Raw genomic sequence first — 143,578 nt, forward strand, 5'->3', positions numbered from 1 at the left:
ATTTATCGGACATTAATTTATAAGAACACAATATTTAAACAAAAAAAAAAAGAAAAATTGCATATTTTCTCATTATGATTTATCCGCAAATAAATTTTCCTTAGAATCATCCAAGAATGAAAAATAAGAAAAGAAAATGTCGAAGTTACAGAGGAGGAATAAAAATCGATTGAATGGAATGTTTTCGTTCAAAGTTTTGTTGTTGTGAAAGACATCCGGTAAAGGAATTCCTTTCGAAAAAGGGAATAAAAGATAAAAGAGGATGGATAGAACTGCACCACCGCTAAGGACGAGAAAATAAGGATTTAAGTATTATAGTCTGCGCAACGTTTTCTCACCGTCTCTCATTCGTGAGTTCGACCCCGAGTTCTATTCTAATCTTGACCTCGCTTAGTCACACACGTCCGTTTTTCATCATCCTCTCGATTTGTCGCGTTTCCATCGAGTACTTTTTCCCCGCCCCCTCCAACCCTTCCCTCTTCCCCCTCTATGATTTACTCTCGACAAGTAAGTCGCTGAACGACGACAACGTAGGATCCTCTCTCTCTCTCTCTCCTCTCTCTCTCTCTCTCTCTCTCTCTCCTCTCTCCCTCTCTCTCTCTCTCTCTCTCTCTCTCTTTTTACACTTTTTTTTTCTTCAAACTTCTTCCTCCTTTTGAGATGTCGTAGTCGCTTCACCGAGATCCAACCACGTTCACGGGAGGCCCGATTTCTTCGATCGAACATCGTTTGACGTAAAAGCGTGGAAACCAGAAGAGAAGTCTTTTCTGGACCACCGTGGTACAACCAATCCCGCGAGATCTTACCAACATTTTGCGAGCTCGTATAAACGTTTAAATCATCGATATTTTTACTTCAACGTTTGACACGATTTTATGTTAGTCGTTGCGTGATCAAAGATTATTGACATTTTTTAGAATAAAATTAAATCTAAAAGGGTTTTAATCGTAATTTTTGTACCGTCAGTTGGATTAATAAATTTATTATGATAGTTAGATGAGAAAATTAATTTAGATATGACGTATTAAAAAATTGATCAATAACTTTTGATATTATTACTTATTTTCTTATTGTATTTTTGAATAAGTATAAGTGGTATTATTTATTCTAAAAAAAGAAAAAAAAAAGAAAAAGAATTATTATTATTTCCCTAAACTATAACTATTGTAAGATCATCGTGCCATTAGCACAGCTGGGCTGCTACGAACGATTATCAGCGACATAACAATTTAGATGAAAGTTGGCACAGAGTTTTATTACAACACATATATATATATGTATGAGAAAAAACAAATAGGATAAAAAAAAAAAAGAAAAAATGGAAAAATGGTTGAGTAGTTGTCGAGATCGTTCGGGTTCTCGGCGGTAGGTCTCTTTCTCTACCTTGATTCTCTCTTTTCGCGTTTCTCGACGACGGATCCTGCCGGCGGAACATGCGAGCTTCTTTTCAACAACAACAAACACACACACACACACACACACATACACACACAGAGTTTTGAATTTAATTAATAATCAAGTAACGAAAATATATAATAAAAATAAAAGATACGTTATATAATTGAAAAAATTTCTTAATTTCGGTGATAAAAATAATATGAAAAAAAGAAACCAACAAGGAATAATATGAACTTAACCGTTGAATTCTTATCCACCAATTGAAAATTGTTAGAAAATGAAGATACTTTCAACGAAGTATCATTTTCAATAGAATAGATGCAAACCCATAAGATCGCGTGCGAACCGAGAATGAAATCGACCGCATGGATCGTGATCGAGAGCTGCTCAAGGTGCTACTACTACCTCCTCCGTTATTGCACTCGACGACTTTTACCTTTTCTTCTTTTTTCTTTTCTTTCTTTTTTTTTTTGTTCTGTTTTTTTTTCCCCTTGATCACGCGACGACGATACGTTCTTTACGGAAACGAAGCATGTCATTAGTAAAACGAACCAGTCTTAAATTTTTAAAGTAAGTCGAATACACACTGTACTCGACTTTTATGCATTCGTTTTAGGACGAAAATACGAACACGCCCAGAAATGTTTATCTATTCATTGATCCACGACAAATTATTCTTTAATTATTCACATTTCTTATTTTGCGCGTATATATTGTGTTTTTTCTACTTTTTTTTTTAAATTCACTTTTAATCCGTAAAAAAATTAACGGTTATCGATTGTATACCATTTGTTGGAAAAACTTTCTTTAATTATTAATACAATTTATTCGCCCATAATTTAATTTAATGAAACGTAATACGTATATTATTTCGTACGATAAGAACAACAAAATTATAGACATTAAAAAGTTTCAATCGTAAAATTTGTCTTCCTACTTTACTAAATATAATATTTGGAATATGATCAGATACGAGGATAATTTAACCGGTTTAGCAGAACATGTGCGCGTTTTACCGTGACAACCGCCATTGTTGTTAATTAAGAAACCCTTTTCTCTAATGCATCTCTCACACATACTTACATTCGTATATAAAATCTAATTATGTGTATATACTATATATAAATATTTTGAATGAATTAGTAGAGTACACATATTCCCTAAAAAGTGATAAGGGGCACGAGCATAAATAAGTATAATATATACTAGTTAAAACCAGAGACGAACATACGGGTTTAAAACCGTGTCGTTCCACAGCAACAGAGGCACTGGTGGCATCGTATCAAAACTTAATAGTGGGGGTAAAGGTACTCTGCAAGGCAGCCGGCCACATGATAAATGTGTTTGAGCGATGCAACGTGCATCGAATAAACGAGCACACGTGGACACGCGAACTGTACTCTTCTTACAAATTGACCGAAATATTTACATTAACGTAGAAAACAAGAAAAATAAAAAGATAAATTAAGGGAAAAAAATCTCCAAATTGAGAGAAAGAATCTAAATAAAAAAAGAAAATAAAAAGAAAGAAAAAAAAGAAACGAATACGTTGTGTGTTGGATGTCACGTGATTTCTCCGACGAAAATCCAATTTTACAAAAATATCGGCCCGTTAATGAGAAATAGTAGCTGAGTCAGCTCAACCGACGGTAAAAAGTTGAAGAAGCCTCTCGAGAAAGACCGGGCAGACTCCACCGGAGCAATGTTCCTCTCTCTCTCTCTCATTCTCTCTTTTTCACTCTTTCTATCAGTCCGTGCCATCCCACGCCCCCGGCCAATGAGAAAAATCAACCCCTCCCTCCAGTTCGCCCCCTCGAGACTCTTCCCTCCTTCCACCCCTTTCGATCCTCTCTCTTTTCGCACCTTCTTCCCATTCTTCCCCGTCATCTTTCTTCTTTCGCAACGAAACACGCTTCCCATTGTGCGCGGTTTCTTGCATCATGGAATTCGCACTTCCATCAGGATTCCGTATCCCGGTGGTAGAACTTTGAGCGAGCTTCCAAGGAAGCCGATAGATAGATGAAACGTCATCTTTGACGAATTTTATTTTTTCCTTTCTTTCTCTCTCTCTCTCTCTCTCTCTCTAGTTTTTTTATTTCTTTTTTCCTTCCTTTTTTTCGTTTTTCCTTTTCATCTATATTTTTTTCCTTTTGTTGTTCTTCCCCGCCTGACTTTACTTTCTATTTCGTTTCTTTTGCCCACCTACATAGAACGTTGATGCATCACGACTATGCGAGAAATGAAAACTAAAAATGTATTTCTATTTTTTTTTTTTAATTTTTCTCTTATCTCTTTTTTAATCAAATAACTAAATGTTCGATTGATATTTATACGTAATCAAATATTTGCGTTAAAATATTTCTGTAAAATAATTTTCATTTGTGTTTCTCATGCAATTTAAAAAAAAAAAGGAAAAATAAAACTATTAATCAGAAATTTTAGGGGCAAGGGGGGCAATAAGAAACAATACTAATTAGAATATCTCTATATCAGTTTAAAACAAAATAAATAACACTATTTTAAGCTTTAAACCATAAAAAATGATTCAATTTATCTGTAATATTCGCATGCCAATGTTCATGCCTACTAACACGAAATGAAAAAAAGAAAAAATATAATAAAAAATCACGTAGACATAAGTAAGGAAGAGCATTGAAAATGACTTTATCAGCATCTCAAAAGAAGACACGAAGTTAAAGTAAGAAACAACAACGTGGGCAAGAACATCGTGGATTACGACGAAGGAATTTCAATCATTACTATCGGGAATGTAAAACACTTTGTGAACAACATATGACATCCGGATCACAATGGCCTTGTACAGACTCTTTCTCTCTCTCTCTCTCTCTCTCTCTTTCTATCTTTCTATCTATCTATCTATCTTTCTATCTTTCTGTCTCTATTCAACCTTCAGTGTTAGCCTCCAGGTCTCAACCAGCAGCGGAATGTTCTTCATCATCATCTCACCGCGGGTTACCACGGTAGTCACAACTTCATTCAAGAACGAGATCAAGGAATTCTTTTCAAACGTCACATTCCCTCCCCCTTAAATACGTCAGAGTTTCTAATAAGATTTTTAAAAAGTAATAAAAAGAGAGAGAGAGAGAGAGGAAGAGAGAAGTAAGTTCGATGTAATTTGTATCGGCATTGTTGGATCAACGATTCTAGCAAGACAAACGAAGAAATCATTTCTTTTTTTTATTTTTTTTTTTTATACGTCAACGTCTCGTCGTTCAAACGAACTCAGCTACCGTTTCCTAACTTTTTTTAATTCCTTTTTCTTTTTTTAACGATTAGTATCACTTTCCCAACCGATCGATTAGATTCGAAAGATTTTATTTAGATGAAATTATATTTTTTTTCTTTTCTTTTCTTTTTGCATTAGTTCGATTTTCGGATTTTTGTAATTTAAATTTGCAACAAACGAATGAATTTAATAGTTCCTTCAAACGAATTCGAAATAGGAATATACTCGTATACACGTGGTGAACTCGTACGCGTGTTACATCTTACGTCTCTACTATAATAATAACGTCTGTGTGGTCCCCTAATTCATCATGTGCCTCGTCGTCGTTCTTCGACTCGCTTGAGCGTCTCGCGAGTTGCAACGCTCTGATGTGAAGTATGGCAGAGCGAGGAAATGATCCCTTAAATTGGTCCGACACTGCGGTGGGTCAGTTACAAGCCATTTGCATCGTGAAATTTTGCGCCAAGGATTTAACGTTTATTGCATCAGGAATACTTTCGTACTTCTCTTTAAACTTTTTTTTGTTTGTTTTGTTTTAATACTTAAACAGATCCCTTCGAAACTTTACTTCCGTTCCGTTGATCGACTTGTCTCTTGCAAACAATCCCTAGTTTTACTATTTTTTTAAATCTACCCGAGAGAATATTTCTAATAGTGTTTTAAATGAAACTTTTTTATTATATAAAAAAAAATTCTCGACAAAACCATTAATATTTCATTTTTATCGCTGGTACACATCAACAAATATTTGAATTTATATTTATTAAAGAATTTTAAATAATTATATTTAATGTTTAGTATTTAAACATGTGTGTGTGCCTTCAGAAATGCATAAATACATATATTTTAAGGAGTTCAAATGAAAAAAAATTTCAAAGGTTTGTTGTTAAATCCAACGATGATCACCTGCAACAAGAAGAAAACTATGTTAGTCATACAGTCAAGTGATACAATAGCCTGACATAAATCGTCCAATTCACAGATGCACTTTTTGAAATTGAATTCTCTATTTACTTTTATCAAATCTCTAATTATCGTAGCAATAAAATTAAATGTAAACGCGTGATTTTAAATTTACATAAAATATATAAAAATAAAAAACTAAGAAAAGTACAAATATTATGTTACTTAAAAATATAATATCTATTAATTATTATGAACTACTTTTTAATTGCAATATATAGAAAAGAAAAATTACAAATTTAAAAAAATACGATCAAAGTTAAAAATCTTAAAGACGAAACAAAAAAAGAGTAATTATTGTAATATTTACCGAACGTTAATTAAGCTTTAAAATTTAATAATACAAAAATTTCAATATTTTTGACTCTACGTATGCATCTATTAGACGATATAGACACAAATTTGGTGTCCCAATGAGATGGAATGGTCCATCATTTCCAATTACAACAACAAAATTAATGACGAGCAAGAATGTAATATAATAAAATATAAAATATGACTAGAGAGAGCTATTCTCGAAAAGTTCGAACTTGCTGTTGAACCTTTGAAAATAACTCAATAGTCTGTGCAGTTGCTCTTTTCAGCCACATTTAAGTGGGGGCCTCTTCGGCATTAGCCTCTTTTTTCTTCATTCCCTGAAAACTGCATTGGACATTTTCTACGTGCAAGAAAGATAAGATCGTTCATACTACTTTAAAAAAATTACCTTATATTTTTTTATGATTTGAATCATTATTTATTAAAAATTAATTGACGTTCACTGTTAATTAGTAAAGCTCGTGAACCATCAATGAACTTAGAGTTCATTGATATATACACGAGCACAATTAAACGAATGTTCAAGCAGATAATTATCGATGACCTAATAACACGTCGCACTTTTAATGTCAAAAAATAAAATAGAATTGAAATAAATAATGCAATAAATGTTATGCATTTTCTTGCAATATATTCATTTCATTCATTCGTTTCTTGAATTTTATCAAATATTTTTAATTAAAAAAATTGCAATTGTGTGAAGTGCTAATAGTATAATACTTAAAACTAAGTATCAAATGGATCAAAGTATTTGCTAATTTGTTCGACTCTTTCTCGTTCGAGATAAAATCGAAATAGAAATAAATCTTTCAAATCGTTGCAAATTCCTTTGAATCTCATGATACATAATAACGATTACAGAACAGTTACAAAATAAATTTACAAAGTAAGCATAATGGAATGAATAAAAAAAAAAATTATTGTAACAATTCTGTATAAACCAGGAGGCGGAATTTCCACTCCGGAGTGGAAGCAAGCCTAGTGCCTATCCTGGATCTTACCTATTTAAAATTAAAGTTTTCATATTCACTCAGAGAAATATGCTACCTGCCTGCCAATTATCCATATTTAAAAAGAGCAAATATACATACATACCCACCCACTCACTCCACGATTCTCTCACATACCACCAGGGTGCAAAAGCCTAAACTAGAGAGCATGCCTCGGGGCACCTCCGACACCCTAGTTCAAACGCGTGTTTTCTAAACTTATATGCTAATGGGTATACGTACTTTATGCTGTAATCCTCTGCCAAGGCTAGTGATTATTGCAATAATGACTAAAGCAAAAATACTGGTACATACTAGTATATATCAGCATACTAATATAATACAAGTATTGTAAAATTTTCACAAATAAATGTGGGCAATCTACTATTTAAAACGATTCGAAAAAAAAAATAAGAAAAATTTAATATAAATAGAAAAATACAACCATGTGTATTTTTCATATCACACCTAACTTTAGGTGTGCTATACTAAGTAGTATTCTAAGTGATAAACAATGTAATAATTAAAAACTATCGCGAAACGATGTACACAAAATACTCTACCTAATACGCACACACAGGTGTAAAGTACATCGTGCAATTACTAGCACAATGACAGCCGCCAATAGGGGAAAAACATAAAACTAAACCTATACTAACCGTTTCTCACCCATACGAGTAGCACCTGGGCACACGTATAGATGAGAACGCAGAAAGTATAGGGGGAGAAACGGGAGATTAGTACATTAGAAGCTGAAAATCCTAATCTAAAAAATATGATTAAAAACACATATATACATAACATATAAATACATTTTTATAAAAATTCATCTAAGCGGCTAAGGACTCTACAATTTATTTAATAAATAATGACTTTGAATATCTCTTAATATCTTTTAATATATATAAAAACCTCGGACGACTCCTTTCATTAAGTTGGCTGTTCTAATAAAAGAACTGCGCTTTGAGCCACCACTTAACCTCTAGAATCTATCCGTCGCGAATAGGTTTGTCTTTTTGCTTATTTATTTATAATATCGAAACATCGATATATCAAAATTAATCGCGATTATATAAACTAAGTACGAAGAAATACATGTAAGACATTTATTACATGCTTTTTTGGACGAAAACGAGTAAATAAATGCTCGATTTCACCACTACTAACCACGAACATAACACGTAATAAAAAAGAAAGTGCAATGATTAATTGCATTATTTATTAAATGAATTTAACCGGAGAGACAAAAAAACCTATCCTGAACTAATATAAAATATACAATACAATATCCAATACAATATACAATTTTCATGAGTAACTCCTAGAAAGGAATTAGTCATGTGCTCGTCACTAATTTATTGGAATAATTACAACCAGTAACTCGTGCCGATCAGGACCTTTCATCCTCGGCATGATTGAGCACCGGAGGGACTTTAAATTTTAACTCACGGCATAAGAAGTTCTACGATGGCTCCAAAACACTCCTACTTCGCAGCAAGTATTGTAGAATGCAAGTATCGAAGATCCACCAAAAATTCATCGAAGATCCATCGAAGATCCATCGAAGATCCATCGAAGATCCACCGAAGATACATCGACGATCCATCGAAGAATTCATTCCACATCTTTGATAAGGTAGAAAGTCCGCCGTCATATTTGTAAAATAAAATAGAACAAAATGATAAGTTATATGTAATATGATCCAAAATCGTATTAAACAAAAAAGAATAAAATGTTAATAAAAATGAATACTTACAATGCATTCCAATGGGATGAAGCTCAATGGCATCATGGTAATGCATCTCGCGTGAATCTAATGACGCGTTATTAACGAAAATAAGAAACTATAGATGAGTTTCTTGTCGTGAAACCGAAATTTTATTATACGGCGAACAACACTGATTCTAATTCGCGTTTGATTTTAATTTATGTTACGCCCGATCACTGATTCTACAACTAATTCCAAGACTTTTTTCACGCAGTCAATGCAAGTACAAAAATTACATACACTTTACTTTAAATCTTCATTGATGCACGATGGGTCTCCTACCCTTATGATGACGATAAGCACACGTTTAAACCGAATAGAAGAAACTTACGGAGTTTCTTTACGCGAAAAAACGAAACTTTTACATACAGCGAACAACACTGACTCTAATTTCCAATTTTTTAATATCTTTTTTAATGATGCAACACACGAGTACCTCATTGCCTACGCGCTCAATTGCAATGATGATCTGAAACAGAAAAAGAAAAAGAGCAATTAATATCATCTTCTCAATAAAAAACCATTGAAATTATCATAGAAATGTTTGATAGGAAAATATACTTACTTTTAGTCTTCATTGATGACTGCAGAATGGGTATCCTACCCTTAGGATGACGATGAACAAAATAATATTAAATAAAAGTCTGAAAAGCTGAAACATACTAAAAATTATATTACATAAAATTAAATATTACAATAATTCCTGGAATCATTCCTGAAGGCATTGCACACTTTCAAAGATATTTTATCATAAAGAATCAATATAAATTCAAGCAATATTAATTGCCTTAATCTCACTACTTGTATAATATTACATACTAAATATGTAATGTTATTGAAAATATTAATTGAAAATTTTTTAGGTTATAATATATAACTTAATAATGAGTAACCTAAAAAATAAAACGTTTTTATACTATTCTATCTAATGAAAAACTTATTAAAGCATTTAATGTTAAAACGTAGATGTATTTAACGTTAAATAACGTTAGAAATAAAATCAATAAATAGTTTAATACGTCACGTTCGTTAGATCTTAACTCGTTGAAGGACGGAAGGAGATATAACATCGATGTTATATAATCCTCACAGATATCTTACGAATAACGTAATACGATATAATACGAATTCTTTATATATATTAAAAGATATTAAGAGATATTCAAAGTCATTATTTATTAAATAAATTGTAGAGTCCTTAGCCGCTTAGATGAATTTTTATAAAATGTATTTATATGTTATGTATATATGTGTTTTTAATCATATTTTTTAGATTAGGATTTTCAGCTTCTAATATATTAATCTCCCGTTTCTCCCCCCTATACTTTCTGCGTTCTCATCTATACGTGTGCCCAGGTGCTACTCGTATGGGTGAGAAACGGTTAGTATAGGTTTAGTTTTATGTTTTTCCCCTATTGGCGGCTGTCATTGTGCTAGTAATTGCACGATGTACTTTACACCTGTGTGTGCGTATTAGGTAGAGTATTTTGTGTACATCGTTTCGCGATAGTTTTTAATTATTACATTGTTTATCACTTAGAATACTACTTAGTATAGCACACCTAAAGTTAGGTGTGATATGAAAAATACACATGGTTGTATTTTTCTATTTATATTAAATTTTTCTTATTTTTTTTTCGAATCGTTTTAAATAGTAGATTGCCCACATTTATTTGTGAAAATTTTACAATACTTGTATTATATTAGTATGCTGATATATACTAGTATGTACCAGTATTTTTGCTTTAGTCATTATTGCAATAATCACTAGCCTTGGCAGAGGATTACAGCATAAAGTACGTATACCCATTAGCATATAAGTTTAGAAAACACGCGTTTGAACTAGGGTGTCGGAGGTGCCCCGAGGCATGCTCTCTAGTTTAGGCTTTTGCACCCTGGTGGTATGTGAGAGAATCGTGGAGTGAGTGGGTGGGTATGTATGTATATTTGCTCTTTTTAAATATGGATAATTGGCAGGCAGGTAGCATATTTCTCTGAGTGAATATGAAAACTTTAATTTTAAATAGGTAAGATCCAGGATAGGCACTAGGCTTGCTTCCACTCCGGAGTGGAAATTCCGCCTCCTGGTTTATACAGAATTGTTACAATAATTTTTTTTTTTATTCATTCCATTATGCTTACTTTGTAAATTTATTTTGTAACTGTTCTGTAATCGTTATTATGTATCATGAGATTCAAAGGAATTTGCAACGATTTGAAAGATTTATTTCTATTTCGATTTTATCTCGAACGAGAAAGAGTCGAACAAATTAGCAAATACTTTGATCCATTTGATACTTAGTTTTAAGTATTATACTATTAGCACTTCACACAATTGCAATTTTTTTAATTAAAAATATTTGATAAAATTCAAGAAACGAATGAATGAAATGAATATATTGCAAGAAAATGCATAACATTTATTGCATTATTTATTTCAATTCTATTTTATTTTTTGACATTAAAAGTGCGACGTGTTATTAGGTCATCGATAATTATCTGCTTGAACATTCGTTTAATTGTGCTCGTGTATATATCAATGAACTCTAAGTTCATTGATGGTTCACGAGCTTTACTAATTAACAGTGAACGTCAATTAATTTTTAATAAATAATGATTCAAATCATAAAAAAATATAAGGTAATTTTTTTAAAGTAGTATGAACGATCTTATCTTTCTTGCACGTAGAAAATGTCCAATGCAGTTTTCAGGGAATGAAGAAAAAAGAGGCTAATGCCGAAGAGGCCCCCACTTAAATGTGGCTGAAAAGAGCAACTGCACAGACTATTGAGTTATTTTCAAAGGTTCAACAGCAAGTTCGAACTTTTCGAGAATAGCTCTCTCTAGTCATATTTTATATTTTATTATATTACATTCTTGCTCGTCATTAATTTTGTTGTTGTAATTGGAAATGATGGACCATTCCATCTCATTGGGACACCAAATTTGTGTCTATATCGTCTAATAGATGCATACGTAGAGTCAAAAATATTGAAATTTTTGTATTATTAAATTTTAAAGCTTAATTAACGTTCGGTAAATATTACAATAATTACTCTTTTTTGTTTCGTCTTTAAGATTTTTAACTTTGATCGTATTTTTTTAAATTTGTAATTTTTCTTTTCTATATATTGCAATTAAAAAGTAGTTCATAATAATTAATAGATATTATATTTTTAAGTAACATAATATTTGTACTTTTCTTAGTTTTTTATTTTTATATATTTTATGTAAATTTAAAATCACGCGTTTACATTTAATTTTATTGCTACGATAATTAGAGATTTGATAAAAGTAAATAGAGAATTCAATTTCAAAAAGTGCATCTGTGAATTGGACGATTTATGTCAGGCTATTGTATCACTTGACTGTATGACTAACATAGTTTTCTTCTTGTTGCAGGTGATCATCGTTGGATTTAACAACAAACCTTTGAAATTTTTTTTCATTTGAACGCCTTAAATGATTACTCTTTAAAATATATGTATAAATGCATTTCTGAAGGCACACACACATGTTTATATACTAAACATTAAATATAATTATTTAAAATTCTATAATAAATATAAATTCAAATATTTGTAGATATGTACCAGCGATAAAAATGAAATATTAATAGTTTTGTCGAGAATTTTCCTTTCCTATATAATTAGAAGAATTACTTAATAAAATAAAAAGAATTACTAATAATTTAATACAGTTTCTAGCATAAAAAACTTAAAAAATTTCACTTCAGTCGCTTATATGGGTTCTGCGCGCTTTTCGTTTTTTTTTTTATTACAAAATTTGAATTTAATTCAACAGCATTTAATTATACTCGAACAGGAAATTAAATGATAATTTTTTGAATAAATTTGTCAAAAAAGACACCCAGTATATTTAAGCGAGTCTATTGGCCTAGGCCGTCGGCAAATTGGTCACCATGACTAAAAGTTCACGGAAGGGGAGAATAGCCAAGAAAAATAGAGAATGAAAAAGAAAAGAAAAAGTAAAAGTCGGTTGGATGGAAATGTAGGAAAATGCAAAGGAAGATGCAACACGAAGTTAGCGTGCGAGACCATCGCATCGTCGTCTCGATCATGCGCGCCAATTAACACGAGAATGATTAATTTTTGTTAACGCCACCGACGTTACACCGACACCCCCATAGGGAGGGCCATTTGCTTTACGCTCGATTTATGGGATTAGATACGGTTCGTACAATTAACCGTATCCTGCAATTGAAAATTTTACTATGTCACGAATATGACGAAGCCACGTGGGCGAAGCCACGAATTCTCTCAATTCTTCCAACTCTTTTAATTCGGGAAACTCGATATAATATCATCTTATCTAAGTTCGAAATAAATGAACAAAAAATATATAGAAAAGAAATTCTAATTAAAATCTCAATCGTGACCGTAAAAATTATTCATTAGTTTCCAAAAATCAAAATATTATATGATATATTTCAAACAAACGATATTCTAAGCTAACAACAACGACATAGTTGCTACGGTTAACTAAATATATTTAAAAAAAAAAAAACCAAAAAATCTGAATAAAAATAAAAATACGCTAAAAACCGTGATGCGAATCAGTCGATAGATCCCCTCCCTCCTCCCTTTTTTTTTGCTGATGTCCAATCACAAAAAGAAATCTAGAAACGCGTGAAATATTTTGATCGACGGATCATCGATCGGAATCGCGTTGGCATTCTTGGCAAGAGAGTCTACTCTCTCTCTCTCTCTCTCTCTTTCTCCTTCTCTCTCTCTCTCTCGGTTAACGACGATCGTTGGTTGTAGGTGGTGGTAGTGGTGATGATGGTGGGTAAGGGGGTGGGTGGGAGGAAGGTATAGATGTACAAAAAGTATGAAGGGATTCATTCGTTCGGTTAACGAGCAGACATCTGAGAGTTTATTATCCGTACCAGACGACGACGAGCATTCGTTCGAGCAAAACCGTAAAACGAACGAACGGCACCTACGTGATTCCGTGGTCCGTTTCACAGGAGTTTAAAACCTCGACGAGTTTATATTAGATGGGTAAAAAGAAGTAATAATAGTAACCATCACTTGCTGCTTACCAACTTTTACGTTAAATCCATCCTACGTTATCCATCCCCCCAGAAGTCCCCCCACCCCCACCCCACCCTGCAACTATATTGCTGCATCGCTTAGCGAAAGCGTGGGAATAAATCGATCGACTTTGTAAATCCTTTAACACTTTTTTATCGTAGTAACTTTACTCTTCGTTGTGGTTAACTTGATAATTTTTTTTTGTTCTCGCGAATACTTGCTTCAACTTTTAAATTATATTATTTTTAGATTTTTGCTCCATTTAAGAGGGTAGTCAATTTATTTACGATTTTCTATTATATAAGGGAACGGAAGGTTCCTTGAAGATTTCTTATAATATAGAGAATTTATTATATTAGTGTAATTGTATTTTTCATGTTATTCGTGTTTGTACATTTTTATTTTTTTTTTTGTATATATTTTGAGATAATATTAATTCATCTTCTATTTCGATATTTTTTTAAACGAAACTTTATTAAGATTTTGAAAAATTCGTCAGTCATTTATTGACGATATTATTTTATTTTATTTTTTTTTTTATACGAAAGGAAGAAACGAAAGTCGATCGATTAATTTTACTATTACAAGGAGAGAGAGAGAAAGAGAGAGATAGGTCGAGTCAAAAACAGCTTGCTCGAAAAGGAAGAAGAGGATCGTGATTCTGATCATCGGCCCTCGAGGCTTCTCTCCATCATCACCTTCGCCTTTTATCTCGCGAAGAGAAACTGATTGAACGTTGTAACGAGTCGACTACCTGTTACGCGTTTTATTAATCCTTCTTCTCCTCCCGTACGTTTCATCAAATCCGTTTAGGTTTTATTCCCCAAGACGTGATACGAAATTTTTATCATTCTACTAGATCCCCTTTATTATAAGAACGAGAAACAAAAAATCATGTAAACTCTTTTTGCAAATACTCCTATTTCTTTCTTTTTTTCTAATTTGGAAAACATTCTCCCATTTCGTTTCTAAATCCATCCGCACGTTTGTAATATATACATCTTATTCATTTATTTTATACTTTTCACACGAGAATAGATATTAACGTTATACTTATTTCATATTGTAATTATTTAGAAAATAGTAAAAATATTAATGAAATATTCTCTTTATTACAATATTATCTTTATAAAAATGAAAATATTATTTTTGGAGAAGTTAAGGAAGGTGCGGGTGGCGGTATTCCGGTTAGAAAATGAAAGAGAAGTGTTGTGGGAGGGGGGGCAAAGGAGGGGAGAGTCAAGACCGGTGGTGGAAGGTGCCAGGGACCGTGGATCTCGTGTTACAAACGAAGCCGACACCCACCTGTGTCCGGCTGTAACTCTCTCCATCTTTCTCTTTCTCTTTCTCTTTCTTTCTTTCTTTCTTTTTCCCCCTATTTTCATCTTTCTCACTCGCTACGGTTACGAAGGTAGAAATTGAAATTGACCTTCGGCAATAATTAACGCCCATGGCTTGTGGCTGTTCTCCTGACAGCTTTCTGCATATTTTCTCTCTCTCTCTCTCCCTCTCTCTCTCTCACTTTTACTCACTCACTTTTGCGAGAAGTAAGAGACGAATGTTCGTGTTTCGGCATGGTCTAAATTACAAAGTGATTTTATCTACGAGTATGTTCATGTTTGATTAAGCGTTCCGTGCGACGTGCATCACTTTTTTAATAGCTATATTTTATGTTTCCTGATCGAACGGGTACATATTTTTGGTCAATGAAAGATTAAATATTTGAACAATTATTTTATACGAGTTAAGATATTGTTGTAATAATTTTGTATGATTATTTTTTCGTTAGAGATCGAAGAAAGTTCTTTCTTTCGTGTAAGGAAAACAAAAAACTTCATTTTATTGCTTACGATAAATATTTTGCATTAAAGTCATCGAGCAGGAAGAGAAAAATAAGTAGGATAGAAAATTCGATGGAAAAAAAAGAAAGAAAGAAAAAAAGGAAAGAAAAAACAACGGATGACAAAGTTAGCAACGAATCTTCCTTATTCCATTTAAAACAAAGGGACTTTCTCTTCTGACCAGCCATATTGTCTTATACGATTATTCTGCTTGCAAGCAGAATTACCGAGTCACGATCGGAAAGATAGTTTCGTTCGGCTTGTGTTTTTAAAAGAGACACAAAGCGACATCCCAGGCTTTCGACGACGACGATGCATATAAATATGATAGAATTTTTACATTATTCTACTAGTGCGTAATACGTGCATATATATACTAGTATATTTTGTATTTTAAATGAACGGATTTCTCTTCTCCATCTTTGTTTCATTATTTGTCGTTAATATAGAACAATGGTGTACGAATTTTACTAATTTTTGTTTAACAATTCATTTTTTATTACTTTATATATTTAGAATTTTATTACAGTATATAAGATCCAAAATTGTTATTAATATGAACACTATAATGATATATTATAAAATTAATACTATAATAATATTTAATATGATTCTTTGAATATTAATGAAATGTTTGATTATTAAATCGAAAAAAGGCAAAATTTAAACAATTCTGTTATAATTAATAAAAAAGAAATAATGTGTACACCATTGGGGTTATAAACCCGTCGACAGGTTCGCACCATCGACCTTCGGGTTTTAACAACTGGCAAAAAAATGAGTATACAAGAAGAACTCGGTGATGACGAGTTAATTGCCCGACTTAAACGAGTAATTACACCATCCATTATCGATAGGCCACTTTTACAATCCATTTTCATTTCGTATAATGACGATAGGAAAAAGAGAAAGATGACTTCATGGTGTTTTTGCTTTAAAGCGAGTTTAGTGAACGTTCCAACTATCTCTCTCTCTTTCTATCTATCTATCTATCCAGATTATTATTCTTATTATTATTCTTATTATTGCCTAGGATGTTATGTAAAAAAAAAAAAGAACAAAAAAAATGTTGAATCTTCCATCGGTAAAGAAAAAGAAGTAAAAAGGTATTATAAGCGGTAAGGTAATCAAGCTTCTGGAATTAGTTTAGATGAAGAGAATAAGAGATAGGAAGGGGGAGGGGGAGAAAGATAGGTGAAAGGATAGGGGGGGAAAGGAAAAAAAAATATAGAAAATTTTTCCTCCAGGCTGTTGTCATCGACATAGAAAAAAGAACTTTGTTCACAATGCCGTCCAATTTTAATATTCCCTTCTCTCTCTCTCTCTCTCTCTCTCTCTCTCTCTCTCTCTATTTCTTCCTTTCTTTCTCTTTCTGTGCGTGTCTATCTATCTCTCTTTCTATTTCGTTTTTCTTTCTTTCTCTAACTCTTTTTCACTTCTATTTCTTTAGCTTTATCACACTTTACTCTTCCCTGCGTTCTTTTTTACCCGAAAGATTCGTCCAGGCATGAATGAACCAGGACTTGGGTATCATTAATTAAACTTTCGAGCTACCGTCCAGTACAGGGATTCTCAACTTTAATCTCTCTTTCTTTTTATCATTTATTTGCCTACTTTTCTCTTATTTCTCATATATTTACAAGTAATGGTGAGATTATCATCAGGAAGTTTCAAAGATTTAGACTTTCGTTTTGTTTTTCTCTTATTTTTTTTTTTTTTGAAAGTATAGTTGCATCTATTCAAGAATATTATAGAAATGATTTGCATCATATACGTGAAAGTTTTTATTATTGAATAGTACGGATAATGGGATCGAGGATAAGTTGAGTACCATCGGACAGACACCTGTAAGTTTTAACCTGGCAGATGTACACACCTACCTGCGTTTTTCTTTACCGATTAGAAAGATTAGTAACATGTTGGGTATCTTTAAATTTCGTGCTGTAATATTACTAAGTTGTTATATAAAATACTTTGAAAGGTTCGACGAGATGTTATACGTTTTGTATCTCATCATCGATATCAAAAATTGTATGCATCTGTAATATATAGGATTAGAAATTTGCGGATAAATTTAATCTATAAATCAACGAAGGATACAGCACGAAAATAAAAAGAAAATAAAAAGAATATAACAAAACAACGAAAGAATTATGAAAGATAAAGAAAGAGCCTGTTAGAGAGAAAGAGAGAGAGAGAGAGAGAGATAGAAACAGATAGAAAAAAGTAGAGAAAAATAAAAATGAAAAAGACAAGGAAGAAGAAGAATAAGGATAAGAAGAAGAAGAAGAAGGAAAGACTGGAGAGAGTCGGCTCGATCAAGAGTCGATGACTGGACAAGTTTTGCGTGGGTATGGATGAGTAGTATGAATCCCGGCAGGTTCGAGAAATGGCGGCTGAGGCGACAGCGGCCTCCTCTTTCTCTCTCAACAATCATTCCTCCTCCTTTCGTGAAGAAGCCGTGGGGCAAATTAGGTAAAAACAAAAACACTATCCTACTCTCATCCCCCTTCCCCACCACTCTCTCTCTCTCTTTCTCTCTCTCTCTCTTTCTCTCTAACTTCTACCATCTTTCTCCATTTCCATTCTCAGAAGAGTCACGTTGGTGGCTTTTACAGGAGCCACACTCGGCAATGAAGAAGAAGAAGAAGAAAAGAGAAATCAGGAAGAGGTGGGATCGAGAAACGGGGGGAGAGAGAGAAGAGGGGGGGAGAGGTGTTACAGGAGCTTATTGTGCCACCGTAATGGGCCTCAAGTAATTAACCGAGCTGTTGCTGTTCCCTAAGCTGCTGCTGTTGCTGTTGCTGTTGCTATTACCGATGTTGTTGCTGATGCTACTCTTAACATTGGCCCGGCATCGTTTCTGTTCTCTGGACAGAAACCTTTCTCGATCAGAAACCTTCTTCTTTAGCTCTTATTTTAATCCTCTTTTGATCTAAGCTAGATACATAAGAGATTCGAAAATCGATGGGTCGATACTACTCGATGCCGAGTCATCGATGGGCGTGTAAGGCTCGGTTTCATACAAGCATTTGTATATTTTTGATCGATATTACTTATTTTGTATCCCACTATTTATTTTATGATTGAAGTTTTGATCATAGGTATTTTGACATTATTTAGAAATATAAATTGATTAGTATTTTTCTTTTTTCTTTTTTTTGTTTAATGAAAATATTATAGTAATATTTTGTGCGTTATAAATTAGCTGGTTTAAACTGTTGTTGGAAAAGAAAAAGAAAAAAGAAAAAAAAGAAAAGATTCGATTTTGAAATTCATTTCAATCTATGGATCATAATCGTTTGCCTTTTTCCATTTGATTTCATTCCCCTCCCCTCCCCCACCCCCGTTTAATCGAGAACGAGGCCCCATTTTTCTTCATTCTTTTCGGCCTCGAGGCCGAAGGTTTGTTCGTACGTTAAATCCGGTAGCTGATTCCAATCCGACACGGCGTGATGCTAACGGCCAGATATGTTCTCGCGCACGATCGGTAAACAAATGATCTCGATCTCGGCGAGCGATCGTTTTAATTAACCGCACCACCAACCTGCCACGATGACGCGGATCCATTATACTTCAACGTTCCTGGATCCGCACGTTCCTCATTAAATCGTTGCTTCGTTATCTTCCAACAACTATTTTCTCTCTTACTATACGTTTTTTTTTCTTTTTTTCTTTTTGTTATTTCTTACGTTCAATTTTCATCATTCGTGTTTCTCTTTCGTATATTTGTTAATATTCTTCTAGGATATGTTAGAAGAATAATGTTTAACGATCTGAATTAACTTAACGGTATATATATATTTTGAAGGGATTCAAAATGTTTAGATATTGTTTTCTAAGGAAAAGATTATGAATATAGAATGAATGAGTTTTTAGTTGTTTCAGTTTCATAAGTATAAAATTATGCGAGTTAGTTAATTTGCGTAGATACTTTAAAGAACTGGACATCCTTTTTGTCTTTTATTAGAATAATTTTACGTTGAATATAGTATATATATTGTATCATCAGTAAAAAAATCATTAGTAAAATATAAAATAGTAGAAAAAAATCGAAAATATTAGTTACGCTAAACGAGTTATACTTTTTAATAGTACCTTACAAAATATCAATGCAAATAAATGCTTGGGGTGATAATCGAAGCAAACAAATAGAAGTTTATCGACGATTCGGATAAAACTTTGCGTTAACTTTGCTAAAAAACGAAACGAAATAAAAAGGGAAGAAAAAAAACATTCATCCACGTGCTCGTGAACACTCGACAGAATGATAATAATAATAATAGTAATAATAATAATAATAATAATAATAAGAATAAGAAGAGGGTCTCTCTCACGAGCCGTGAGGAGGACGGTTGATTAGTAGTTGCCAGTATAGGGAGAAGAAGGGGGAGGAGGATGGTGCACATCATTCCGATCCACTTCTGGCGGCTCCCTGTGTTACAAGCAAACGCCGAGATTGTGGATGATGCCGGCCATTGTTGTTCGGGAAAAACTCGAATGTTGCGCCTGCAGGAGGAATGAAAAAGGGGCCAACAGAACGGAGAAAGATGGGAGGGAACGAGAGAGAGGAATAAGAAAACGAGGTTGGAAAAGAAGAGTAAAAAAGAAACAGAGAAAGAATGAGTGAGAAGGAGTGGGGTTGGGGAGGGGAAGTGAGAGTGAGAAAGAGGTGGAGGGTGGAGAAGTTAGGGTGGGGGGAAAGAGAAAGATGAAAGATAAAAGAAAAAGAGTGTCGGCAGCGCTCGTTTGAGGTAGCCGCCGGCTCATTCACGTTTCGAAATGAGATCGGCCTCTTTCCTTCTTCCCCCCGATCCCCCTCTCCATCTTTCTTGCACGCTTATAGCCCCCTTATATGCCACCGGATAGTCTGTTCATATACTCCCCTTAACCACCCCTCCTCCCCTCTTCCCGACCACCTTCTTAACTCTCTCTCTCTCTTTCTTTCTCTTTCTCTTTCGTTCGTCCGTTCTTTCTTTCTTTCTTTCTTTCTTTCTTCATCGATCTCCGGGACCACCTATTCGACACCTTCTCCTGACACTGTCATAAATCTAGGTCTAGATAACTCCTGTCGTGGACTTCGCCGCACTATCAAAGAAAATTTATTGCTCTTCTAATCTAGCACCGATGAACTTCCGATCGTATATTATTAACCGAAGAGAATTTTAATGGATCGTCGATCCCGCTTGATTTTTAATAACTTGATTCTCTGTCTTTCTCTTGATAGACAGAGAGAGAGAGAGAAAGAGAGGAGAGGAGAACGCGAGCTATCTAAATTGAATTCGAGTCGTTAGACTCTTCTCGTAGCGTATAGTTGTTTCATGCACAATTATTTGCCAAGATTGAGAATACATATACGAAGAGTCCAATATCCTATCTAGGATAATACACGAATACAGGATAATGCGAGATCGATAATTATAACTAATTCAATTCTTTTTATCAACAAATTGATTAATTCAAATTATAATCAACGATATTCTGGAACGGTGATTCATTGCAAGTGCAATTTTTCTTCTTCTTCTTTTTTGTTTTGTTTTAACGCTATACCTTAATACAATTTGCGTAATAGAAATGATATAGAGAATGAGAGAAAGATAGATAATAAAAAAAAACTAATTTTCTTTCCTAGATTTTTTTATTTTTCTTGAAATTTTCTATCGAGACGAAGTATAATACGTGTTGCGGTGATAAGAAGGGCCAGTTCGACGAACAAAAGGCAAAGGGAACCCCGTAGCGTTATTCGGTAGCACGTAACGACGTCATTTCCCTGTCAGACGTTTCCGGTGCAAATTAATTTATCAAGGCAGCCGGTCCACACACAGAGTCTTCGTTTTCTTCTTCTTCGTCGTCTGCGTCCTTCTATCCGTTCGTCTGTCCGTCGTTGACCGACACACCAGAAAAGAACAGCGCCCACAAAATTACGTCCCTTTTTTTGTACGACACCTTTTCTCTCTCTCTCTCTCTCTCTCACACACTCTCCTTAAATTAGGACCCAATTGCTCTCCGCGATCGACTCGGTGCCCCGCTGATTTTGCGATCTTCTGATTCTTTGTTCCTCCTTCTTATGGTAGAAGATTGGATTCATTTCTGACACCCACACACCAAACGAACGTGTCCGGCCCATTCACCGTCGGCTCATAACTCTCCACTCATCATTTCTTATCAATATTTTATACATTTTTCCAATGAATTTTATGATTTTTTCAGAAGGGAGGAGGAACACAAATTATTTACCATCGTTAAATATTTTTCTTTTGTTTACCCCCTTTGCATTCCAAGTACGTTTTTTGACTGCATGCCTACGACCAACTTTGCGATATTTATTTTTCGTAGAAAAAGTATAACAAGAACACGAGCGTCATTCGCTAATGCTGAAGTGCAATGATCACGTCATCATCTTCGTAAATAAAATGAACAAAAGTAATTAAATAATACCCGAAGCATGGTAAATATATTTTATCGAATAATTCTTAGATGTTTCCTAGATTTGTTTTGTTTTTTAATTTTTCTTTTTTTTTAGTTAATTATAATCGATAATCACGATGACTGTCCCTGACTATGTGTAAAATTCTACAATCTAAAGATTTTTAAATTAGTCATTTCGAATAAATGAAGCACGTGTCATCTCCTAGTTCCAATGAACAATTAATCAATTATCTTCGGTATCCATAAACGTGTATCCAATCTTGCAAATTATTCTCTTTCCAAGATCATCGAGTATATATTAAATCATTTTCACGGATATATACCAGATAGTTGTTAAGCTTTAGAACCGAAATAAGCAAAACATTGGACACTTTAGCTATTATTAAAGACAATTAATGAGATACGCTTTCCGCGTATAATGTATCCGTGGTAACACGCGTTTGATTCGCCTATCCCTCAGTGGAGGACTTCCTATCTAACTAATCCCGAGTACTAATCATTAATCTCCCCTCTCCCCCCGCCGCTCAGTATTCGATCTAATCTCCAACTGATTCTAACCTACTGATTACGATAATAAAAAATATACTAATTACTCAGCTACTACTGAACTGTAGTAATAAACTTTATTCAGTATTGTGTAGTATTCAAAAATTTACCAAATTTTCTTCGAATAAAATAGCACAACAGATCTTTTCTAACCTGACAATGAAAATATTGACCATAAAAAGTAGCCAAATTTTCTACATAATACCATAATATTTTTGTCGGCGCACATGTCTTTTTATTATTATCCTTTTCAATATAATGTTCTTTGGAATAATATTCTCAAGGGAAATTACTCGATCCATTCTATTTGTTGAAAAATAAATGAATAACGGTATTAAAATGAATACATATTTTTATTTTTTTTTAACTGGAAATATTCTTTATTCAGAAATATTTTATTATATGCCAATCGTCGGTATTTCGAAAATGTTTTTTACTCAAGCTTTCATCCCTTTGTCGTATTTAATCATTAATTTCTAACTTATTTAACCCTTTGACAACCGTGAATAATTCGACTGAATGCAAAGTAACCAAAAATAACAAATGAACTAGGACGGCCACTACTAGGTGGTCTTATTTGAAACTACCCTAACCAACATAATCTCTTCGAAACTTGATGGATTTATTCGATGATTTGTCTAAATGACAAACCAATCTCTAGGGAGAGAAAGTTTCAGGTTATCATTATTCCTCAAACAACCGAGGGTTCTAAAATCTTAAGAATTTAGATTAAGTTTAAGGGTTAAAAAGGGTAAGATTAAGGGTTAAAAATCTTAGAACTTAGATATACACGTAGAAAACATCTTTAAACTGATTTTTCAAATATTTCAATAAAGATTTATTATTTGTTAGGATCGGTAACATTTATCTGCAAATTGTATTGTCCATCCTGTTAATCAATGATCTTAAACAAAATATTTGAACACGACGTTAACCTGATCTCAAATAACAAATTAAATTTTCCTCCCCCCATAAAAATCTCAAGCAACATTTAAGATCTTCGTTCACGCCACTCCCCCCCCCCTTTTGAGAAATAAATCGAAGTAACTTTTTTGCGATAAAGATAAAACGTGGGATAGCGATTATCAATGGTTGGTGATACTTAACGATAATAAGTAAGTATACTAACTTACACTTACTTTGCCGTGTATTTATCGTTAGAAATACTTTGTTAGATATAGCGTATAATATTACACTATACTACTACTACTACCATCTCACTAAACACATCGTGGGTATCACCGACGTCATTTTTCTTATTGTCAATGTTACACTCGTTCATGATAGCTGAAAGGGGGCAGGGGGGAAACGGAATGGAAAGGGGTGGGTTTGAGTAGGCGCGGCAAAAGGCGGTCCAATTCCCCCACTTCTCTACAAACATAAACTCCGAAAGATAACTCGGAGAACTTCGGAACAACGTTCGTTTCGAGTAAAGTGTATACGTGAAAGAGGAGTCGGTTTTCTCCCTTCTCTTTCTACCTTTAATCCCCCTCTTACCCTCCAATCTATCTCTACCCCCCCACCTCCCACCTTTCCTCGTACTCCTCCTCTTTTTTCACCTACATCGTTTCTGTTCGTTCTATCTTTTGCCTTCGTATCTTTAATCGGAATAAAAATATATTTAAACGCGTTATGACAAATAGAACGAGATTATTTTGATATATTTCGAAATTTGTTGAAACAATTGTTCGATCAATCGAAATTAAAATGTTAAGTGCAAATCGTTAGGATTGATTTTTTCTTTTTTTTTTTTTCAATTAATCTTTCGTAATTTGGTAGACACTTGTTTTTTGATAAATATATCCTAAATATAAATTAATATAAAATATATTGTATAATATAATACTGTGAAGAAAATGGTAGAGAAAGAAATAAACTTTATTCGATTGGTATCCTAAACTTGATGATATTTATATCATCTACCTTATGCGAGAGAACGTAAAAATGAAATGTCATAAATCTAAAGATTTTTCATGTGTCGTGCGGCTGGTAAAGTCGAGAGACCGGCTTAAATGGCACATTGGTTTATCGGTACGTTAAATCAAATATCGTTGGCAATGGCAATACACCATGGTAAGTAAAGGGTTCACGATTATTTCAAGCATAAAGTTCAAATGATTTCCGACTGTAAACTTTTTAGTTTAAATCCTCCAACATCTCAAATATTTTCGATCTCTCTTGAGCTTTTGAATTTTAATGAAATATTATACAAATCTTTCTTATTAAAATCATATCAATTATATTATTAACATTTCCAAATTATTTTCGCAAAATTACAAAAATTGTACATACACACACACATACACAAATTTCGAGGTACTGGACCGATACTCGTTTTGTTAAAACTTAAAAGATGTTATCTTCAAAAATTGAGATTATACTTTTGGAAGATCTAAAGAAAAGAGGAAGAAGAAGAAATAAAAGAGTAGGAAGGTCGCGTGTCCTTGGACCCATTGCAAACCAATTGACATGATTTACGAGGTTGACTTTTTGTTCAAAAGAAATCTTTAAGAAAAGTCGAGTTTTACGAGACGAAGTTTTGAATGGGTGTTTCTGGCATGTGGCCGTTGTTCGATCGGTAAGAAATTCTTACGTATTTCAACATTTGTCTCATCCGGTTTTGAAAAGGTGTCACGTGTTATACTAACTTTGCTGGTATTCTTCTCATCCAAACGTTTCCCATTTTTCCTTTTCCAGGTTATTTAATTCAAGACCCCCTTGGATTTCTTTGTATTGACTTCGAACTAATCAACAAGTCGAAGGTCATCCGAACTACTCGTCAATTTAATACTAAATCGATTAGTACAGTATAATTGATTAATCGTAAGATGCATTTTTTTTTTTATTAATTATTTTTTATGTAAAAATTCAATTAAAACATATGAAGAAGTAATACACGAAATTCTGTCTATCAAAAGAAAATAATAGAATAAGAATGTTTTCCACTTGGTGTTTTCACATAAAAAGAAGATGTCTCAAACGGAAATAGAATTTTTCTATCGTTTTCTCTTCCTCTTATGTCTTCATAAAGAATCACCATGGGTCGGTCCATTTACGCATGTTCAACAGCCTGACCCTTTAGGTGTCCATTCTGTGTGTGTGTGTGTGTGTGTGTGTGTGCGTGTGTGTGTGTGTGTGTGTGTGCATGTTGTGTGTGTGTGGGTCAAGTTTCTCTTTTTGGTTATAAATAAAAGTTAGGAAAACCGTTTTGTTAGAACGTTAACAATGGCAATATGCTTAGCAGGTGCTAAAGACGTAAAATAAACTTTAAAGATTTTATTATCCAATCTTACGACCAATTTCTATGAAATGTTTTCTTTTAGAAGTTAAAAGTATCTTCTTTTTAACTTTTGAAAGAAACAAATTTTTTCTTCGAAGAAGAATAAAAAGAATTCGAGTTTTGTTCAAATATCACGTTTCTTTCATCCGTGATCACCCATTCGAATGCAATTTTTTTTTTCTACAAATCATCGTAATAAACGTTGTATAGCATTTATAAAATACCTGTATAAATATCGATTGTTACGTAGAATTGTTTCGATTATGATTACATATTGATAACAATGAAGAATAGAGGAAAATTGAGACGAATTTTAATGGACGACATATTGTTTGCTTATTTGTCAGTTACTAACAACGACGATAAAGAAGAATGATTTTTACGTAGGGAAGGATAATGATCGCTACCGGTGTTGCGGCATCCTTTAATGTTAGTTTCATCGAAACCCTGACGCAGCACAAAATTTCCGGCGGCTGTTCATTTCGATGGAAGATGAGAAGGAAAGAAACGTTGGGTGAAAAGGATAGCATACATTTTTCAATTGTTTTTCTTTTTTTCCATTTGTTTTTTTTTCGATTTACTTATATTACACCAATCGTTAATAGGAAAATTCATAATTATTATCATGCCATTGTTATTACCATTTTTATTATGCAGTTTGAGATTCGAAAATCTCATCATTTGTGTTTCTCATTTCAATTATTCTATATTTTTAATTTGAACGATATAATAATACGATATTTCGATATAAAATGAATAATTTTCAATATTATTATAGCAATTTTACATGTATTCGCAAATCTAGGAAAGATTGTGTAACTATTTAATGATATAATAATCATAATAACTTAAAGGTAATTTTATTATCGTTTAATCGCGAGCATAGTTTTAAATAATTATCAAGTTGCATGAATTTAAATCGGTGAATTATCATCTTTTACGTAATAACATTGTTACACAATTTTTCCCCGTATTTAGAATTAAAAGAAGAAGAAGAAAAAGAAAAAAAGAAAAAGAGAAATAAATAAATAGATTTATCTTATCGAATGTTACAAAGAAATAATTGTTAAAAAAAAAAAAAAAAAAGAGAAAAAATATTAATAAGAAGATAAGAATGATTAATTTGTATCTCCGTGCGATAGATAAATTCTTTTCTTTTCTTTTATTTTTTCTTTGGTTTCTTTTTCTGATTCATACGAAGTTTAACAGTTAAAAGGAAAATAATCTTAGGTTGGATCTAATAATATAATACCATTCGATTATGATTTTTATATATCCGAACGATCTCTTGTAGAAAATAATAATCGTGTAAAATGAGGTTGCACTTTCGATTAAATATTTATCTACCTGATTAGACAAAACGAGCATTACAAACGGCATCCATCCATCCAACCATCGAACGAACGATGACGTTAAACCGTTTCCAACTAAGAAAAGGCTTACCAACGTTGTATATCTATGACAAAAACGCTATTCACGAATTAACGATGCTTTTTCGCGAAACCTCAGTTTCTTCTCGAAAAACTTTGTAAAACGATTAACGTAACTCGGCGTCGAGAGTTCTCTTTAAAGCGTTTTTAATCGAATCAACTTATATATAATGTATCATCCATTGTCTGTAAAAGATTTCAAACGAATCAACGTGTTTTTTTGTATTTTTTTTTTTTTTTTTTTTTTAGTATGTGTCGCTACTTACTTGAGATAAACGTATTTTAATTTAATAATTAATATAAAATGGGAAACAAAAAGGATTTATCATAAAAAAGGATGATAAGTTAAACGTCAAAAATGTAGAAGGTTATTAAATATAAATATATTTCTATTCAATTTAATAATTACCCGTAAATTTTCTATTAATATAAATATAAAAATATATATTAATGATCGAACAAAAGTATGTATATATTGCTATCCTGTTATTTTGAATTAAATATTATTTAGTATTAAATTAAATTAAAAATAATATGACAAGATTGTATTTAATTTTTCTTTTTTATTTTAAATAGAATATTTGAAATTTTCTTTACAAATGTTTCATATACGTGTTTCGTATTCAATTCTACGATTTTATTTCGATCCTTTCAAACTTTTTGTCAAACCTTTTTATATAACTCGATTACAATCGTACTTAGTAGTTTCATTCGAGAAAAAAAAAGGAAAAACAACCTGTTTTAATTTTTGTAAAATAAGGTTTTCCATGCTAAAAACAATTACTTTACTACATGAAGAAGAAACAAAGACAAGGACATCGATGAACAGGACAAAGTTCCTTTTTTAAATGAATACGACACCCATAACCCATATTTTCAAGAGTAAAAATTGCCTCATATCCTTCTATTACAAATACGAAGTTTGACTTGTATTTTAACAATGGTTTGGGTAAGTAGGTCACGCAGGACCAAGAACAAGATCCTAAAAGTGAGTTAACAGAATAGGAAGGAATCGTCGAATGCTTTAAACCGTGGGAAGAAGAGAAGTAGAAGAAAAAAAATCAAATAAAATAAGAAGGACGGAAATAAAGATGAACAAAATACTACTTCTACTCGTAAATTTTATTGACCGGGCTAGTTTGGTAAAATACGGTTTAACTCACGGTAACAAAATTGTGTTCTGAACACACACACACACACACACACACATACATATAGATACACTTGCAAAACTATTCACGTATACCATTGGATCGAATAAAACCTACGATTTGATCTGAACATTTTGTCGATAGAATCTAAGATAAAAAAATACAGCAAAAAAAAGAATGAAACTACCAACGCAAGAGATAAAAATAAAGTCTCGTATTTTAAAAAAAAAAAAAAAACTTGGAAGTACGGTGTTAAGAGATGAAAATAAAATTAAAAAAAAAGATTAAAGAAGAAGAAGAAGCTGATGACAACGGGGGAAAGGGGGGCCATAAAAAAAAGTGTAAAAGAAAAAGAAAAAAATTAGAGAAGGTACTCCAATTTCATACGCGGTTTTCTACTAATTCCTAGTCGAATTTGTCGCCTCGTTCACGGTTATCTTTCTCCTAGTTACAGCTGTTTAACCAGCTGTAACGCGTCACACCTCCCCCGTATTCTATGGTGTTATGGTACCTTTTTATCTTTCACCCTTGTTCCTTCTTCTCATCAACAACCTCTCCCTCTCTCTCTCTCTCTCTCTCTCTCTTTCTCTCTCTTTCTCTCTCTTTCTCTCGCATTTAGACGGAATTTTTTTGTTCACACGAAAGGCACGTGTGCATCGATAATTCGATAGGCGTTCCGTGACCACCGTTTCTCGTTATTTATTTATCCAACTTCCAATCACAGTAATTTGAGATACTACTTGTGTTTGTTATAACACATCTCGAATTATGTTTATTTATTTTATTATACAATTGGAAGATAATTACTTGTCCAAATTATTTGTTTTGTAATAAATTTTCATTAGAAATATTATAATTCTTTCATCATTAGAATAAGTATCATTATATAGAATCAAACGTAAAGCAAATTTCTATTTTTTTTTTATATCCTAGAACTTTCGTGAGTTTAAATAAAGTAAAATGAAGAATAAAAAAAAAATACAGATAATCTCGAGATCAAGATGAACGTTTTACAATTTATTCATTTATTATTCCTATACTTCGTCGATCATTGTCAAAAAGAACATTCCTAGAGATTACTAGAATTTAAAAGGAAAAAAAAATATATATCCCTCGTGCTTTTAAAAGTCATACAACAATTAGATTAAAATCAGCAGACTTATCCTATATCCTGTTTCGTGCGAAGATGTTTTGTTAGAATAAGAAGAAGAAAGAAAAATAAGGTTCATCCATAGTAGGTAGCCCTATTGTTGGTTCTCAACGTTACGTTACACAATAGGAGGGGGAAAGGGCAAGAGAAAAAAGGTATTAGGTAGTCAATAATCGTTGTCATCGAAGATCTCGTTCGATGGAGAAAAAAAAATACATGGAATTATGAATCTACACTTTTCTACATCCACGGAAGCAGGCAAGCAAGCAAGCAACCAAGCAACCAACCAACCAACCAACCAACCAACCAAGCAAGTAGGCACACGTTTAAATGTTTCTTGACACGTATTCAAGAACGATTTACAAAACTGGTCTCGGTCTTTGGGTCAATTTTTGTTACAATAAAAAACTCAATGGGGGTTATTTCTTTCTTTTTTTTTTTAAAGTCGAGGGTCTTAAAAAATGGGAGAAAAGGAAAGGAAAGAGAAATAAGTAGGCACGGAGGAAATGTTTGAAACGGTAGCAGCAGCAATGAAAGGTGACGAAAAAAGAAAGGGAAAAATCTTGAACGTCAGGTTCTTCGACAATTTTTCCTCACCCTGCCCCTACCCCGCCCCCGCTCCCGCCCCCGCACCCACCGCCATCTCCCACTCTTTCGTCCCAAAAATAATTCAACACAAAAGTTTGACGTGTGCCAGCCACTATTCTTAACGTCGTTCGTGTCCCTTTGTTAAGAAAAGAGAAAAAGAAAAAAAAATTGTCCGAGTGATTTACGAGATCGCCACTGTTCGGCCACGCGACCATCTTTTAAGATAAACAGAGAAAGAAAAAGAAAACGAAAGAGAGAGAGGAAAATGATCTTTCAAATACAATGATCCCATTTACTGGGTTAATCAATGACCTTGACATCTACAGAAAGATCAATTGGAAGAAGACACTGACCACCTATGATAAATCATGCGAGCGAATAGATTCTTCAAGTATTGTGTTCAATGATCAAAATAAATCTGACATTCTTTTGCGTAAGAAAAATTTCACCCATTCTTTTATCGATTAGAATAAAGTCAACCTTGACCTCTTTTTTTTTTCTTAGTAATCTCTAGAATCACGTCAAAGTCATTATTCAAAATTGATACGATTTTGAATGATTATAAAATTCAATCTTATTTTGAAATTGTTTTTAGATTAAATTTTGTTTTATTATATAATATATTCTTCAATTATTTATTTATTTATTGTAAATATACGATTGGACAGATCCATTCGAGAAAAACATTGGCATAATTGACGATTGGTCAGTTGTTTCAATTTTTTTCCCGATTGGTGGCCATCATAAAGCCAACCGATCGTAAATTCAAAAGTTATTATACTTAATTGGACGTCGATTAATCAACCGTAGTCATAGTCGTTTGTGGAAATACTCGTTTTTGCCTGTTATGAGATATGGGTGTCAGTTGCCCCGTGAAATTTCCCCACCTCATCTTTTTTTACCCTCTTCTCCTCTCACCAGCACCACCATCACCACCACCACCACCCCACCGTCGTCCCCATTAATATTCCAAATTATTCGACATATGGCTAACAGGGAAAAATTTGTAATCTCCTTTCTCTTTTCTCTTTTTTTTATTATCTCCTTTTTATCTTCTTATTATCTTCGTTTTTTTTTTTGTTATTTTTTTCTTCCTTTATTCTTTCGTACGTAAGACACAAACTGATGAACGTTTCCTGCAAACGATTTAAACCTTTTCTTTTTCTTTCTTTTTCTTTTCATTGTTTGTTACAAATATCTTTTCTCTCCTACGTGTAAAACGTTTATAGTCGCGCGATATTAATTTTTCGTTTATTTAATTAGAAATAAATTTTATTTGAATCCACCCGTGAGTTGATTTCTTTTTCGATTCGATGTAAATTTGTACGATCATTCAGTAAACTAATGTAAAAATTTCAATCATTATTCATACCAATGTTGAACCGAAATATACGAGTACGATAAATGTTGGAAGAAAAGAAAGAAAATGAAAAAAAAAAAAGAAAATAAAACAAATAAAAGTAAGTTAAAAAGTTATTGGTAAGATGCAAGATGTGTTGGAAAATGATGAAATAATAAGGTTTTATCGGTTGGGGTGAGATCGAAAGAACGGGTTCAAAGTTCCTGGATATACCTATGAATTATGCATTCGGTGCAGCCATAATCTCGTAGTACGTTATTAAACCCAAACGTTTTCGTTACGATTTCATGTGGCAGGAAATCTCATCTTTCGAAAGAAATAATACTTTTGTAAAAAATTGTGTAATTACGCGTTGAACAAACGATTAAAAATAAACTATAAACTAAAAATATTATTATTATTATTATTTATTAATTATATAATAATCTATAATTTCACATTATAATTAATTAATTATTATATCATTGGTTCTAATCAATACTCGGATACATTAGAAACGATTTTAATCTTATCGACTTCTAATCGTTCAAATTCCTTTGTTCTAATCTAATAATAATAATACTAATAATAAAAACAGTAAACAAATTATAATCATTGCAGAACTAATGTTGTGGTTTGTCAGAATATTATCAAATTTTAATATATGATACAGAAGGTTTATTTATATATTTAAATCTATTCTTATATATATTTATATATATTTTTTTTCTCAAGCAACTTATTGTACCTATGGGAAGAAATAAATATGTTCGAGGAAATGTTTAGATTCAAACGCGAGAAAACTAACGTCCCAAAAGGTAATCTATTCCGTATTAATATTAAACTCGATTGAAGTGAAATAAAACGTTGAATTGTGGTTATCTTTATTACAGAAAAAAAGGATATTTAACGTTGAAAAGTTATAAATAAATTCGTAGTGTGGAACTATTCGAAATTGGATAAAAAGTTATGAAGACAATGATGGCCGGGTATTAAAGGAAATTATTGAAATTAAAATTGAACGTTTGAAGGAATATTTGAAAGATAAATTATATAATCGCATTTCATTTTTATATTTAACTTATTACAATAATCTAAATACTATTTTTAATATAAAAAAAAGTGTGAGATTGGTTTCAACGAATTTGATTGTTCAAATTGAACGAATTTTATTTTATATTTTTAATTATATTTTATATTTTGACATTATGGTAAATCTTATAATTTGATATAATTAATGATCGTTAATGAAAATGGAACGTCAACGAATTTGATTGTTCAAATTGAACGAATTTTATTTTATATTTTTAATTATATTTTATATATTGACATTATGGTAAATCTTATAATTTGATATAATTAATGATCGTTAATGAAAATGGAAAATTTGACGATAGAAGATCGAATTTTTATACTTAAAACGTATTTCAATTTAAATGAAAATATTGAAGAAACGGAAAAAGCGGTTAAAATGATTTATAATTCAATCACACCGTCAAAATTATTTCTCCGAGAATTTATTGACAATTTTAATAAAACCGGATCGGTAATGTTTAAAAAATTGTACAATTGGCCTGCAGCGATAATTTCGACAATCAATGGAACTGTATGTAGAGATTTGAACTTAATGTTGAGGTATATAAAAGAATCAGATTTAGCTAGCCCGATTTATAGTAAAATATTATTGAAAACGGTCTTGAATATATTTAAAATAAAATTAAAGACACCATTGAAATCAGACGATCATCACAATCGTCGATTATTGGTTCATTGGTATATCGATCAAAAAAACAATGATTATTTGTTTTATGAAAAAATCATTTTCACCGATATCGCTTATTTTCATTTAAACAAAACCGTTGAGACTCAAAACGGTTATATACTTTTAACGGATAATGACAATTTGGATAGTTCAATCCCAACCAATACCGGCAGTATCGCCTTTTGGTGTGGATTTTGGTCGGGAGGCGTGATTGGTCCGTATTTTTTTTTAAACGACAAAAATATAAATGATACTGATCATTATTGTAGCTTGTTAAACAATGTTGTTTGGGCAGCATTGCGAGATATTAATATTGACAAAGTATGGTATCAAAAAGAATATTCTATTAACGTCGACGAAAATGTAATAGACGGTATACTTACACGAAAATTTGCCAATCGTATCATATCACCGCTAGGTCCCATTTCTTGGCCAAAAAGATGTTGCGATTTAAATCCTTGCGTTTATTTTCTATGGGGTTTTATAAAAGCTTGCGTTTACCAAAACGATATACAATCGATTGAACATCTGATGCAAGAAATTACAAATTCTATAGCCCTAATTACTCCGGAAATGTGCAATGATGTATTGAAAGATCTCGATGAAAGAATGGACATTGTCAATCAAAGTTTCGGTGCACATTTGTCAAACATTATTTATTTTCATTAATCGTATAATAATAATACTTGCGTTTTAAATTAATTCTATAGAGCGCTAATCCGTTTAAAATAAATCAAATCAAACGAAAGTTGTTTTATTTGCAATTTAATATATTATAAATAAAAATATCATATATATGTATATGTATATTATATATAAATTAAACAAATTAATTTCAATTTACCGTTCAGTTTGATCCATCCTATTTTTGAATGAAGAAAACAAATGTAACGAGTTTTAATAAATTATAGAAAAACAAATACAACAAAAATATCTGATAACAATAGAAGTGTTGAGGTTAAGAACTTTTGAGCATCATTAAGATTATTAAAACTATGCGAATACTGATCGTTATTATTTGTTATAAATTTTTATATCCAAACTATAGAACGTTTTTAAATATATCAATGTATTAGACATTAATGAGCATCGGTGAATAATTTCAAACTTTTGTCTGTTACTGTATAACATTATAATAATACTTCTTTCAAAACTTTCACCATAATCATTTCGAGTTATTTCTTTCTAATCATTTTTATTCTTTTTATCATAGTCCTCAATTCAAAGTACTAAGAACTGATCTAATGATAATTATGAAATTAGTTTTCTTGTTGAAGTTGTAACGATCGTTGAGTCAACTGTGTTGAACGTGGGAAAGAATTGTTCATTGGCAATGTTGAACAATTCATTACGTTAAACATTATCGAAGTAGTTCAATATTCTCTGGACTTAATCAACTATCATAATCACTGGGCACACGTTAAAAAAAAAGTAGCCAAAGAAAATCAAATCTTTAGCTACATTTTAATCGTCAATGTTTTTTTATTCTTATCTTTTTCTTTTTTTCTTTTTTTTTTTTAACGATAACCGTCATTGCATTGTTGCAAAATTAAATGGACAAATTAAGTCAATAACTTTCTCCGTTGATTTTAAGTCCGTGATCTTTTCGATGATGTAATTTTGCGTGTCGACATCGCGGAAATTATCCTATCGAACACTTGTCATTTTTTACAGAAAGGTAAAAGTACGAATGACTATGCTAAATCTATAAGAGGGGGCAGGGGGGCAGGGCAGGGAGACCGGGGGCCACATTTTTCATACCACCTTGAGAAAAATAATTCGACTTGGATCGATCTTGAAATTTCCGATCTGAGTTTCCGAGTAAGAAACGTATTTAAACAATAAATAATTTTTCGTTAAAAATCATTGTAAGGTTTAGGAATTATGGCACCCATAGTTCGCGGAACATTGCTTTTGAATACCCAAGTCCATCCGTTTCCTTTAACCAATCTCGTTTCTTTCAACTTGTATCTTCCCGGTCCAGGACCAGGAATTTCTTCGAAAAAAATTGGTCGTACGTTTTTAATGTTACTGTCAAAAGGATATTTCATTCTATTCATGGGTTTTCGCGGCGAGGAAGGATTGTAATGACCTGGTCCAGGATCATTAGGATTTTTATAACACATATTGATATCTTTCAATGCCATTCTCGTTCCATTGATCTTAGGAAATCTATTAATTATAATTATTATTTTATTCGAAAAGTTTTTAAATCAAAATCATTTTCCTATACCTAGGACAATTTGATATTCGGCCTTTGTAATAAGTAGATTTGTGTACAAGTTTTTCTACTTCACCGGGCAAACTTACAGGCCAACCAAGATAATCTTCCATTTTTCTTCCCAAGTATCCCTTAATTGTACTTTCGTCCCTTGGTCCTGAAATTTTGACATACGAATAAATTGGATCAGGTTATACATTAAGAAAGTTAATGTTAGCTTATTTATTTTTCATTTTTCAAGGAGCCAATAACATTGAGCAACTATAACACAATTTTGTAACAAACAATAACTTAGTTTATTTATGCAATTGATACCTGTAAATAAATCGTACGGTCCCCTTTTCCCGGTAACTTTTTTCAAAACAGCTTCGAGGAATCTTGGATCTTTCACATCGTACCTTACCATTACATATTCAATCTTAGAATTAATAATAATTAACAGTATAAAAAAAAAAAGAACATACCTGTTACATGGAAGAGACCAGTCTCGTTGAATTTCTCGAAATCTTGGCACGAGACCATCGTATTCGAAAGTTGGTAAAGATGACAAACCCTTTAATCTGTTCAGCTCCAAATAATAGTAAGGATTATGTACTTTAAAAGTATACCCTAATATAAATCAAAATTATATTTAAAAAATTTTACTGGAGAAATATTTGTGAATATATATATGTGTGTGTGTATGTTTGTACGCGTATTGATCGACCTGGACCAGGTGTCTCAGTGTAAACAGTTTTGAAACGTCGAGCAGTGCCAAAACCGATATCATCACGTATACTCTTGCAACGCTTGTTCAGAACGTTCTCCGGCCATTGCTCTATCTCATGAGTTCCTGGACCGCGTCCTGAGATCATCAATTTTCTTTGAATTACTCGCGATTCCAAATGGCGACCACCCAAGCTCACCGAAAATTGCTTCGTTTCCAGTTCTTTCTTCCAACTAAATTAACCATCCAAATGGTATTTTTATCGGAGAATGAAATTATACGTCCTTTTACAATTTTTCTTTTTCTTTTTTTCTCGGTTTATCGGTTGCAAATTATTAGTTTTTTCTTCTTTTCTCTTTTTTTCTTTTTTCTATTAAACAAATTACCTTATCGCTGTTCCTTTACTTTTGATCGGCAAAATATTGTATCGACCGACCGATGGTGCATCCGAGGATGAAGTATACAATTTTGGATGTAAACCAATCATCCCATCTCTGCCCGTTGCACTGTTAAAAGCCGGTGAAGGTTTTTTCTTACGTGGTATCAAACATTTGCATCGCCATTTACAAGCGCAACGACATAACTTGAACGTTTTGGTATTGAAGTCACACCGCATTTCGATTAAATGTATTTACATATGCGTATCAAGTCAAAGAAATCTTGGAATTATTGATAATAAACTTTAATCATGATTGAACATTCATTTTTATTGATTCACGGTTCATGTTTCCGTTCAAGTACAGGAGTTCTTTGAAGTTACCGCTGTTGAAACTAAAACGTCATGGCTAATAATTTGTCTCGGTTGAAACAGGAACGCCAATTTGTATTATCGGTAGATTATTTTCGCATACTTACCGACAGTGAATACAAGAAAAAAAGTTTATTTCGCATATTACCGACTGTCGACACAAACCCTCGATTATTACCTCATGTCGGTAATATAAAATATGATGTTCGTTGCGTCGGTAAAGATAATTTCTATTTTACCATTGTAATCATTTAAAAAGATATTCGAAATTTTGATCACGCGTTGTTCTAATTACATAAAATTCAATAATACCGTTTGAACCAAATGTTCCCTATCCTTTGTTAATTGTAATCCAAAGAAAATAACAATAGGGGTGTATTCATTATCCTTAACGATATTATACACTCTAGACTAAACAAATTACAGAAATAAGAGACTTGCTTCTTTTTTTGTTTTGTTTGTTTCGTATTTTAATTTGTTCCAGTAGAGAAGAGAAACGCCAAAGGAATTAATTACCCACAGCAATCAAATACAAAGTAGCACAGTACATACGAGTTAATTGAAGCGGTTACAAACAAGAGAATTTCTCGTGTTACTATATTTCGATCATTCGTATTCAAAGATTAATCGTAATTTTTAAAGAAAAATTCGTTTATCGGTGATCAATGATAATTTTCTATTAAAATTTTTTCATCAAATTCAAACTAACGTAAAAAGAGAAAAGGGAGAAAAATTTACAGAAATATAATATATATATAAAATTTCTTTGAATAATCTTATTCAAAAAATAATTCGTAATTTCGACTGCAAAAGAGAACGGATATGAAATTATTTGAAATACTTTAAGAACCTTAACCATCCCTTTTGAAGGTATTAAACTTTACTGTAATGGTTCATCTTTAATGGCAAACTCGTTTGCTGATACCTAAATTAATTTGAGGATAAACAGAATATTTAGGTCAGTTAAGCTGGACGTCAAATAAATTTCGATGCGCCATATAAAAAGAATTTTCTTTGTTTTTTTTTTTTTTTAATAAAATAGAAATATAGTCTTTCAATTTAACGATTACTTTTGATATTATTTATTATCTATAATCGAATAGAAATGTATCGATTTTATCGGAATTTTCTCTCTCCCTCTCTCTCTTTCTCTCTCTCTCTCTCTCTCTCATTCTCTTTATTTTTGTAAGTGAATTGGCAACTGTTAAGAGTTTCCTTCTTGTTTCTTTATATTTTGATTTTTCTAAAAGGATCTTTTTTACCCACTAGTAATGTTCACAAGTTGACTTTGATATATAACTCGTCCTATGAAATTTTCAATTTCCCGCATGAATTGATACAAATGTAAATACGACTCATTCGTTATTCAAAAGATTGAAAAATTGTACCAGAGAAAGAGAAATAAACTAGTTGATCCTTCAGGGAAATAGTTAATTCCTGCTTCTTCGGATTTGTCAGTGGGATCAAATTTTCATCTAACGTCTTGGCTCAAATCATTATAGTTACGAATATAGGACATTTTAAAAGAAAGACGAAGAATCACAATAAGACAAAGAAGAATCCAAGAATTGACACTTCACTTTTAGTTTTTTCTATCTTTTTATTATTCCTTTTTCTTGTGATTTAATCAAAAGAGAATTTCTTTTTATAACGAGATTGGATTATAAAAGAGAAGAAGAAGAAGAAAAATAATAACTAGGGAATGATAAAAAGAAATTTTTTTCAATCCGATCAAACTTTGTGGTGTCGTGATAATTTAATATATATTAAAATCTTATTATTATAAATTATATATATATATATATATATATGTATATAAAACACTTTTAAAATACTGTTTTATTTGATTTTTTGTTTTGTTTTTTAAATTAAAATTCACCACGTAATATTATCGAAGTAATTGTACTTCTACGTTGAAAATTCCGTTTTCAATAACTCGTAAGTTTCCTGTATTACATCCCCCAATTGAAACCGTTGTATTATACTTAGATTTTATCTGAATGAAACTTAAACCTATTAAGATTTGCACTTCGTTCTTAGGTATGTTTGCCAATACCCGATCAACTGTATCTTATTTAAGCCTTTATTACCTTGTTCTTAAACTTCTCATCTTCATACTACCATTTCTATTAAAGTTCTTAATAACTTTTTGTTAACAACCTGAACAATAATTAATAATAAAATGATAGGATAAAATATAAAATGACTTTTAATAATCAAACGTTTCTTCGTTTTGTTTAATAATGCTTTTTAAATTTCGAATGTTATTTTGAAGCTATACTTTTTTAGGATCAAAGGATTTGTTTCAATTTGTAATATTTAAAAGACAACGAAAATGAATCGAGGATAAAATTTTATTTCGCATTTGATGATTTATTCGATCGAAATTGACGATAATGTTACAACTAACAATAAATTATACGTATTCATTATGACAAAATGATTTCTTTGGTTTTTCCTTTTTTTTTTTTTATATTTAAATATACACTCATCGAGATATATTGTTGTATTTTTCACACAATTCTGTACCTTGTTAGTTCTTTTTTTTTGCAAAGCACGTCGTACTGTGATTACATTTTAAAAGTTTGATTTGTGAAAAAATAATTCTTCATTTCCAGTTATTTTGATTGCTACGAAAAAAAAACATACTCCTCGACATTTATATATCGAGAAGACGAAAGTTTTCATGAATATTGATAAAATGTTAAATTACCCTTTTAAACTATACCTTGATTTGAAATTATAAATGGTTATCTATGTATAACCTTGTGATATGTTATTTTAAAGATAATCAAAATCTCTGTCAAAATGCGTTTAAATCGTTCAATTTGATTCATCTCGTTTCACGAAATATATTCAAATATTACAAGATCGAATATAATAATGATCGATCGTTATTATCATTAAATTTTAAGAAAATTTGTTATATTTATTGAATGCTCAAAAAATGTGATTATATTATTAATTAAACGATAACATTGCAATTTATATTCGTTGTTTAAATGTTGATTCTCAAATAAATTTGCAAAAGAATTCAGAAATAGGATAACCAAACAACGTAATTAAATTATTCGTGAAACGTTACAAAAATCCGTCACAGAAGTTTGCAAGATAAGAATTTAATATTTTATTCAAGTTCAACACCTGTGAATAGAAGTTGAGGAATTTCAAATTTGATTTACATTGATTTGAAATTTGCACAATTCATTGATAAGTTTACCAACGTATTTTTCTTTAAAGAGTCAAATCATTTTAAAATGAAGAATTATTCAGATCGGCAGGTATTAAAATGAAGTTCATTGCATACTATATGTAAGTATACATATTCTCTTTGCGATTTTTAATATAAATCGTATGCAAGGTTGTCCAAAAGTTGTTCTAATAAAAAAACAAACAAAAATCATCATAAAAATAAATGTAGACCTTTTGTTATATAAAATATTAATTAATTAATAATTTTGTCAGTTCGGGTATACAACTTTTGAGACATCCCGTATAAAAAATAACAATGCTATTTTAAGATCAATGAAAAGAAATGGATGGCAGTGCAACGATAAGCGAGTGACATTTTGTATCTTTTTCTTTCTTTTTTTTTTTCTTATTTCTTTTTCCTTTTTTCTTTTTTTACATTCTCTATCTCTCCTATTTTTTGTTTTTCTTCTTCTTTCTACTCGTAATAAGTGATTCGTTATATTACATTGGACACGAAATTTACAAATTGGAATAAATAATTATATCTTCGCGTCGATTTTATAATAATAATTATATCTTATAATTATTCACACATACATAAAACATCAGATTATATTTCTTAATGATTATCATTTAAATAATTTACAGCCGGATGTATGAAGAGCCTATTTGTTATAATTTGTTTTAAAAAATTGCAAAAATTTTCTCCGTTCTCGTAATAATAATTTTACAAATAAGCTATACCAAATAAATTGTTGCGTTTGTGTATTGTTTTTTTTTTTTTTTTTTTTTTAATTATTTTAACGCATTGACAATAAGTTAGATTAAGAAAATTCGTGCCAGTGACATTTTCTGAATAATAAATGGAGCACACGTTATCGTTTGCATTCATTTCATAAAACATATACATCGAGAAAATATTTATTTATTCATATTTATTTACAAGGTGTTTCATAATAAGTGATATCAACTTCAGGAATGATGAATGATAAACCAATAAAAAATACGTGTAATTTTTGACTTTGCTTAAAAATTACACACAAACCTACTTTTGTTTTTCAATAATTCACAAAATAATTTATCTTTAACGAAATAAAAGTTGTCCTTTGTTTTTTAAATATCCTATTGATTCCTGACATTACTTATTTATGGAACACCCCATATGTGTTTGTGTATATGTGTATTCCTTGTAAAAAGAAAATTTGTTCTACACAATAAACACCTGTATTAATTAGAATCATTAAAAACGAATATACGTTTACACGTTACGTCATATTATTATTATTATTACTGTTACTATAATTATTATTAATTCGTATTACTATTATTATTATTATTATTATTTATTATTATTATTATTGTGTATATAATATTTATACATATATTAAACGAAGTGGTGCGTCGAAATTACGTGCCGTTCATTTTATAATAGGATTACACGACTATATCGGGCATAGTTAGTTTGTTTAAAAGCGAATAAATTTCATCATCATTAATCTTCCTTTCTATAGTTTATTTCTTCTTTTATTTTCTCTTCTTCTTTTGAAATTTTCAGCGATTCGATTTTCTCCATTTTTTTTTTGTTAACGTCGAAAATCTCACTCGAAAAGATTTTCTTCTCTTATATCTATTATTTTTTTGGTTACGTATTTAATTCTTTTTTTTTTTGTCTTTTCTTTACACTTTGATATTTTAATTAATTAATAGTTAATATTATATAAACGTTTGATTACGTATCATTTAAAAGCACCTTACGAATGATATGAATAATTTAGAGACAAAATTTTCTTCTTGTGTTATATTACAATTACCATTAATGTGTGTGTCCTGTATATGTGTGTATACTTATTATATACAAAGTAATACAATAAAAAATATACAATAAAATTTGTATAAGTTGAATAATAAGTGTTCACTTGTACTATACATTTTTTTTTATTGATTAATATTATATAACTTTGTTGAAGAAAAAAAATAAAAGAAAAGAAAAAGTAAAGAATTGTGAAAGTGATCTCACGTTTGTTCAAGCTGCGACAAAGTTTATTTTTTAAATTTATTATAGCTAAATATTATCTTATTATACGTAATATGTGTTATAGGTAATTTTGTTTATACTTATACAAAAAAATAAAAAAATAAAGAAATTGATTAGAACGAGTAGGATATGCAAGTTTTTGCTCGTTTTTAACGACTAGTAGCCCCGTTTTAAAACTCTCCAGTTTAAAGGTTTTTTTTTCTTTCTCTTTCTCTCTCTCTCTCTCCCTCTCTCATTCTCTTTCTATCATCCTCCCTCCCCCCCGGTTGGAAACTTTTTTAATTACTTCGTTTTTCACATAGTTCATTCTCCTTTTTTTTTTTTTTCCAAAAATTTGCCTACCTACATATGAAAAGTTTCCCTCGTAGTGATTCGAGGACGAAGAAAGAATCAAGTCCATCTGAAAGCATACGAAATAAAAGAGAAAAAAAAGAGAAAAGAAATTAGAGAGAAAGAGAGAGAGAGAGAGAGAAGAACAAGGAATGAACAAAAATTATTATTTTGTTTGTTCGATTGATTTTTTTTCCTTTTTTTTTGTTGTTGTTCACTCTATGACGTAAGCAAAAAGTTTATTACAAAATTAAAAAAAAAAAGGAATTTAATTTCAATACGCAGAAGAAACATGCGAAAATACAATACGAAAAGAATATATTTGATTATGATTCGCATAATTATATTTTCATATAATATAAATAAGCAATGTTTTGTGTAAAAGAGGAAAGTATTCTAAAATAAAATATTTCATTTTATAATTTGGTATTTATATTTTTTTATACGCGTAATAAAAAATAAATTATTTCAATTAAACAATAAGAAACAAAATGGAAGTATTGATCTATCGATAATCATAATTTATTACCAGTAAGCATTCATTAAAATAAAATAAAATAAAATAAATGAAGAAATATAAATAAATTCGTTTTAAAAAAAAAAATTGTGTTCTTTTGTTATAAATATTTGAGTCATTTAATTCGCGTATCGATAATGTTTTTATATCGTTTTATGTTCACTACGCTTGTCAATCTTCGCATATGATAAACGGAAAAAAATTAATTACAACTTTATAATAACTGTAATTACAACTTGATGATTACTGCGTTTGACGTTCGATGACATGCTACGTGCATAAAGTGAAATTTCGTGATACAAATTACGTACTAATTGCAAGAAAGCGAAGCTGCCAAACATAGGAACATAGTATATGTAGTATAATATATATATATATATATAATTATATACATATGTACATGCATAATTATATACTCTCTACAGAGACTAAGGATCTTAGACGTTCAACAAACGTTGAAAACCCTTTCAAATATTAATAGATCATGTTTGTCGATCGAAATATGAAAATTTTACTCATCGAAATCATTTTCTGTATTTTTGTTTTTGTTTCAACAGATAATATTTCTAATATTCCTTATTCTTTATTTTTCTCTTGCAGTCTCGTACAGAAAATAATTTTTAATCATTTCAAAACCGTTTCTTTTTTCTTTTTGATATTCGTAAAATAAATTGTAATAAAGTAAAAAACGTATAAAATTTCTATGATAGTACGAACAATAGCTTTTGAATTGTATTTTTGTTCGAATAAACTCGCGAAAAAGAAAGGTTTAAAAATAAATTCGAATATATATATATATGTAATAATAATATAATAATATAATCCATTCGCTATAATCGTTTTAGATCATTCGATAAAAACTTTAAACGAATTTAACGATGGGTAAATATTTCGTAAAAATGTATTTATACAAATACATATATATATATATATATATAATTATTGCAATAAAGTCATTGCAATAACCATTATCACGATAAAATCGTATTTTCTTTCGTATTTTCTCCCTAGTCTTGCTTGCAGAGAGAAAAAGAAAAAGGAGATAGAAAAACAGTGATAGAGAAACAAGAAAAAAGAATAGGAAACAAAAAAAAAAACAAAAAATAAAGAGAGAAAGAAAAAGATAGAGACACACAACATACAGAGGATGCAATATCGTAGACGAGGTATTTTTCAGATCTTCCTAGTAAACGCCATTTGCCATAGGGAATGCTTTCTCGAACTGGAAACATTTTCATGGGCAGACTACGAGATGGATGTCGGTCGAGTTTCGTGATTTGGAGTCTTTGAAGGAATTCCTTATCCACCTGAATCGGGCATTCAATCAAAATCCTAAATCCATTTAAAATCATCTACATACGAGGTGTACATTTCGTATTTTTTTTGTAATATCATTTTTTTTCCTTCCTTAGATATTTTTATTATTATTATTATTATTATTATTATTATTTCGAAATTAAATTGTGATTCGATTTCGATATTGGATCGCTCACTTTGCGATTAATTTTTTAAAATACGATTATCGTTACTACCCCGATATATATTTATATATTGATTATTTATTTATTTATTTATTTATTTTATATAACGAATTTTTGAAAAATAATTTAATGTCGAATTTAAACTGATTTATTTTTAAACATTATATTTATTCGTCTTCGATACGAAAGATTTCGATTAGATGGAAGGAACGTTTGTTTATATAAAAACAACAATATTTTCGATTAGTTTTTTACGATTTTTATCGAGTAAAATAAAAATGTGAATAATCGAACGTAAGAATACGATAAAAAGCATTCTAACAATAAAAGATTTGCCCTGCTTTTTTCTTCATACCCTTTTTTTTACGTCGAACCTTAATGTACTACGACATTACTTTGCATTTTAAACTTATATATATATACATATAAGTCATGTAAATATATTATACTTATGTGTATGTTCTTATTTACTCATGAATATTTCCAACTTTCTTTTTATGATACGTAAAACTTTGCTTTTTTACTACTTTCAAGATTATACCATACGAACTGTGAAGAAATTTGTCGACGATACGTTGTTGTAAATACATACATATATATACATTACACGCATACACATAAATATACATATATATAGTATATATCATATGTAAAACATGGCATAAATTTAGCAACGTTGAAGCAACGTTTTTCAGCTATAAACATTCAACGAGATTATTCAAGTGGAAATTATATAATTTTCTTCTAAATATTTATAGATATATACAGGGTGAATCACCAAACTCGATCATCTCGAATAATTTCTTAATTATATGTTGTATAAAAAAAAAGGAAAAAAAAATACAAATTTATTTGTCCCCTTTGATACCACGTAGAAATAATTTTACGAGATGATCAAGTTAGGTGCTTCATCCTGTATACATACACGTATGTAACGTATAATTCGATCAAGTATTTCCCAGGTATTCTCCAATTTCCGTGTCACTTGACAAACGTGATTTACAAACATTGATTTAATTAATTCAAATCATTCAACTCACTTCCTACGTATTAACAAAATGATCAAAGTTTTTAGAAAAAATTTCTCCATCGTATTTTACATATGAAACACTTAAATGAAATTAAAAACTACTCTTGTTAGCTATTTTTTTGACAATTAAATAATACGATGCTTCAACGAACATTTAAAAGTTGATACCCACATTCAACTTTTCACTTATATTTATTTCTTTTTTCTTTCCAAACCCACTCGATAATAAAAGTCGACTCGACAAACCGTTTCAAATTATTTTTCATATTATATAAATCTATCGAAGACTAACAAAAGGGTTTTCCCCCTTAACGAACTTGTAAACTGCACTTATATACTTTGGGAAAAAGAAAATATGTTTTATTTACTAACAATACTTGAATGAATTATCTTGAATTATTAAAACACAATAGTATATGTAACTTTACAACAAGATCAAATATGATACGCGTTTGTATAAATTTGTTATGATTGATTTGAAATCCCTTGTTCATTATTGAAATTTAAATTCAGGCATATTAAAAAATGTAATCACAATTTCATAGTAAAAATATAAAATATACGAATAATAAAATTTACGAAAAAAAATCAGAAGAGGAAAAGTAAGAGAGACAGGAAAAATTTTGTATAAATTGATGCATATAAGTAAAAAAGATGAGAAAAAGTTTACGACGAAAAAATGGAAGAAGAAGAAGAAGAAGTTTATAAAAATAATAAAACGATAAATAAATGAAAGAGAGAAAAAGAGAGAGAGCGAGTCTGCAAAACGTAAGCAAAGCGACATTATGCTATAATACTTACGAGCAACAGAGATTTTTTCTATACGGTTATTGTATTCTATGCAAAATATGACTAACAAAAAAATCGCTACGACAGGGACGACAAATTAGGTGGTGGTGTATATTAAAGGATCGATAAGATAACTTTATTTTTTCTTCCTATCTTTCGGATAATTAAAATGAAAAAAAAAAAAGAAGAAAGAATATAAGTTCTTTCAAAAATATATTTTTGTTATAATATATCTTTCTTTTTCTTTTACAAATTACGATCAAACATTGCCATAATTGTCAGAAACTCTCTCGAAGAGATATAAATAAGAAAAAATATTATTTCTATATTAAAAATTTTGTAAATAAAAAGGAAAAAGAGAAATATAATTTCATAAAAAATAAAATAAAACGTGAGGAAGGTAATGGGAATAATAATAAAAAAAAAAAAAAGAAATAAAAAAAAATATGAAAGAAATTAAATAACACTAGTAAGAAATGAAAGAAGTTAAGCGAATAAAAGAAAGTAAGCGAGATAAACGTATATATAGAAAGATAATAAAAAATATATATATATATATTTATAGAATATATTTTAAAATTAACAAAATCATAATAGTATTATTATAAACTTTACCTAACGCTAGTCGTTCTGGTTTGACTCAGACTCGAGTGTCTTTTCATTGGTGTTCTGTAACCTCTTCTGGGACAACAAATCCACCATCCACCGCAAGCGGCCGCTAAGAAACTTTCACGGAAATGTTTCGACATGAATCCATAGATGATAGGATTGATGCAACTGGAAAATTAATCAGACCACACCGCCCCCGCACACCCCCGTCTTCTTTTTCGTTATTTTTTCATCTTATCGTTATCAACTCGTGAAAAAAGAATCATACATGAATATATATAGGTCTACATGATGTATATATAATCATACATGCTGCATGTATGGTCATACATAAGAGCATATATCACCATATATGTTCATAACTGGACATCTATGAACATACATGAACATATATGAAATTATAGAGTTACAAAAGAGATAAAATATATTTTCAATAAATAATATATGTTTGATATAATTATATAATATTATATTAATTCACACATATATGTTCATGAATGGCCAATTTTTTGACACGAATATAAATGGCCATATATGATTCATTTTTCACGAGAACAGTTTAACCGGAATGATGAATTTATTTTAATCTTTTTGTTTTTAAGAGGGTTTTTTAGTTTTCTTTGAAAAAAAAAAATAGATAAAACAATTGTTCCATTGTGTGAGAAAAATAACAAGAATGTTATCGATTCTTTTCGAGAAAGGGTCGAGTAAAGTTAATCGCTAGGGGTGATAATGTTGGGGTGAACCTAAAGTTCGTGCGTTTATTGTGCTGTTGTTTCAGATAGATAGCAATTTTTTTTTTTTGAAGGTCAATAAAATTACTTTATATGCATGTGAAACATTAATTTAAAAACTGACGAACTTTTGATTCACCTTAATGGTGTACCTTTACTCTTTCATTTTTATTATATTATGTTATATTATATAGAATCTTTTAGGGTAACGTGAAGATGGAAAAAAAAAGAAAATGAAATTAAACGTCAGTTTAAGATAGATATAAAGGAAAAAATAATTAAACGAGATGGAAGATAGAATATGACATAGCAATCGAATATAATCGAGAAACTTTGAGTTAATCGCGTGCTCTAAGGAAATGACCTACTTTTTCAATCTAATTATCTCGAAAGATTCCAACGTAACATTTTACACAGGTATCTAATGCAAATAGATCCATCTTATTTTGTACAGAATTCGAATTTCTCATGACGAATCATTAAAATATTAATTTATCAATAATATTATCGTCAATCATAATTATAATTAACAATTTAATTTACTTTAACGTTATTGACTTTCTTTTATCATCTAAATAATAAAATAATAAATATAATTTATAATCGCGTAAAGAGTAATTATAAATTTTACGACGGGTAATTTAAATTACGATTATTTTGACATCTTGTCAAACAAACTTCAACTGTACATTTGTGATAATACAAATATTATTAAAATCGATTGATAAATAAATAAAAAAAAAAAAGAAAGAAATTTTAAATTAAGACCGAAACTTCCAAGTGTTGTGAATCAACGTGCAATTAAAAAATACGTATAGTACTTGACTCTTTTATAAAAATGGATTTAGGGAGATAAGAAGATCGTAATCTTTTTTCTTTTCCAAGAAGAAATTCTAGTTAACGGACAGACTAGGTATATAATCTTTTTAGAGAACATTTCTATCTTCTATTTAAGATTCGACGCGGTTAGAAGATGTTGCTAGAGAGTATTTTAAGCTCCTACGGTTGTTGGGGTCATGAAGTGGGTTCGGGAAAACTCTCCTTCAAGCCAGAAGGCACACACAACCATCCAACCAACCAACCAACTAAACGTTCTCTCTTCTGACTGAATATTAGCAAGAGTTTCTGTTTATTGTCACTTTATCGTTTCCATCGTCGTCATCGTTTTACCGTATCTAACTTCGACGAACACACCCTCATTTTCTCCCGTATGCTAACAAGAAAAGGTGGTGGGTGGTGGAAACCACCGTTTTAAAAAAACATTTCGTAATATATATTTTCTTTTTGCTTCCTTTCAAAATGTTTTTTTCTTTTTTTCTTTATTTTATTTTGCGTTTGAACTTTAATCCTATTTTTTCTTTTTTTTTTCTGATTAGGAGATATAAATTCGAGAGAGCAATTGAATACAATTTGCTTATAGTAAGAGAAGCTGTTACGTCAATGATAGCCTCTATTACATAGTAATCGTATCTTCGAAGACAATGATTCGTTCAAATGGGTGTCGTGTAGTATACCTCTCCAACTAGAAAGAAATCTAACGAGTGTGGAACAACAGGATGATGGATGTGTAAAATGATGGTTGGATAAACGAGGATAGTAAGGTTGTCAAAGCAATTGATCAAAATTTTCATATCCCATCACTTTAAGATAAACGTCTGGAGAATCATCTTGTTTGAGAAGAAGATGAAGATGAAGATTACGAAGATGAAGAAGAAGAAGAAGAAGAAGAAGACAAATATTCAAGTTACTTCGAGCATTTGTTAAGAATATCAAATAAGTTAGTAAATGATGATGATGATGATGATGATGATGATGATGATGATTATGATTATGATGATGATGATGATAATACCTGTTGAAGTAAGCCATTAAGTGAAAAGCCGTGTTCATATGCTTGTAAATTCCCTTCCTCTGGCGTGGTAAAATGCGGTAAGCTGTGAGCACGTTGTCGATTAATATGGGACCCCAACAAATAGCGAAGAGAACCACCACGGCCACCAACATCTTTACCACCTATCGTACAAATATTATCAACGCTAAATTAATCGATAAAATTATGGTCTTGTATTAATAAATACATGTATTTTTAATATTATCTTTCGGTAATTACTATATCAAATATTGCAAAAATAATTAATATTATTTATTATATTATACGCTATACATATATTATATTATAAAAAGGAATAAACGAGAATACATTATTAAATGATAATTTGAATATTTTCGTGAAAATAATATTCTCAACGAGTCTTCGTTTTAAATTATTTTTCTTATTATCTTTAAATATTTTCTATATCAAAAATATTGCAAATAATTAATATTATTTATTATATTATACGTTGGATATATTTTATAATTATAAATATGTATTATAATATAATATTAAAACCTTATACTATCGTACAAATATTATCAAAGATAATGAATCGATAAAATTATGGTTTTGTATTAATAAATACATGTATTTTTAATATTATCTTTCGATATTTTCTATATCTCGAATATTGCAAATAATTCATAATTTTTATTATATTATAAACACATATATTATGCACATATATTATATTATAAACATATATATATTTTCATAATTATAAATATCTGTTACGATATAATATTAAACCCTTATACCATTTAACTTGCTAATAAATAATTTGAAACAAAAAAAAGACCAAAAAAAGAAACTATTACATAATTTAACAATAAATATTAGATTAAAAATACGTGACAAAAAAAATATACACCCAAAATACCTGTTTCATAGTTCTTGATTCTTCTTCGGTCTGACCATTTTCTCGGCGAAGTCGACGCCCATTTCGCATACTGTTTTGTCTAGTAGTCATTGGTATACATTCAGCATCTACGTTGTTTGGATTGAGTCTAAAAAGATACATAAAAAGAAAGAGACACATTACGTACAATTCAAAAAAAAATCCTTCAACACGATGACGAATAAAAACATCTCGTTGTTTATATATATATTTCAAAAATATAATTTTTGTTGTAATTTTGTGTTTGCATTTTTGGTTGAATTTTTTTATTTTCATATATTTTTTCTTCTAATGATAAAAATCTTACGTTAATTCGTAATACACGGTGCTATTATAATTCAGTTTGAAAATCTTGAAAATCTTTATATATATATATATATATAATGTAAGCTAAACTCGGTTAAAGGAAAAATTGGGAAAGCGATATCTCGTTTCTACTAGCAGAGGCACGTCCGGTTCAGACAAAATAAACATATCTAGTTATCGTAACGAGATCGAGGAAGTGGAAAACGAATATGTTCACAGACACGCTTATGCTCTTTCATCTACCCACAAGTCAACAAAGAATTTAATCATCCTAATATTTCGTTTTTAAAATAAAAAAAAAATAAAAAAAAGGAAAAAAGAATAAACTAAATATATATAAAAACAAATGAAGCATAGGGATAACTAACCTTGACAATTTTTTTTTATTATTTTTATTCTCAACTATGCTTCATATTTTATATTTATATATATCACGTAATTATTTATATTATATTTATTATTTTATTTTCCCTCAAGAAGAAATTCGTTCGAACGACCAACCGCATTTCTTCTTTTTTTGGTTCGTCGTAATTTTGATCGATTCGATTAAAAGAAAAAAAAAAAAAAAGAAAATGATTAAATTTTTAATTCTATCGAATGCGTTTAAATACGTAACACCGTGTATACAGAAATACATATGTTCGATCTGTACTCTCTTTACCTCGTTCTATTTCGGAATCAGATCGTTCTTCTCTCCGATGCAGGCATCCACAAATTTTCTCTTTGAAAAATAAAAACGTAATAAAAAAAAAAAATAAAAAAGGAAACATTATAGCAGGATGCACTTGAAAAATTTTCTTCCTGTTTATCGTAAAATCCAGACCCGTTGCCTGGATTTTTATTACATTACTATGATCGATTAAATCGTACTTATTGTAAGAAAATGAAATCATAATTATTATTGCAATCTATCGTTTTAAAAATATTTTTTGATCAATTGTTATTAATTGTTCCACGACAATTGCAATATAATTCTTTTTTCTGATATATATAAAACTTCTTTTGATTTTTTATTTATTTATTTATTTATTTATTCGTGCGAATAATATGAGAGAACAAAAAATGAGGAAGAAAGGGAAATAATTTCGAACGAATACTCGTTGAGAATACTACTTTTACGAAAATATTCAAATTATCATTCAAAAATAAATTCTCGTTTATTCCTTGTAAAAATTTGAACTAAAAAGAGAAAGAAGGAAAGAAAGTAAGACAGAAAGAAGAACGATTAAATCTTATTCGATTTAACTATTACTTTTCGACCTAAACTTTTTATCTCACGTTATTAAAAAAAAAAAAGTTTTCTTTTTTATTTTATTATTTTTTTCTTCTAACTTCTTGTTTTCTGTCTTTGGTCTTGTAATTAAAAACTTTAGGTTAAAGGTGTGTGTGTATGTGTGTGTGTGTGTGTATATATACTTTATATAATGTGTATATAATACTTTAAGACTACCTTCATAAACTTCGTCGATTTATACAATTTATCTTATTTTACGGTTAAGAAAACTTCGATTGATGTGAGAGAAATGAACTTTATGACGGATTGGTGATAAGTACTACCTAGAGGATATTTCATTCAATATATATCATATCTATATACTTAAATATATTAATTTTTTTTTGTTAATATTAATTTGGAAATTAATGTAATATATAATGTTAAATTATTATTATTTCATTATATTAATAATATTATATAATATTCTATGTCATTATGGACATTTCATAACGTAGGATATTAATATTATACTGATCATTTTACTGTAATATAATAAATATATTATATGAAAATATTCCAAGAATATTATGTTAATTTTCACAAAACATATTAACAAATATAATATAATAATATCGATTAATTTTAGTATAATATATATTATGTTATTATAAATACAATAAAATGATCAAATATTATTAAACAAAAAAATCACTTACGCGTGTCTCGAGGTCATATGGTAACGACGTTTCATAACTTTCCAAATTTCCCAACAAATTGCAGTATAACAAAATGCCATTACGGTAAGAGGTAATACAAGAACTAGTACAAGCATATAAACTTCATGTGCTTTCCATAAAAATGCAGCATCAGGATCACGAACGCACCAATATGCAATAACCCTTTGTCCAACTTCTTTATGCCTCTATAACCCAAATTTAATATTATACGTATTAACAAATATATAATGTTATAAATATATTGACTTCATTTTAATTATTATTACACATCAATTATTTTATTCCCATACTAAAAAGTAAAAACCATATATTCTAAAAGATACTTGAATAAAGATAAAATCAAACAAAAATTTATTTTAAAACGTTAGTTTCTAAACGTACATCCAAAGAATCATTAATTTTTAATATCCTTAAACGCATATATTTTTACATAAAAATGTTTTCGTATGCAAAAAAAAAAAAAGGAAAAAAAAGGAAAAAAAGTAAAATATGAAACGAAATGAAAAATTAAATATACTTTGTCTCGTAGCGAGATTAATATTCTACGAGGATGTACAAATTTAACGAACGTCTAAATGTAGAGATGGCAACAACAAAATCCGGGAAAAATATATTTGGCGAGGTAAAAAGAAAAGAAAAGAATGATAAAATTGTAATTTCGTTTGATACACGTGGTACGTATCGTACGTACATGCACACATTCATACATTTATAAATTCGCACAATCAGCAATTGCATCGACAGTTTTTTATCGATCGATAAATACCTATCTTTTTCTTTTGACATTCGAATAAACGTCAGATTTTCCTAGAAAACGAAGTGGTAACGGACACTTCGACCTACATTACCTTTTTCCGTGATACCTTTACCTCGTTTATTTATCGTAAAACTCAATTTCTTTCTCTCTCTCTCTCTCTCTCTCTCTCTCTCTCTCTCTCTCTCTGTTTCCACTCTAAAGAAAAGTCTCATCGGGAAAATGGAAAGAAGGAAGGAAGAAAAGAAGAAAAAGTACAAAATGTTAGGAAAAAGTGGAAACAGAAAGTAAAAAGAATAAAGAACAAAAAAATCGTCTTCTATACTTCGTACGTTTTCGATCGTAATTTGCAAAACGCGCGAAAGAACAAAAAAAATTAAAATAAAAATCATAATATTGTAGGGTGAACCAAAAAAAAGTTCGTGCCGTTTTTTAAATTAACATTTTTAGAGTAAATTTTACAAATAAAGAAAAAATTAAAAAAGAAACAATCCATTATGCGCAGTTTCGAAATAAAATTTCAACGCAATAAAACCCACGAACTTTTAATTCATCCTCATTAATAATCCACAAAAAATTAAATTAAATCGTTTGTTTATCAAAAAACGTAACAAACGAACGGGAGGATGAGAGGGGCAGAATATTTGCAATTGAAACAAACAAACAAAAAATAACAAAAAAATAAATTTCCGATAAGTGGAACGAAATCTGAGAACGGGTTTTTCTTTTTCTTTTTTATCAGCACTTTCGACGAGTACTTATATAAATTGAATTACAAAACAAACCCAAAAGAACAAATGGTAACAGGGAAATAAACTGCATTTGCAAAAAAAAAAACAAAAAAAAAAGAAAATCGATCGGCGTAACGGTGGTAGAGAAATATAAACCTGTCTCCGATTGCTTGCTGCGTTTGAGAGGATTTTTGGTGTTTTTTTTTTTTTTTTTTTTTTTTTCAATTTGTCGGTTCCGCAGACATCGTTTTCGGTAAATGCATTCCGATGGAAACGAGGGCGAGGTTTCAAGAGGATAGAGGATCGTTTTTCCGCACTGTGACAAATAATGAAAATGAAAATAAAAATAAAAATAAAAATAAAAATAAAAATGTAAAAAACAAGATAAAGTAATCGAAGTAATTAATCGAGCACCATATATATATTAAAAATAAATGTGATATTAACTTATTGTTTAAAACTAAAATTATTCTATGCCATGACTATAGTAATTTTGTTTTCTTTTTTTTTCTTTTTTTGTCTTTAATCCACTAACTTTGAAAAATGTTACATGATCACCGGAATAAGATGATAAAATATTTTCAACGAGATTTCACGAAAAAGATCAAAATCGAATTTTCGAATCTTGCAACGACAAATATTTACCTGAGTGAATACCATTGGTATACCTAAAAGAAATGACGCAGCCCACGTGATTATTACGATTTTTCTTGCTTGGCTTATGGTACACGTGTATTGCGCTCTCATCGGATGTACTATGGCGTAATATCTGAAAAAAATAATTAAGACAAAATATATTGTTCTAATTATTATTTATACATTACACGTAATTATCTATATTTGTTATTACATTTCTTCGTATAATTTTATTAACGTTATTTGCGAACTGAAAACAGGTCATACTTAATGATCTCATATATGCATATACACCAAATTTATACGTGTATACATATATATATTGGATATTATGAGATATTATGGAATTTCTAATAATTTCTTAATTATAAACGCAAGAATTTAAACCCAAATCCAATCTAATTTCTAAAGAGTAATTTCAATTAAAATATAATCCCAAGTATATTTACTTAGCTAATATAAATTATAAAACACAATAAATATATCTATCTATCTATACACATACACACATACATATATATATTTATAAGATATTATAGTATTTTATCGTGTAGGATACGATCGAGAGAATAGAGAATTCATGGAAACAAGAACACATAGGTAGGTAAAGGCAAACGTAATAAAGGAGCACTTCTATCGGTTAAATTGATGGTATATGATGTCTCCCTCTATATACACCTCTCTACATATGTGTTTACATATATACATATGTATCTATACATGTATATCTATATAAATAGAGCCAGTAGAAACTCGAGTGCTCGATACACACGAAAATTGTCATGTTAAATGTTTCAGCTAACAATTCTGACAACGATCGAACGACTTAAACGATTAAATATATTTGTCACGTTTCTTAAACGTATCACCTACCTCAATTCTTTAAAGTTTAAACTATTGGAAAACGTGCCTACGAGAACGCAACATGAACAACACGAAAATAGTTTTATATATATATGTATATTTATAACAATTTTTTGTACTTTTCCTATTATATTTTTGTTCGAGATACGAAACACAAGTCGCATATTTCACACCTAAAATCCCTTATCACACACACACACACGCGCACACACACACACACATACACCCCATCCCTTCCCCCTTTATCCTTCCAAGCGTAATCTCGTGCAATAACTTTAGCTAACTCTTGTTTAAACGTTAACAAGTTAAATGCAACCCACGTCAGTAATCGATGACTGACACTAAACTTTTTCTGTTTCACTTTTAAAACAACGCGCATTACCTAACGAGGATTTTTTTTCTAAATTTTATAAAATGCCCGGGACGAGGTCGGGAATTGTATAAAATGTCCAGGTTAAGAATTTAAAGGAATGAAATTAATTGAGAGTACGATTTGATTGGAATTCACTATAGTAATACATCGTTTCAAAAAATGATTTCTACGATAACTACAAAGTTTAACAATTAATCCTTTGAACAATCAAAAAATAAAATGTTACCAATAACCATAAATTTAAAGATCTAACATAAGTCTACTAATAACCTAACAGAATCCCGTTAATGTTTTCCAAACGTAAAAAACATTAGATAGGAAAGATAATAATCGATTTTAAGAAAAGAAAGAAAAAAAAAAGAAAGAAAAAAAGCAGGAATAAAAGAGAGAGAAACAAATTCTCCGTAGTATAATAACCACGTAGGCGAAATCGCCTAATGGCTCGTAGAATCTCGACGTTACGAATTTGCATGGCATACATGAAAGCGTCCATTTTCACGGCACTTCGATGACGATACCCCGTTACCCCCTTTTATTTTTTTTTTCCGTCACTCTCTTTCCTTTTAAAATGTTTTAAAAAAAAAGAAAGAAAGAAAAAAAAGGACGAAGAAAGAGAAAGAGAAGAGGAAAAAGAAAAACGGAAAAGGAAAAAAGAACAACCTCCCCACCCCCATGGAAATAGGAGAAAAGTTCACTTGCACCTTCATGGTTTTTGAAATCTCTTCTTCGCTAGCCAATATTCCCATTCCATCCCATCGTCGACTCCCCACCCCTCCTCCTCTTCCTCCTCCTCCTATCCCTTTTCCTGTTCGTTCTCGTCGTCGTTCCCCTTCCATCGCTCATCCCACCCCCCCACTCCCACTCCCACCCTCTTCCTACCCATTTAAACCTTGACTATCAACCAAATACGCTAGCATGAATATAAATTGCTATGCCATATACGGGTTTTCACGTTGACCTCGACATCTGCCAATCAGTCGGCCACAATTTTGGAATGATATGGGATGAAAAGAAAAAAAATTTAAAAAGAAAAAACAATAAAAAGACAAATGAATCGGAACGAATTTAATAGTAGTTGATAACGATGAAACAATTTGTCAATTTGCTCTTCATTTCAATTTGAATTTATTAAGTGAAGATATTAAAAACGCGAGAAAGGTAATGATAATATATTGTATTATTATATTTCGTTCTCGAAGTGTAATGAAGCGTGTTTAATTAATATTGTTAATTACAATAGTAATTGATTTTTTTTCGAGAAAATATGAGAAATTATTTTCGCGTTGGTGAGCTTGTATTGTACTGTGGATTGTATTTTTATTTATAATTGTATTACTGTGACGATTGAATCTGAAGTGAATTCATTGATTCGTGTTATTTTGAAATGATTTATTGAAAAAAAAATATATGTGTGTGTGTATATATATATACGTATATCGCGAGTATTTGTATTTTTATTTAAAAATTGCGTCACGGTTGTTAGGATGAAAAGGGAAGAAGATTTGCGAACGAGGTATATTTGTTAATTGATTGTCGAAACAATTTTTATGACAAAACGATAATAAAATTTGAGATTCAAATGAAATCTTTTTTTTTTCCTTTTTTTTTAATTTTTATCTTTTTTGCATTTAAATCGAATTTAGAAAAAAAAAGAGAAAAAAGGTGGTAAAAAATATCGCTAACAGTAATGAAAAAAAAAGTAATAATCGTCATATTCGTTAGGTTATAAAATGATTTTTTTCTATTCAAAGTTACAGGGAGTCAAGTGAAAAGAGTTAAGTTTAAAAAAAAAAAAAGAAAATAGTGTATTTGGTACTTTTTATTCAAGCTTGCATTAAGACGATGGAAAAAGAATGTATGAAAAGCTCTTGACAAGAAATACATCCCGTTTTCTTTGAAGAAAACGACGTTACGAAGAAATGGAAAATAGTTTTCCTGAAAGGAGTTATATGAAAGAATGTTTGAGAACAACATAAACGTCCGGTAGTAAATCAAAGACATTTTATTTCAAAGTAAAATACCAGAGTGAGAGAGAAAGAGCAAAGGAAAAAGAAAATGAAAATGAAAAAAAAAAAGAAAAAAGAACAAAAAAATCGCAAAATAACGGAGCAAAAATATACTCCTTCAATTAAACTTTCCGAGAACAAGACGAGAATCATTATCCATAGTTCGATGGAAAAACAAAAAGATCAAATTCTTTTATTATGAAAACATACAGGAGAACATTTTTCTAACTTGTAAACACAATTCGAAATATTGTAATATCTTTTTACACATCCTCTTTTTTTCTTTTTCTTTTATTTACAAGGGACGACCCATTGATTCCGATAAAACAAATCGAAATTACGAATCAATGTTTTTTTTTACGTTGAATATTTAACAATATAATAATAATCGAATATTTAACAATATAATAAAAATCGAAATTAGAAAATTAATTTTAAATATCTTACCTTTCAATGGACATTGCAGTGAGAGTGACAACGGAACAGATAGCAGAAACGCTTTGCATGTAATGCACAGATTTGCATAGGAAGATACCCATTGTCCATGTATACGAGAACAATTTGGCGATCTGTAACGAATAAATAAATACTGATGTAGGTCATTCATTTCGTTAATTATTCAAGGCCAATTATCTTATCGACGATATACCATCAAAGTGAAAATTAAATTCATTTCATTCATTTATTTCGTATAAATTACACACGCACTCATGTTGTTTAAATAAAACAAAATAATAATAATAATAATAATAATAATAATAATAATAATAATGAACAAAATAAAAAAATGTAATATTAACTTAATTGAAGTATAAGATCTCTGAAAAAAAAATAAAGTCAAAGAGATAGAAATGCAAAGTTTTTCGAAGAAATGCAATTAAAAAAACGTAGTAACCGAAAAGTAAAAGAAAATGAGAATAGAAAGAGAGAAGGGTAGAAGGGGGGTTAGGGGTGGTGGTGTTGGTTGTGCCGAGAAGAGATGAAACATGAAACATAATCTTCTAAGGTCGAGTTTACGTCTTATTATAACGCTTAAAAAAAGGTAAAAAGAGAAAAAAATCAGCTCGAGTTTAAATACGTTTAATCAAGTTGTATTTTAGCGAAGATAAAACGTGAATTATGATAGTCGTTAAAGTCGTGTTGTATCCTTCTCTTGGAAACTCACTAACGAGGACAGAATGACACCTAATCTAGAGTTGTAAACTAGGGATAAAGGTTTTCGCGCACGCGTGCGTCGTTTAAATCTTCGTTAAGGGTAAACTTCGATCGTTTTCGATGAATCTTTTGGCAACTATGGCAAATAATTTTGTTCGTTAGAAGATAAAGTATCAAAAATGTGCTCCGATCATTTTTTTTTTTTCAAGATTCAAACACACCACAAACATTCATATTATTACAATTATATAAACTTATTATAAAATTATTTTCATAGGTTATTAAAATTATATTAATATTGGTATATAATACGTTAAAATTTTAATTAAACGCTTGTGACACTTAATATTAATAATCATAAAACAAACAAAATAAAAAGATAAAACAGTTCGTTCCGACTTTTTTGTTACCTTCCTTGTTATCGACGTGAACGTGTTATACGAGATTAGCTTGGTAGATTGTGTAAATAAGATTAGCTTGTATAGATTAAAACTCGGATAAAAAATAAATATTCTTTATGGGAAATAAAAAAGAAGAAGAAGAAGAAATATATAAAAGAAAAGAATTGCCTACGTTGCAATTGACTTTAATTATACGTAACAGTGTTCCTCAATCCCTTTTTCTTTTTTTTCTTTTTTCTTTTTCTTTTTATCCAACGATAAATATCTTTGTATGCGTAAAAATATTCTTCTTCTTTCTTCGAATGTTCGTAATATTTAAATTTTTAAATATCCGATAAAACAGAACGTATATTATTTTAAAGATAAATATCTTCTTTTACTTTACGATAATATTACAAACGAATTCGAAAAAAAAAGAACATTAGACAAAAATTCTTCTGTTACGTTGAAAATTAATTATTTTGTTCAATTTGCTCAGAAAATAGAAATCATCGTTTCGAGATTCTCATTATTAATTGAACGCTAGCCAAATATTGAATCGCAATTTGTAGATTGAGAAATACTGATCTATGTAAATAAATTTGAGAAGTTACAGAATTAAATCAATTTGTTTTCTATTTTTTTTTTCTTAATTTAATTTTTATTCAAACGATTATTTTTATTAACGAATAAACTTAATCGTTACATCCTAATTGGAATTCTTTTTAAAATAATATTTTATTGTAAGTCACATAATAGATTTATATTATAAAATATCATTGATCTGGATTTAATGAACACAAAGTTGACGAAAATAGGAAATTGAAATCCTTTCTCCAGTCGTTTGGTTTAATCGATGCGTAAAAAAGAATCGAATTAAAATTAAATGTAAATTGGTTTACTCTCGAATTCATCCGATCAGTTTCGAAAAGAGATATACTTTGAATATAAAACCCATTTTTTTGCAAAAGACATTTACATGGTATTACTGAGAAAGAAAAAAAACCCCATGGAAAATGAACGTTTAGCGAGGAATAACTTTAAATGAGAGAGAACGTTCATGTTTGTTTCTTGTCACGTTACTCGCGTTACATCCTTTTCGTAATGTGGATTACATTTTTCTTTCTCCTATTATTTTGCATATTACACGAGGAATATCTAACGTTAAGAAGAACAATTTTATAGAAATATATCTTTTCTCTAAAATATATTAATTATTAATTTTTTTATTATATTATATTATATTAACAAAACATATATTGATTGCTTAAATTTATGATAAATATCGCAACTTATTGTTATGTTAATGTGTTGTAATTTTAATTATCACATTTATCGCATTTTATGCATTTCACAATACTAGAACTTCTACAAAAGAGTAGCAATTTAAATTGAAATATCTCTTGTAACAGACTACAATTATAAGTATTTAATACAATTTTCCAAAAAATTACAACATAATAACATATTTCTTTCTCTTAGCTGGATGAGCATTTAAAAAGACAATTTTTTCCGTTATTATCATAATTGTAGTAGTCAAAAAAGATAGAACATTTTTTATTTTTCAAACATTCTATCAATCTCGTTTGTCAATTTTATTTATTATTGACTAAATTGGGTTTAAAGTGTGCAATTAATTAGTTATTTAAAAAAAAAGAAAAAAACGTTTTTCTTAAATGCATGAAAGTAATTTTCCTTTTCTCGTACAAAAGCATTATCACTGACAATGAGAACAAACACACGAATTTACACACATATACATACACATATACACAAATACTCGTTGAATAGCTTAGCAACTATTTCTGTAATTACATTTGCGATTTTAGAGAAAGACGAAGGGAGAGAGAGATAGAAATAGTGCAAACGTGTGCTTTAAATTAAAGTCAAAGTTTCCAACGAGTACCAATGATGGATGAATCGATTATTCGCAGATCTTTAATGAATATAACACTTGATTGAAACCGATTGATTCAATATAACAAGAATTAACAATAAAAAGAATTGAACAATCCACTCAATATGAACAATTGATTATGAAAGTGACCTGAATCATAAATAATTCATTATTGAACATTTAACGTTTCATTTTTTTGTTTTTTTTTCTTTTTTAAATTATTTTAAATACAATAATTACAATAAACACGTACAATTAATTTTATTTATTTTATTTTTTTTATATATAATAATTAAAATCAACGTGTTACTAGAGTAAGTACTAATATAAATTACTTGAAAAAGAAAAAAAACGATTCATATCGAATAATATAAAAAAAAGGATAAAAATGAAAAGTAAAAAATAACGACTATTAAAAAATCCTATCCCTTAAGTGAAATCACTTTTCTATCAATAAAAGGATAATTATTATCAAAAAAAAAGAAAAAGAAAAAAAATAATTGTCCTAAAAAACCATTTGTTCGAGATTACAAATAAATAAAGTGAATAAAAAGAGATATTGAAAAATATCGTTTTACGTTATTTAAAGATACAGGTTTTTTTTAACTAGAAAGTTATTTAGTAATCCTATTCGATAACACGACGATAAAACGTGTAGGTATGGAGAGAGCGAGAGAGAGAGAGAGAAAGAGAGAGAGAGAGAGAGTTCGAATAGTATTAAATGAAATTATGTCTCGACCAGGAGGAGGAAGCAAAGGCTGTTGTTGTATAGGTCCAGGTTAATGCTCACTCGATGAGAATTTATGATAGCATACTTGGCTCACGAGCAAATAGAAGCTTGTTTTCGTCGGTCGGTTGAGTACGAACCTAGCTAGCTAGCTAGCTAGCTTACATTGCCTTTAAAACTACGAGAAAGCTTGCAAATCGATTACGAAATCACACTCGATATTTTTCTCAGAACTTATTTCACATATCCTATTTCAATCTACTATTACATACGTTTAATAGTAATAATAATAATTATTATTATTATGCTCTCTTTACAATATGCTCTCTTTACAATATGCAAAATTATTTAATATTTAACTAACGTCAATTTATAACTCTCATTATTATAATTATTATTATTAATATTAAATTAATAAACTACTTATGCATAACGATTAAATAACGTATTACACGAATTTAACGATAAATGTTCGAAAATAATAAGAGAGAACATTATTAATAATAAACAAGTGTTTTATTACTATAAGTTGTATTTAATATAATTCGACACAATACTTATTGGACGTTTTAAATAGAAAATTTTCGTATTAATATATTGAACGCGTCGAAAATAAATTTTGTTCGATTTTAATTAAAAAAAAAAAGGATCGTGTAATTCATGTGATCATTAAATTATAAAGAAAAATGTGATCGTCTTCCTCTCTTTCTCTCTATTTTATTTCTTTTTTTCTTCGTTTTGTTCCTTTTTTCTTTTTTCTTTTAAAAAATAACAAGTTTCTCTATATCATAAAACGGATATCGCATAAAAAGGTTAACGATGATATTAAGGAGATTTATCCTTAGCCCAATAAAGGTCGAATAACGCGCGTTATGCCGTGTGATCCAAAACCGTAATTTATGACAGTGCACTTTCTTATCCTGGATTTGACGTTTATACAACTTTTCTTTGTACGTAACATCGGTAAATTTCATTTACGGATAAATTTCGATCAGATAAGTCACTGAATATATGATAAGAAGACAGATTTATCATAGAACCCTGCACTTGACGTTTGTGTTCATTAAAACTAATTTTTTTTTCTTTTCTTTGATTTGATTTGTTTCATATTTTCGATTTGTCTTACTTTTTTTTTCGCCATATTTATTATCAACTTTATAATTTGTACGAAAGTAAAATCATTCTTGGCACATTCTATCATTGGATTATTTTCCAATATTAAACGACATAGAAAAAGATATGAAAGCCATTCGAGTTTTTTTTTAAACGAAAAAAAAAAAATCGAGCAACAGTTTAGAAAAAGATTGCTAAGAACACGAATTCCGGTAGATGCATTCAAGCAAAAGATAGCTTTTTCAACTATTGTGTTGCATGCATACCAGCCAGAGATACGAATTTCTACAAGATAAAAGATAAATCTTTAGAATACCTTATGAACCGAAACATTTTTATAGAAACAAGACGATATTTTTCATTTTACAATACCGTAATACCATTTACAATGAAAACAAATCATTTTTATATATGACGTTACTTTGAAAATAAGTTTACGATATTTAAAAAAAAAAAATAATGCGTAAAATCAGAGGACATCACTAAGCGAAAATTTGCAATTTTTCGTAAAGGATATTAAAAAAAAAAACAAAAAAATGTATAAATATCAATTAAAAATATAGATTAAACCAGATAAATCTTTTAGTATATAAGATATTATACTAAATACAAGCTTGTCTCTTTGATCTCTTTTTAAATGCTTTTCTGAAAACTAATTTACAGTTTTATGAATTAAGTATGCATAAATATAAAATGTTTCATTCTATATAGGATACAAATACGTATCCTATTGAATCCTTGTTTCAAAATTACATTCACTTTTGTATTGCAATAATAAATTCTCGAAAATATGTTATATTTGTCAATAGAATTATGAAAATTAGTTTATAAATATTTCAATGAAAAAGATAATCTCTCAAATTATAATGAATTATTTTATCGACATAATAATAATAATTAACGATTATTATGTTTAAAGTGTTAAAGTTGAATTTATTTTTTGTTCTACGAAACGATCGATAAAATGAATCAAAACGATGAACAAGAATTAATCTTTCAAGGGATCACATAATTTATGATAGAATCCATTGATCTAGATTGTAAACTTATAAACAGAGTTATCTTACGAGCCATAAAATAAAAAGAAAGAAGAAGAAAAAGAAGAAGATGAACGAATGAACATGATTCATAGAAAAGAATTGCCCGTGGCTCTAAAACGACGAATGCTCGAGGCGACATGTTTGCTAATAAATCGTCTATAGTGCACTAGAAAAATATAGGATAACTATCGATCAGAATGTTAAACGATGCTCGATATAAATTTTACCTTTCACCGTATCCCAATCGAACAATCTTCAATTTTTTGTTTGATTCTTTTATCTCTTTCTTTCTATCTTTGTCTTCATGCTCGAAAAAAAAATCAGCAAAGGAGCAAAAGAAACACGCGTAACGACTAAAATTATGACAAATTACGAATAAATATAAGAGAACGATCTAATTCCAACAAAAGAAGAATAATTTAGTTGACAAAAGACATCTTTAAATTCAACGCAATCGTTAATCCATCGTTAATCCATCAGGATTCTACACTGTTGTTTAAATACTAACAGTAAAATCCAATCTTGAATCGTTTCCAAGAAAACTAAAGGGACAAATTTTTCACGTGCATTTTTATATACGATTTATATCGAAGGGAAAATAAAAAAAATTAAATACTGTAAAAAGACTGAAAAATTGTAAATCAAAAACAGGTCTCGTAAACGCATATTATACCCATGTAAAAATTAAAAAAAAAAAAAAAAGAAGAAGTAAAAAAGAAATGTAAAAGAGATCAAGAAAAATATTGAACTGAATAATAGAGTATGTTCAAAATAGATCGAAAATTATTTTAAAAAAATAAAACGCGAAGGAAAGGGTTGAGCTGAAATAATTTTAAAGGAAGCAACGTATCAGCAGCATCTCTTGGAAGTGGGTACTTGAAACGATTGCACGGAAAAGCGGCAGCAGGTGCACTTATGCACGTACTTCCTACTCACATTTCTCTCTCTCTCACTCTCTCTCTTTCTTTTTTTTTCTCTCCCTTTCATTAAAACGAGTATCACTTGGATCGTCAACGTTCATCGATCTTTTCTCATCCAACTCGTAAATAATGTCTTTAAAGTGTAATACATGTCGTATGTAATACACGTGCACACAGTTTAAGAACAAAAGCATGTCAAGGATTGTCTGTTAAAATGTGTACGTTCCTATCAGATTAATAATTGTAAGTTACAACTATTAATTACAACGATGTTAATAAAGTAGTATGAAAATTACATTTTTCAAGAATTACACACGTATTACGGATTAACATTTAAAAGTATAAACATAAACGGGCCTTTATATAAACCAACACATATACCTATAAATTGTTAGTAAAGAAAAGTTCAAATCTAATGGAAAAACAAAAACAATATATTATATACAATAATTAGTATAACAGTATTGATTTTAATCGAGTTGTTTAATAAAATAAAAATATATTCAATGTAATCTCCTATTTATATTAAAATATGATATATTACAAAAATAACGTGGATAGTTACAACATTGTGTTTATTTAAATAAATTATTGATAAAAAATGTACGATTAAATAAAAAATAATAAATGTATCGTTGATCAATCTATAAATAGAACATCAAGGATTTTCTATTTATCAAAATTTAAAAGTATATATTCTCTTAGACGATTAAAGAACGTTTTACGATGGATAAACGGATTGAAAATTACATTCTCTCTTTTTCGAGTTCTTGATTCAACGATTCTGAGGAAAAGTACTTAAACGTAGAACAATAAGAAAATCGATAAACACATTTATAACGTATCGACGAATGAATTTTATTACTTAAACGAAAATTCCGTAGTAGGTAATTTACATTCAATAAAATACAAGAAAGAAAGTGTTTAATTTACGAAAAATGGAGGAAAAAAACAACGAACGGGTGAGATATTAAAAACTATGACAAGGTTGTCACATCAAGGTGCACTTTGTGCATACAACATCCAAACCATTGTACAAACACACACACGCACACACACACACACATATTTGTATGCTACGTGTCTCGAAAGAATGACAGAAAAATGTGTACACTTTACGAATAAAATTATTCGTGAAAATTAGAATAATAAAATTCTAGCTTGAGCAATGACTTATGAATTTTCTAAAATACTTTTCTGAAACATATTACTATTAAGTGGAACCAAAGGATTCTAACAACTCCCTCACCAAGGGGAACACTTGCATAATACACGAGCTTTTCAATGAGCTTTCTATGCATGAGATGCTTAACTCTACGAAAGTTCGATTATCCTCTCATTCGTGTGTTTGCTACAACTTTCTCACTTCCCCACTTACCTACTGTTTTATCTTTTCAATCGACGTTTAAATTAATCATCCTAAGAACAAACGTATCAAAGTAAATCTTTCATAAAGATACAAAGACGAATATAAAATTATTCGTTAGAATTTATTTATTCTATATTCGTATACGAGTAAGCTAGTAAAGTAATATAATTAATATTATATATTTTATATTTATTATATTGAATAAAAAATAAACAAATTTATATATCATCATACTTAAAAGTAAGGAAATAAATAAATAGAATGAGAAAATTAATATTTTACTAAGAGAACTTTTCTCTTCTTCTCTCTTTTCATCATTAAATTAACCACCTCTTTCGAAGAAATGTTCGCCAAAGAATTCAAAAGATTCTTCTCAAAGTGTTGACTAAGTTTTATTAACTTTTAAAATTCCACGAACTTTTAATTATCTACGACTATGGTACTAGTACTCAATAATTTTCTATTTTTCTATTGAATAATCCGATCAAATTTAAAACGAAACTGAGAAAGAGAAAAAGAGTGAAAGGGATGAAAATAATAAATTAATAAGAATCTTAAAGGAATTATATGGTAAAAGGTTTCGTTCCATTGTGTTCGTCACCGTCGTTGAAACATTCATTCGAACTAACGAAAATTGTTAAACTGGAAGCATTCCAAGAAATTGTTTTTAGAAGACGTTGACAAAGATATTGTATAAGTGGTATTTTTAGCAGTCAGCGTGTTCTACGCTCTGATGGATCCAAAATAATAACGTTTCTTGCCTTCCTCTTTTTTTTTTCTTATTTTAACAAAAAAATAATTTCTCTCGACAAATATCAATATAATATCTAAATGTCGATAGAATATTTTTAAATAAATACATATAAAAGTACATACACACACACACGCACGCACACGCAGCTAAACATTTTTTTAAACGTACCTTTTCCTTTTGTTTTTTATTTTGCTTTCTTTTTTATTTATTTTTAATTCTACTTTCACACAAACGTTGAAAAATAAATATATATATATATTTGTAAACGATAACGTGAAATTCGATTAAAGTGTCGTTCACCGTTGCGTATATATTCGCCCGAAATTATGTAAATAAAATCATAACTCGTTTCATAATATAAATTCTCAGTCAATCTTTTATAAAATGATCGTACGAAAATAAAATTGACACCGTGATTATATTTGATACGCAAATATTGACGAATGCGTTTCGTTTCGCGTTGCTTTTTAATATCATTTCTACCGCGTTAATAAATATTATTTTATTATTATTATTATTATTAATATTATTATTTTTTATATATGTATATCAAACACAAAGAAATACAATTTGTGTCAAATATATCAAATTTATTTGTACATTCATAAAAACTTAATATATATTAATTTTTCGTGTCGTTTCAAAATTATTTCTTCGTACGAGAGAATACAACAAATTTGCATCTAACACAATTTCTTTTCTTTCTCTTTATTGAAAAATATATGCAATTAAATATTTTTCTTTTTCCATGACAATACGTGAATTTTCTTTTTTCTTTTTTTTTCTTTTATATAATTTTGCACGAACTTTTTACTTTGCAAACTCAAAATTTTATATATTACTTCTTTTTTTTATCCTTTTCCTTTCTCTTTATTAAAACAAAATAAATATGCAATTTCGTATTTTTCCCCGTTTTTAATATGACAAAAACAAAACAAAAAAATTCTCGAGTTTTGCGAAAAGATGCGCTAACAAACGAAGGGGGCGTGTCGTCGTCGTTAGTTCTTCGATCGTAAAAATGATTCACCGTATAATAAAAATTGAGGAAAAAATTTTTTCCGTCGAGATCGGATCTAGGTCATTTTTAGATACGATCGATCTTACGCACCGTGATTCCCCTTTTTATATTTCTCCCAACTCTTCCCTCGTAATTTTTATTACCAAGCAAATTCTTTCGACAACACGAAAGTACACTTTTCTTCCTCCCCCGATTCACTTTTAACTTTGAAAACGCGTACACTTCGAAGAGAAAAAATAGAAAAAGAAAAAGAGAAAGAAATTTTCCGATAGGAAACAAATCAAATGGATTTAATTAAACCATAAATTATTTCGTAACGATCATTATTATTATTGACACGAATATATCGGAAATGAAAAATTATTATATATATTATATATATTATATAAATTATACATATTATGTAAAAATGAAAAAGAAAATGTGCATTTTCCTCTCTATCACATAGGAAAACAACCTACGGGATAAAGATACACTTAAAAAGCGAATAGATCGATCGATTTGTCAATATGATGAGCAACACGCACTTAGGATTATCAGGGAACGAACATAAAAAGAAGAAAAAGAAAAAGAAAAATTGCATATCCTGTTTGCGATTCTATGAGAGCCACTTTAAATTCCTCCTCCTCCTCCTCCTCCTCCTCTTTCTGTCTCTCTGTCTGTCTCTCTCTCGTTTTTGCGATAAATCCCTAAAGATATGTAATAGATAAAACACATTAAATAAATTTACTTTTACACGCATACATACATAGATATATATAGAAAGAAAAGAAAATCCAGGGATTCACAATTCAATCTCATTTAATTATGATAAAATATAAATATATATCCAGCATATATTATAATTCGTATTCATTTATCGATAATGTTTCGTTTAAAATGCATTAACAAAATGTCTAGAATAAAAGAACATTAAATAACGTTTAAATGAATAAACGTTAACGTTTATTCATTTAAATGATTTTTATTCTTATTACCCATTAGCATAATGAAATTGGTCATTAACGTTAATTCTTATAAACGAAAGTATCGATACGTTTTAATCATTCAATCGTCATCTATAAAATACATTAATGTCTGTTATAATTTTATTTTTTGTTTTTTTTTTTTCTAAACGAACGAGGAAATAAAGTGCGTGTTCGTGTAAATGTATACTTTAAGTACGATCTTTAGTTCTTAATTTTCTTTCTTTCTTTTTTTACTTATTCTTTTTTTTTATTTTCGTTTTTTCTTTCCGTAATATAAAAGGCAAGAATTTCTGTCGAGCAAAGAAAGTACAAAGAGTAAAACTTTCCCTTTTTTTATATTACGCTGATATAAAAAGGATAAAATAGTATTCTTCAAAGTTACCTTTCCAAAATGTTATCGCCAAACTTTTCGCATTCGAAACGATTCGAAACAACTCGAGTAAAATATTACGAGAATTTTAAGATGAAAATTTTATCTGCTTAAAGAGTAGGTAGACCCCTCTCTACCTTGAAAATTATTCATTAAGAAGTAAAATCTTCTTTTTGAGTAGGGTCGAAAGATAATCTTACAATTTATTACATAAAATTTCGTAACATCATTTAGACAAATAAAGTAAGCTCAAATATTTTTTTTCTTTTTATTATTAATCATAACATCTTTAAAATATATCAAAAACTCGTGATACGAAAAGAAAATAAAGGAGAATCGTATTTATAAAAAATTTAAATATTTTCATTTGCAAAAGAAAATGTTGTATTACGAATTAAAATATTAAAATAGCATTGACAAAGAAAATATATATTTCATTTGATAAAAATGAAATTTCTACGTGCTACGATAACCGGATACTTCCGTTTCAAGCTGAATTACGTTAAAACTCATTACATGTCTTTCTCTCTTTTATGCGATAGACGTTAAGAATTTACGACGATGAAATATTTTATTATCTTGTGAACTTGCACGAAGTGGTAAACCCACGCATATAGTCGGCCACTTAGTAACAAGTGACTTCAATTAAACAGTTACGTTGACAACTACACAGGAAAATCGATTTTTCTTACTATTCTAAGAAATTCTTTTCTAATCTATCGTCATACAAAATAAAATATTAGATCTATCAAACAAAATATCAGACAATTATTTGAAAATGGTAAAGAATGTAATATAAATAAAAAAAAAATATTTTAAAAAATGTGTGTATGTGTGTGTGCAATTTATAAAAATGTATTATTCGATTCTTGTTTTTTCCTTAATAAAACTAAAAAAAGAAATATGATAAAAATAAAACAAAATTATATATTGAATAATTCCAATTCAACGATTATTCGATTCGTATTTATCGAAACACACGCAACAGGTAGAAGAAACATAATCAATATTACTTTAATAAACATCAACGGTTAATATAAACATGGAAACAACAAATTACAATATCACGAATATCAAAAATGTATTCTAAACTAACGATTAAATACGCAAACAATGTATTGGACATTTATGAAAATTGGAAATTGGGAATAGGTAATTAGAAATGTTGGAATTGACGATACAATTTGGAATGTCATAATCAGTTATGAACAGTATGTGCGTATGCTGAAGATAGTCAAACCATGGGAATGCGAACTATCGCGAAGATCATTGATTAATCTTAACGATATTATCCAATTAAACGTTAAATGTGACAACCCATGACACATGACATTATCGTTTTATTTTTTTTAATCGAATATATACTCTATATATACATGTATTTTATATTCATATATGTGTTTATTACGTGTACGTGACATTTGATTCAAGTATATTGCGATTAGATCTTATAATCAAGTAATATATCTCGAATTGAACATGCAATTTAAAGTAGAAATACTGATATTCTCTTAAAGTTATAAATCAAATGTTACTATATTTTATACATCCAGTGGTTTTGCAAATTTTTTCAATCCTCAACACCCTTACCGAATGAAAATGTTCTCAAAGCCATCCTGTATCCGAATTCTATAATAGCAAAGCACGCTTTATGAAAATAAACAATAATAATTCTGTAAAAAAATTTGAATAAAAATCAAAATCAAACGTATTTTATACATATGACCAAAATAAAAATATAATTATACAAATTTAATTAATCGTCAAAATCAATTAAATGGTACATTGTCTTCAATCATTTTCATTCTACTAATGTGCATTGATTTTTTCTCTATACTTTGATTCAATCATTTGATTATTTTTTCTTTTTTTTTTTAATTCGATTAATATTTTTCTTATATTTCAAATGATCGTAATTGCGGTGTCCGAGTAAACGTCGAGAATGCGTTAATCGAATGGAAACAAAATTATGGTTAACAATAGAAGAATTGAAGAAAGTTAGAGTAACGAGCATAACTTCTATTTCTAATAGAAATTCCTTATCTCACGATACGATATCCTCGATAACGCGTCGACTAACAAATACGACCAATCATTCAATAAAACATAACGTAAAGGATCTTTTCCTTGTGTCTATGTACAGTGGTGCTCAAATTCAAAGACCTTGTATTTTTTATTACCTTTCATCTTTTACGAGTTCGAATCATTTTTATACGAAAAACCTTCTTATCATAACGAATATCCTACATTTCCAAATCCGAGGTATTTTTTTACCATTTCTCTGAAATCAAAAACACGCGGTTTTTATTTTTTTTTTCAAATGGGTCATCCATCAATTTATACTAATCGAAATGATTGGTCATACTATTTCATACTACGTATATTTTATTATATAACGAAACAAAATCCATGTTAGAATGTACCCCTATCTAAGATATTATATATTTTAAATAATAATATTAATTTAAATAAGTTTAACATATATAGCACGATAATTCGTATATTAAATTATATATATATATGTGGGGTTTTCAATTATTTAAGAAGTATAGATATGAATGTGTGTAATGGTATGAGTGTAGAGTGATTGAAAGAAATGAAAGAATGCATCCGATCGAGGATAAAGAAAGAGCGTTAGATAAGAATATTAGTTTGGGTATAAGGTTACACCGTCCGGACTTGTCGCCTTTGTGAAGCTACATCGAAGTCTCCCGAACGTTCTCGATAATGTGAAATACCGGAAAAGCCGTTGTGCATGGTTTGGAATGATTGGGAAGTTTCCAGGGGAATGACGAGAAACAACGGAAGACGATGGAGGGGATGTAGGGTATAAATAGGCGACGGAAAGGACTGGCGGGGCGTTTTTTTTTCTGTGAGTTCGGTAATAATTGACGAGTGATAAGTGTAACGGAGAGTACGGAAGACAACGGGGAACGGCGAAGGATTACGATAGGCGACGAATCAGGTTCGGGTGTTCCTTGCGGTTGTTTTCGGACGTAGAGAGTTACACTTATTATTAGCATTAGATCATTAGATTATAGATACTTACTATTTTATTTCTTACAAACATTATACCTTGTTATTATTTTTTAATAAATAAATACTTTACTGTTACCATTATAAATATATATCTCATCTTTACGTAAATCTTACATATATATATTATTTTAAAATAATATCAAATCAAATAAAAAAAACGAGTTGTGGGATAAATGATTGTTAATTGATCGAAAAAAAATGTAATTTTGAAATCTAAAAACGTTAATTTATCTTTCGATGTACCTTCCTCTTCGAAATCCACCGTTAGACTCCTCTGTGAAAGTTCTTTTATTCAATGTCGTTTATATGACTTTCCGAAGGCTATATACGCATAACAAAAAGTAATATTCGTAATAAATAAATATTTCCTTTTATGGAAAGTCATATAAACAAGATTCAATAAAAGAACTTTCATAGAGGACAACAGGCCAGATTGAAGGTGAATTTCAAGGAAGACGGTGCTCTAAACATATACTCAGTGCTTCTAAATTACAATATACATTTTATTTTGATTTATTAACAATTATTTTAATATTCTAATACACTCTAATTATATTTCAGATTGTTTCAACGCATATACATTTTTTTAAACATTCATACCTATTAACACACATGCTTTGAATATTATTTAATTTTTATTTTATGTTTCATTAGATGAAAATTTTATTCTCGAAGTCATCACTAGGCAGGAATATTAAAACAAATATACCTCTGTGTAAATAATTAGATAAAAATTAATAGAATGCTAAAATTAAAACGTTGTAATCTTCAATTTTATTTATTAAGAATATTATTCCCGTTATACACATGAAAAAAAAACAATGGACCAGTCTAACGGTGGATTTCGAGGAAAACGATTCATCTGTCTTACACTTCGTAAATTCTAAATTACAATACACAATTTTTTATTCGATTAATTAACAATTAATTAAGATAAATCTGATACACAGTACCTTACTCTATTAATATAATATTTTAAATTATTTTAACGTTCTTGAGACTAATGATAACTTTGATTTGAAAATTTTCATCTGATAAAATATTACAGCAAAAACAGGCCTCGAGTGCAAAAAGGGATAATTACATTATTACATATAGTGGGAGGAAAAAAAGTAAATGTGTGTGGAAAATACCGATTACAGAATTATCTGACAGTAACTATTATATTAGTTTTTTCAACGTGACAAGATCGTTGACTCGTATTCGAAGATCTTATTATAATACAATTTATATTTTAATATTTAAAAATATCCAATAATATATACATTAGTATACATTTCTAACAAAATCTAATTTTAAAATAGGTAATATTTCTTCTCTCTCTCTCTCTCTCTCTCTCTCTCTCTTTCTCTCTTTTACTCACTCTGAGAAAAAGAAAAAGAAAGATGAAAAGATGGATCGCATTACACGGTTTATAACTCTGTCAAGGATAGATACAAGAAGAAAATATATACGAAGCGAGAAGCGAATAATTGAAATATCGTCACCACCGTCATAACATGTGATGCCTTCGAGGGATGAATTAATGGTATTCATGAGAAAAATAAAAAGAACAAATAGTATTAGAGAAAGGAAGTGTGAGTGATACTTTCTTTTTTAATTTTTGATTTCATTCTTTCATCAATCTTCTATCATATTTCATTATTATTATTATAATATTCCATAAAATAAAAATTCGACTCTATCATCGACGAATATTTTCCATTCTGATTGATAGTTGGAAAAATAATACTTAACGCGAAATAGGGGAGGGGAGGGGGGTATTTTGCGCATAATATAGACAATATTGTATCTGGCTTTCAATAAAATATCGGCATAGGATCGAAATAAGTTTGTTAAAACCAGTTATCATCACCGTCAAGGCTATTCAAACATATCCTATAATAATCGATATTTTCCATTAGAAACGGTATCAGAGAAATCGTATCGTTGAAAGGGTTAAAGTTTTCTTTAATAAATGATCGATAGGTTAATCGAAGTATATTATAGGATCGATCAATGATATCTCACTCATTCGATGACATACTTTTTAACCTTTTATTTATATTGATTTGAATAAATCATAAAGTATTACAAAATTTATTTTAATTAAGATACATAATTTCATTCGTAATAATATGAAATAAACACAAAAATTCACATGTCACGTTTAATTAATATTATTTAATAAATTATCAAATATTTAATGAATAAATTGAATGAGCGTGTAAATCATTGAAAACCACAAGAATCATTGTTGAAAACTAATGCGATGCGATACGAAAATATATTGAAACTGACTGGTAAAATGGGGCTGTTGGAAAAGGAGAAAAGGGTGACGAAGGAAGGGATAACAGTTGATGTATAAGTTCCTTTGCTTCCTCCATATAAATCAAAAGACCCCCTTTTACGGAAACGTAATTCACCGCGTCTTGTCCACGTTCTTGGCACCCTCTGAGATACTTCTAAACGACAATGGAGAAAATGGGGGGAGAAGAAAAAAATGCCGAATACGCGTCGAAATGACTTACTTCACACCCTCTCTTTCTTTATGTCATCCCCTTCCCGTTAGAAGTGTTAGGCATTGAAATAATCTTGAAACATAATAAACCTTGCTGAAAATTCCTTCTCTTATGTTTGACTTTTTTTTTATCATGATAAAATCCATTCGCAAATTATCGCGTTATCGATCGAAAACCAAAATTATATTTCACCTTTTTCTTCTTCTTCTTCTTCTTATTTATTCTCTCGTGTTGAATGAAGAGTAATATTTAAATTTTATACTTGTAGGTAATAATACGAGGTAAAAAAAAATTATTTCATGGCTAACAGTGATCATAAATAATGAGGATGAATTGATTTCTTTTTTCTTTTTTTTTTTGTCCATTTTTAACATTTTTATTTGTAGCGATTTGTGCCAAAAGCCAACCCCGATCTTCGTAACAAATTGGACGAATTAAATAAACAATTTTTTTTTTTTTAATAAGCTCATTGTGAACATGCATGTCCAATTTACTTGGACAATTTGTTTGGTTCACTCGAAAAATATGTTTTACTTGAAAAATGAAATATATATGTGTGTGTCTGCATATATGTGTGTGTGTGTATGCAAGAAGAATGTAAGTGTATCCTAATACGAGTATCACGGAGTTAACACTTTCTTCAACGAACTTCGTACAACTTCATTTAACTTGTTCAACCGAATAGGAGCTTTGGTACCATCAAAACGAAAACGGAATAGCTGTTTCATAGGAGTTCCGATGTGATGGGCATTGAAGAAAGTTTACAAAAAGAAAAAAGAAAAAAAAATAGTCGTGAATTTGAAACACAATACTTACGACGATATACGTACGTAGGCAGAGAAAAGTTATAGCAATATATACAAATTCTCATTCGTAGGCGTACACGTATACATGTGAAAACGATTCTCAGATGTGTGAGTAATTTTAGAAACTTGGCAGAATTCGACTTTTATTTTTATTTTCATTCACATTAACTGTAACATTAAGTGGTTGAAAAATAATCGTGACAATAATAATAAAGAAAAAGAGATAATAAAAATAAAATCCGTTCGAAAGAAAGTATCTTTTTTTTCATATATATATATATATATATATAGAAAACAAGTTTGAAAGAAAAATTAAAAAAATATCTGACAAAGAAAAAAAAAAGAGATATTTTAAAAAATTAGGTTAATATTGACAGGCACACGTTAGCTGATCTTTCGATATAATTAAATCCTGTAAACATAACCGTGTGCCTTGGTACCGGAATCAAATGAGTGCGTCTTGTTAAATTTAATAACGTACTCATATTCGAATATCGTATAAACATTCACGCGAGTTGTACTCTTAGAAAAATAATACTACTTGCCTACGAAATTAGATAACGAACATAATGCTATTTGAAAACGAAACTCAATTAATGAACTGCTTATTATCAATAACCCTCTTTCTATTCTCTAACATATATAACAAAAACAAAAAATAGTATAAATTTGTTTAAAACAAAATATAATTAATATCAAAATGAAGTACCTCAACAGTTTTCGAATTTTCCCTAACTAGTTTTTGTATTCAATTACGAAGAATTAAATTGACGTGAAATAAAAAAAATATATATATATATAAAACGTGTGTAAAATTTATTATAGAAACAACAAAAATCAAGAAACTTTTCAAATTAGTTAATATTGAATAAAATTGATTACCTAGAAAGTTAGTGTAGGTTATTGTACACGAACGTGGGTTGAAAAGTTGTGTAAGCTTAATATTTATACAATTATTTCTCGATCAAACTCACGTTGATTTTTCGACGTATACTGAAAACTTTTCAACCCACTCAGCAGATACGTATTATTATATATTATCGTTTAATTTACCTTGACAGGTATACAGAAAATGATCAAAAGAAGATCAGCTGTAGCCAAACCACCGAGAAAAACGTTGGTTGGGGTTGCAGGTAAAGGTCTAAGTCTTGGACAAAGCGTTGATGCAATGATGACTACGTTTCCTAAAAAATAAAAATAACTTTGTTATTAAACTGTTATTATTATTATTATTATTATTATTATTATTATTATTATTATTATTATTATTATTATTATTATTATTATTATACGATAATCTCATTGATATTTACGAAAGGAATTTCTAACAGCGAATGAGAATTCATGCGAAATGACAGATTTAATGGCTTTCATTCTAACTACTAATACCACTACTATTATTACTATACATTTCTATACGTTGTGTTGAATTCAATGAAAATACAACGTAGAAACGTCATCGGTAAAACGTGCAAGAAATACCGAAGTTCATTGTTAACATCGCATTGAGTATGAAAGTGTCACAATAAATTAGTCAATTTATTCGAGGGTATAAATATCAATTATTTATGATCGGATATACATTTAATCGTTGAGAAATTAGCTGACATAATTGTATTTATTAAAACTATATTATTAATAATTATGACTTAATGACGAATTTCCATTCGAATTCGATTAATCAAAATTGTCTAATAATAGTAATAATTGAAGAAATAAATATATTTTCTTTAAAACTACGATACAGATGTATTAGGATACTCAACAAAACTGTCATTTGTTAACATAAATAACGAAATAAATTGTTTTCAAAATGTATGCAACCATTTCTACGAATGCGTGTATATTAAAAACCGAAATGCATTTTAACCAAGTTTTTCCTTGTCTTCTTTTTTTTTCATTAACACGATATAAATTTTCTCATTAATTTAGAAAAGTATAATGGAGCGTATATGAATGACTATTATAGGTATATATGATTCGTAATTAAAAAAGTAACCGAATGGAAGTGTACTTTTCATTTGGAAAATTTAACTTTGCACAGTTGATTTGTATGCTGTTATACAATTTCATTTTTCTTATCAGATAATTTTGTCTTCTTTAATTCTTTACTTTTTTTCTTCTTCTTCTTCTTCTTCTTCAAATGTAAAAGATACAAAATAAGACGTTTTGTTTGTTTTTTTTTTTTTTTTTTTTATTTGATCTTAAAGTAATGAATATTTTAATTAAAATTTTCTTAAGGATTTATCAAAAAGATTTGATTTTTAATTAACGCTTACCTATTAATCCAAGAAAAAAGGTCAGCGAGTAGACAACGAGAACAGGCGCAAGCTCCTTCCATCTGAATTTGGTGAAGGACTCGTTCATATCATAATCGGGAAACTTGATTGTTCCGTTTGTCGCATTGAACGTCATACCGATCGATTTTCACTATTCACGAAACTTCCCAAAGTAAATTAGATCAACGAACGTACGAACGTACGAATGAACGAACGAACAAACGAAATAGTTTTCTAATTTCTCATTTAACATCAGCGACGATTAAAACTTAGAAAATCAAAATCACCTAACGGAAAGTTCATCCCCTTTCTCCGTCATGCCCTTTTGTTTTAAATTCACAATTGATAGATTTTATTGAAGGTTCACGTTCATTGGTTTTTATTCAAATATAAATGCTCATAGAATCCATGACCAGATATATCAATTGAATTTTTGCAATAATCGAATTATAATCAATCTCTAGAAAGAAAAAACACAAAAAGGAACATAACTGTTAACTTTGAAATTCATTTCTTTCGATCTTATTCTTTCCTTTTGTTGTCAACCATTATAAAAATTCTCAAATTTATAGAATTTATATGTACGGTGAAATTACGTTTACATTGGTTCGAATTTTATACTCCATAAAGTGCATTTAAATATTAATTAAAAATCATATAATATTCGCATATAAAACACCGATCTAACGTAAATTAAAACTTATATTAAACAGTAGAAAAATGTGTACATATTTAGAATAAATTTCCCGAAAAAAAAAAAAATAAAAAGCAAAATTGAAACGAAACCTTCAAAAAATACACGCGTAAATATCTAAACGTATGACTCGAAAGTTGCAGAGGGTTAAAAGTCAAAAGAAGAAGAAGAAGAAGAAGAAGAAGAAGAAGAAGAAGAAGAAGAAGAAGAAGAGGGGAGAAGAAAAATAATGGGAACGCGACTTCGCATCGAGGGTAACTGCGTTCCGGTCGTGAGAATCCTTGAAATAAGGAGAAAGAAAGAAAGATAGAAGAAGAAAAAAAAAGGAAGGGGTGAAAAAAGCAAAACAAAAAAAAAGAAGAAAAGAAAGAAAGAAAGAAAGAAGAAAACGAAAAGCAGAGATACAAAATCGCGATAATGACGATAATTGGAACGAGGGTGCATTTGGAATAGGCCGAAAAAGAAAAAAAGAAAAAAAAGAAGAAGTTAGCAACAACTTCAATGAAAAAAAATTTCTCTCTTCTGTCTTTCTCTCGATTTTAATCCGAGACTCGAAATTTTCGAAAATTTCTTCTTGCATTTCGTTGCATCGTATAAAACATTTGTTCCATTCGAATCGAATATACCACCTCCTCTCCCTTCTTATTTCACTTATCGTTAAATTCAATATTGTTAATCGAGTACAAAATTTTCAAACTTTTTTCTCGAACGCGTAGACTATTGTTGTTTCTCGAAACGTGTAAAACATTGTAATCCAATTTAAAAAGAAAAATCGATGCTTACAAAACCGAAAAAAAGAGACCAAAAGAAAAAAGAGAGAAATTCGAGTTTCCCGAGCATTCGATAATCTTATTTCATTCGATATCAAACAAAATTACATTTCCCCTCGAGCATGCTACTGTGTGTAAATTGAAAACAACTTTCTTTCTCCCTTCCCCCTCTCTCTCCCTTTCTCGTATTCGCTTTCATATTTGCACCATAAAAATCTCATCGATTACAAATACACGATTAACTATGATAATATCCACATTTGTCACGCAAAAGCAAATAACAACTTGATCACAAATTTATTGATAAATAAAATTTTATTCAAATAGAGATAGAGAGAAAAATAAAAAATGGAAGACACGGATTATATTTACCAATAATGCGTACGTCATCGACAATCAATCGATAGATTTCTTTTCGGAATAAATTAAATGAACGTTTTGGGAATGAGAATGGTAGCATTACCATAAAACAATCTTTTAACGAGTGATCTGTTCTAAGCATCCTAGAAAATCCATCTCGAGAACATAATGGATGAAAGACTCATAGGTTCAGCTTTAATCCCTTGAATACTCTCTCTCCCTCTCACTCTCTCTCTCTCTCCCTCTCTTTTCTTCTCTCTCTCTCTCTCTCTCTCTGACTCGTGTTACTCGGACAGATTTGCTTTTGCAGAAATGCTTCGCGTTTCCGTAATGATATCTATACATGTATATCAATGCGATATTGAAATCGGTTTCGTGCATTCATATGCACCGGGTGGCCCAAAGAGAGTTAGACCATTACGACAGGTGATAGAATACATTTTAGAAAGTGGGCTACTTGATAGATTTAATCCACAAAATTAATTAATAAATCATTTCCAAGAAATATATTTATCATTTGTCAAAGAATAAATTATAAATACTTAATAAATCAAATATTTATTGTATGTTTAAATTGTCTAGCAATTTTTAAGCCACCCTGTACAACTACGTGTGTATATATATATATATATATGTGTTTGTGTGTACATTTATATATAGATGCATATATATAAATGCATATTATCTAGGTAAGTATGCGATCAAGTATGGAAAAGTGGAAGTAGATTTCTGTTTGAATCGTAGTACATTATTCTAACGTCTAACGATTAATTGAAATGTCATTTGAATAGTAGAAAACAATAAAATTAAACAACGAGAAATATGATGTTGACAGTATTTTTTTTAAAGAAAGAATAAAAATAGTTTCATATAACAATAATAATAATAATAATAATAATAATAATAATAATAATAATAAACTCTTATAAAGCTTTCAGCCAAAAAAAATATAAAAGAAAAATATCGTCAATCGTTCTTTTTTTGTAAAAAATATTTTTAATACGAATTTATGTTGATAAAAATTGTTCATATCAAAATTGAGAGATTTTATATTGTACATTACATTTAATAATTGATGATTAATAAATATTATATCATTTAATAAATGATTTAATAATTATTTGAAATATGATATCAATACTACAGAAATAAATCAAGGAGAAGCACAATATTGTAGTATTTTTTTTAATAAACATAGAAATAACTTTCAATGAGATAATACAAAACTTTTGAAAGTTTTCATCAAGAACAGTGGTAACAGTGGCAGCAAAAAAAAAGAAATAAATAAAATATAAATTAGCGTCTATCGTTCCTTGAAAATTATTCTTTGTACGAATTCCCTAGGTAAAAAAAGTTTCAATATCAATTGTGATTTTCTACTATTTCTTCTGCTCCTTTTACCCTTAACTTTTCTTTTCTTTTTCTTATATTTTAAAAGCGGCAAAAGAAGAAGTAGAAATAAAATAAGAGGAAGAAGAAGAAGAAGAAGTAGAAATAAAATAAGAGGAAGAAGAAGAAGAAGAAGTAGAAATAAAATAAGAGGAAGAAGAAGAAGAAGTAGAAGAAGAAGTAAAAGGAAAATAAAAAAAACAACAAAAGTAAAAAAAGTTTATCGAGATAGTCGGGTAGCTTCGAGAGAATCACATCTTCAAAGTCAAGTGACCAACATAGTAAATCCAATAGTCGAGTTAGCCTGATCTAAAATTATCTGACTTCGAGGGTATGAAACATCTCTTTTGAAAATCATCTAAATGAATTTATTTTTTTCGATCAAGTAAAGATTTGCTTCGAGTAGATCAATTTACTACATTTGAGTACTTCGAATTTTGATTTCGAGTATTACAAAATGATCGTTTCAAATAGAAATCGTTTTAAGAAAGAATTATTACAAGTATTACATCGTTGAATTAACCTCGTATTATAATTGCGTATAACGAAAAAAAAGAGAGATATGAATAAAAAGAAACTAATGTAAGTCATTAAGTATTAAAAATGTTGGAGAAAAAGTAAGTGAGAAAAAGAAAGAGAAAAAGAAAAAAGAAAAAACGTCAAATGATCTTCGTAATTGGAGATTACAAATACCTGAGAACACCTTTATTGGATGAACTTTGTAATATTCTATAGTATCATAATTGCATTAAATCTTAATTCTAACAATTTTCAACAGATTTCTTTTCTCTCTCTCTCTCTCTCTCTCTCTCTCTCTCTGATCAATCTATGAAATAAAATATAATAACCCTAACTCTCTTTGTCTAATAATTCTATTTAAATAAATAAATAGTTTATATATATTGTTCGTTTGATAATTATTAAAAATTAAAGATCTAAAATAATGTTCGTTTGAACTTAAACAAAAAAAAATAAAATAAATAAAAACCATTATATGAAATAAATATATAATAAATTTGACTAGAGTAATAAAAAGAAGTCGCTATTTTTGATCGACTGTGATCTCTGTCATCGAAATTTCTGTCAGAGTCTCAACTCAATTGGCATCTAGCCCGTCTTCTCCTTGCTCTTCCTCTCCCCCTCCTCCTCTCTTTCTCTCCCTCACTCACTCTCTCTCTTTCTCTTTCTCTTTTCATCTTAATCTCAAGATGGCGTAATTTTAAGCGGAAACGAATGCATAATGCCGCAAGTTTGCTCAAAGTTGTTACTTTTACAAGTTTATTGGCTTTTGCGAATCTCACATTGACAATACTATGAGCCTTATCGTACAAATATTTGCACGGTAAATGTTCTAGAAACGTCAGGATTCTAATCACGATTCGAAGAAGGTGAGGAAAACGACGAGTTAAGTTATTTATAACCGATGGTTTTGTGATTGCGACGGGTGATGGGGGTGGTTGTTTTTGCTCGGTGTTAACGGTGTATTTTTGTTTAAATGAAAAAAACAGAAGATTTTGTTATAAAATATTAACGGATTAAATACAAAAAATGAACGATCTCATAAGAATAAAAATTCTTATCGCTAAATGACTATCAACTAGTGTTCTTTCTCTGTATTATAAAATGAACATGATGTTCTAATAAAGAAAATGATATTATCTTTAATTTAACCTAAACCCCAAGCTCTCTCTCTCTCTCTCTCTCTCCAACCTAGATCAAATTAGTATACCCGTTTAATAAATTAAAAATTGTACAAATGTTGTCCCTCTTTGAATAAGACTTTTGTAGTTTATTTGTTAAATATTTTTGTTCCTAGCGGCTCCATACATTCTATATATATAAATATGAACCACATAACACAAACGTGTGCACATGTGTGTACACACGCACAATTTACACGTAGGATGCATACTATCTAAGTACGACGAAGTGCATTCATCTCTTTCAATCCAGTCGTACGATGCTCGAAGCAACACAGAAAATAAACAAATGGCATAGAACGTACCTACACGAAGAAAGCAACCCATTGAAAAATTCACCTTTTAAAACATCGGCACAGCCCAAATGGAAGGAAACGTCGCCTATCTTGCTAACGACGATAATTTTTGCATTTTTTTTCTTTCTTTTTTTTTCATTTTGCCAAACGAGGGGCGTTTTAAATTATGAATAAAAATTTGTGACAAACGTTGAAGAAGAAGAAGAAGAAAAAAAAAAGAAAAAATGAAATGAAATTTACTCATGAAATTTCATCGATTTCTTCTTCTTCTTCTTCTTATTCTTCTTCGAACTTCCTGTTCGATAATCATGACAAGACGAGGCATGGATAATGCGCCATCGTGATTTATATTCCTAAACAAGTAACACGTGCCAGCTATAACTTTGTATTTATAGGATACTCACAGATGACCGTGCACCTTTGTAAACATATGCACTGTCAAAATGTTCATAACGAAAATTACTATCGGTGATGGAAACCGTTCACGATTTTGGATTGACCCACGCACGCACGCACGCACGTACGCAGGCACACACACACGCGTGCATTTTTAAACTTCTTTCAAAATGTTTACCCTTTTTATCCTTTTTCAAAGTAAATTCAATTCATCAACCATTTACAATTTAATGCAACTTTTAAATAGTATTCATTTTCATTTATTTCCTTACAAAATGAATTAATCTTTTCGTTATTCAACAAATAATATTTGCTAAATGTAAATTTTATTTTAAACTAACACAAGAGAGTATATATGTATAATATTAAATAAATATTAATTTAAATATCACATTTTAATTTATATATGACAAATAAATCACGTCGTATCAAAATTGTCTTTTAAAATGATTTACTTTTATATTTATATTAATAATAATTAAATTGGTTTGTTTTTTTATATAAAGGATTATATTTACATTTATTTTATTAATATAAATTATCCCTCTATATATATTTTATAAATATAAATTTTGTTACGTTATTCTTTTTTGATTTCAATGAAATAACAATAATTCGAATGAAAGCATAAACAAGGAAAAAAGAAAAATCAAACGTAATCTTCTTTCATCGTATAAATATGAATATACACAAACATACGTGCACATCATACAACCTGGACAGTTTTCTCATCTTTTACTCGAATTTCATCATCGATATGCTTGAACCTATAGCAACAATCTATGTACATACAAAGCAGTGATTTATAACCGCAAACAGGTAACACGTCCCTGAGGTAAGTCTATATACGATCCTATTTATGGGATATCCAGACATAGCATCCACCGATTTCTGTAATCACTATACGTGCAAACGACTGTATACGTGCTAACCGGAAGCGATCAAGATCGAATGGAAACGAGATCTTTAAACTAAATTTATTACCAAAATTGTATATTTTTATAAATGTATACATATCACACATTAAGTTCATTTAATTTACTCATATCAGTTCAATCAAATACGTTTAAAGTTACAAACGCGTAATTAAATTTAAATTTTTAGGGCTCATTTGAAAACAATAGTTTTATTCGATCCCTCCCCCCTCCACCATCCAATTACCAACATCGAAGAATTTCAATCACGCGAATTATGAAAAGACTCGTTAATTTAATATAAATGCGTGTGTAGAGATATTTCGAACTTTTTCTTTTTAAATAAATGAAATCAATGTTTAATAAAAATTAGAAGAAAAGTAGAAATAATTTTTTGTTTATATATATATATATACACATTTTACGCGCGTAATTTTTTTTGTTTACGATGTATGAATTAAACAACCTTATCCCATTATCAAACTTTCTGTATGCGTGTGTATATGTGTACAATTAGAACATATCGAATGAAGTTAATCTTGTGCGCGCATAACTAGTTCAGTTGAACGTAACAAAGTAATCGACAACCTTAATCGATCATAGGTATCTAAAGTAGTCTAGGTCTTTGGTGAAATAGCTGTAGAAACGATAGGATAGATACATATTTCCGATCAATACAACACAACCAGGAGGAGGAAGCTGCGTTCGCGCGATTAATTTCGAGCATCACATCGTCCTTTGTTCGACGAATTGGACAATCGAATCGCACCGATAAACTTAAACTAAACTCTGTCAACCTTGATGCTTCTAACAAAATATTCGATTAGTTTTGTACTCTGATAATTTTGTATTTTTTTTTTCTTGTTCGACGATTTTTGTTCGATATGTTCAATGCGATACGCGTTTGATCATTGTTAATCGAAATAGAAAAATCTTTTGGAAATTTTATCTTTGAATTTTTGTTCAAATATGAAAACGAACTTTTCGAAATATCGGCACAATCGATGTAATAATTTATAAAAGTATATACCAAAGTTGTTTTATCGAAGTGAAAAATTTTTAAATTTTATATATAAAAACGTTTTCTTTTTTAATTATATATTTTTATTTTTAGCAATATGGCATCGCGTGTCTATACTCTTTTTTTAACAACAACTATAAAGATCGATAGTATGTAAAAATCTGATATATAAGAAAAATTACTTTTTTATATACGTTTTTTTTATTGAATTATTATTTTCTTTCTTCTTTTCTATAGAAATGAAATTATATAAAGACGTTAGGAAACCTCAGAAAAATGTATTCCAGAATTTCTTTTTCGAAACCATAAGACGAGTATATAGCATAAAACATAAAACATTTTTTTCAAAAGCATGTCAGTATAAAAATAAAAAGAAGAACAATGTTATATGTCGTGTCACATATCAAGTTTTTGCATGTAATCGTAAAATCATTTCAAGAACTAATCTAAACAAATAATTTATTATTATTTAATATTTATTATTTGAATTTTATTGCTATTGATAAAAAAGAAAAAAAAGAACATGGAAAAAATACCGTAACATTGCGTTTGTAATTTTTTTCTTCATTTATATTTTTTTCTAAATTTCAAAGTACAATACTGCTCGTTGTTATTCAACAAAATCTTCTTTTTATTATTACCATCATCTTATTTTTGTTTTCGTATACTTCATGCTTTATTATCTAACTCAATACAACTCAATTAAATGAACTTTAATAATAAAACTCGATATATTTTAACATCGTATCCCCCAGGGATCTTTTCATCGCATCCGTAAATTCGTGTCCATATTTTGAACAACGTTTCGTAAAACATTATAACGAGACTCGAGATTTCTTTTCAGTATATCTCCCGCAGCAGAAAAAACACACGCAATTATAAATAAAACGAATCTCATTCATCCTCTTGTTCTCTTTTTTAATGCTCTGTGCGATTGAGAGGAAAATTCTCTTTTTCTCGTTTACAAATGGAAAAGCACGATGTACATTTAGACGTATCCTTTGTTATATATCCATTGGTTTTCTTTCGCTTGACAAAATCTGCGATATATTTCTATTTCTATCCGTTTCTTCTTTTGAAAAAGAAAAAAAAGAAAGAAAAACTCATGAAAATTGCATCAATAATTAATAAAGTAATTCTTATCGTTAATTCTATTCTTTATCTGATTTTGATTTCTTCCAATGAATGATACAGAGTTGAAAAGTTTTGAGCTTAACGTAGTAATAATTATTTCTTTTTTTTTTCGATTACACTCGCTTTTATTTAAAAAATAAAAATATACAAGTTCTTTTTTTTTGTTTTTTATCGAGGATCAAGACTTTTCAACCCATTCTCAGGTATTCTTGATGCACGATGTTTGTGTGTGTGTATGTGTGTGTGTGTGTGTTGTGTGTTTGTTTGTGTTTTATTTTCTTCTAATAAAATTCTACTTCACGCGTGCACACAAAAGATATAATCTTAGAAATGTTGTTTTAAATATACTTAACAAATGAAGGTGAAAAAAGAAAGAGAGAGAAAGAGAGATGATATTTTACTATGTAATTTTTTTAAAAAATAAATATTAAAGTTCAACACGATGCATCTCTCATTTCTGAATTAAAAGTAAATCTTCTCTGTCGTATTTAAAAAATTCATGAAAATTTGCGCCACCAATTTTGTCCATTTAATTTAAGATTTTTCAAACTTTTATGGTGCTGAAATTTACCTCGGTAAAATGAAATACATTTTCTAAACGAAAGAATAATTATTGTATAAATCTACGAACTGAAAAGAAAAAATTAAATATATAAAAAATAGTCATCCTCTTGTGTGATGATTGTAAACCTAATCGACTTTTGAATTATTTATCCGACGAATTATCAATAACTAAAAAAAAACTCATCTTAAAAATTGTACGCAACCTACTATGTCAAAATTTCTCATCCTATTGAATTCCCGTATATACTTTTCTAATAATATTATATCTATAAATACATATTATTTTTATTCTACTTCTCTGCCCGAGAAAGTTCGATCGATTTCGTAAATTCCATCGACGAATTAAAGAAAAAAAAAAAAAGGAAAAAAAAGAAAATAAAAGAAAATGCAAAAGAAAAAATTCACACTGTCACAACCAAGCTTTTCCTTTTTCTTTTTAACGACAAGTTTCATACACTTCTTTTGTTAGTTTTAATGTTTTGTTTTTTTGGTTTTTTTTTTTTTTAAATCCTAATTCAAGAGAACCTGTCCTCGGCAATGGACCACCGCGATGTGTCTCGATGAAACGGTATCTATAAACTGAAACTGAATCGAGCCATGCGACCAAAGAAGAAGCCGCCAAGTCGAATACGCTCGACTGCGTCCGGAAAGAGCCGAAAATCACCGAGATCTTTTCCACTAAATAATAACTAGTTTAAATAACTAGTCATTTTTTATTTCATTGTTTAATATTATTTTTGTATCTTTCTATTGTGTATCAAACAAATAATAATTTATTTTTATAATCTTTAGAAAGAAAATGAAACACTATTCATTGTAGAAATTTATCGAATAATAAAAATATCTTCGATTTTCATATAAATCGTGAAGAAGAGCAAAAAAAGAAAAACGTATCGTATTTCATGAAAGAACATTTTTCAATTCTTTATCATGTTAACATGACCCTCTTACAATAGCTCGTGACATACTATTAGATTTAATAGGAAGCTTCTTTTTCCCTTTAATTAAAATAAGCTACCCGAAACGTCTGTTATCCTGACAATTTAATCCACATAAACCTTATTTATTAACAAAAACAAAACCTTTATGTATGTTACTACTACGGCTGCGAAAGACAAGCATAAAGAAAATTTACGAAGTTACTTACACGTATACTTAACTTATTTATTCGAACTTTATAAACCTAATTTAGGGAGACAAGTTATAAATAATGTTTAAACTAATCGAACGCAAAATAAAAAAGCAAATTCTAGAAAAATTGATGTGAAATAATTGCAAGTATTTAATTTAATCGATACTAAAGTAATGAATTATTTCGTTAGAATGAATTTTAATCAAATCTACCCCGAGGCAAATTATATACAGCGTTAAACTAATCAAATAAAAAATAAGAAAATAAATTAAAGGAAATTGAAATGAAAGAATTGCGTGTGACTAAAAATAGTTGATGCTAAATTAAATAATTATTTCATTGAAAGGAATGTTGTACCCAAGGATTCTTTCGAAATAATCGAATAAAGATCACGTGAAAAGTTGTAACTTGTTTTAATAGATAGATGTGTTACCTACTACAAGAACATGAACGGTAATTTTATTGGTGTAGAATCAACAAGTAAATATCTAAATAATAGCAAAGTGAGTATATGAGGAATTATGTGATAATTTTAACGTCAATTAAGGCGACTAACTTATAGAATACCTCGAAAACGGAGGGAAAACCTTAACCTGTTGTAGGTGTAATTTCGTGATAATTATGAAAGAACACGCCTACTCGAAAAACCCTTTTCGAATTCTGACGAGTTTATATTTGGCTCGTGTTTAAACATGACAAATTAATGTTTAACTAACTTTATTTACGACCATCGTAAACAAGAGGAAGATATTTTGTTAACAGCGTAAGAAAACTTTGCTTATAGTATTTGAAAGTCTGTGATCTTTCTTCTATCTCAAACTTTATCATAAATATTTTCATAAGCTTGATCCCGTAGAGATTCATACAAATATATTTTTGCGTGAACTTGCATCTCTGTTTCAAATTAAATGTCGTTCCATGAATAATACTTACCATATGATAAAACGATTTAACTACGCCATCTTGTTTCATATTAATTTACAAATTTTGACAAAATCTTTTTTACCGACAGGGATTATTTCATACCTTCAATTATTAAATTAAACTTAAAATTCGTAAAAAAAGAAAAAATGCATAATCTAATAAAATTGTACGTCAGCAGAAAAATTTGATAATTTTTATTGTTAGGATTAATTTATTAGGCATAATAGTCAAACTTAATTTATGTTAATGCATAAATCAAGTTGACGAAATTCTATTGGATTGTCTAATGAAGATAAATTTTTAATTACATCAAATCCATCGAATTATCTTCCATTATACGTTGTCTTCATCGACGAACTCATAGTTATCTTCATTATTGTCTTTCTATAACAACAACACAATAATACAACAATAAAACTTGAAATAAAATCGGAGAATCATGAACGAAAGGAAAGTTTGGAATGAATGAGGAAAAGATAACCGATCGGAAACTGCTGGTGTCAAATTAAGATATCAATTAAATCGTTTTTAACTTTTTGAAACAATTAAGAAAATGTATAAATCGTGATAATACTTTGTAATAAATATAATTTTTGCTATTAGACGTGTTTAGAAAGAGTATAAATAAAATATTCGTCAGAAAGAGAAAAGATCGTATCGCCGAAGTCAAATAAAAGAGCGGGAATTTTCAAAAAGAAATGTTTTTTCAACAGATGGCGATTCGTCTCGCGGTTCTGTTTTATAGTGAAAAATGGCCGGCGTTAGCGACTGTTTCAGCATTGGAAGTACGGTTGCATGTAAAACTTGTTATAATAAGGAAATTGAAGGGGAGGTGCTGGCATTTGACCCACAAACAAAAATGCTAGTCTTGAGTATCCTTTTGACAAATCATTTTTATATTCTATTAACTGATCGAATATCAACCGAGAGTCGTCTCTCGGTCTACTCTCTTCAATACTATCAGATAAGAGTGTAAATAACTCGAGATGTATTTGTATTAATAATTATCGAGTCATCCCTATTGATCTGCTAGAAAATAATCATTGTTAGGATCGTTTGCCGAAATTGTCATCCTTTATCGTATATCTCGAGACATTATCAGAAAAAAGTCAGGTTAGTTTCGTCATCTCCAATTCAACCATGCTGATTTCTTGATTAATTTTTTTAATCTATTTCATCATTTCTGATTACTCTAATTCGAAATTCAATAAAACTTTTAACGCTCTTATTTGATATTCTTTCAAAATAATTATTATATTTCTTATTTTTTGTTCCTCTATAATCGTTTTATTTCAAATATTCATATATTGATATTTGTATTTCTATACTTTCTTTTTATTTCACCGTAATTATATTACTAAAGATACACGTTTATTTAAGCAGCGATAAATACATTAAAATTCATTTTCATACAAATAATATTTTCTTAACCAGAATTATTAAAGAATGCCCAGCCTCGAATGGTAGAACTTCCTTGAATGATGTACACATAGTCAATTTATCTTTGGTATCCGATGTTCAAGTTAAAAGAGAAGTTAGTCCAACGACCAGCGAACCACCGCAAAGCCTTAATTTACAAATGCTTAACAGACGAGTACGCAATCAGATAGAAGAAAAAAAAAGACTGGTAATGGCTCTGCAGGCCGGAGTATCTCCAGATGGACAAAAACTTTTTATTGCTATTTCTAAAACTATACAAGATGTAACGTGGAACGGTGCTAACATCGTTGTATTTGATAATGTTATCATTAGACCGCCATATAAAGTTGACAATGTGCATGGAAACGAAGATTCCAGTGCATATAAACATGTTAAGAAAGTTGTGAGTGTACAATTGAAAAGATTATTTAATTAATACAAATATATTAATAAAAGATTATTTAATTGTTACAAATATATATAGATATGCGGCAAGAGTTAAAATCTTATCTTTTCTTTTAGGTCGAAAAACACATTAAAGATACTGCAGCATCAGCTCAGGTACAACAACGAGAACAGCAGCCACAAAAGGGTAGTATGATGCAATAAAGGCCTAATTAGGCATTATCACCAACCAAGGAAAAAAGCCCTGTGCTTTTGCAAAAGTTCCATTGTTCGAGAGTATAATAGGTGATAAAAGCAACAGATTGTTCAAAAGAAGGAACCATTGCAGATATTTAAAAAAAAGCAAACTAAACAACAAGAAAATAGAAACATCCATCATAGATATCAGAATCTTGAATTGAACTGAATCTATTTGTTTAAACATAAATAGAAAAAGGAATTCAACAAAAACTTTATAAAAAGCAATCTAAGTAACATTAATCATATTCGCATTAAATAACAGCATTTTATAACTCAGTGGAACGTATCATTCACACAATTATTCAATCGCTCTAGGTTTAGCTAAAGACAAATTGTTTATTTTATTTAACAAGCTGCCGTACTCTGATGATACTCTACTGGCACTATTTTTTATCGCATACTGATGTAAGTGTTTTTTTTTAGTTTACATCCTATTGTGTTTTGGACAAATTTAGTGAGTTTTGTTACTAAGTTATTAGAAAAAATTCATTTATATATATGCATATGTATATATATAGTATTATTATTATTAATTAAGTCCAAAATATAAAGATGAGTAAAAAAAGACTATAATCTTCCATGAACATGCATCAGCATCAAGAAAGAAAGAAATATGATACGATTTCAATCCGTATGAAACGGTTCTCAAACTTCTTTATAAGAATATTGTTGAAATTTGAGAATAATTCTTTTTTTAAAATGCCAATACACGGTTTCATTACAAAATAACTTTCTTTTTGTAATGAACAATGTCATTTCTTTAGAACACAATTTTACATATTTTTAAGACGTTATAATAATAAGTGATTGTTTGTCATTTGAACGATTACGCGTGCGCTGCAGCTTATCAGATAAAAATTTCTAAATTATATTAGATAAATTATAGCAATCTTATCAAAAAAAAAGCAACAACTCACGAACAAACAAATATGGAACACAAGAATTTATATTAAAATAATGCTGCCAGGTGATATCAAACTGGCTGTATCGGCACGAGACGTTTTCAGTTATTAATTATTGTTGAGGACAATAGAAATAATTAAAATAATAATAATAATGAAATTACCCCTTGCGCAAGGCGAATCGTAAAAGAATCTGTAATTTAGAAATGAAAAGGCCATTCGACTTGTGCAAGGGTAAAGCGTAGTTGATCTTGTATTTTAAAAGAGTTGACATCGCTTGTCCAATCCATTAACAGAATTCGCCTCGTGCCCTTTACCATTCAAACTTTCTAAGAGATAGAGAGCAAATGTGGGAGAAAAAGTGTATGAAAGAGAGAAAGTGAATGGAATGGAAAAGAAAAAATAAAAACTGATTATAAGAACAATTACAAGAAAAGACATAAATAAATGTAATATAAATTCGATAATTGCGCTGTCTTTACTTTTACCTAATATTTTAGATATTTTTATCCTTAGTTCAGTAAAAAGAAAGTTAATTAATATCCATAAACGTGCTGCATTTATTTTTGCCTAATATTTTGATTTTTCTAATCTTTAGAGTGCAATAAAGATAAAGTTCATTGACATCTGTGAAGATTCATGATAGCTACTAGTCTATTTTTCTTTTCTTTTTTTCTAGACTAAGAAGTACACACAACATTCTATTTATTTTTTTTTATTTTTATTGTTTTTATTTATTCTATATCTTCCTCCGTTTCTTCGATTGTTTCGGTTGTACTATTTATAGATCGCATGTTCGTATTCATCCCGTGTGTAACACGTGCGATTCTAGCAGCAGCTTTAAATTTAATAGCCGCTCTTTGCTTTTCCATCTTCTTTTTCCACTATTAGAAGTAAACATAAAAATTTGTTAATAGTATTTAATTATATTAAGGTAGCGGGTAGCGGTCTAAACCTATAAATTTCCCTAACACACCATCCTTAAACCATCTTCTTTAGCCAGCGAGGAAGATTAAGGCTAAAAACCTCTCAATATGAGAGAGGCTTTTGTCCAGCAGTGGACAGTATAGGCTAATGATGATGATGATGATGATTTAATTATATATAGAAAACAAAAAGCATAAGAAATAATTCTATAAAATTCCATACAAATTTATCTAAAAATTAAACAAATTTACGCATCTAAAGAAAAAAAAAAGAAAAAGTTAACTTGTTTCAATCATTTTGTTTATCGCAAAGAACATTTATATAAAATATTGTGACTAGTTAAATTTATGAAAAGAAACAAAATTTATATGGAATTTGTGTGTGTGTGTGTGTGTGAATGTATGTTCTATAAGTTCATTATTTAATAATATATTTTCAATTCAAATTCCATTCAAGTTAAGAGTTTCTTTATCAAAGTACCACCAGAGGTCGCTAAAATGTGCATGACAGCCATCTTGACGAATAATGAACGTCAAGGAGTGATATCTTCTGGTAACTTTCTAGTTATTTATTCCGTTATTAATCTTAAAAGATACGTACTCGTAACAAAAACAAGCTGATGTTTTTAAATTAGCATGTGCTGTTAATTTAGATTGAAATCTTTCAATATAAGAATTGTTAAGCTTACAAGGAACAAAGAAAAAAAATGTAAGTAATACTTTTCAATTGATCTGCTTTGTATTGCTTACTTTTTTTTCCTATTTTATCATTTGTTTCATAGGTTAAATAGTATTTTTGTATTATTTGTTGCATATACACATTAAATTAATATTTAATCAGTGTATACAACAAATAATTCATTAAAATAATATGCACTTGTATTTCTATCAAATATTATTCTACTTACCTCCTCATCACGTGATGGTAAATTTGTCAGATATTCTTTCATTTCTTGCTTTTTAGGATCTGCTATTGCTAACACCGATACACAACCATCCACTGTTCCTAATACAATACTCTTGCCATCATATGTACTATCAATAGCACTCAATTCAGCTTGTACTCTATAGTTCGCTATCATTTCACAATCTGATGATCTGTAAATTAAAATTGTAGTATATTTTGTTTTTTCATTTTTATCTTCTTCTCTTCTAATTTACCTGAATACTCTTATAGTCTTGCGACCACTGTGGTAATAAAGGACATATTCATTGGTACGATTAAACATTGATATTACTGTAAATACTCCTTCTGCTACTTTAGGAATGTATGTTTTAACACTTGTTCCTTTCTTTAATTCTATCAGCTCTAAACCTCCTCTGTTGTAATAAGTAATTAAGACAATCTAAATGTAAAATCTAATAAATGAAATTCTTAATGAATTTTTAATGACGTTACCTGCTAGGAGCATACAGCGTGTATTTACCATCCTTACTAATATTTCCACTCCATTTTGGAACAACTCGAATAAATTTCTTCTTATTTATATCAAGAATAGCACCTTTGTCTGAGCCTATAATTCCTACCCAGTGACCTTTGTTTGGCATTGGTGTAATACAAATTATATCCTATAAAAGTAGTATTTTTAATATAACACACTATTGAAAAAGAATTTTAATTTATTAAAATATCCTACATACTTTGAATCCAGGTAATTTGACCGGTATTTTATTCACTAATATTCCAGTCTTCGCATTGTGAATGATAATGCAATCCCTGTTGCCTTTGTCAGCTGCTGGTATTATTAAATGTGAATTGTCAGAAGTTATTTGAACTTGTCTAAAAGGTGTTCCTGTGTGACTTCGTACAGTGTACTCAAACGAAAATATTGTTGTACCATCTGTAAATTATAGTGATGTTAATTATTTTTTTGTTTTTAAATTTGACAGTTCTGTTTATACCTGGAATACTTCGTGCAATAAGTATGGCATTGGTTCTCATACTTTCTACTCCAGTTGGATTATTTGGCCTGGAAACTGTAAGAAATTTAGTTGAATTTTCTATTAATTTTAGTTGTTTAACATTTGCTTGCTCTCCTTTGAATAATACTTGTTCCGTTATTCTATTCCAAATTAATACATTTCCAGATTCTACCGATACAATGTATCTAAAACATCGATAGATTTATTATAAATTTTTATACTTAATAGATTATCTTTATAATCTTTTATAAAGTTTTATTAATTTCTTACTTTCCAGTATGCGTTATAGAAGCATGCGTTACAATTGCCCCTAAGGGACTATCTGCAAGTTTAGAAATTAATTTTCCTAATTGAAGATCCCAAATACCAACACAATCTCTTGTAACTGTAATTGCCAAGTTAGATTCCTGTGCCAAACTGATCATATCAATTTGTAATTCATGTCTATCTATGACATGTACTTGCTCAAATATGTTATTAATATTCCAAACTTTAACACTTCTATCAATACTTGAAGTCACCACGCTATTCCAATTTCCAACAGTTAAAGCTTCTAATTGTATTATTCTGGCAAAATGTGCATCTAATACTTTTAATAATTCACACGTTTCCAGGCTCCAAACATACAAATTTTTTCTATAAAAAGAAATCGTAAATTGATCCAATTTCCTTTTTACTTGTAACAGAATTTTAAAACATACCTTACACCTGCAACCGCATAATTTTTTGTACTGCTGACCATGATAGAATTAGAGTGCATCATTCGTGTGCTAATATTTCGTACTCCATTTGGTAACATCAGTACGTGTGCATCGCTTTTACTTTCCAAAAACCAAACAACAAATCCATTTCCTGTTGTTGCCAAGAGACATTCTTCTTCTTTATCCAATTTTAACTGTAAAAGATATTCTACATCGTCATTGTAGGCTCTTGGTATGTCTTCTTTTTTTTCCCAAAAAGCAGACGTTTCGTCTATCACATATTTTGTAATTTTATACACGTCCTTAGTCGTACACGCATATAAAGTGTTTTTTTGATTATTTATGACCATAGCACTAAAAATTTCATTTAATTATGTTCTTTTTATTATATTAGCTCATTAAATATGAAACGTTAGATAATTTCAATTACTTTCAGTTCTAAATTGGACATTTCACAAAATAAATGTTTTAATATAAAATGAAAAATATATTTTTTTTATTTTTTTATTACCTATGAAAATGAAAGACTTCCAATGCATTTTTTTTTTTATAAGTATGTAAAAGCATAATCGGATCTTCTATATTTCCTGACCAAAATACAATCCTGTATTCATCTAAATTTGTATATTCTACATCTATAGAGATAAATAAAAATTATTTTTAGATATTAATGTTTAAATATTAAATATATATAAAAATGATTTTTCTTATTTACGCAATATAGGCCATTTGTTAGAATCTTCAGGGTTGGTATAGTTTCCAAGTAAATTTCCACGCAAGTCAAATTTGTACCAGCCAATTTTACCATATATAAATGCGTGTTGATTAGTTAAATGCACTCCACATACGTGTTCTTCGTCAGGCAGTGGATTATTAATAATAACAAATTCGCTAGTCAAAGTATTTAATACGATAGTCTATAAAAATATTTTATATAAAGAATAGAAAATAGTATACATGTGCATGGTAGTAAGAATAAATGATACCTGATCATTAGTTGTAAAAGCAGCAGCATATCTATTGTCAGGACTTAATACTAATTGCTGCATTATTCCTTCTACGCCGGGACTAACATCTCTGGTCATATCACTTGTGCTAAGATCCCATGTTATAAATTTATTAGATATTGAAACAACATAACGGTAATCGGACGTTAAGCAAAATCCAAATACAGCAAATTGATGACCTTCGAGAGAATACTGTAAGCAAATATTTCATGATAATTCGATTTTGAATGTTATTTAATTTGTTATTATATTACCTTTAATGGTCCACCAGGTGTATGTAAACAATGATAGAGCGGAAGCAAAGCACAATCCTTAACACCGTCGTTGTCGCAAGCTTGCAATAACATTTTAACATTAACATTTCCACCTATTTCTGGCAATAATCTACCAATTAATTGAGGAGCTAACATGTCTGGATGACTTCCTAGAATTGCTCCACCTAATCTCAATGCATCAGCTACTAGCATTAATTCCCTAAAAAAAAAAATCATAAATAACTATGCACATACATATTATAAGTTATTATTATTATTTAATTATAATTTACCTTACTAGATTCTGGTTGTCAATGAAAGTACATGCATCTTCAAAATCAGAAAGTACAGCTTGCAATGGGCAAGAACTTAACTTAGCGTGTAGCCATTCGTAATTAAACAAAACATTTTCAAACAGATCCTTAAAACGACGCGATCTGACCAAATGAAAGGGTAATTCTCCAAACTATAATCAAAGAAACATTAGTTATCTTTAGTTTCAGTAATTATTGTTCAATAATTTCAATATACTTTTCGTAAATTATATCTGGAAATGGTTCCTTCTTTTGAATAGAATGCCAAAGGCTGTTCCGGTACTTTTCTGTCTGCTAGACCTTCTTTATCTGCCAGATTAAAACTAAATTCCCATTTATATCATCATTTAAATATTATTATTTATGCAAAAATTAAAAATATAAAAATGTATTAAATATTTACCGATGTCTTTGTATCTCTGTGAATTTAAAAGGTTTTGGTATACCACCACCCCAAATACCAAGATAGTAATCAGCTATCATTGAATGAAAGTACATTGCCATGTTCATATTCTTAAAGTATCTCTCCCTAGCTGTATCTCTAAATTGTCTGTGATACCAATTAAGAACGCTGACACCATCGGCTTCTCTTTCGCTTAAATAATTGGGTAAATCATTTCTTATTCTTGTCCATAAAAGAGGTGGGATTCTTCTAACAGGTGGCAAATGATATTGATATACATCGTCAAGAACTTTATCATCCAATGAAATTAGATCTTCAAGTTCAGATTCAGATAATCCTGACTTAGCTGCTGTGATATAGGCTAAAGCATGAAAAACTAATATTTTGCCATGTTGTTTTTCTATTCTTTCAAATAACATCATTATACTATCCATCACAGTATTAGCTAAATGAGTATCTGCTGGTTTAGTGTAACTACGCCACCTGCATATTTCAGCAAAGACCAATTTAACAAAAATTGGCAAAGAACATTTGGATATAGCATTTGCTACTAAACGCCACTGATAATTATTTAGATCTCTGTGCGCAGTTTTCATCCACATTCTGTGAAAACAATGATTGCTCATTAATTATTAATACTGTTCAAATTTATTATTTGTATACCTTATAACGTCCATGGCTAAATCTTCTCCTAAAGCTGTAACTTCTATAAAATTTTCTTCTGTATCAATCATTCTACGTAACAATTGGTAATCTCGCGAAATTAGAGGATTGGATTCTTCAGCCGCACAAGATAGTATCATCTAAAAAAAAAAAAATTAAAAAAACATAATAACAAATAAATAAGTAAAGAATAACACTTACTTTACAATGCAAAGGAAGCCTAGTAGGTAGCCACGATAATTTATTTCCTTGTATGCCTGTTAATTGATCCACACTGTCGAGAAATAACAAAATTGGTTGTTGTTCTGTAGCCAAAGTAAGCAAGTGTTTAAAATGTGCTGTAAGCGGTACAAGATCGTCTGGTATTTCCTCAAATGATAGCATAAAATTATATGAAATCTATAAAAAATTTTAGTCTCTTTCACATATTTGTATAAGATGATAAAATATATTAGAAATGTTGTCATATTTACTTGTTGACAAATGGAAATAAGTGTTGGAGTCAATGCACTACTGTCTGGAGTTGTACCAAGAAATCTTATTATACTAATAGGCTTTTTATTTACAAGCCATACAGTGTTTGATAAACCTGCACTTTTTGCCAGTAAAGATGTTTTACCGCATCCACCTTCTCCATAAAGAACTAACGGTTTATCACTATCGCCTAACATATGATATTTAATATTCTCCAATATATCTTCACGTCCATAAAATATCTGCGTGATTGATATGATTAAATATTTCATTACTTATCTTCATTAATTTTATCTCAATACAAAAAATTACCTTAACAGAATTATTACAAGCATGCAGATGTTGTAAAATCTCTGTTATAATTTGTCCTTGAGCAGAGCTATCTTCTTTTCGCATGGCACGATCTACTAGTTTGATTATATTTCGATAGAAATGTGTTATAAAATGCTGAAGGTACTCGCTGTGAGTTTCAGGATCCAAACCCTCTCTGCCGATCCATTCTACTGTATACCTGTGTAATAAAATAAATAAGAATGTAGATTCATATTAGAACATTAATCGTGTTTTAAATGATATAGGTACCTTTGCAAATTTGTACTTTCAATTTTGTCAGGCAATCTTTCGTCCCTAAGATTGGCTAATAATCTACAAGCTTCGTTATCTAAACTTCTATTAGCTATATCTATAAATAAACTTGCTTTCCTTAAGTTTTGGAGATTTATATTATTTATATATCGTACATAAGCCAAACAATGATTCTTTGTATTTTTCACGTTTAAAACTCCATTGATTACTTCTCTTTCGGTGACTAGTAAAAAATTATTATCCTCGCATTATATTTAAAATTCTTTTATCTATAATTATTATAAAATAAAATTTTGTTTATTTATTTTTACCGGACATGAAATAATTGTGCATTGTATCTTTATCAAATTTTCCTGAATTAAATAAAGATTGTGCTCCTTTTCTGAAGATTTTTTGCATTTTCACCATAGTATCCCACCAAATGGCTTGATCTTCTTGTTGTAGTTTTGGTATTCTCTAAATATTCAAATAAAATACAAAAGTAGCTTAAAGTATTCATTAAAATGCCAACATTTGTTATACGAAAAAAATAAAGTAGATACTTTGTTATTAAAGTTTTTTAAAATCGATGAAATGGGTTGTAAAATACTCGTTGGTGGTACAGCATTGCTATCCTTTTTATACCACTGATCAAGGACAGAAACATCTACTCCTTGATTATCCAATTCTGTTTTGATCATTTCCAATTCTGAACTGAGTATGTAAGTTGGTATAGGACGATATCCATATTTTTGACCTAAAAATACCTGAATAGATAAAAATTAATCAAAAATATTAGTTTTGATTATACAGTATAATATTAATTATATATAATATTTTACCACGAAGTTTGGTCCCATAGATAATCTTTGACAATTTTCTATTTCTCTCATGCAGAGTTCAGTAGTCATGTGATCATCTGTAGCTTCATCACGTACACCCCAACGCATATCCACTACCTAACGTAAAAGGATAATTGAGTATTCAGTAAGAAAGTTTTATTGCATAATTAATTATTTTCTATAATATAAGTAATTTAAATACTTTATAAATTAATTTATCATTTACAGCTTGCTAAATAAAGTTATTCATATGTTATAGATATACAGGATGTCCTAGTTTTGTTACCAGCATATTCTATAAGCAAAAGTACTTAAAAAATGTTATATATCATTTTTTATTTCTACTTATAATAAAAATTAGAGAAAATTATATTTATTAAAATTATTAAAATTATATTATTTATAGGAAAAAATTTTGTAGAAAAAAACTAGGACGCCCTGTATAGAAATACTCTACATATTTTTAGTACCTGGTACAATGAAAATCAATTTCTCTGTAAATATCTATAGACAAGTTTCTATATCGTATAGTATTGTATCATCTTGTGCAACATTATTTTATAGTTAAATGATTCAATTAATTAATACTTTACTTGAAATTCTAATCCATGTTTTTCTCTGCAATAATCCTTTATTTTAGGATAACATTGAGCCATTAATGTATTCCTTTCCATTGTTGTATCTGAAATATATCAGATGTTAGTATCCAATACATGTATATCTACGTATATTATAGTATTATAATTTAATGAATAAAAACTTACCAGTGAATGTAGAACTTGTAAATATTCTTACTATTTTTGAGCTCACTGCAGGTAATGATTTTAAAGATCCTGCGAAGATTGAATCTATGGTTGTTTCATCCATTTTTTATATATTTTACTTTTAATTCTTTATTATTATTATTATTATTATTATTATTATTAAAATCTTGTAATTTATAATTTTTATTTAAATGTTGTTGAAATTAAAATTATATATGGCTTACTATATATTATAACTTGCAATAATTTAAACAAAAATAAATATTTTCTTTCTACTGTACATTTGCTGCATAACAGAATGAGTTGTCTAAGATACTAACATAAGTAACAGAAGTATATTTAAATGCATTCTCAAGTGTAATAGTATGGTTGCTAAGGTTTATTTACCAATACTTCTAGCACATCCATCTAACTACATATATACATATTTTCTCACACACAAATGTATTTCTATTATTATTTTAAATGAGACATTTTTAAGTTTTTATTTCATATGTTTAACAGGTGTTTTAATGGATCATCTTTAATAGCAATTTAATTTCAAAGCAAATATGGCACCACCAGATCCTGTAACGCAAATGAATACCTATCGGTCATACGTGACCATGTTGGCAGATCCTGTTTCTAAAGATGAATCAAAATTAAAGGCTGCACAAGAATTGTCTGAAAATTTTGAGGTATTGATATTGCTTTTATATATTAATATTATAATACTATTATTAATTGTAATAGCATTATATTTTTATTTAGGTCATCATGTGTTCTTCGCAATACCCAGCATTTTTGGATCACATGATGAAAATATTTTTGAAAATATTACAGGAAGGAGAGCCTCATTTTATATCAGAATATAATATACAACAAGTTCGTAAACTTATTCTCGAAATGATTCACAGGCTTCCAAGTAATGAATATCTCCGATCATACGTTAAACAAATTTTAAGCCTTATGTCTAAATTATTAGAAACAGATAACGAAGAAAACGTATTAGTATGTTTGAGGATTATTATTGAGCTTCACAAACAATATAAACCAACATTTAATCCTGAAGTAATAAATCCTTATCTTTATCATCATACATGTTACATCATACTCTTATTTTTGTATTAATTTATAAATACTTTTATTCATAGATACAATATTTTCTGCAATTTGTAAAATCGGTTTATAGCGAGTTACCAGAGAATTTGTCAAATATATTCGAGCCACGTCCACCGCTCATAGTAAAGGATTTATCTGAAGTAAATATAGAAGTTCTGTTAAAAGAGACATTCACTATTACAGCTATACAAATTGAAAAGAAAGCAGCTGATGGTACCCTTGTTACTGTAAGTAAATATAAATTATTTAATAAAATAAATAGAATAAAATAATATAAACAATAATGCATATGTGTGTGTGTTTTCATCTTTTATAGTATAATCTCATTCCAAAGGCGGTATTATCTCTCAAAGTACTACAAGAACTGCCTATTATAGTTGTGCTTATGAACCAGTTGTATAAGCAAAATGTTCATCAGGATGTATCTGATTTTATACCACTTGTAATAACTACCATCACGTTACAACCTAGTCTTCAGCATCGTGCATCTTCTGGATTTAACAAAGAAGTATTTGTTGATTTTATGGGAGCGCAAATAAAGACGTTGTCTTTCTTGGCATATGTTATCCGAGTTTATCAAGATGTTGTATCACAACATAGTACAGTATTAGTGAAAGGTATACTGGGTTTGTTCATGCTCTGTCCTATAGAAGTTGCACACTTGCGAAAGGAATTGGTGATCGCATCTAGGCATATACTTGCCACAGATTTACGTAATAAATTTATACCACACATGGAATGTTTCTTTGATGAAGACGTATTTATTGGTCGTGGATGGACAACGCGAGAATCTCTTAGACCATTGGCATATTCAACTCTTGCTGATTTAGTGCATCATGTCAGATTATTACTGCCATTGAATGATGTTTCAAGAGCTGTCCATTTGTATAGCAAAAATTTGCTCGATCAAAGTCTTCCAACAGCAGTTCAAATGGTATCTTGTAAATTACTGATGAATCTAGTAGACACTGTTAGACAGAGATCAGACGCTGAAAATAGTTCCCAAGGAAGAGAATTATTAATGCGTATACTTTTGGTATTTGTTTTCAAATTTAAGACAATTGCTAAAATATATTTACCAATTTTACGTACCAAAGTTAAACAACTACCACCAGTTGGATTAGATATCAAGACAGAAGAAGCGAAACCAGTTATACCAGATCTAACAGAGGAAAAAGAAACTGGAAAATCAAAATTTGGATTCCCTATCTCTCATGCTATGAGTTTTAATGTAGCCGATTACAGAAACTTAGTGAAGAGTTTAGTACACGGTGCCAAGGCTATTACATCTAATTGCATAAATAGTAAATCAAGCGAAGTAATACAGCCTAATCAATTCCAACCAAAGGAGACATTAATTTATATAAAATTAGTTAAATGGGCATTACCTGCATTAGATATTTATACATTAACTCCTCCTAATGCTGGAGCTATAACTCAACCTGGTAGACCAGCGCAATCGCAAATAAGAACAAGAGAAGAAAAAGAAGTTTTGGAATTATTTGGCAACGTGTTTACTCAAATGAGCCCACAGACATTTCAAGAAATATTTTCTACGTCTATAGATTACATGGTGGAAAGAATTTTTAAAAACTGCACATTACAAATAATTGGAAGTGCTTTTCTCTCCAGTCCAACAATATCGTCAACGTTTGCTACAATATTAGTTGAATATTTGTTAGAAAGAATGAGTGATATGGGATCGAATGTAGAAAGAAGCAATTTATATTTGAGATTATTCAAACTTGTTTTTGGTAGTGTATCACTTTTTCCAGCCGAAAATGAACATATGCTACGCCCTCACTTGAATCAAATTGTTAATAGGGCTATAGAATTAGCTATGACGGCTAAGGAGCCTTATAACTATTTTTTGCTTTTACGTGCTCTATTTAGATCAATTGGCGGGGGATCACACGATCTTTTGTATCAAGAATTTTTACCTTTACTTCCTAATATGTTGGAAGGATTAAATAGATTGCAATCTGGTTTACATAGGCAGCATATGAAAGATCTCTTCGTTGAATTGTGTTTAACAGTGCCAGTAAGATTAAGTTCACTTTTACCATATCTCCCAATGTTGATGGATCCTCTCGTTTCTGCGCTTAATGGAAGCTACTGTTTAGTTAGCCAAGGCTTAAGAACTCTCGAACTATGTGTTGATAATTTACAACCAGACTTTTTGTATGAACACATACAGCCGGTACGTGCAGATCTGATGCAAGCTTTATGGAGAACTTTACTTAATTCTACCGATCAAGCGCACGTAGCACTCAGAGTATTAGGTAAATTTGGTGGAGGAAATCGTAAAATGATGAATGAGCCTCAAAAATTAGAGTACAATGATCGTGAAACTGATTCACCCGCCTTAGTTGTCTATTTCCAAGAAGCATATAAGGCAATTAATTTTCCTGTTGAAAAAATAATTGATACAGCATTTAATGCACTTAAATCGAATACAACAGGTACATTTTACCGCAAACAATGTTGGGAAGTTATTGCTTGTTATTTAGCAGCATCTTTAAGATTGGATGACAATACTACTATATTACAAAAGTTGTTTATGCACCCCAGCTTTAAAGAAGGCAAGATTCCACATCAACAAGGACCTCATTATAAATGTCCTGATTTAGTTGCAAGAAATGTTCAGCAAACTGCTTTAACGGGCTTATTTGTTGCTGCTGAAATCAAAGAACTTCGCAATTTAGTTCTTGGAACTATGGTATCCATTGTTAGACACTATACAATGGTTGCAATTGCACAGCAAGCTGGACCATTTTATTTAACTGGAAAACAAGTATGTATGCAAGGACAAGATCCCTTAGTATTAATAGATGCCCTTGTTGTAATAATGGGCCACGAAGAAAAAGACCTTTACAAGCCTGGTCATTTGGCATTAGTGTTAATATTGGAAACAGCAACCAATATTTTAGGTTCTAAAGAAAGAGCTTGTCAATTGCCATTGATGGAATATTTGGCTGAAAGAATGTGTTCATTGTGTTACGAACGTGCCTGGTATGCTAAATTGGGTGGTTGTATAGCCATCAAATTTCTTTTCGAACGAATGGCAACAAAATGGGTATTAAATCATCTTTTCGTTTTTCTAAAGGCATTAATGTTCGTAATGATGGATTTAACGGAAGAAGTGTCCAATGGTGCTATCGATATGGCCAAAGCTAACTTAGAAAAAATGTTAAGAGTTTGTGTCAATCCTGGTATTCAAGATGGAAATACAGAGTTGATAGAAGCCCAAAATAAAAGTTTATACGAAGTTACTCACGAGTTGGTCAGACAAGTTACTTCACCACACACATTGGTACGAGAACAGGCAATGGCTTCATTAAGATTACTTGCTGAGATACAAAATAAAACGATCACAGAAGTTATGGAACCACATAAAGAAGTTTTGGCGGACATGATTCCGCCAAAAAAGCATTTATTACGACATCAACCTGCTAATGCACAAATAGGTTTAATGGATGGCAATACTTTTTGTACTACTTTAAATCCTCGTTTATTTACTATCGATCTTAGCGTCATGGAACATAAAGTATTTTTTCAAGAACTCTTAGCTCTCAGCGAAGCGGAAGATGCGAGTTTGAACAAGTTGCCTTGCTACAAAGCTGTAGCAAATCTTATTCCTCTTAGAAAATCAGCACTCAAAGCATTGTCAGCTTGTCATTACATCGTAGGATGCAGAGAAAAAATCTTTGGTGTACTTTACAAAGCTATGGAAAAACCTAATGTGGAACTGCAAGAAGCTGCATTCGAATGCATGAAGAAATTTATAGCAGGTTTCCAAATTGAAATGGAATCTGTTCATCTTGTCATAAGACCAATGCTCTTGACATTGGGAGATCATAGAAATTTAACTATGAATTGTGTTAAACGACTGTCATACTTGACGCAATTGTTTCCTAGCACCTTCAGTATTACACTGTGCGAACAATTATTGCAGCATTTGAAAAAATTATTAGAAAATTTGATTCATGCACATAAAGGTATATCAAAATCTGAAGAGAATGAACAAAAAATTGCTGTTATTATTGGAATTTTTCGTGAGATTCCAACAGCTACACCTAAATTTATAGATGTATTATGCAGGCTTATTTTGCAGACAGAAAAAACATTGACCGTAGAGGTGTCCAGTCCTTTCCGTATACCTTTAATGCAATTTTTATTACGGTATCCAACAGACACACTTAATTTATTTTTACATGACAACAACATAAAGGATCAACAATGGAGCAGATACTTAGAATTTCTTATTAAACATAAAGAAGGAAAACCATTCCGTGATGCGCTGCATAACAGTACAGCAAGATTGATTACTATGCTTCATGCATTTAATCAAACAAATTCAAGTTTGTTACCTAGTGAAAAAAGTGAACTTCAACATCAAGCAATCAAAATTATTTCCGTACTGATTAAGTATGACGAGCAATGGTTATCCACTCAAACTCAATTGGTGAGTGCCTTGAAACAAATCTGGTGTAATGACGAATATCAAGCGTTACATAAAAAAGTAGAAAGCGTTGATTATTGCCATTGGAAAGAACCAAAGCTTATAGTCAAGATTTTGTTACATTATTTCCGTCATGATCCCAACGATATAGATTTACTTTTTAATTTACTAAGAGCAACGTGCGATAGATTTATACCAGATTTTCAATTTCTTAGAGATTTTTTGGAGCATACAGTGGCACAAGAATATACTGTAGAATGGAAACGCAGTGCCTTCTTTAGATTTGTTGATCATTTTCCGACAAATTATTTATCACAAGAGCTTAAAGCTAATGTTCTTCAATTAATTATTATTCCATGCTTTGCTGTAAGTTTTGAAAGGGGAGAAGGTACAAAATTAGTGGGAGGTCAACCTATGCCTTATCAAGATAATCCAGAAAACGTGGTATCCGTTTTTATCAGTAAAATTATTGATCCAGACAATCCGTTTGGTTCTGCAGATTGTGTACGAATATTTTTACTGCAATTTTCATGTTTGTTAGTGGAGCAAGCTTCGCCGCATATACACGATGTAACTAATAAAAGGCAAGGTATCAAATTACGCCGTTTGATGACTTTTGCTTGGCCTTGTTTATTAGGCAAAAATTGCGTAGATCCTACGACAAGATACCATGGACATTTACTCTTAAGTCATATCATTGCCAAATTTGCCATTCATAAAAGAATAGTTCTTCAAGTATTTCATAGTTTATTAAAGGCACATGCTTTGGATGCGAGAAGCGTTGTAAGACAAGCATTAGAAATTTTAACACCAGCAATGCCAGTTAGAATGGAAGATGGTAATACAATGTTAACGCATTGGACAAAAAAAATCATTGTGGAAGAAGGCCATTCAATGCAACAACTTTTTCATATTTTGCAATTGGTTGTAAGACATTATAAAGTTTATTATCCCGTAAGATATCACCTAGTACAGCACATAGTAAATTCAATACAAAGATTGGGATTCAGTCCTACGGCTACAATAGAACATAGAAGATTAGCTGTAGAATTAGCAGAAGTAATCATAAAATGGGAACTGCACAGAATAAAAGATGAGGCTGAAATAGAATCTGATGGTTCTAGAACAGGAACAAGTGGAGTAAAACGTCCAATATCAGAAGATTCAATGGGTATGAAACGTATGTCTGTTCAATCTACATCTGGCAACTCTGCAGTACCAGTAATGTTACCAAGAACAGAACCAGGATCTACTAAACCAATTGAAAGAGCACACGCTGATGCAATTCTTAATTTCTTATTACGTTTAGCATGTCAAGTAAATGATGTGTCAACAATCCATGGCAATCCTGGTGAACAATTATCAAGACGATGTGTTGCATTATTAAGAATGGCATTAAAACCAGACGTGTGGCCACAATGTGGTGATTTGAAATTAGCATGGCTTGATAAAGTACTTGCTAGTGTAGATAATCCACAACCCAATTATGGTAATATATGCACAGCTTTGGAAGTTTTGACATTTTTACTGAGCGTCATGAAAAGAGAACAAATTCTTGCAAGTTTCAAACCCTTACAACGTGGTATAAGTGTTTGCATTTCAAGCAGTAATACTAAAGTTATAAGATTAGTTCATGCTTTATTGTCGCGATTAATTACTATATTCCCAGCAGAACCTACTTCATCTACAGTTACCTCCAAATACGAAGAATTAGATACATTATATACCGCGATAGGTAAATTTATCGTTGATGGATTGGCAAGTTACGAAAAAAATACTACAGCCACTCCTACCACATTATTTGGAACGCTGATGATGTTGAAAGCTGCTTGCACAAATAATCAAAGCTACATTGATCGATTGATAACACCATTTATGAGAGTTTTACATAGAATGGCTAAAGACCACTTACACTCCACGCAAACAGAGACTAATCCAGTTGGCAGTGAATTATTGATTTTAAGTTTGGATCTTGTTAAAAATCGTATTGTTGTAATGGGCGTGGATATGCGAAAAACATTTATAGGATCTATTCTCGTAGGTCTTATAGAAAAAACTCAAGATATCAAAGTAATGAAGGCTATTACTAAGATGATTGAAGAATGGATGAAAAACAAGAGCCCAATAGCTATGAATCAAACGCCAAGTTTAAGAGAGAAATCTATTTTATTAGTTAAAATGATGCAGTATGTTGAAAAACGTTTTACCGATGATTTGGAACTAAACAGACAATTTTTGGAATTAGTCAATTACATATATAGAGACGAAGCACTTAAAGGTTCGGAGCTGACAACAAAATTGGAACCTGCTTTTCTTGCTGGTCTGCGATGTATTCAACCAGCTATTCGAGCTAAATTCTTTGAAGTGTTTGATGGATCAATGAGAAGACGACTTCACGATAGACTTTTATACATTATATCTAGTCAAAGTTGGGATGCAATAGGTCAACATTATTGGATCAAACAATGCATCGAATTGCTTCTTGTTACTACTAGTTCTACTACCCAAATACAAATGGCCAATCAAGATACATTATTGCCTAGTGTTACGTCTATAATAAATATGGCAGATAGTGAAGAGCGTACAAATTTTATTGCATGTCCTATCATAAAAGAAGAACCTGAAGATAATATTGAATCAAATGATATAAAAGAAGATCTTCTTAACCTAGATCTCTCTAATTCTGATTCAACAACAGTTCCAGAAGAAATTATAACTACTGGAAAAACTAGCTTGACCCAATTAATTGACAAACAGGTTGAATTTATAGAAAACACTAGGAAAACCAGGACAGAACTATTATTATTAGCAGCGATACAGCTTTGTCATATGGACACAAACTTGGCAGAACGCGTATGGCTGGATACTTTTCCAAAATTATGGAGTATTTTAAATGAACATCAACATAATACTTTAATTGCAGAAGTTGTACCATTTGTTTGTAGTGGTGCTCATATAATACAAAAGGACTGTCATCCCAGTGCAATAGCAACTTTTGTTGAATCATTGGCTCATTGTAATCCACCTGTACCGATGAGACCCGCATTGATGAAGTACTTAGGTAGATCGCATAATCTTTGGCATAGAATGACATTGCTCTTGGAACAAATGGCATTTGACAATGGATATAATCAATTTAAAACTAAAAGAGAACCTGATTGTTATGACTTTGAACCAGATAACAGTCCACACGCTGAAGTTCTTGATTCATTATCCGATATGTATTCCTTATTATGTGAAGAAGACATGTGGTCGGGTCTTTGGCAAAAGCATGCACATTATAAGGAAACCATTCAAGCAACTGCCTTAGAGCAACAAGGATTCTTTGAACAAGCACAAGCAGCATATGATTCTGCAATGACTAAATTTAAGCAAGATTACGTTTCAACGCCAGCGCCGTTCAGAATACAACGTGAAGCTATTCTTTGGGAACAACATTGGATAAGATGTGCAAAAGAATTGAATCAATGGGATTTGTTATTAGAATATGGAAGCAAGAAAGCTGAGAAAAATCCATTTCTTATTTTGGAAAGTTCTTGGCGTATTCCTAATTGGCCATTAATGAAGGAAGCTCTTGCTCAAGTAGAACATAATTGTCCTAAAGAGATGGCTTGGAAAGTTAATCTATATCGTGGATTTCTATCAATATGTCATACCGAGGAACAACATTTAAATGCCGTTGATAGATATGTAGAATTAGCCTCAGGTCTTTGCATGCGAGAATGGCGAAGATTACCTCATATCGTAAGTCATGTTCATTTACCGTTACTTCAAGCAGCTCAACAAATAATGGAACTTCAAGAAGCTATGCAAATACATCAGGGTCTTTTACATGGAAGAAGTACATCATTGCACGATATGAAAGCTATTGTTAAAACGTGGCGCAATCGATTACCAGTAATAGCTGATGATCTTAGCCATTGGTCAGACATTTTTACATGGCGACAACATCATTATACATTCATCTCTAATCACTATGACTCGCAACAAGATCAGACAACGAACCATTCAATGTTAGGAGTTCATGCTTCTGTCCAAGCCATAATACACTTCGGAAAAATAGCTAGAAAGCATAATTTATGTGGCGTTTGTTTAGATTCACTCTCAAGAATATATACGATACCTAGTGTGCCTATAGTTGATTGTTTCCAAAAAATCAGACAACAAGTCAAATGTTACCTCCAAATGGCTTCAATTTCTGGAAAGAATGAACTTCAAGAAGGTTTAGAAGTCATTGAATCAACTAATTTGAGATATTTTACTAAAGAGATGACTGCTGAATTTTATGCTTTAAAAGGAATGTTATTATCACAAATCGGCAGATCGGAAGATGCTAATAAAGCCTTCTCCGCAGCTGTTCAATTACATGATACTTTGGTAAAAGCTTGGGCACTTTGGGGTGATTATTTGGAACATATATTTACACGTGATGCTCGCCAAATATCCATTGGTATTTCAGCCATTACTTGTTTCTTACATGCCTGCAGACATCAAAATGAATCGAAATCTAGGAAATATCTTGCTAAAGTATTATGGTTGCTTACATACGATGATGATAAATCTTCTCTCATGGAAGCTGTTGATAAATATGCAGTAGGAGTGCCACCGATACAATGGCTACCATGGATACCACAATTACTGATGTGTCTTGTTCGACACGATGGCAATGTGATTTTGAATTTGTTGAGTCAAGTTGGAAGAATGTTTCCACAAGCAGTATACTTTTCTATCAGAACTCTATATCTTACATTGAAGATTGAACAGCGTGAGAGATATAAAAGTGCTGAATTAGCTGGGAAGATGCATGACGGAGTAGAAGGTAGAAGTACAACTGGAAATGTACAGCAACAAGGAATAACTGAAAATGTACCAATTAGAGCTACACCGCCCATGTGGAGATGTTCTAAGATCATGCACTTACAACGAGATATTCATCCAACTATTTTGTCGAGTTTAGAAGGCATAGTGGATCAGGTTGGTGAGAATACTCTACTTAAAAAATATGTTAACTGTTATATTATTATAATATTAATGTTGAATTCAGATGGTTTGGTTCCGAGAAACATGGTATGAAGAAGTACTCAGACAATTAAAACAGGGTCTTGCCAAATGTTATGCAATAGCATTTGAAAGTCGTGGAGCTGTTAGTGATGCTATTATAACTCCACATACTTTGAATTTTGTAAAGAAGCTTGTTTCTACTTTTGGTATTGGTATCGGTTAGTATCTTTACAAAGATTAACAATACATAAGAGAAGAAAGAAACTGTTTTAATCAAATTTAAATTAATTATAGAAAACATATCTTCTTCTCAAAACGTCAACAACACATTTAGTTCTGCCGCTTCAGAATCCTTGGCACGTAGAGCACAAGCGACTGTTCAGGATCCTGTTTTTCAAAAAATGAAGGGTCAGTTTACCAGTGATTTTGACTTTACTGTACCTGGTGCACAACTGTTACACAATTTAATATGTAAATTGAAGAAATGGATCAAAATTCTGGAAGGAAAAACTAAACAGTTACCAAAGTAAGTTTGCACTGCCTATGACCTAAAAATAATAATTTAAGTAAGTGTTAAGCAATTTAAGTAATAATTTAAACAATGATGTTAACATATCCAGTACTTCCAGGTCATTTTTAATTGAAGAAAAATGTAGATTTTTAAGCAACTTTAGTCTTAAGACTGCTGAAGTTGAATTACCTGGAGAATTTTTATTACCTAAAGTAAGAAGATTAGAGTATTTATCGACATATTCAATTGATCATAATATTTTAATTAATGAAATCATTGTACTCTTTCAGCATTCTCATTATTACGTAAGGATAGCTAGATTTATGCCACGAGTTGAAGTTGTTCAACGGCATAATACTGCTGCTAGAAGATTGCGTATACGTGGTCACAATGGTCGTCTTTATCCTTATTTAGTGGTCAATGACGCAGGCTTAGGAGATGCACGAAGAGAAGAACGTGTTCTACAATTATTGAGAATGTTAAATCATTATTTGGCAAAACAGAAAGAAACTTCGAGGAGATTCTTGCATTTCACTGTACCACGTGTCGTAGCAGTTTCTCCGCAAATGCGATTGGTCGAAGATAATCCTGCATCGATTTCTTTGCTGGATATTTATAAACAAGGATGTGTCAAATTAAATGTAGAGCATGATGCTCCTATAGCAAAGTATTACGATAGATTAGCATCTGTACAAGCAAGAGGTACCCAAGCAAGTCATCAAGTTTTACGAGATATATTGAGAGAAGTACAAGTAAGTATGGTTCCAAGAACTATGCTTAAAGATTGGGCAAAAAAAACATTTCCTGGTGCAACTGATTATTGGACGTTTAGAAAAATGGTAAGTGTTTTTCTCGATCATAAATTAGAAATTAAAATGCGTATAATAACTATAATTATTAATTAACTTTGTTCTTTAATTTTTTATAGTTTACATTACAATTATCTTTGGCGTGTTTTGCCGAATATGTACTTCATTTGACGAGATTGAATCCAGACATGATGTACGTACATCAAGATTCTGGTCTCATTAATATAGCGTATTTTAAGTTTGATGTTGATGACACTTTCGGTGAATTAGATGCTAACAGACCAGTTCCATTCCGTTTAACACCCAATATCTTGGAATTTATTACGAGTACAGGTAAATAAAAAAGCACTTATTGAAATAAATTTCTTCAAAATTTGTATATAATATATATACTGTTTCTTTGCTAGGTGTTTCTGGACCATTAACAGCAAGCGCTATAGCTACAGCAAGGTGTTTGGTTCAACCATCCTTTAAAGTGCACACAATTCTACGTGCCATTTTACGAGATGAAGTTATAGCCGATCATAATAAAAAACAAGAGGATGCTGAAAACGCATCGCAGACACCAACGGATATGAAAGGCGAATTATTGATAACAATGGTTACACATGCAGTTAATGCGATTGTAACAAGACTGAATTCCTTAGCTAATTTTGATGGAACTGACAGTAAAGTCAGCACGTTAGTCGCTGCTGCTAACAGTCATGATAATTTGTGTAGAATGGATCCATCTTGGCATCCATGGTTATAAATTCAAACTGTGATGTACAAAATATGAAGTACTAAAACAATATAAATTTCAAACATATTTCCATAATTTCATAGAGACACACGTGCGCACACGCATACACATACACACACACATATATATATATATATTTATATTGATTAATTGAATTTTATATTCGCATCGCGTCCATTTATCATTTAAAACATCGATGATAGTATCTACTAAAAATTAAAAAGATTTCTGGTGTATAAAAATATTATTATAAGAATTATCTCTATTATATTCTTGGAAATATTGTATGGAAAACACATATTCTGCAAAACTAAATATTCTGTATATTTACAAGTAGTCTACAATTTTAGTTCTATTTTTTTGTCTTCTTTTTTAAATTAGTTATATAAGCTATAATACACATCCGTGTACAATAAAAATCTATGAAGATTTCTCTGTGCATAATCAGCTGTAAATAATTTAAATAATTACTATTATTTTGTAGTAAAAATAAAACTGAACGAAAATAAACTATTATAAATATTTATAAATATGTATCTATTAATTATTTTAATATAAGAATAAGTTATATTGATTACTTTCTTTGCCTAAAAAGAAAATAGAGATTATAAATATTGATCTTAGAATAAACGTTTTATGTAATAATGTAAAATGTATAATTAATATTTACTTTTTCAATAATTTTTACGATATAAGTATATTCCATTGGTCGCGTAGGACATGTAAACACACACATTAAATTATTTTATGTAAATTAATTGTCTTATTTTATTTAAATATATATTTAAAAATAATTACCTGTACACCATATTTTTAATGACATTACGCTTATTTGTATTTTACACGTTTTCGGTATGAATAATTTGAATAATGAATAAATACTTCATTTTAAAAAAAGAAGAAAAACAAACCTATAAGAATTTTAATCAAAAAATAAAAAATATCTATTTTGCGGGCTTAAGATTAATATTTCGTAGCATACACAAATCTCGTGCAGTTGCTTTGCGACCTACTACAGTTTGTATATCATAAAATCTAAGTAATATGTCAGTTGAAAATGATTCGGGGAGTGCTTTTAGAAGGCACGGTACCTAAAAGTAAAAACATAATTTGTAAAACGTTGTTAAAATATTTTTCTAATAATATTTTTGAAAAAAATGTAAAAAATAATGTACCAATGTCTGTGGCATTCCTTGAAGCACGATACGAGTTCTGTCTTTGCCGCACTGTACCATTAATCGTAAAAATTGTAATATAAAATAAGTTTGTTGAGATACTTCTCCATCTCTTCCAGCAAGAAACGTGAATGTTGTAAACAATCCGTTTAATGCAGTGGAAAGTGGATCCCTTAAGATAATTGATTTCTGCCCGTTAGTCGAATTTTGGGTTTGTGGACTTTGAGAACCAAATATAGTATTAGTATCTCCAGTTTCATTGAGTCTTAAAATTTTATTTGCAGGTACTCCTAATGCATCCAATTCGTCTGCATCTAAATCACGACGAACACGTTTCCTATTGTTTCCACGATATGGATTCGAATTGTTGTATTCTAATGTCGAAAATATGCAGTATACGCAAAGTTTTGCTAATATCGAGGATTGTGGTTCGACGAATTCTTCACTCCTGTAACAAATATTAAAAAATAATTAATTAAAAATTTTATAAGGTTTTATATTTCTTGTTTTCTTTTCAATAAACTTACTGTAACGAATTGTATAAATATTGTGGAATGATATGATTAATAAGATCCAATGTACAATTTTCAATATCAAGATGAAATAACGCAAATGCTAGGTCCACAGCTTGGTCTAATTCTTCCTGGTATCTATATTTCAAGACTTCTTTGACTATGTTTGAAACGAACCATAACGAGCCACCCGTGTTTAACAATAACTCTAACGATTGCGTCGCTTGCATACAAATCCAACCGCGTTGATTTATACTATACCAAACAGATTCTAGTTGCTCTAATATTGGTTGTCGTGATATAATACTAAAAATGAAAAACACGACATTACAATAAATATAATATAATATTCGTATAGATATTTTAATTAACATTTAATGTGTATACCTGTACCTGTGAGATATTGAAAGTACTTTCGTTTTGGATTGCGTTGGTGGATGCACGTCATATTGCATTTTTCTTATAATTTGTGACATCAGACTCGATCTTTCGTAAAAAGAAAATTAGCAATAATTAAGCAACGATTAATAAATATACACATGATAATTCTAAGCATGAAAATATCAAACAATAATAATAATTTACTATTATTAACCTTTCTTTGAAATTATCTTGCATTTCTTCACCAGGAAGAGGAGTCAAAAAATGTTGAACCATATTCATAGGTTTAAGAAGTGCATCCTGATGGGTAATACTCATATACGCGCAAAGCCAAGCAGCTGCACATACTGGTAAACAGCAAGCAGCTGTACGCAATCCATCTAATGTTCTTTTTACATCACCTGCACCTAATACACCGCTTTCCCATGCACAAAGTAATTCTTTAACTGCTCCCATCGCAGATTGACAAGCAACGTGCCATTTCATATTATTAGATTTAAAGTCTGGATCCGAAGAGTTGATTTGTGCTAATAAAGTGTCCACTCTAGTCGGATCAATATTTTGTAACATTTTTTGGGGAGACTTTGGTTTATTTCGTTCAGGCATACATTCACGTACCCATTGTTCAAAAAATGAATCTCCGCCTTCTTCTAAAACTACCTGCAAGAATAAGAATATCGTAATATAAAAGATATTTATGTATAAACATAATTTATAATAAATATAAAACTCACATCAGAACCATAAGTTTGTACAATAGAACAGAGCATTAAAAATGACACATCAAATAACATAGCTCTTGTTGCAGCTGTTTTGTTAGGAACAGGTTCATTGATTTGTTTACTACATTCATTAAATTTAATTAATTTAGTAACAAATGTTTTCAATTTGCCTTCTACCGTAGCAACCGCAAGCATCAATTCGAAACTTTTTCCTGACAACACTTGATATAACATACTAAGTAAGGCCTCGTGAATTTTTGTATAGTCGGCATTAAGAGTCTTTAAAATTCCTGCTAACGTTGGTTCTGCTCTTATAATTACTTTTGGAATGGATGATGTCGGCGTACTGGTAGTTTCTAATTTTTGCAATGCTGCAGTTAATCCTTCTCTAAAATATTATTTACATAAATATTTTATAAGATATATTAAAATAATGCATTTAGATAAATTTCAAATATATTTTAATACCTTCTACTGCTCAATTGCTTTGCCTGTTTTTCCGTAACAAGATTCACCTTTTGTAATTCATTTAATAAGCATTCGATGCAATTACATGAGCATGTAGTATCCATTATATCAAGAAGAGGAGTAAATTGTAATAACAGTTCCAACGAATCTAAAATATCTTGCGAATATTCATATTTTTCATCTCCTAAAAATAGACACTTTGTTAAAATGCACAAAGATATCATAGAAAATGTTGAATTACTTTATTCTTAATTACCATTCAGTGTAGCATTGTGAAGCTCTTTTAAAATAACAGGAACTTTTAAAAATGTAAATGCACCCCACTGCGACTCATTAAATGTTCCAGTAACATTATGCAAACACATTAAACAAGCACGCATAATTTCACAATAAAGTCTTGCATTAGAATAACTTTTTAAACGTTGTACCATTTGCAATTGATTAACAAAGACGGTTGTTTCTGTACTTGGATTTAGTAACACTTGAACTGCGAATAATGGCTGCAAACAATGCGTTATAGATTCCATCCTCGATTTTTCAGGCGATAAAGCGAGAATTTCAACTTCCAAATTGCACAACTTTTTGAGAGATTCTTCTATAGAGACTGATGGTTTTAAGTTACTACTCTTTAATAACGTTTCTATTTCTTGACATTTTCTAACCACTACAATGTACAATTCTAAAATCATAAAATATAATTAATCACTAGATAAATAAAAGATCATAAATCATAACAAATTATATATAGATACCTTTATCGTCATACTGAGCTAAGTACATCATTGCACAAAGGAAATCTGAAGCGAGCATTTGTTTCAAAATACTTGCTGGTTTATCTATAAGTTCATTAACTTGCTGTGACATAGAATTGCTCTGAGGCATTTTATTTAATGCATGCAAATAACATTGCAATAACCAATGGACTATGGATAAAACTGCAGCAGCTAGAAAATCTTCCTCTGGCTTTCCACGACAAGTTATACCAATTTGAATAGATTCTAAAAACTCTAATAAGCTCACGATACAATGAGGCTTATGAAAACCATCGTATTTGCTTATACGTTGCAATACAGCAGCATATGAGACTAACTAAAAAGTTATAAGAATTATATTAGTAAGTTAAATTTATGTAGTTTAATACATTTGTTACCACACCGGGAAAAAGAAATTTTAATGACAGCCTAGAACTTATTTTTCATATTGATTACAGTGATTACAAATGTGTGATATTGGACCTCAATGGAAATTGTGTGTCGCGGATACGTGACACTGATTATAATATAATACGCTAACCTGAGAACATAATGAATGTTTCAAATATGATAACACTAATTGATTGGGACCAGGTCCCACTAACGCTTGTTGTAAAATACAGTCTGCTAAATTGTACACATCTCCGCTAACTCCTCTAGGTAAAATCTAAAAGATTAAAATAAAAAAATACTAATAAATAAAATCTATATTTAAATAGATAGATGTTAATAGATAACTCTTACCGTCTTTATATTTATACCCCACTGTAAATCGCTCCATCGTTCTCTCCATGCTCTTAATAACAAAGCTTTTAAGCTACTTGTTTTGCTGGTTACTTTCGTCTCCATCACTGAATTTAATAAAAGATTACACATAGTTCCTACAGAGAATAATATTTACATTTCAATGGAACATGGATAAATTGTTCATTAAAAGTAATTGTTTCTACTAAATTAATATACTTCAGTTAAATCAATAAAATAATTTTTCTACTAATATATCATTAATATTTTATATACGAGGAAAATTGATAAATATAATATTATAAATAAAAGCATAATTCAATCGTTAATTTTCCTAACCAAAATTACATGCTTCATAACCTATCACTTAACCAAATATAACGTTCGTAATTTCTCATTTTAATATAAAAATCATTTTAATTCTTATTATTCATACATACCATATTTATAATACTATACGATTATTTCATATATAATTAAAAATTATGTACATTTAACCACTTGTGTGTTAAAATATATTACTAATGTTTATCATATTTTATGTTGTCTAACTTAACTACTTTTCACTTAAAGTATATGCGACCTCAGCGACAGGTACGAACAAAATTTGAACTAAAAGCGTAGTAGGGGAACGATCTCCTCCACTATGCGTCTTTATTATCAATGAATAAGCTTATGTAAGTTTTACTCCTGTCACATTAAGGGGTTATACGCAGTTGCGAGGCTCGAAAAAGACGTATATTCATGAATTTTTTCTAGAAACAGTTTTTATTTCTCAAAAAAAATTATTGGTAATTGTAGTAGAGTGAACTTTTGAGAATACAATAGCGCGTCGATTCTGTAAAAATATTAATCTGCACTGCTCCTGTAGATGATTTCCTGAACGTCCTCTAAAAAAAGATGTTTGGCGGTGATCTCCATTTTGGCGGTTAGGATTATTCGAAATTAAAAAATATGGTGGATTCTTTTAAAGGATAGATTAGTGCAGGTATTAAAACAAAGGAATAATAAAAATTTTGATTTTTGACAAAATGGCGTCTATTTGAAAAAAAATGTGTTTTTTTGACTAAAATTTTCGCTCTAAATTGTTAAAAAAAAATAGTAATAAATTTTTAAAAAATTTTTCCTTATACTTAATACCTGAAGAATATATCTAAGAAGATTGTGTAAAAATTCGAAACCGATCGGTTAAGCCATTTCTGAAAAATCGAGATCACCGACTTTGAAAATACAGTTTTGAGAAAAACGCGTTTAAAGTTTCAGAAGTAGTTTATACATAGTTAAAATTTTTTTTCTTCAACTTAAATGGTATCATCTATTCCAGGGTAATAAGAGGGACCTTCTGCAGTATTGATAGCTTCTAATAAGTTCAGCTGGTGTTGTCGTCGAGCCATTTTTCCTTCTCGCGTTCTCCCATGCGCTCTCGCGTCTGAGATCATCACACGCTCTGCGTCTTCTTTGTCGACATTAGCATGAGCTGCGTTACCTAATCAAAGTCCTAATGCACTCATACAGTAAAATAATAATTTTTGACCTTCATTAAATATTCCAGCTGCAATGTAAGCCGCTATTTCTACTACTTTAGAGCCACATGGAATAATTTTTGGAGTTATTTTCCATATTAATTGATTATAACTCTCATTATTGTTTTGTGTATATCCACCAACACACCTTTCCAATAATTTTTCGTTGCTAAGGTCTTCATAAATGGGAAATATTGCTTCAGCAACATCAGCTGATAAAGTTTGATAATCATGGGTGTAAGAAGATAATGTGTTTGTTGCCAGCGCTTGCTGCCAACTACACCATGAACCTTCTCCACGTGTGCACATTTCGTGTTGAGGTTTCTCATCAGTCGAAAAATAGTGATAATACGTTCCCTAAATTGTATTGTACATATTATTAACAGAATCACAATTTCTTCTTATTGCCAAACCATAGTAAACTGCCAGCTTATAATTTAGCTTAGCCGTGAGTTTACCTTTCCCTGAAAGTACTGAATGTGACCTTGAAGTACTTAGTAAACCTATAATACTCGCCTTCTACGAGAAAACACAATAGAATAAGGAACCTCAAGTATCGCGCGCAGTGCGTGCAACTGCTACTCTGGTTCTTACTCTATCTGCTTTCTAACACTCTGACACGGCCTTACAAATTAAGGTATATCTCCAAAAATATTTATCGGATCAACTTCAAATTTTCAGAGAATATACTTAAATATATGTACATTCCGAAAATGCAAAAAAAAATCGATTTTTTTGAAAATCCTAACTGCGTATAACCCCTTAACTTGAGTTAGAGTATTAAGTTAGTAAGCTGAATTTAGACTTCTCAATATCTTATGTGTGTTAAATAAAATTCAGAACTGATGCAATTTTAATTGATAACAAATCTGCAAAGAAAATATAATAATTAAATATAATTTATAACATTTTTTAAGTATAATAAATAAATATTTTATACATAACTAATTTATTTCAGTATAAGTCCTACTTTGTGTTAAGATAAACTAAGTCAAGAAAAATTTCCTGGGTTTTATGAACAATGAGACTTTATATTTATTACTCCTTGTCTACTTTGATCTGAGACAATCACAATGAACATCGTATAAAAACAATATATTTCTTTTTATTTAAACAATTTTATTAAACATCAAATCTTTCAAAACAAAGTGATTGTCCTTCCTCTTCATACTCTTCTCTTGTCACAAGAAGATTAGGGAATATCGAATCTTTTGATAGCGCTTTTCCACCATACCATGCATAAGTGATCGGACTGTCAATAAAGAATATTTATATAAGAAAATTTTGTATAACATTTCAATATAAGATTAATCATAATAAAATACAAAGAATACTTGCTTTTCTGGTGAATAAACATTAATTGTATAATCAAATGACGCAAAACTTCTAACTTCCTTATAAACTCTATCTCGAAAACCTGGAAATTTGGCATTTCCTCCTGTAAGCACTATGTTAGACAAAAGATGTGGCCATGTTTCTTCTTCGCAAGCTTTCAAACAATCTATGATAGCCTCAGGTATGCCCATTTGTCGAATACCAACATCAGATGGATGAAAAAGAATTTCAGGTATAGCAAATCGTTCATTACTTAAACGAACTGCTTGCTGTTCGTTAGAAAATTCTGGATTTTTAAGAAAGCCACGCCGTAATGTCGTATAATCCGGCAAAACGTAATCCTTGACGATATCGTTATTCTCTAACTTTTTTTTAGCAGATTCCATATCCTTATAAAAATCTTGCGATACGAAGCAAGAATCTTCTTTTGCTTGATTTATCACGTATGTTTCATCCATAACGTGTAACTGACGATAAGATATTATTTCTTTCAAATGATTAGTAAGAAGTTTACCACCTACATCTATTCTTCTTATACCTTCCTTAATTTTAATACCATTTACATAAGGAACGATATGTGTAAAGCTATATCCAGTATCAACTATTATACAACATTTGGTACCAGGCTTTTCGTTCCTATAATTATAGCATGAAAGACTACTGGTATTAATCCTGAGAAGACTATGACATTCATATTCTTCAAAAAATATTTCAGTCATGGCTTCTTGAATGCTTGCGAAATTAAATGGTGGTTCTGTTATTATTACAGAAAGTTGATTTAAATTAACGGGACAACATTCTTTAGAAAATATATAATCCCAAACAGTTTTTTGAATATCCCAATTGACAAGATATCCTTTTTGAAATGGTAAAATATAAAATAGTCCAGATGCATCTCTACATTCTTCTATTTGACTTCCTATGAACGGTCTTCTGCGTTCACTTTTTGCCTTCATTATACAATTAGGAACTATCCTATAAATATCATATAATTAAACATTATTATTATTAATTATGGATATAATAAGTAGTATTGTTTATTTCATAAACATTAAATTTTACTTGGGATTTTCTGTGGAAAGTCCAACTTTGGTTGTGTATGCTCCATTATCCAAAATGAATGCAGGATTAGCCATATTGGATTTATGCTAATTAAATTTAATTACATTATGTTATCCTGTTTTCATTTAATATTTGTTAACACTGCACCGATATTTATCATTTAGTATATTCAGAGTAATAAAGTAAACTAACAACCATCGTTCTCTGCTATTCAAGATGCAAGCACTGCGCCATTGTTCCCGCATTTGAATATTGCGGGAAATTCAAACGACTATTCATTTATTATTTAAATTAATTTTATACTCTATATTTAATACATTATTTGTTTATTTTTATTTACGAGACGTATTAAAAATACGCAATAAATTTATTTTTCCATTTCCTTCATTTTTTCATTTTTTAATGAAATATTTATTTTGACTCTATAACAACTTTATTTGTATAACCTCAACAAGCAATAATTTATAAATGTCGAGAACATGTAATTCACTAATCTTGGAAAAAGTATTATGATAAGATTGTATTTGTTACCATTTTGTTTACCATAGCAATTAGTTTTTAATAACATTCTAAAGATTATTCGAAAAAATGCATATCATTGCAGAATATCGATTATTTAATACAAAAATGGAGTATACATTACTATGCAATACGTGTTACTTAAAATGTAAAGAAATTAATATCTATCAAAAGGTTTATATTTAAATAAATACTCTTACGCAATGCATTATTATTAATTATACAATATTTCAATTGTAGCTACGTCAATAAAAATGTAATATATAAGCATTACGTTTTTATTTGTCGTCATATATGTTTTCTTTTAAAATTGTAAATATCCTTGAGGTATGTCATAGTTTTGATTATATTAACATACGTAAATATATTAACTTGGACTTTGTATTATCAAACATTGATTTTTTATGGTTGCAGGTATAAGATAGTTTTAACATAGAAGAGAGTTTGTTTGATTGATTATTAGTAAAAAAGAATTCTAAAGAAATACTTCAAAATGGAAAAAAACTGTGAATGGACTGATTTGTTGAACGACAGAAGAAAGTATTCTGATTTGTTATGGGTTTCTAGACACATGGATATACAAATACCTCATATGCTACCGCCAGAATTAAAATTATCTAGAAATGAAATAATAAATACAGTATTAAATAATCAACGTATCAAAGAAGTAATCAGTTATTTAGCAGAAAATCAAAATGTATCTAAATCTGTTATCGAAAGAAGGGCTTATGCTATTTTACAAGAAATGGCAAGTAAGGCTCATGTACCTACAGTTCGTTGGCTAGGTATACTCTATTCCTTTCTTACATGGATGTGTTACAAGATGACACCCTACACACAATTATTATTATTCATGAAATCATTTTAAATTTGATATATTTTGGTTTATCCAGGTTTCTTTATCATTAAAGTTCTGAAGAAAATATTTCACAATATTTATATTAATGAAGAGATGATATTAGACTTGAAAAAACAAATGTCTACTTGTCAACTACAATATATCTATGTACCTTCACACAGAAGTTATTTAGATTTCATCTTACTGTCATTTTTTCTCTTTTATTACAATATGTCCTTACCGAATATAGCAAGTGGTATGGATTTTTATCGAATGAAATTTATTGGAGAATTATTACGTAAAACTGGAGCATTTTATATGAGACGTAGTTTTTCTAACGATTTGTTATACAAAGAAATTTTCAAAGCGTATGTTACTTGTATTACAAATTACAGTGACAAAGCCATTGAATTTTTTATCGAAGGTACTCGCAGTAGAAGCCAAAAAAGTATCGAACCAAAGTATGGTAAGTATCTGTATAATTTTACAGTGAGAAAAAGAATGATTGGTTACACATTTTTATATATTATTTGCATATATTCATTTTTTAGGTCTCTTATCTATCATTCTTGATAGTTATCTCCAAAGCACTGTACCTGATATTCAGTTTGTTCCAATTAGTATTAGTTATGATCGCCCAATAGAAGAAAACTTATTTGTTTACGAACTGTTAGGTGTGCCTAAACCAAAAGAAACAACAGTTGCTCTAATGCGATTTATGTCTTTATTAAAAGATCTTGGTTCTTTTGGATCAGTCTTTTTCAATATTGGCAAACCTATTTCTGCTTCACAATATGTATCATTAAAGGATCGTAAAACCAGAATTATGAATCCTGATTATAAATTATCATCAAATATTATAAAAAATTTAGCATATGACATAATAGATGCTCATCAAAAAAGTACGGTGCTTACAACTTTCAATATAATTGCTTTGTTGTTTAATGAGAGAGTACAAACGTATCCTGGAAATCCGTATACTCTTGAAACATTGGCGAAAGATTACAGATGGTATAAACAATGGTTTTCGTCATTAGGAGCTGTAATCTACCCAGCAGTTAATAAGTATTATTTTGTTTTTTCAACTTTTTTCTTAGAAATAAAAAAAATTGTATATTCTTTTTTAATTCAAAAATATTTTTCTATAGTGTGACTGCAAATGAATTATACAAGGAAATATTACTATCGCTAGAAACGCATTCAGAATTGCTTAAGTTAGATAAATCGAAAGTATTGCACTTACAAAACACATATACAGAAATTAAATCGGAAGAAAACACAAACATAAAGGGACATAATTTGAATAAGCATATTATGGAAATAGCAGTACCAGCTATTAAATTAACTATTTATGTGAACCCTACTTTATATTTTCTTGTTAAATTAGGAATGATTACAACAACAGTTGGATTAGACACTATTCATATTGGTAACTTTTAATTGTAATATTATTATATTATTAGTAAAAGTATATATAATAAACATAAACTAGTTTCATTATTTTTTCTTATTTTTAGATAAAGCCTTTGAACGATACGTTCTGTTAAGGAAATTATTAAGTACAGAATTTGCGTTATTTCTAAATGCAAATTCTTCTGTAGTTAATTTGGAATGGGAAAAATCAATTGATATTTTAGTGAAAGAAGGCTGTTTAAATATTAAGAACAATTTTATTACTGGACAAAAAACTACGTTGTTTTCTCTCCTGCATAATCTTTTGTTACCATTTATCGATGCTGTACATTTTACCTGCACTACTTTATTCGAGGTAAGAACACGAATAACATATTTTATATTGAATATGTACAATATTATTTTAATTTATAATTTTTCTATAAATTTATTCTAGTGGAATGAATCAGTTCTGGGTGCCATAACAAACCAAAAAATATTAAGAGAATGTCAGAAGCAAGTAGAGATAGCATTATTGGAGGAAACTAATTCTCGTCCTCACCCTTACTGTTTGTCGCTTGACCTATTTAAGTCTACATTGTCTAATCTTTTACAACAAGGTATTGTTGTAAAATCCCGAAAAGAAGGTATTTATTTAATAGATAAAATACAAATGGAACTTCTTATTATGAAATTACGTCAGCTTCCATTATTACATCCTTCGGGATCTTATAGCGATATTTCTTTATCAGTATTAAATAATTCGCTATGCATACAAGCTAAATTATGAAAAAATCTATATATACTAAATATTTACAAAGTTTATATTGATTTTTAATATATCTACATATTTATTTTTCAATTCTTTTATAATCAAATACTTATAATTGTGTAATCAAAAAATGAATATAAATTATTATTGATTATTATTAGAAATTATTATTGTTACTTTTGGTATTAATTTGTATTAAACATTTATACATATAAGCACAGCTTAAAAAAATAATTCAGTTAATATTATGAAATATATTAGAATGAACTATAAATTTTATTGTTCTACGTCTGTATTTTATATGAGAATAACGATTAAATATTAGAAATGAAGTTATCCACGCTATGAAAGATTCTTGCTGTCTCTTCATTAAATTCTTCCACTGATCTTTTTTTCTTACCAACGAATACGGTGGGCGTAGTAACTTGTGTTCCGTTATTTCGAAAAAGAAGCTACAATAATGATTAATCTCATGTTCTTCTTTTTTTATACATTTCAAATACATTTTATAATTTATTTTTTAAATTATCTTACCATGACTAATCTAACCAGATAAACGGCAAATGTAAGAAATGAAATAGCCATTAATGCACCTTCTATAGAAGGAAAGCCCAATCCGTGATCTTCGTAATCATCGTATCCGTGTTCATAATGTTCACCGGTACCTCTTTTTATACGATTCGGATTTATACATTTGATGAGTCTAGATTCTATGCAAAATTAATTTTGTTTTATATAGATCTCTATATAGACGCTTCTATATAGATTTGATATTTAATTAATTTCTAAGCGTAAGAAATTAATGTTAATAAAATAAATAATCTAATTTGATTCACCTATTTCATGCAACAATATTTTTTCAAACGATTTTAAAAATTGTAGTTTGCCTTTTGTACACAAAGGTTGAGATTTTAAACTTTGATGAACAGTTTTAAATAATTCAGTTGGTAAATACATTAGGAATGTATTTTTATCTTCTTTTAAAGTTTCATTTACATTTTTGTTAGACTGCTGTAATTTTTGTCGGAATATAGCTTCTTCAGTATCATGAATTACTGTATCCGATATTGTAAATTCTTTTAAATTTATTCGATCAGACTCAATCAGTAATTTATCCTGCAATACATATTTCACATTAAATTTAATTAATGAAACAATTTAAACAGCAATGATATCGATGAAATAATTTCAATCAGTATTGTGTACATTTGTCATATAATCATACGTTTTTTTAAAATGTAAATTTTTTATTATACTTCTTACCATGTCATAACTATTATTTTTAATCTCACAATGAATCTCGTCAATAGGTTTAGCAGACACATTTGTAAAATATTGATTTATCTCAGAGTATGATTCTGTTACTGTTAACCGAGTTACATTTAAATCTGTGTTTTGTATTGATGGAATTTGAATCTCTTGTTCTTCGTAAATCATACCGTTTTGTTTTTTATGAAAATAACTATTATTATCGTCATTTCGTATAAATTTATATTCGTGGTCACGTTTAGAAAAAGGAATTCTATGAAAATGAAGACAATATCATAGAAATTGAAATAATTATGTCTATTCTATTGTAATTTATATATATATCTAATATATAAAATGTGCATTATTAAAGTAATATAAAATATAACACATACCTGTAAACTTTTGTTTCATCTGAAAATTCAGGTATTTCAACCCATCCACCTTTAACATCTTTCCAAAAATACAACATTCCAAAAATGATATGATATATGAGCATCTTAATTGAATTTATTACTTCGTTTAACTTTTCATATATAATTAATTGGTAAAAATATAGTTATTAATATATAAAAAAGGTATACGTACTTGTATCGTTCTTTAAATTCTGTTAAACGTGACGACTTTAATATAACTGACGACAAGTAAGTGTGACACAGGATACGCACGAAATAACTAATCGCTTAAGCTATTATTTCCAGCAGGAGTTCTGTTAGAAATAAGATGGAGACGAATGCTACATTTGTAATAACTCTAAAAAAGTATATTGTATAAAAAAGTTTAGTTTATTTATTTACTTTTATATGCAATAACTACTCAATTTTTTGTTGAATAGTATTTAAATATTTACAATTTCAAGAGAAAAATTGTATGAGATATTAGGATGTACGAAAATGGAAATAATGCAATACAAAATTACTAATAACATAATTCTATTGTATCGCAAGGAATCCATTTTGAACTTTCTAAAGCATCCCATAAATTATAATCTTGTTCAATTATTTCTCTATTAAATTTGTCAATATCCAAAGGTACAGAATGTTCTGAAAATAATATAATTGATAATTAATAATGATTAACATGTTCTATATAAAAAATATAAACAAATTGTTCTGTAACAATAGACATACCAATTAATTCTAATTCATCTTCTTCTGGTTTCTGATCAGAAACATAGCTATTGTAAGCGTCCGATGTTGGTTCACTTTCATAATAACCTTGTTGCCAAGCACTGTAACTACTCCAATAGGAAGAAGTATCGTAATAGTTATATGCTTCAGAGTTCATGTTGGATGGTGCATATTCTGAAGATGATTGAGGTGGTGTCGATCTGAAAATAATCATAATCATAATTGTTATATATAGTTATAATTATTTTTAATAAGATTTAAGATTTAAGAAATAGTAGATTTAAACATTTTATTCCAAGGTCTTGGTACTGCATTGCAGATTTTGAGAGACTTTGTCCCTAGTCCTCTGTATCCATTCATCGCAACCAAACTATTCTTTTGCTCTTCTTCATTAGCAAATCTTACAAAACCGTAACCTTTACTAAATCCTGAACTATCCAATATTACTTTAGCTGTTCTAATGGAATTATATTTAGCAGCGAATGCTCTATACAAAGAATAATCGTCTACGTCCGTTGATAAATCTCCAACCCAAATACTGAATTCTCTGTCAGCTGCAGGTTTACCGGTAGTACTGGCATGATTTAGCCGAAACCTAACCGTCTGTAATTAAGAAAACATTTTAATAATTAATCATAAAACATTCAAATGAAAATTACTTTGTCATTGTATACAATAATGAACCAAAGTTCTATTAAAATACAAACAGGATTAGAACCAGGAATAGCTTTGCCATTAAGCTTATGCATAGCATCCAATGCCATTTCATCTGTTGGAAAGTGTACAAAACAATAACCAGCAGGTTCACCAGTATACCGATTTCGCATTACTTTTACAGTTTGAGGTTGTTCTCCCATCTTATGGAAAGCGTTCATAATAAAACTTTCCGTCATGTATGGCTCCAACTATAAAATAAAATATATTGAATAAAAAATATTTTATTAATTTGATAACATTCCAATGATATAACAATACATTAAACAAATTTGAAAGAAAAAAATTGAATAAAAAATACTTACGCCACCCATCCATAATTGACATAATACCATTGGCCCTGACGACATAATCTTTTTTGTAACAAACAAAATATAAATTGTTTTATATGACTGTTGGATTTTTCCTTCAATTTAGGCTTATAATATAAACTAATTATTTTTGTAAATTATTAGAGTATATAGGTTAGGTTTAATATGCATGCCAATTGTTTATGAAATAAATATATTACTTAATGATATTTTCTAATAATTATTTATTAATTCTTATAAATATGAATATATAAATTTATAACTATTTACTATTGTTTATATTTTACAGTTTCTTTGGCGTGATCTTGAAAAACTAGTAATAAAAGGAAGGCAATGCTGTTGAATAAAAATCACTAAGAAAACAAATGTAAGTTAAGATTGTTCGATTGGTAACAATGTTATCGATAAAAAAGTATGGTGATATTATTCGTGTTTCTTTCGTGCTTTTTATGCTTGAAACATTTGTATACATAATTTTCAAATAAATATATATTTTTCAAAATATAAAAAATCTGACTAGAAATAAATAAGTTAGTTTCACTTTCATTTTAACGTGTCCTAAGCACTTCTAATCGTTCACTCGGCCGCAGGTATTAGATTATAAATAAGCGTAGGTGACAAAAAGCCGATTAATAGGCTATCAGTCGGTTAAGTGTTAAATAAATTGTTAATTCGAAGGGTTCACATATTTTCGATGTCATAATTAAATTTAGTGTTCAGAGGCGACAATGAATAGATACGTAATATAGATGATACTGATTTTAAGATTCAAATCAATATCCCAATGATGCATCAGGAGTTGAAGGTGATTCAAGAGCCACTTCTTCGTAATCTCGTTCGAGTGCCGCAAGATCTTCACGAGCTTCTGTAAATTCTCCTTCTTCCATACCTTCTCCCACGTACCAATGAACGAAAGCCCTTTTGTTGTACATTAGGTCGAATTTGTGATTCAATTTAGCCCAAGCTTCTTCAATGGCCGTGGTATTAGATAACATTGATACTGCACGTTGTACCTACATTATTTTTTTTATATATCTTACATTTAATTTTTGTTTTTTAATTAATTGTTAAGGATAAGAGGAAGAAGATGATTAAAAAAAAGTTGATGCATTCGTTCGTTTAATTTGATTAATACCTTAGCTAAATCTCCACCAGGTACTACGGTTGGTGGCTGATAATTAATACCAACTTTAAAACCAGTTGGACACCAGTCAACGAAACGAATACAACTTTTTCCTTTCATAGCAGCAATCGCAGCATTGACATCTTTTGGTACAACATCACCACGGTATAAAAGACAACACGCCATATATTTTCCTTCTCGTGGGTCACATTTAACCATTTGATTAGTTGCTTCAAAACACTCCGATGTAATTTCAGCGACAGTCATTCCTTCATGAAAAGCTTTATCAGCAGAAACAACTGGTGCATAGGTTGCAAGAGGAAAATGTATTCTTGGATAAGGTACTAAGTTAGTTTGAAATTCAGTCAGATCTACATTCAAGGCACCATCGAATCTTAAGGATGCTGTTATGGAAGATACTACTTGGCTTATGAGTCTATTTAAATTAGCATAAGATGGTCTCTCTATTCCTAATTTGCGTCGACAAATATCATAAATAGCTTCGTTGTCAACCATGAATGCGCAATCCGAATGGCTGATAGTTGTATGTGTTGTTAAAATTGCATTGTAAGGTTCAACTACAGCAGTAGAGACCTTAAATTCAAGTATTATCAATATTATATTTTTTTTAAATGCATAATGTTGGTAACGAACAAAAAAAGTAATGAACTTACTTGAGGCGCTGGATATACAGCAAATTCTAATTTACTTTTTTTTCCATAATCGTCAGAGAGCTTTTGCATGAGCAAAGAAGTAAATCCTGACCCTGTACCACCACCAAATGAATGAAAGACAAAAAATCCCTGCAATCCTGTGCACTGATCAGTCAGCCTCCTAATTCGGTCCATTACAGATTCAATGACTTCTCTGCCAATGGAATAATGACCTCGAGCATAATTATTAGCAGCATCTTCCTTCCCAGTGATAAGTTGCTCTGGATGATACAACTGTTTGTAGGGACCAATGCGAACTTCGTCTAAAAATTAATCAAATTATAACTATAATGTTGATTATAATAATTGTATTTGCAAAAGGTTATTTTGAGAGGTTTTACCAACGACAGTTGGTTCAAGATCAACCATTACAGCTCTTGGTACCATTTTACCAGAACTTGTCTCATTGAAAAATGTATTAAAACAATCATTTGTTCCGGTAGCTTTATCAGAAGGCATTGTACCATCTGGTTGAATGCCATGTTCTAGACAATACAATTCCCAACAAGCATTTCCCATCTGCACTCCTGCTTGACCAACGTGCATTGATATACATTCACGCTAAAAAAGAATATAATATTTAATTTGTTTTTCAATTATATGGATTTATATATATTTATGAACTTTAACAGCTTATTGTTAATTTATATTATTTGCAATTTAAGAAAGAAACATAAAAGCTTGCATTAAATATTTTTTATATTTTCATAATTTGGATTTCTTCACACAATGTCTACTATATTTAATTAATTAGAAACAAGAATATAAAAAAATATTTATATTTATATTTATATAATTAACATACCATTTTTATAATTTTTATTATCCTGTTCGACGGTATAAAAAAGATTTAAAAACTATAATAATTTAGATATAATAATAAAATATAAGATTTTGTATAAATTAAAACGTAAAATTTTGAATCAGCCGCAAATTGCTATAAAAAAAAACCACTCTGATTGATTTCAGTTGCCTAGGTGACCATTGCAAAAATGAAGTTCAAAGATACATGTAAAATAAGTATTGTTTTATTTAAACATTATAAAGATTGATTTTCAAATAAGAAGTTAAAATTTGTTCAATTGTATGAAATCAACGAATAATTTAAACGAAACTATACTTTGAACAAGATTTGAGTTGCATTTATTACTATTGTACTTTTAACAAGATTTGAATTTCATTTATTAATATTTACATATGAATGACCAATCAGAGAACTTTGATATCACAATGTTTGAATTAAAATACTCATAGTTTCTAGTATTTTTTCTTATAGGAGTTTTATCTTCTCTCGTGACATGATGTCAATGCTTATCATTAAGTAGTAATCTGAAACGTGTTATTTAAAACAATATTCCTCTAAAGTTTTTACAATTTTTTCCACTACAATTTAGATATATATAATAATATCAGTAATACAAATAATTATTTTGTATATATAACATTAATAATTGCTTTGTATTTGAAAGTAAAAAAAAAGAAAAATATTATGTTGCCACCAACTTATGTCAAAGGCTTCCATGATCTGGAAACAATTAAAGCAATGGAATATAATAAACTTGGGAACACAAATTTATACATCAGTAAATTGTCTTTTGGTGGTGGACCACTTGGTATTCATTATGGGTATGCCAATAATAAAATTTAGTATTTTTTTGTTCATGTTTTTATTGCTCAATTAATGTTGCATTTATTTGCAGCAATTTTGATGAAAAAGAAGCGATTGAAACTATACGACAAGCTATAAAAGAAGGTATAAATTACATTGACACATCGCCATGGTACGGAGAAGGAAAATCAGAAAAGATTATTGGGAAGGTAAAATTATGTTCAAAAGAAATTTAACTCTTTCCTTAATATTTGTTAATATCTTTTTCATTATTTGAAAACTAGGCATTAGAAGGAATTCCTCGTCAAGCATATTACATTGCAACTAAAGTCGGAAGATACGAGTTGAATGTTGAAAAAATGTTTGATTTTTCACGTGAAAAAACAAGAGATAGTATTAAAAACAGTTTAAGTAATTTAAAATTGAATTACGTTGACATTATTCAGGTAAATATGTATTCTATGTCATTACAAGTTATCGTATAATGTTTTTTAAAAATATAAAACTTTTTATATTAGGTTCATGACATAGAATTTGCTCCATCTCTGGATGTGATAATTTCACAAACTTTGCCAGAATTATCTAAACAAGTTGCTGACAAAAAAGCCAGATATATTGGTATTACTGGCTATCCAATTTCTGTTTTAAAAGAATGCATTGAACGTAGCAATATTGATATTGCATGTGTGTTAACTTATTCCAGGTTTACTTTGCTAGATAATTCTTTAATCCAGTATATAGAATTTTTTAAGGTTCAAAACTCAACTAAAAAACTGTTTAATTTTCAGAATAACAGATTGATATTAAAAGATAATTGCTTATATTTTAGAATCATAATATTGGTATAATTAATTCCTCTCTACTTGCTATGGGTCTTTTTACAAGCAGTGGCCCTCCATCTTGGCATCCTGCTAGTGAAGAAATAAAAAATACTTGTACAGATGTTGTACGATATTGCAAGGTTATTATTACTGATTTTGATCATATTGAATTAAGGAACTATTATAGATAATTATGTATTAATGAAACAATACAATTATGCTATCTTATATGATTTATTTTGATGATATCTTCAATTAGGAAAACAATATTGAAATAAGTAAATTGGCAGTGTGGTATGCTATGCAATGTGGAAATATATCTACAAGTCTGATTGGTATTCAAAATATGCAACAATTAATAATGAATTTAAACGTATCAAGAAATGGTATTACGGACAAGGAAAAAGAACTATTAAATTTGATCAAAGAGAAGTAAATAATAACTACTATGATAAATCTTTCTCAAAAACAAAAAAAAAAAAACAATCAATTTTTTATTGATTTATTATTTCAGTTACTTAAACCGAATTGAATTGAAACATTGGGAAGGCGTAGAATTAAAAAAATACTGGCAGACTAAAGGCAATAAGAAAAAAAATTAAAATTATCTGACAATAATTTTTAAGTGAACTACCAGTGATCGGTAAATAAACCAATATTTTTTATAACTGCTTTATCAACAGAAGTATAACACAGGTATGAGTAATATTAAATATAATTGAAGACAAAATGGTAATAATTAACACTAATAAAATATAAAAATAAATATTAATATTAGTCATGTTTTTGTTGTTAATAACAAGAAATTTTATACTAGCCAAAAAGTCTTATAATAAATAAACATTTATTATAAAGAACAGAAGATAGATGAAATTAATCTTTGACTTAAATATTTAATCTATTTCTGTTCTTTGGGCAGAATCAGATACTTTATTATCATTTTTATTGAATTGTTCTGTGGTACTGGAATATTTATTAATATTATGTTTCAAAGGATACATATATTCATAATTAGGTATTGCCATTAATAAGTTGAAAAAACTTAATTTATGTTTCATATATACATACAAACACTGGTCATGGATGACCTTGCGGCGATCAAGGTATTAAAAATTAAAAAACTAATGAATAAAGAAAATAAATAGATAATGATGAATATAATACTTCATAATGTCAGATACTTCTCGTTGAATCTTCTCAACTTTCTTCCACATTATTGCAAGAATTACTATGTATAATGAAACAAGTACCGTAGATATAATCTTATAATAATAAATATCGATACAGATAATAAGATATAACATAATCGTACATGTCCAAAAAAGTAGCGGCGCACCGTTTTGTACACCAAATTTGGTAAAAGATACTTTATTTGTTAAGCTCAATGTTCCATTTTTAAGTAATTCTTTGCAATGCGGTTCATCTTCTTCAATATAACGCCGGAAAACTACAAAACTTTCCATATCGACTAATTACAAAAATATTTTCAATATAAAAGTCAATGAATATATAAGTGTAATAATATATATTTCTTAATTTATATTTAAATTTTTAATAAATTTGAAATATTTTTATTATATACATATAAAATCGTTAAAAGTTATATACACTATACTGAATTATCTAATTATAGACGGGTTCCTATAGATGCGTGTATATATATATCAAGATCACCCCATAGAAAAGATTCAAATTTCTTATGGTTCTAATATTTTTAAATTAAACATTTACGGCGGTATTGTTCAAAGTGAAAATAGTATTAGAAAATAATATAAAACTAATTACTAAATATTAATATTAAAAATAAAACTAATTGTTTTTAAATATTATTTTTGTGTATGAAGTTAGACTTTCATGGAACAACATTAAGCATTATTTTGAAAACGGAGTACGAATATTATCTAGTCAATATTACCCTTTAAATTTAGCGACTGCAGCGCCGCGGCGTCGAGTGACCGATTCACTGCATCTGTTTACACGCTAGTGTCATCTACAGTGTAAATGTGTGTTTGCAAAATTATATTAAAATTATAAATTTTCTCGGCCATTAGTTATTCTATGTACGTGGAATTAGTCTGGGCTTTATTAACGTTCAATTTTTTTTTATCATTCATCTATTTTTTCGTCAAAGTTAAATAAGAGATCAATTGTTCCTTTGACAATCGTTTGGTGTTCTCATCGACGTTTTGAAGCTTTCCCTTAACATTGGAAGTGTTGAATCATATTTGGAAATATGGCTGCTGCTGCTGCTGCTGCGTTACTCGACGAGCTTATGGGAAGAAACAGAAATGTTCTTCCTAACGAAAAACCTAAAGAACTTAATTGGGAGGATCCTGAGGTACGATTATGTTTATTAGAATAATCACTTTCTTGCGAATAACGAAAACACATCGATTAATTAACGATCGATGTCACCTTCGATATCATTTTAATTATCAATCGATTTGTTATTTAATCATGGTTAAACAGTCGGTCTTTAATTTTACAGTTTTGCAAATTATATTTGGTTAAATTCTGTCCTCACGATTTATTCGTTAACACACGAGCTGATCTTGGAGCTTGTTCTCGAGTTCACGATGATGAAGCTAGAGACCTTTTTGAGAAAGCGCCATATTCCTATCGTAAACAACAATATGAAGATGAATTTATTAGATTTTGTCAAAGTATGCTCAACGAGGTTGAAAGGAAAATTGTAAAAGGCAAACAACGTCTTGCTCTTATCGGAAGAACTGAAGCAGTAAGTATTACATTTGTTATTTAACTCTCTAGCTAGTAAGCGCCACTAAAGTGGCTATTCCTTAATATGTTCACTACCAGCGTAGCAAATCTTATAAGTCAAATATAAGAAGCGTTGAATGTGGCACACAACTCCTCATGTTGAATCATAGTGTAAGGAGTTGAGATCAATAATAATCAAATTTTTAATTATTTAATATTTTTCTTTAGCCTACTCTGACTCCTGCACAAACTCAAAGAAATGAAGAACAAATAGCTCTGCTAACGGAGAAGATTAACAAATTAGTCGAAGAAGCTGAACAAAGTGGGATTCAAGGAAATGTTGAACAAGCTCAAGGCCTAATGAGACTTTGTGACCAATTAAAAGAAGAACGAGAAGCCCTTAGAAAGTCCAATGACAATAGTCATTATAATCAAGTATGTTTTATATAAGACTTTTCTTTTTTTCTAAATGTTCTTTTAAGTATTTCATTTAATATTTTATTTTTTTATTTAAGACCGCTGAATTAGCTGCTGCTCAAGAAAAACAGATGGAAGTTTGCGACGTGTGCGGTGCTTTTCTCATTGTCGGAGATGCTCAACAACGAATCGATGATCACTTGATGGGTAAACAACATGTTGGTTATGCCAGATTAAAAATTGCTCTTCAAGAAATTATGGTATAAGCAAATTAAGAATTTTTCCAAACAATTAATGTCTATGATCATCTAATTATTTTTTATTAATGCAAATAATTTGTTTTTATGTAGAGTAAACGTGATAAAGCACGAGACGAAAAAGAGCAGAAAAGAGAAGAAGAAAGAAAGCAGAGAGCACGTGCTAATGAAGAACTCGACAGACGAAGGAGAGAAAGTGACAGAGATAGAGATAGAGAAAGAGATAAACGTCGTAGACGTACAGATGATGACAAGGGTAGACATGACTCTGGGAGTCATAGGTGAATATTCAAATAATCATAGTACTATATAATTGTGCTGATAATTATCTTAAACTTAAACTTAATCATATAAAATAGGAAATAGAATTATATTTATATTATAAAATAAATGTTTTAAAATGAATTTTTTTATTTAATTCACTGTTATAATTATCGGCACAATTTAATTAAAAATTTAAATATTAAATTTACGATTAAATTTGGTTTACAGAAATTCTGGACATAGAAGTAGGAGCAGGTCTAGAGAGAAACATGATCGACATCGCGATGACGATAATCATCGACGTCATGCTCGCGATAAAGGTATGATTAAAGTTTCAAAACTAGAGTAAAAGATAATTCATCCGTATAATGTGTAGTTAATGTATTTAATTATTGTTTATAGGAAATCGGGATCATCGAAGCTCGAGTCATCATAATCGTCGTCGCCATCGATCTCGAAGTCGAAGTCACAAGTAACTACTCTTGATTGGTTAGTGAGTGAGAACTAAGCCAGGTATGCACTAAACAATTAACGATATATTCGTCTCATTTACTGTACAGGTTCTTTACCAGGTGAGTTTCATTAGATGCACATAATATGTACATGATAATTATCTGTGATTTTGAAGAATCGCATACAGTCACAACGTACCAGTCTTTGATCCTGCCTATTAATTGGAGAAATGCTCTTACTAAATTTCATATGGACCTGATTGTACAGCATTTTATTTTCAATGTGACGAGCTCATTGTATGTAACATATAGCTTGAAAAAAAGCTGCATCGAGGTAATGTTGAGCGAAGAGTAGTAAAGTCGTTCACAAAATAAAGGTATATTTATCATGTAGTATTATAGATATTGTCTACAGAGCAAGATAGGAGAAGGTATACCTATGCTTGCTTTGATCGGTATAATGTCTTCATAGGTTAAATACAGTAAATTGTGTTATGTCAACGACTGCATAGCTTTTTTGTCGAAAAGAAATTAGTGAATTAGTGGAGGAAACAGTGCCTACTTCCGTAGACCTGCAACACGGCAGTGCCCTGTGTGACTGTGACTATACAAACCTAGCTTCTGCTACGCATTTCTGAGGTATTTATATCGGAATGATAATACCAAACATGTCCTTTTATTAGGAAAGTTAGACTTTTTTGAAATTGATGATGTTTATTTTTGGAGTGATACTTCAGTGCTAGTGCTTTAAAGGAAATGATAACAAACTCCTGCTATTACTTTCCTTACTTCCTAATTGCAGTTGATCGGAGCATTATCAACATGACTTTCAGCGTGATTTCTCAGCGAGTTTTTCGTTTAGGAATATATTAATGACATCCTATATGGAAACAAATTGGATAGATCAATTGTAGTATTTTCCAACTTCGAACTTTAACGTTCGAAATAATTTTTCTCTTATTTCTATAGCCGGCGAGACAAAAATACCAAATAGATTCACAATTCTGTCATCGTTAATATGGAACCAGTGTTAACTGATTATTTAAAGATTATTTAATGAGGCATTTCTTATTATACTTCCCATTTTTCTACACAAGTGATGAGAAACGAGTATTATATGCAATATTTTCTCTTCCCTTCTTGCACGTCTCACTTTATTTACTATTTTAGTTCTTAAATGGTTAGGGTGTGGGCTAAATTATTCTTTTTATAAATGGGTTAAATAAATTATTCTGTAGCATTGTCCTCCGTCTATTTAAAGGATCACAACAGAGGCCATATGGATCATAAATTGAGCTGCTCCTAGGATTTCCCTCATTCATTCATAGTCTCATATTATTCAGTTTGCCATGTCCTTCGTTTCAGCTTTTATAGAGAAGATACATATATTCTATATATGTCTTACATTTGTATAACTTGTTTAATGATATAAATGTTTCTTTATTGTTACATAATCTGCTTTTTTCAATATTTACTTACAGAAATATAAACATTTACTCTAATTAACTTTAACTTCAATATTATCATTTTGTATTGTAGTTAAAAAAACATTGGGTAATTTAATTAGAATATATTTAATAAAATAGAAAGAAGAAAAATATTCGATTTTAAATCTGAAACATAAAATAAAAATTATATTTTAATAAAATTAGTTTATTTTATTTGTTTGCTAATAAATTTTGTTGACGATTCTCGTAAATCATAACATGGTGGAATATAATAGTTCTCTTGATTTCAATGCTGCAATCAAAGTGATATTTTGAATTTAATTAATTGCTTATTTATGCATATATAATTGAAATATATTATTTCTGTTTAAGAATTTAACATAATGAGGTTAACAACAGCTACAATAAGGGAATTATGTTAATCGTTTGAAAGTAATTGCGATTCGTACGAAAATAATATTTGTTAAATCTTAATTTCTAAAACATTGATTCTCTATTTTCAGAATGAAGACAGGACAATGGAATTTAACCAGTTCGAAGGATCCACGTGCACTCCGCTTTATGTATTATTAAGGTAAAGATTTTGCATAATCTTCACATTGAAAATTTATAAATTTTATACATATATATATGTATATATATATATATATGTATATATATAATTTTATTTATATTTATATATATATATAGATATAGATATATATTCAAAAAATGAATCTTTAATAATTGATACAAATCGGCCTTTAATATGTGTATGTTATTTAATTGCCATTTTATTTAAATCTTAAAATAATTGTTATTTTATTATACATACCTATTAAAACAAGGTTAACATGTCCATAGATTGCGTTGTAATACTCGTAATTATTGTTATTTGAAATTAATAAAATGATCCTGATGATAAAGAACGTAGAAACAAATATCATAAAAAATACAGGTAAAGATGAATTTTAAACAAAAAATAAACCATTTTAATAGCTATTATCTTGTACAATTGTAATATACAAAATATAAGTTTCAACTAGGTAATCTATAAAAATATATAATTTATTTAAATAAATACATACATTGATAATACAATGAACAATACATCGCTGCTTCTTTCTAATACTGTATATATATATATAAATAATTAATTGTTCACGTGACGTATAATTTTTTTATTTATGTCAATTAATCAGCATAATGAGATTAAATTTTATTTTAACCCAATGCTTCGTGTGATCTGTAAAATTAATTCGTGGATTTAATAATGCGCATAATCAAAGTAACACTTTAAAATTTGACCTAATGTAAATATACCTGTTCATAAACAGTCCAAGCCATCGTAGTCATCAGTGTTCTTCTTAACATTCTGGGTACTATTCCTTTAAAATATCCTAATATTCCGTACTTTCTATATACAATATAAGTGGCACTGTAAATAGTTTTAAATTCATTTGGATATAATTGCATCTTCGTCTTAATAACGTCCGGTGGATGCGTTACGATAGAAGCAAAAATTCCTGCTAAAATCCCACAGCTGAAGTTCACTGATACAGAAGTATTTTCATGAGCGAATTCTAAAGAAACAAAAAGAATTCGTATTAGTATTCAGTAAGAAACTTTTGAATGAATCTATCTTTGTGTAAGTTACCTGTATGAGTGGCCATTTGTTTTAATTGTGTATAAAATAATAGATAAAGGCCACTGTATGGTGCATCACGAAGTAATGTTGGTACTAGGCCACTGGACAGACCTTTAATACCTTCTTGCTTATATATAAGCCTTAAAGCTTCCGAAACGCTATTGTATTTGTAAACGCCACTCTATAAACAAACATAGCTTAATAACATTAAGTATTTTGTGAAAACATGCATATTAATATATCATATTAAAATATTATTTAATGCATTTGTACCTCAAATCGTGTTTTAACAACAGTGATTGGTATTAATAAACCACCGGACATTGATCGTGCTGTAATTCCTAACGATATAGCTTGTAATGGTGTCAATGGTTCTTTTAGCTGTAATGCATGTTTTAACCAATCAAGAGAGGAAAAATAAAGTCCAACGCCTGGGATGACCCTTGTTATAGACTAAAAAAATAATTTTTTTCGTATTCTTCTATAATTATATATAGCATATTTATTTAACATGTAAGATATTATTACATGAAATTACTTACTGGTGTCATACCCCGCCATAGTCCAAATACATTTTCTTTTCTTATTATATGTACAACTGTTTTAAGCATTCCATTTCTTGTCGGTCTGTAAGTAGTTTATGCATCATACATTTTTAGCGCTAATGCAAATTTATTTTATTTATTATCTTATTAGTTACTTACTCAACATGAGTATTAACTCTGCTTTGTAATCTAGTTTTGATTAAATCCAACGGTTGAAATAAAATTGTTGAAAAAGTACCGGAGAATGAACCAGCAAGAAAAGACTTCAATATGGGATACTGCAAAAATAAATTTTCTTAAAATTATTTTTGTTCTCTCATAGTTATCATTAACTAGTTAATACGCAGACGCTTATATCAATCGGAAAATTAATTAGTCAAGTTCATTGTGTAATATAATACACAATTACACAAATATTGTAGCTATTAATTATTATCATTTAAATTTATGTCTCTCACGTGATAATCTCGCACGAGTTCCCTCACGTGAGTAGTAATCTCATTCGAGAGGTCAATATAATTATTATCTTTATAATGCAAGTTCTAGAGGTCATCTTTTAAAAAAATTGTTATACTTTTGCCAAGGTAAACATTCATAAACTTATCAATAAAAAAAACTTGAATGAACTTTGATACTTTTTATCGGAAGATCCACCAATTATTAGGTTTACAAATAAGATGATTAAATTATTGCGTATCCTATTATTGTTGGTAACATTTGGATGTGTTACAACTCTACTTATGTTAGTATACTATCTTGATATTACATTATTATTTTGAAATAAATTGTTTGTTACTTGAAAAATAATCAAAGAATATATTAATCGCATGATTTTCATTTCAACATACATCGAATGATTGTAGAGGATATACTTCCAAATATTAAATTATTCTTTAAATATTAGTTTGAGCAACATGTTCAATAACATGAATTTTGTTTTTAATATAAAAGAATATATAAAATACTTTATTAATAAAAATGCACTTATACGTTTGAAACTTGCATACAATTTCATGCATTATATTGCATGAATGTCGGCAAAGATACTTGATACAAATTTCAAGTGAAATATAAAAAAAAATACTTTTACAATTGTAAAGGTTTTACGTATACCTTCTATATTATTTTATTATAAAAAAAATAACAATTTATATAAAAAGAAGGATTGGATACATTTTATTCTTAATAGAAATGCAATGAGTTTAAAAAATAATAATACTTACAGTTACTACAGCCTCCATTATTTTTTTTGTAATCAATTGGAAGCTTGTGAAAAGTAAAATGATCACTGCAGTCTAACTCTTGTTATGCGTTAAAGAAATAAAATAAAACCATTCTTAACTGTCTCGTGCCGCTAAAGATTCTGAAGTCATCGAAGGCGTGACGGATACTTACTTCCTTGCTTATCTGAGCTTCTCTGCTCTCCAGGTCAATCGAATGACCCTCCATATCAAAGTGCTGTCATAAATAAAAATTGTAAAGAAACGTGATTTAAACGTGACTTAGTAAAGAGTCTTAACGAAGTTCATTATACGTTCTTAAGTCTAAAGTTTTTTGCTGCTTATTTTTGATGCATCTAATTGTAAGTGACTACAAGTATTAGCGTAATATTAATTTTGGCAGTACATTGAATATGTTAATTATTAATTGCGAGAGGTTAAATTTCACAATGGAAAATAATTTGCAAGTCAATAGTCATTTAAAATTACAATGCGAATAACAAAATATTGTTTGTGCAAACAGATAATGTTATTTTCCACGGAAAAAGATGCAATTTTCACAATATATTTCGAAAGTTAGATAGAATTGTTGTGACATCTTAATGACTTGTGTAAAACACGTATTTGTCGGTTAATAAAATTAATAAAAAAGATTATAACTTTT

The 143,578-nt window shown here is 29.6% G+C and overlaps 14 protein-coding genes across 53 annotated transcripts in view; 5 read left to right on the forward strand and 9 right to left on the reverse strand.

The window, feature by feature from the left end:
• Positions 1-35,112: 35,112 nt before the first annotated feature.
• On the reverse strand, positions 35,113-41,696 carry LOC122520917 (lymphocyte expansion molecule-like). The gene is made up of 7 exons (XM_043641238.1): positions 41,644-41,696; positions 36,570-36,806; positions 36,184-36,416; positions 35,942-36,086; positions 35,793-35,875; positions 35,490-35,634; positions 35,113-35,428 (listed from the first exon to the last, which is right to left on the reverse strand). The coding sequence occupies exons 1-7, from the start codon at positions 41,694-41,696 to the stop codon at positions 35,113-35,115; spliced, it is 1,212 nt and encodes a 403-aa protein (XP_043497173.1).
• A 718-nt stretch (positions 41,697-42,414) lies between these two features.
• Positions 42,415-88,231, reverse strand: LOC122521525 (QRFP-like peptide receptor). 14 transcript variants are annotated; one of them, XM_043642366.1, is made up of 11 exons: positions 88,145-88,231; positions 78,382-78,841; positions 77,156-77,286; positions 58,493-58,614; positions 54,812-54,935; positions 52,661-52,866; positions 50,405-50,531; positions 49,501-49,661; positions 46,921-47,082; positions 44,148-44,312; positions 42,415-42,558 (listed from the first exon to the last, which is right to left on the reverse strand). In XM_043642366.1, exons 2-10 carry the CDS (start codon positions 78,515-78,517, stop codon positions 44,240-44,242), a joined length of 1,242 nt encoding a protein of 413 aa, XP_043498301.1. In that variant the 5' UTR covers positions 78,518-78,841; positions 88,145-88,231; the 3' UTR covers positions 42,415-42,558; positions 44,148-44,239. The 14 variants fall into 14 exon arrangements, with proteins under 14 accessions (XP_043498301.1, XP_043498300.1, XP_043498295.1 ...); XM_043642365.1 differs by having other exon boundaries at positions 78,382-78,703; positions 88,036-88,226; XM_043642360.1 differs by having other exon boundaries at positions 88,036-88,226.
• Positions 88,232-90,404: 2,173 nt separating this feature from the next.
• On the forward strand, positions 90,405-91,854 carry LOC122520544 (protein LSM12 homolog). The gene is made up of 3 exons (XM_043640621.1): positions 90,405-90,547; positions 91,121-91,497; positions 91,617-91,854. The coding sequence occupies exons 1-3, from the start codon at positions 90,427-90,429 to the stop codon at positions 91,701-91,703; spliced, it is 585 nt and encodes a 194-aa protein (XP_043496556.1). The 5' UTR covers positions 90,405-90,426; the 3' UTR covers positions 91,704-91,854.
• A 1,323-nt stretch (positions 91,855-93,177) lies between these two features.
• On the reverse strand, positions 93,178-101,589 carry LOC122520545 (NACHT and WD repeat domain-containing protein 2). Its single transcript, XM_043640624.1, has 25 exons — positions 101,477-101,589; positions 101,306-101,394; positions 100,713-100,829; positions 100,434-100,637; positions 100,203-100,347; positions 99,889-100,114; positions 99,619-99,817; positions 99,306-99,548; positions 99,034-99,231; positions 98,833-98,972; positions 98,170-98,772; positions 97,984-98,089; positions 97,746-97,918; positions 97,453-97,672; positions 97,178-97,390; positions 96,907-97,108; positions 96,703-96,826; positions 96,192-96,545; positions 95,761-96,126; positions 95,470-95,675; positions 95,209-95,408; positions 94,967-95,136; positions 94,729-94,887; positions 94,476-94,665; positions 93,178-93,525 (listed from the first exon to the last, which is right to left on the reverse strand). Exons 1-25 carry the CDS (start codon positions 101,577-101,579, stop codon positions 93,376-93,378), a joined length of 5,100 nt encoding a protein of 1,699 aa, XP_043496559.1. The 5' UTR covers positions 101,580-101,589; the 3' UTR covers positions 93,178-93,375.
• LOC122520542 (transformation/transcription domain-associated protein) lies at positions 94,033-114,151 on the forward strand. Of its 6 annotated transcripts, XM_043640617.1 has the most exons (14): positions 94,033-94,276; positions 94,745-94,782; positions 95,458-95,546; positions 100,768-100,857; positions 101,981-102,153; positions 102,227-102,526; positions 102,610-102,804; positions 102,894-112,013; positions 112,084-112,258; positions 112,335-112,566; positions 112,670-112,763; positions 112,842-113,390; positions 113,480-113,693; positions 113,768-114,151. In XM_043640617.1, exons 5-14 carry the CDS (start codon positions 102,028-102,030, stop codon positions 114,109-114,111), a joined length of 11,349 nt encoding a protein of 3,782 aa, XP_043496552.1. In that variant the 5' UTR covers positions 94,033-94,276; positions 94,745-94,782; positions 95,458-95,546; positions 100,768-100,857; positions 101,981-102,027; the 3' UTR covers positions 114,112-114,151. The 6 variants fall into 6 exon arrangements, with proteins under 6 accessions (XP_043496552.1, XP_043496550.1, XP_043496555.1 ...); XM_043640615.1 differs by lacking the exon at positions 94,745-94,782; XM_043640616.1 differs by lacking the exon at positions 94,033-94,276 and having other exon boundaries at positions 94,574-94,782.
• An 871-nt stretch (positions 114,152-115,022) lies between these two features.
• Positions 115,023-119,462, reverse strand: LOC122520546 (mediator of RNA polymerase II transcription subunit 24). 2 transcript variants are annotated; one of them, XM_043640626.1, is made up of 12 exons: positions 119,297-119,462; positions 118,857-118,963; positions 118,654-118,779; positions 118,113-118,449; positions 117,617-118,039; positions 117,361-117,544; positions 116,905-117,280; positions 116,385-116,830; positions 116,183-116,275; positions 115,805-116,095; positions 115,278-115,725; positions 115,023-115,193 (listed from the first exon to the last, which is right to left on the reverse strand). In XM_043640626.1, exons 2-12 carry the CDS (start codon positions 118,959-118,961, stop codon positions 115,047-115,049), a joined length of 2,976 nt encoding a protein of 991 aa, XP_043496561.1. In that variant the 5' UTR covers positions 118,962-118,963; positions 119,297-119,462; the 3' UTR covers positions 115,023-115,046. The 2 variants fall into 2 exon arrangements, with proteins under 2 accessions (XP_043496561.1, XP_043496560.1); XM_043640625.1 differs by having other exon boundaries at positions 118,857-118,993.
• Positions 119,463-121,389: 1,927 nt separating this feature from the next.
• LOC122521138 (actin-related protein 6) lies at positions 121,390-123,043 on the reverse strand. The gene is made up of 3 exons (XM_043641607.1): positions 122,777-123,043; positions 121,718-122,689; positions 121,390-121,631 (listed from the first exon to the last, which is right to left on the reverse strand). Exons 1-3 carry the CDS (start codon positions 122,848-122,850, stop codon positions 121,502-121,504), a joined length of 1,176 nt encoding a protein of 391 aa, XP_043497542.1. The 5' UTR covers positions 122,851-123,043; the 3' UTR covers positions 121,390-121,501.
• Positions 123,044-123,579: 536 nt separating this feature from the next.
• LOC122521124 (dihydroxyacetone phosphate acyltransferase) lies at positions 123,580-126,343 on the forward strand. The gene is made up of 7 exons (XM_043641589.1): positions 123,580-123,622; positions 123,710-124,080; positions 124,189-124,599; positions 124,685-125,198; positions 125,282-125,562; positions 125,651-125,901; positions 125,983-126,343. The coding sequence occupies exons 2-7, from the start codon at positions 123,789-123,791 to the stop codon at positions 126,313-126,315; spliced, it is 2,082 nt and encodes a 693-aa protein (XP_043497524.1). The 5' UTR covers positions 123,580-123,622; positions 123,710-123,788; the 3' UTR covers positions 126,316-126,343.
• A 164-nt stretch (positions 126,344-126,507) lies between these two features.
• Positions 126,508-128,044, reverse strand: LOC122520918. The gene is made up of 5 exons (XM_043641239.1): positions 127,941-128,044; positions 127,561-127,759; positions 127,134-127,413; positions 126,832-127,007; positions 126,508-126,749 (listed from the first exon to the last, which is right to left on the reverse strand). The coding sequence occupies exons 1-5, from the start codon at positions 128,042-128,044 to the stop codon at positions 126,612-126,614; spliced, it is 897 nt and encodes a 298-aa protein (XP_043497174.1). The 3' UTR covers positions 126,508-126,611.
• Positions 128,045-128,150: 106 nt separating this feature from the next.
• On the reverse strand, positions 128,151-130,248 carry LOC122520992 (tRNA selenocysteine 1-associated protein 1). Of its 3 annotated transcripts, XM_043641360.1 has the most exons (7): positions 129,971-130,248; positions 129,695-129,742; positions 129,383-129,580; positions 128,962-129,278; positions 128,676-128,875; positions 128,343-128,588; positions 128,151-128,254 (listed from the first exon to the last, which is right to left on the reverse strand). In XM_043641360.1, exons 2-6 carry the CDS (start codon positions 129,737-129,739, stop codon positions 128,464-128,466), a joined length of 885 nt encoding a protein of 294 aa, XP_043497295.1. In that variant the 5' UTR covers positions 129,740-129,742; positions 129,971-130,248; the 3' UTR covers positions 128,151-128,254; positions 128,343-128,463. The 3 variants fall into 3 exon arrangements, with proteins under 3 accessions (XP_043497295.1, XP_043497293.1, XP_043497292.1); XM_043641358.1 differs by lacking the exon at positions 129,971-130,248 and having other exon boundaries at positions 128,151-128,298; positions 128,396-128,588; positions 129,695-129,948; XM_043641357.1 differs by lacking the exon at positions 129,971-130,248 and having other exon boundaries at positions 129,695-129,948.
• A 100-nt stretch (positions 130,249-130,348) lies between these two features.
• On the reverse strand, positions 130,349-132,366 carry LOC122520991 (tubulin alpha chain-like). Its single transcript, XM_043641356.1, has 5 exons — positions 132,342-132,366; positions 131,878-132,097; positions 131,498-131,799; positions 130,836-131,417; positions 130,349-130,713 (listed from the first exon to the last, which is right to left on the reverse strand). The coding sequence occupies exons 1-5, from the start codon at positions 132,342-132,344 to the stop codon at positions 130,474-130,476; spliced, it is 1,347 nt and encodes a 448-aa protein (XP_043497291.1). The 5' UTR covers positions 132,345-132,366; the 3' UTR covers positions 130,349-130,473.
• Positions 132,367-132,952: 586 nt separating this feature from the next.
• LOC122520689 (L-galactose dehydrogenase-like) lies at positions 132,953-135,257 on the forward strand. Its single transcript, XM_043640895.1, has 7 exons — positions 132,953-133,162; positions 133,237-133,354; positions 133,430-133,591; positions 133,664-133,897; positions 133,975-134,106; positions 134,226-134,398; positions 134,481-135,257. Exons 1-7 carry the CDS (start codon positions 133,026-133,028, stop codon positions 134,566-134,568), a joined length of 1,044 nt encoding a protein of 347 aa, XP_043496830.1. The 5' UTR covers positions 132,953-133,025; the 3' UTR covers positions 134,569-135,257.
• A 685-nt stretch (positions 135,258-135,942) lies between these two features.
• On the forward strand, positions 135,943-140,427 carry LOC122520690 (luc7-like protein 3). Of its 14 annotated transcripts, none has more exons than XR_006304594.1 (10): positions 135,944-136,304; positions 136,455-136,703; positions 136,913-137,119; positions 137,200-137,361; positions 137,452-137,639; positions 137,851-137,942; positions 138,025-138,094; positions 138,183-138,713; positions 139,895-139,954; positions 140,026-140,427. XR_006304594.1 is itself a non-coding variant. In XM_043640896.1 (9 exons), exons 1-9 carry the CDS (start codon positions 136,200-136,202, stop codon positions 140,093-140,095), a joined length of 1,155 nt encoding a protein of 384 aa, XP_043496831.1. In that variant the 5' UTR covers positions 135,943-136,199; the 3' UTR covers positions 140,096-140,427. The 14 variants fall into 14 exon arrangements, 6 of the variants coding, with proteins under 6 accessions (XP_043496831.1, XP_043496832.1, XP_043496836.1 ...); XR_006304592.1 differs by having other exon boundaries at positions 138,183-138,194; XR_006304599.1 differs by having other exon boundaries at positions 135,945-136,304; positions 138,025-138,111; positions 138,183-138,194.
• Positions 140,428-140,466: 39 nt separating this feature from the next.
• Positions 140,467-143,578, reverse strand: part of LOC122520691 (mitochondrial glycine transporter-like) — a 4,328-nt gene continuing 1,216 nt past the window's right edge. For 2 of the 6 annotated variants that reach the window (XM_043640903.1, XM_043640904.1), the window contains exons 2-8: positions 143,090-143,152; positions 141,854-141,972; positions 141,692-141,776; positions 141,423-141,602; positions 141,159-141,330; positions 140,825-141,084; positions 140,467-140,747 (exon numbers count right to left, since the gene is read on the reverse strand). In XM_043640903.1, coding sequence (XP_043496838.1) covers positions 140,721-140,747; positions 140,825-141,084; positions 141,159-141,330; positions 141,423-141,602; positions 141,692-141,776; positions 141,854-141,972; positions 143,090-143,152 — 906 coding nt within the window. In that variant the 3' untranslated portion in view covers positions 140,467-140,720. Of the gene's footprint in view, positions 140,748-140,824; positions 141,085-141,158; positions 141,331-141,422; positions 141,603-141,691; positions 141,777-141,853; positions 141,973-142,917; positions 143,344-143,578 lie in introns of those variants that run through there. The other 4 variants (XM_043640908.1, XM_043640907.1, XM_043640906.1 and 1 more) reach the window with 4 other exon arrangements.

Source organism: Polistes fuscatus, unplaced genomic scaffold, assembly GCF_010416935.1.
Source record: "Polistes fuscatus isolate 324 unplaced genomic scaffold, CU_Pfus_HIC Scaffold4, whole genome shotgun sequence".
NCBI lineage: Eukaryota > Metazoa > Arthropoda > Insecta > Hymenoptera > Vespidae > Polistes > Polistes fuscatus.

What these genes read in the sequence shown, in the direction of transcription:
- LOC122520917 (XM_043641238.1), bottom strand. Translation starts at nt 41,696, where the DNA reads ATGGAGAAAATCGAATCGCTGAAAATTTCAAAAGAAGAAGAGAAAATA. An exon ending in GAAGAAGAGAAAATAAAAGA is followed by an intron (nt 36,807 to 41,643) that starts AGAAATAAACTA and finishes GTAAATACATTT; the next exon opens with AATCGAAATGCGGTGTGACT. An exon ending in ACCGTACGATTTATTTACAG is followed by an intron (nt 35,635 to 35,792) that starts GTATCAATTGCA and finishes TCAAAATTTCAG; the next exon opens with GACCAAGGGACGAAAGTACA.
- LOC122521525 (XM_043642366.1), bottom strand. Translation starts at nt 78,517, where the DNA reads ATGACGTTCAATGCGACAAACGGAACAATCAAGTTTCCCGATTATGAT. An exon ending in TACCAATGGTATTCACTCAG is followed by an intron (nt 52,867 to 54,811) that starts GTAAATATTTGT and finishes TTTGGGTTATAG; the next exon opens with AGGCATAAAGAAGTTGGACA. An exon ending in CATATGACCTCGAGACACGC is followed by an intron (nt 50,532 to 52,660) that starts GTAAGTGATTTT and finishes GTATCTTTTTAG; the next exon opens with ACTCAATCCAAACAACGTAG.
- LOC122520544 (XM_043640621.1), top strand. Translation starts at nt 90,427, where the DNA reads ATGGCCGGCGTTAGCGACTGTTTCAGCATTGGAAGTACGGTTGCATGT. An exon ending in AACAAAAATGCTAGTCTTGA is followed by an intron (nt 90,548 to 91,120) that starts GTATCCTTTTGA and finishes GAATTATTAAAG; the next exon opens with AATGCCCAGCCTCGAATGGT. An exon ending in ATAAACATGTTAAGAAAGTT is followed by an intron (nt 91,498 to 91,616) that starts GTGAGTGTACAA and finishes CTTTTCTTTTAG; the next exon opens with GTCGAAAAACACATTAAAGA.
- LOC122520545 (XM_043640624.1), bottom strand. Translation starts at nt 101,579, where the DNA reads ATGGATGAAACAACCATAGATTCAATCTTCGCAGGATCTTTAAAATCA. An exon ending in CACCTGGTGGACCATTAAAG is followed by an intron (nt 97,391 to 97,452) that starts GTAATATAATAA and finishes ATTTGCTTACAG; the next exon opens with TATTCTCTCGAAGGTCATCA. An exon ending in TATTGCACGAAGTATTCCAG is followed by an intron (nt 95,409 to 95,469) that starts GTATAAACAGAA and finishes TATAATTTACAG; the next exon opens with ATGGTACAACAATATTTTCG.
- LOC122520542 (XM_043640617.1), top strand. Translation starts at nt 102,028, where the DNA reads ATGGCACCACCAGATCCTGTAACGCAAATGAATACCTATCGGTCATAC. An exon ending in AATTGTCTGAAAATTTTGAG is followed by an intron (nt 102,154 to 102,226) that starts GTATTGATATTG and finishes ATTTTTATTTAG; the next exon opens with GTCATCATGTGTTCTTCGCA. An exon ending in ATTGGACGTTTAGAAAAATG is followed by an intron (nt 113,391 to 113,479) that starts GTAAGTGTTTTT and finishes AATTTTTTATAG; the next exon opens with TTTACATTACAATTATCTTT.
- LOC122520546 (XM_043640625.1), bottom strand. Translation starts at nt 118,988, where the DNA reads ATGTGTAATCTTTTATTAAATTCAGTGATGGAGACGAAAGTAACCAGC. An exon ending in TCACAATGCTACACTGAATG is followed by an intron (nt 117,545 to 117,616) that starts GTAATTAAGAAT and finishes GTCTATTTTTAG; the next exon opens with GAGATGAAAAATATGAATAT. An exon ending in TATTTATACAATTCGTTACA is followed by an intron (nt 115,726 to 115,804) that starts GTAAGTTTATTG and finishes TATTTGTTACAG; the next exon opens with GAGTGAAGAATTCGTCGAAC.
- LOC122521138 (XM_043641607.1), bottom strand. Translation starts at nt 122,850, where the DNA reads ATGGCTAATCCTGCATTCATTTTGGATAATGGAGCATACACAACCAAA. An exon ending in CTTTCCACAGAAAATCCCAA is followed by an intron (nt 122,690 to 122,776) that starts GTAAAATTTAAT and finishes TGATATTTATAG; the next exon opens with GATAGTTCCTAATTGTATAA. An exon ending in AATGTTTATTCACCAGAAAA is followed by an intron (nt 121,632 to 121,717) that starts GCAAGTATTCTT and finishes CTTTATTGACAG; the next exon opens with TCCGATCACTTATGCATGGT.
- LOC122521124 (XM_043641589.1), top strand. Translation starts at nt 123,789, where the DNA reads ATGGAAAAAAACTGTGAATGGACTGATTTGTTGAACGACAGAAGAAAG. An exon ending in ATCTACCCAGCAGTTAATAA is followed by an intron (nt 125,199 to 125,281) that starts GTATTATTTTGT and finishes ATTTTTCTATAG; the next exon opens with TGTGACTGCAAATGAATTAT. An exon ending in CCTGCACTACTTTATTCGAG is followed by an intron (nt 125,902 to 125,982) that starts GTAAGAACACGA and finishes AATTTATTCTAG; the next exon opens with TGGAATGAATCAGTTCTGGG.
- LOC122520918 (XM_043641239.1), bottom strand. Translation starts at nt 128,044, where the DNA reads ATGCTCATATATCATATCATTTTTGGAATGTTGTATTTTTGGAAAGAT. An exon ending in AAAATAATAGTTATGACATG is followed by an intron (nt 127,414 to 127,560) that starts GTAAGAAGTATA and finishes TATGTATTGCAG; the next exon opens with GATAAATTACTGATTGAGTC. An exon ending in ATCTGGTTAGATTAGTCATG is followed by an intron (nt 126,750 to 126,831) that starts GTAAGATAATTT and finishes TCATTATTGTAG; the next exon opens with CTTCTTTTTCGAAATAACGG.
- LOC122520992 (XM_043641360.1), bottom strand. Translation starts at nt 129,739, where the DNA reads ATGTCGTCAGGGCCAATGGTATTATGTCAATTATGGATGGGTGGC. An exon ending in CTATTCCTGGTTCTAATCCT is followed by an intron (nt 129,279 to 129,382) that starts GTTTGTATTTTA and finishes TCTTAATTACAG; the next exon opens with ACGGTTAGGTTTCGGCTAAA. An exon ending in AGATGAATTAGAATTAATTG is followed by an intron (nt 128,589 to 128,675) that starts GTATGTCTATTG and finishes TATTATTTTCAG; the next exon opens with AACATTCTGTACCTTTGGAT.
- LOC122520991 (XM_043641356.1), bottom strand. An exon ending in CTGTATATCCAGCGCCTCAA is followed by an intron (nt 131,418 to 131,497) that starts GTAAGTTCATTA and finishes CTTGAATTTAAG; the next exon opens with GTCTCTACTGCTGTAGTTGA. An exon ending in CTGGTGGAGATTTAGCTAAG is followed by an intron (nt 130,714 to 130,835) that starts GTATTAATCAAA and finishes AAAATAATGTAG; the next exon opens with GTACAACGTGCAGTATCAAT.
- LOC122520689 (XM_043640895.1), top strand. Translation starts at nt 133,026, where the DNA reads ATGTTGCCACCAACTTATGTCAAAGGCTTCCATGATCTGGAAACAATT. An exon ending in ATTACGTTGACATTATTCAG is followed by an intron (nt 133,592 to 133,663) that starts GTAAATATGTAT and finishes TTTTTATATTAG; the next exon opens with GTTCATGACATAGAATTTGC. An exon ending in AGTATATAGAATTTTTTAAG is followed by an intron (nt 133,898 to 133,974) that starts GTTCAAAACTCA and finishes CTTATATTTTAG; the next exon opens with AATCATAATATTGGTATAAT.
- LOC122520690 (XM_043640896.1), top strand. Translation starts at nt 136,200, where the DNA reads ATGGCTGCTGCTGCTGCTGCTGCGTTACTCGACGAGCTTATGGGAAGA. An exon ending in TTAATTGGGAGGATCCTGAG is followed by an intron (nt 136,305 to 136,454) that starts GTACGATTATGT and finishes TTAATTTTACAG; the next exon opens with TTTTGCAAATTATATTTGGT. An exon ending in ACGTCATGCTCGCGATAAAG is followed by an intron (nt 137,943 to 138,024) that starts GTATGATTAAAG and finishes TATTGTTTATAG; the next exon opens with GAAATCGGGATCATCGAAGC.